Source organism: Zosterops lateralis (genome assembly GCF_965231275.1).
Source record: "Zosterops lateralis genome assembly, chromosome: 10".
Classification (NCBI taxonomy): domain Eukaryota; kingdom Metazoa; phylum Chordata; class Aves; order Passeriformes; family Zosteropidae; genus Zosterops; species Zosterops lateralis.
In genome coordinates, this window is record NC_139770.1 from 108,504 (window position 1) to 233,748 (window position 125,245).

General features: G+C 40.2%; 7 protein-coding genes and 2 long non-coding RNA genes across 21 annotated transcripts; 3 read left to right on the forward strand and 6 right to left on the reverse strand.

Annotated features, from left to right (window-relative positions):
• Positions 1–5,260: 5,260 nt before the first annotated feature.
• LOC310913369 lies at positions 5,261–8,587 on the reverse strand. The gene is made up of 3 exons (XR_014590806.1): positions 8,251–8,587; positions 7,341–7,547; positions 5,261–6,772 (listed from the first exon to the last, which is right to left on the reverse strand). It is a non-coding gene; the product is annotated as an uncharacterized lncRNA (long non-coding RNA).
• Positions 8,588–9,881: 1,294 nt separating this feature from the next.
• Positions 9,882–31,835, reverse strand: LOC310913368. 8 transcript variants are annotated; one of them, XR_014590798.1, is made up of 7 exons: positions 31,680–31,814; positions 17,081–17,422; positions 14,588–14,780; positions 14,033–14,259; positions 13,527–13,666; positions 12,040–12,432; positions 9,882–10,915 (listed from the first exon to the last, which is right to left on the reverse strand). It is a non-coding gene; the product is annotated as an uncharacterized lncRNA (long non-coding RNA). The 8 variants fall into 8 exon arrangements; XR_014590800.1 differs by adding an exon at positions 12,595–12,657 and having other exon boundaries at positions 9,885–12,432; XR_014590801.1 differs by having other exon boundaries at positions 9,886–12,432; positions 31,732–31,835.
• Positions 31,836–31,907: 72 nt separating this feature from the next.
• GYG1 (glycogenin 1) lies at positions 31,908–44,795 on the forward strand. The gene is made up of 7 exons (XM_083868748.1): positions 31,908–31,984; positions 35,251–35,386; positions 37,295–37,469; positions 37,785–37,947; positions 39,726–39,852; positions 42,859–43,078; positions 44,032–44,795. Exons 1-7 carry the CDS (start codon positions 31,978–31,980, stop codon positions 44,191–44,193), a joined length of 990 nt encoding a protein of 329 aa, XP_083724874.1. The 5' UTR covers positions 31,908–31,977; the 3' UTR covers positions 44,194–44,795.
• Positions 44,796–46,568: 1,773 nt separating this feature from the next.
• On the reverse strand, positions 46,569–57,236 carry HLTF (helicase like transcription factor; the record flags this gene model as incomplete). Its single annotated transcript, XM_083868229.1, is given in 8 exon segments — positions 46,569–49,302; positions 50,015–50,083; positions 51,821–52,045; positions 52,227–52,304; positions 52,306–52,344; positions 53,769–53,837; positions 53,839–53,891; positions 56,972–57,236. Coding segments are annotated over 8 exon segments (951 nt in total). The 3' UTR covers positions 46,569–49,149.
• Positions 57,237–57,886: 650 nt separating this feature from the next.
• Positions 57,887–61,954, forward strand: LOC310913053 (tubulin alpha-3 chain-like; the record flags this gene model as incomplete). 3 transcript variants are annotated; one of them, XM_083868162.1, is made up of 5 exons in its annotated part: positions 57,887–57,978; positions 59,433–59,655; positions 60,189–60,337; positions 60,671–61,351; positions 61,582–61,954. In XM_083868162.1, 5 exons carry the CDS (start codon positions 57,976–57,978, stop codon positions 61,876–61,878), a joined length of 1,353 nt encoding a protein of 450 aa, XP_083724288.1. In that variant the 3' UTR covers positions 61,879–61,954. The 3 variants fall into 3 exon arrangements, with proteins under 3 accessions (XP_083724288.1, XP_083724289.1, XP_083724287.1); XM_083868163.1 differs by lacking the exon at positions 57,887–57,978 and adding an exon at positions 58,681–58,829; XM_083868161.1 differs by lacking the exon at positions 57,887–57,978 and having other exon boundaries at positions 59,400–59,655.
• Positions 61,955–62,867: 913 nt separating this feature from the next.
• HPS3 (HPS3 biogenesis of lysosomal organelles complex 2 subunit 1) lies at positions 62,868–90,450 on the forward strand. 4 transcript variants are annotated; one of them, XR_014590826.1, is made up of 18 exons: positions 62,868–63,134; positions 63,911–64,405; positions 65,646–65,832; positions 66,776–66,861; positions 68,584–68,776; positions 69,045–69,126; positions 70,918–71,072; positions 71,654–71,762; positions 71,974–72,155; positions 72,521–72,698; positions 73,301–73,531; positions 74,032–74,217; positions 75,442–75,630; positions 76,174–76,281; positions 76,643–76,849; positions 78,092–78,182; positions 79,331–79,550; positions 90,365–90,450. XR_014590826.1 is itself a non-coding variant. In XM_083868938.1 (17 exons), exons 1-17 carry the CDS (start codon positions 62,912–62,914, stop codon positions 79,456–79,458), a joined length of 3,030 nt encoding a protein of 1,009 aa, XP_083725064.1. In that variant the 5' UTR covers positions 62,868–62,911; the 3' UTR covers positions 79,459–82,068. The 4 variants fall into 4 exon arrangements, 3 of the variants coding, with proteins under 3 accessions (XP_083725064.1, XP_083725065.1, XP_083725066.1); XM_083868938.1 differs by lacking the exon at positions 90,365–90,450 and having other exon boundaries at positions 79,331–82,068; XM_083868940.1 differs by lacking the exons at positions 62,868–63,134; positions 90,365–90,450 and adding an exon at positions 63,613–63,688 and having other exon boundaries at positions 79,331–82,068.
• Positions 81,488–98,469, reverse strand: CP (ceruloplasmin). Its single transcript, XM_083868941.1, has 19 exons — positions 98,233–98,469; positions 96,404–96,648; positions 95,273–95,485; positions 94,597–94,770; positions 93,784–94,038; positions 92,600–92,765; positions 91,506–91,645; positions 90,804–90,944; positions 90,471–90,682; positions 89,815–89,965; positions 87,980–88,192; positions 87,459–87,666; positions 86,147–86,286; positions 85,544–85,672; positions 84,970–85,076; positions 84,045–84,261; positions 83,255–83,394; positions 82,680–82,842; positions 81,488–81,597 (listed from the first exon to the last, which is right to left on the reverse strand). Exons 1-19 carry the CDS (start codon positions 98,385–98,387, stop codon positions 81,527–81,529), a joined length of 3,240 nt encoding a protein of 1,079 aa, XP_083725067.1. The 5' UTR covers positions 98,388–98,469; the 3' UTR covers positions 81,488–81,526.
• A 3,710-nt stretch (positions 98,470–102,179) lies between these two features.
• Positions 102,180–106,351, reverse strand: TM4SF18 (transmembrane 4 L six family member 18). Its single transcript, XM_083868795.1, has 5 exons — positions 105,878–106,351; positions 104,221–104,310; positions 103,424–103,566; positions 103,147–103,327; positions 102,180–102,754 (listed from the first exon to the last, which is right to left on the reverse strand). The coding sequence occupies exons 1-5, from the start codon at positions 106,052–106,054 to the stop codon at positions 102,740–102,742; spliced, it is 606 nt and encodes a 201-aa protein (XP_083724921.1). The 5' UTR covers positions 106,055–106,351; the 3' UTR covers positions 102,180–102,739.
• Positions 106,352–109,047: 2,696 nt separating this feature from the next.
• TM4SF1 (transmembrane 4 L six family member 1) lies at positions 109,048–113,756 on the reverse strand (the record flags this gene model as incomplete). The annotated part of the gene is made up of 6 exons (XM_083868230.1): positions 109,048–109,081; positions 109,305–109,384; positions 110,012–110,192; positions 111,524–111,672; positions 111,760–111,849; positions 113,580–113,756. 6 exons carry the CDS (start codon positions 113,754–113,756, stop codon positions 109,048–109,050), a joined length of 711 nt encoding a protein of 236 aa, XP_083724356.1.
• Positions 113,757–125,245: the final 11,489 nt, after the last annotated feature.

A 125,245-nucleotide genomic window follows, 5' to 3' on the forward strand; every position in this document is an offset into this window, starting at 1 on the left:
CTCTCTCAGGTAACTTTAAATTGCCTCCTGGCACTGAAAAGGTTTTTTCCCTTCTCCCAACCACCAGCCCCAGCAACTTAACTTTTGAATATGAGTGGACAAAATCCATCCTGGGCAGAAATGAACGTGTTGGCTCCGTGGATTTGAAGACGTTCTCTCAGTGCTGCCATATCCAAACTCCAGCTGTGCACCTCCTCACACTACCTGGAACCACAGAACAGAAAATGTGACTATTTCACTCCAGAAGAGTCACCCCCAGGGCTCCTCTGCACCCCTGTCCCAGCCCCCCCTCAGATCTTCCCCCCACTCCAGAGGCTGCCCAGAGTGAACCCAGCAAAAGGAAAAGGGACACACTGAGCACAGCACTCACCTCTGGGCCACCTGCCCAAGGGCCAACTCACCCCCTCCCTCTATTCCCTGGCACACCTGGGGCAGCAGCAGCACCTGCAAAGAAACAAAAAAGGAAAAATTATGCTGAGTTACTATGAAACAGCAACCTCCCTGCTCTGCCTGAAGCACAGCACAAGTGAACCTTGATGTTGCACCCATCTACCCTCCTCTGGCATCCTGGGCCAGCACATCTGCCAAGGAAACCACCCAAAATAAATAAATAAATAAAACCAGTGAATGCTTAGAGTAGAACCAGAAGTGAGACTTCAGCAAAAGCAACTGCTTCTGTCCACCATCACTGCTCACCTCATCCACTTCACCTTGACTGCAGAGATCCAGCCTTACCTCCTAAAAACAAAGACAAAGAGCAGTGCTGTAACATGGCCACCATTTACACCTCCCCTGCAAACGCAAACAGTGACTGACCTTCTCAGGGGAGCCCCCTCACCCGGGATGGGGCACTCTGCCATGGATTGAATCCATCTGCATCTGAAACAAAGTCAGGACAAGAGTCAAAGTGCTGCAGGAGGACTCGACAGCTCCAGACACTTTGTGTCAATCCAGGAATACCCTCTACAGGCCAACTACACCCCACATGACAAATTTCAACTCCCCAGGACTTGTCCCATTCCCCCCACACCCAGACTGAGCAACAAGGCAGAGCAGCTCCAGGACAAACACACCAACCCCCGTGACACAGGACAGGACAAAAGGGAGGACACAACAGGGACAGAAATCTCTCAGCAAGAATGACCCTGAGGACCGAGAGAACTCGCAATGAGATGACCGAGGTAAGACTGATGGGGAGCTGACCAGGCTCAGAGAACCCTGCAGGAAGAAGATGCCAACGGGATCACTGATCCCAAGAAACGCAGAGATGGATGCCTGAGAATCCTAAGGTCAGAATCATCTACCTGTCTCTGCATTCTGACAAGACCTAATCCACCTGAATGGATGGTGGCAGTGCACAGCTGTGGATACAGCTCAGAACAAGACCTGGAAAGGCATCAGACTGGACACTTGTGAAGAGAGATGGATTCTGATGTGTGTCTGAGCACCTGAGTCAAAGTTCAATGATATCAGTGCCTGGCCAAGGAACAAGGAGATGTTAAGAACAATGCTTGGGGTCTCCAAAAGACCCCTTGAAGGGTTAAGGCAAAAGACACACAAAACAAAACACACAAAAGACACAGAGTGCACAACAGACAAGTGACACGACATGCCCTGGGACTGCTCTGCCCTGCACACCTCAGCACTGTGAGACCTTCCCTTCACGTGCCCTAAAGGGGTCACAGCTTGGACATCCCCATCTCCAAACCAGACCCAAAAATCCCTCCCGGTGACTCCCAACCCACACCCCACTTTCATCCCCTCTGTGGCTTTGAGCCCTTCACTTATCTCTGGGATGTCCAGGGATGAGAATCCACATCGAGGCCAAGGAAGGCTGTCTCTGCCTCTGGGAAATTCCTGCTGTCTCAGTCAGGTGCCATAAAGAAAACCAAACATCCACGGATGATCTCAGCAGGGCTGTTGGGTGAGAGGATCTCAGTGTGAGACAAGTGACCACCTGAAACACACAAACAATAAGGGATGCTCAGAGTTGCACCAGAAACACCACTGCCCTGGCCACACAAATATATCAATTTTAGAAAACACAAACAAAAGTCCAGCAAAAAAAAGCCAACTCTTATTATTCCTAGTCCATCTTCCAAATATAAAAAAAATAACCCCTATATCCATTCTCCTCAAAAAACCTCCAAAATACATACTCAGAACCCCCCAACTTAAAGACCTGCCTCTAACCAAAGAAGCATAAAACCCACATCTTTTAAACTATAAAAACTCATTAAGCTAACACATCAAAACCACAGAATTTTAGATCCTTAATCAACACCAGCACACCATATACACCAATCCCATCTCTACATACCAAATCAAAACCCATTTTCTATTACTAACATAACAAAAAATTCACAACCTTTAACTGCAATAAAAACTAAAAACACCTAATTAGAAATAAAATAATTTCATTATAACTAAGCAAAAACTTCAAACAAACTTCCTCCAAAATAAACATTTTATCCACCAAAAAAACCTCAAACATTTAAAATAACTACTTCAAAAATGCCTTCTGTACCTTCCAGACTGATTTTGAGAGCTAAGCAAGGAAAGAAAAAGCACGCAGCCTGTTTTAAGAAAACAGTGTTTACTCCTGTGCATTCCCTGTCCAGTGTATTCAGCCCAAGCACAGACAGACTGCAGCACACAGATCTCCTTTGCTCTTAGTTAGTTTTAGCCAGCTAAAGAAAAGCCTTTTTTTTCCCCTTTTTCTTCTGACTGTTTAAACCTGCTGCAGACTGAAAAACCCAGAGAAGCACAACAATAAACAAATCAATCATCAAAAATAAAAATAGCACAAATACACTTAAACTAACAGCACCAAAAACAATTATTCCTAACTCAATGAACCCATAATTCCTCAAAACCATCAAAACAAACAGACCACCTATAAATACACACAAAACCAAAAGACCCATTAGACTACAAACAGTATCCCCTAAATTATCCAAAACTATAAAACATATACCATAGCCAAGCAGGCTAAATAAACAAACCCCAATAACACAAAAAAATCATTTAATTGTAAATATTAAGAAACCCTAAAAAATTAACTACATCACACTGTCTCAAACCCACTAAAACAAACACTAGATGCTCCCTATGATAAAAGCCACCTGACTTATTTATTTATTTATTATTTATTTTATTTTATTTCTTAAATAAATAAACCTTCCTCTATACCTCACACCACAGCCTATTACACCACTGTGAACCTTAAACAATAAACCCTGGAAAAACACAATATCCCCCCAAAAACAATTCAACAACGAAACTCAGTTCAAAAATATTCTGACCATGTGAACTATGAATTCTAACATGAATTAAATACACCACATATCCCTCACCATACACCACCTACGAACAGAATAAAGCCACACAATAAATCACTAAAAACCACCAAACAGAAAAAAACAGCCCTACCCAACCTGAATCCCTCCATACAACACACAAAACCTCAATAACACATTTCAGAAGTCCCTCAAAAAGAGCTACTTAAATCATTTCTACCTCAAATACAAACAAACCCAACCATAAAGCTACCGTCACTCAAAAACCAAATTATATATAACAAATAATACTCCAAAAAGTCACACAAAATACTACATATTCCCTAAGTACATAACATTAAATAAAAGCCACACAAAAGTTCCACTATTCATTAAAATTCCAGGTAAAGAGAAAACTCCCCCACTTTAAACACAGACAACAACAGAAAAGGAGTTCCTTCGATCAATTTGAACTCCTTTTATCTCCGTAACTCCTTTTTCTTCTGGGAGCACCGGGGAGGGATTGGTGAGACGAAGCTGAAAAGGTAAAAAGTCCCCCCAATAAACCCAAACTGGCTTATCTGTTTAGCATACAAGTTTGTCCCTCGTCGCTTCCTGAAGTAAAACCCCAAATCCAAGTGCTCCTGCAGTCACTTCATGAAGCACAGCCACAACCTAAATACAAATTTCTCACTCCTCACAGCGCGATACCGAATTCAGCTGAGGCTCCCCTTTTAAATTTCCCCCGGCTGGAACCGCCCCCTCATTATCCATCACAGCTCCACCTGTGCTGCTCTGTCCCCCCTCACTGTTCCCAGCTCCACCTGGGGCTGCTCTCTCCCCTCCCCATCCTGTGCCATCTCTCACCTGCAGCTGCTGCCACTCTAAGGCTGAGGGCAGAGGGGACTTGCTGTTCATTCCTGGGACGGTTCATTGTCTGCACCTGACACGATGGGGCACCGGGCTTCCCTTGCTGTGGATAAGGACCCCTCTTCTCCTGCAGGTGCCCGAGGCTGAAACGGGGATTCCACCTCTGAAAGTCCGTATGCATGAGGTTCATAATTCCCAAGGAAATTCCCCAGAAATCGTTACCCTTCATTTACAAATATTCCTTTGGAATCACTCTTAACGTGTCCTTCTGTGGAAGCGTTTCAAACGTTCATTGGAGAGTTCAGGAGCCGAGTTGGCTTGTTTATGACTTGGCTGACAAGCCCAGACAAAACCCAAACACCGAGAACCCCGGCACTGCCCGGCCCTGCCCCGTGAACTGCCCGGCTCCGCCCCCGGCTCCGCCCCCGGCTCCGCCCCCGGCTCCGCCCCCGGCTCCGCCCCCGGCTCCGCCCCCGGCTCCGCCCCCGGCTCCGCCCCCGGCTCCGCCCCCGGCTCCGCCCCCGGCTCCGCCCCCGGCTCCGCCCCCGGCTCCGCCCCCGGCTCCGCCCCCGGCTCCGCCCCCGGCTCCGCCCCCGGCTCCGCCCCCGGCTCCGCCCCCGGCTCCGCCCCCGGCTCCGCCCCCGGCTCCGCCCCCGGCTCCGCCCCCGGCTCCGCCCCCGGCTCCGCCCCCGGCTCCGCCCCCGGCTCCGCCCCCGGCTCCGCCCCCGGCTCCGCCCCCGGCTCCGCCCCCGGCTCCGCCCCCGGCTCCGCCCCCGGCTCCGCCCCCGGCTCCGCCCCCGGCTCCGCCCCCGGCTCCGCCCCCGGCTCCGCCCCCGGCTCCGCCCCCGGCTCCGCCCCCGGCTCCGCCCCCGGCTCCGCCCCCGGCTCCGCCCCCGGCTCCGCCCCCGGCTCCGCCCCCGGCTCCGCCCCCGGCTCCGCCCCCGGCTCCGCCCCCGGCTCCGCCCCCGGCTCCGCCCCCGGCTCCGCCCCCGGCTCCGCCCCCGGCTCCGCCCCCGGCTCCGCCCCCGGCTCCGCCCGGCCCGGGATGGGGGCGGGACCAAACTTCCACATACTCGGGGGAAAAAAAGAGTAAGGAAAAAAAAAAGGAACAATGAAAACAATGAAAAAAATTATTATAAAATAAAAAAAAAAAAAAAACAAAAACACCATAATAAAAATTTTAAAAAAAACCTCAAAAGTTAATAAAAAAGTAAAAAAAGAAAAGAAATAAAATCTAAAATAAATTTAAAATATAATTTAAAACTTTAAAAATACAAAATAAATAACATGAATGTAAAAACTGAAATAATATCCATAAATTAAAAAAAAAATAAAAGTCATTAAGATTTTAAATAGTAATAAAGAAAAATTTGAAAATTTTAAAAATAAATAATACACTAAAATTATAAAAATTAAAGAAATAAACCAAAAGCATTTTAAAAAGACAAAACAAAAAATATATTAAAACATTAACCACAATACAATATTTAACATAAAATACAAAAATCAAAAATTAAAAAATAAAATAAACAATAAGAAAAATAAAATACGAAATTAAATAAACACAGCCCTCCCCTCATGCCACTGCCTAACACAGGCCCCAGGAGTTTTCTTGATTAGGCAGGGATAGGGAAAACAAACCCAGTGCCTCCCAGAAATTAAGGTCTTCTAGAAAATTCCCAGTTTTGCTTGGAAACAAATTCTGTTTTAGCAGGAAGTTCACTTGGGATGAACATCCACGTGTGCCAAGGCAGGAAAGAACCACCCCCTTGTGTCCAAGGAACAGCAACTAGGCCGGGATTTAAGTTCTAATGGAACTTCTGTAATTAAAAACACACTCAATTGAACTTGAAAACTAGATGAATCAAGACAATTAAACACTTTACAAGTTTTCCTGGGAATTCCAAGAATTCTGTGGATATGGTGCTGACACATTCCTGATTTACCAACATTAATTGGGTAAATTTCCTTGGAAATGTCCCCTAAGAATTAGCAAAATTCCAACTCGGATGGAAAATAGGAAAAATAAATATAGCCTTACTAAAATCAGAGAGAGGAAAAATATCAAATAAAAGGAAGGAATAATATCTAACTCCCAGCTTGCCTAGAAAACAAGCCCAGAAATTTCTAACATGGAAAACTTTTGGAACAGTCAGGAAGTTCATGGAATGATTATTTCAAATCTGCTTCCTCTGCTCTGATTTTCAAGGGAAGAGGGAGTTAAACATGCCAATTTACTCCCATTCCAGAATGATCTCCAGTTTGTGGGAGTAACAATCCAAAGAAACTCCAATCTTACTTGTATTTGACATCTGAAACTCCCAGCAGAGTTGGGAAAGTTTCAATGGAACAAAAGAGTCACAATTCCTGGAATAACAAAATTCCACTCAGCAAAAGTCAGGAATTCTATTGACAAATCCATGGAGGAGAAGGAGGATGACACCAGGAACACAAACCAGCTGAAAGCCACAATTTACTGTAAAGGGCAGGAAATCAAATGGACAGTCTCTGGTTCTGATCAGGCGTTTCTCCAGGAGTCAGAGAGAAAAGTGGGAACCTTGGACTGGGATAAGGCCTTCCAGTGGCTCCACTTCCTACTCGCTCTCTCCTTTTTTGCCGACTACCTGCAAGAGGAAAAACAGCAGGAATAAAGTTTCAAACAGGAGGTCCTTGGTTCAGGCAGACTGAAGTGCAGCTCCCAGGGAGCGAGTCCAGGCTGGGCCCAGGGGAGCTCCGGGAATCTGGGATTGCCCATGGGATTCAAGGGCTGGAAAAGCAGGACCCATCTGCCGGGTTTAGTGCTGGGACACAGCAAGGCCTCGGCTCAGGGGCAGCAGTTGGAGCTGGGACTGCAGGAGAACACCCCAAAGCCAGGTTAAACATCCAGCGTGACACACAGCACGCTCCAGGAGAAACTCGGGTGGGAGAAGCCCCCGGATGCTCCATGTTCCCTGTCCTTGGCAGCTTTGCCAGGGCCTCCCTCAGAATACTGACCTCACCCTGCAGCTCCTACAAAATAGGAGAACTTATGGAAATCACCCAGCAATCCATGGATTTCCAGGTATTAAGAAACCAAAGCAGCCGCCTCTCAGTGGTGTCCCAAAGGCCCAGCAGTGCCCAGCACCTCTGACTGGAATTTGAGGGGTCCCAGCACAGCCCCAGAGCAGCAGAAAAACCCACCTCCAGACTTACCAGAGAGATGACAGGAGCACCCTCCCTGCGATGCCTGCTGAGCCAAGTGGAGCTGGCAGGGTGACCCACCAACATTCTGCGTTCACCTTTCAACAGAGTCAATGCGGAAACAGAACAAATCTCTCTCAGAATCGAGATGCCTTCAGGTGCACCTGGAGATGCTGCAGTGTCCTTCAGCAGCCAGAGCAGAACAGGGTTTCTACTGTGCTGTAAGTGAGAAATACAATTTAATCAGAAGAAAATAAAAGGAAGCATCTCTCCCCTTGTTTTTTATATTAAAAAAATTATGCATTAGAATTTTTTAAGCGCTCATTCTTGTTTTACACTGTGTAAATTACAAGTACTTAAATTCCAGTATAGTAAATTTTTATAGTAAATTAAAGAGCATATACAGTATATTAGAATATATTCCAAGTAGTATTTTAAAAGGTATAAGATAGCATTTAGTAACACTGTGCTTATTACTTTTTTTGCATATATTTAAACATTACAAATATGAAACCTTCTGCATAATCAGAAAATGAACTAGAAGAACTAACCTAAACAACAGAATAATAGCATTAAGAGCACAAATAAAGAAAAGAACACAGACTCTAAAATAATATGTTCTCTTAAAATTGTGCCAAAAAAGCCAAAGCACACGTGAGAAAGATAAAGGTGAAAAAATGAATAAAAAAAAACCCCACCACAGCCTGGAGACCACCACCACTAAACACTGAGCGTGCCCAGAAAACTATAGAGTAATTACCATACCAAACGAAAATAAGCAAGATCAAAAAATAAATATGCATGAAGAATGTCTGTAAGATATCATGCATATGTAAAACCTCAGAAAATAAGAAAGGGGGCAAATCCCCTGGGGGGGGTATGCGTGTCTTTGATAAAATTATCCCCCACGTCAAATACAAACCGCTCTAACAACTCGGATTAGTTGTGGAGTTCTTTCCGCGTCGTTTCAGCCTCCCTTCATCCTGATGAAGCCGTTCCCCTTGTCCATCACTGCGTGTCCTTGTGATAAATCCCACTCCATTAGGGCATAAGCGGCTGGCACAGACCCCCCCAGATCAATGTTCTGGGGGCTCTCGGGGCCACACGAGCACTCCGGGCATTTTACCGGCTTCTCCTCGCCGCCTTTCCCGGGAACCTCGGCTCGGCTCCAGCGCCGACAGCGAGTGCTCCAGCTCCGGGCACAGCGCCAGCGTGTCCCGCCCGCCCGCCGGGGGATCGGCAGCGGCCCCGACACCGCCTTGAATGGCCCGCCGAGGAAGCGGCAGTGACGGCGGACACCGGCCGGGGCCGCCCCGGAACTGCGCCCGGCTCGGGCGGGCGCGGCTCGTTCGGTTCGGCTGAGGGGGGCGACGTTCGGGGAAACTCGGCTGGGTTCGGCTGTTCGGGGAAACCCGGCGATTTCCGTCAGTAGTCGGCTATTCTCGGCTGTTCGGAGAAACTCGGTCATTTCCGTAAGCCGTCGGCTATTCTCGGCTGTTCGGCAACAGTCGGTCATTTTCGTCAAACTTCGGCTACTCTCGGCTGTTCGGGGAAACTCGGCAATTTCCGTCAGCCGTCGGCTATTCTCGGCTGTTCGGCTAAACTCGGTCATTTCCGTCAGCTGTCGGCTCTTTTCGGCTATTCGGCAACTCTCGGTCAATTTCGTCACCCCCCGGCTATTTTCGGATGCGAGTAGCATTACGTCACTTTCGCCCCTCCCCGCCGCCATCTTAGTTGTGGCTGAAGCCGATTCCGGTCGAGCCGCCATCTTTTTTGTGGCACCGTTAAGGCCCCCTTTGGTGTCTAACATAGGCGCCTGACTAAAACAACTAACCTGAACCCGGCTGCGGCGCGGCTGAACCCACAGCGTGTGTCCCTACACCAGGACACGCCACAGAAAATTTCCCCCGGGCGGCGCCGTGGTCGAGATTTTGTGCAGGCAGTCAGATAGACACACATGGAGTCCTCTCTATTTCCCGCCCTTTCGGCCGCCATCTTTAGAAGGTCGAGCGCCCCGAGCCGCGCTGCCATCTTGGTTGTGGCACACCCCCAAATGTCCCCCTCGGCTGCTCGCACAGGCGCCTGAGTACATCCACTGCCTAAACACTGCTGTGGCGCCGCTCAGCCCCCATCCCGTGTCCGCGCACCTGCGTACACAGCGGAAAATCGCTCCCGGGCGGCTCCGTGGTCCAGGTCGCGCGCAGGCAGCCGGCTGCCACGCGCCCGGGGTCCTTGCGGTTTTTTCCGCCTTTTTGGCCGTGATCTTTCGGCGCTCGGGCACCAACACTGCCCGTGAGCTCACAGACCGGGGCTGCTGCGGGCCCTCGGGGACGGGCACGGTCGAGAGTTGCAGTACCGCACTTTGTCCACACGATGGCAGCACTGCTGCACAGTGCCCGGGACTGGCACGGGGAAGAGCTGCAGTACCGCTCTGTATCCACAGGGTGGCAGCATTGTCGCACAACTCACAGCCCAGGGCTGTTGCGCGCCTCGGAGAAGAGCTGCAGTACCGCTCTATATCCACAGGATGGCAGCATTGCCTCACAGTTCACAGTCCGGTGCCAGGCAGGGGGAGCTGCAGTACCTAAATTTAGCCACAGGATGGCAGCATTGCCTTACAGATCGGCTCGGGGGGGGGGGCTGCAGTACCGCTCTGTGTCCACACGGTGGCAGCGCTGCCGCAGGGAGCGGAGGCAAAAAAGAACGTGGCCAAAATTCCCCTTCCAAATATCCCCGAAAATAAATACCCCAAAAGACCCCCAACCACAACTACGCGAACCCTGCCATCAACCAAGCCAAAACCAGAAAAGCATTTATTTTAGGCTACATTTCAGTATTTCTTCTATTTCTTATTTTGATATTTCTATTAATCATTACAATTTATCTATTATATCATGTACATTATATTAGGTGTATTTTACATATTATAATACATGGAACATGTAATAAGATAGAGTAGATCTATTGATATTATTTTTAAAATTTTATAGTTCTCTTTTTGTTACTTATATTCTTATTTTTTTGTATTTTTTTCAATTTGTGTTTACTTCTTGATATTTTAAGCTATATGAATTCACTAACCAAATACATCAGAACCACACTTAATTAGAATTGAAGGACCCTGGTTTTCTAAGGGGTAAATATTTAATCTTTATTAAAATAATATGGGCATATTTCCTCTTTCTGTGTGCTTTTGGGGAGGGGGGGTTGTTTGTGGGGGGTTTTGTTTTGGGGTTTTGTTTGCTTAGTTTTGGATTTCTTGGCTAATAAACAAGGAGGTTCAGAGAGTTACAAAATAAAATGTCTACTTAGTTTTATTGCTGCCTCTGAAATACACCTCAACATCAAGTTACTCCTGGTAATACTGTGCATGGGGAGAATGAGACCTGTTAAGGGGTTGAAAGGAAAAAAAGGCACCACAGTGTTCACAGCTTTCTCCATTCAGGTTTTTTAATTCAGCAGAAAATACAGAGGTTTTCGCTAACTGTGCTCTCAATTCTATCCAGATGTCCAGGGTCCCAATTCTATCCAGGTCCAGGGAGGTCATTTTTCAACTTCTTTCTTGCCGACAGCCAACCTTCCACATGCTCAGGAGGAAAAAAGAGTATGATAAAAAAAAAAAAGGAATAAAGAAAACATGAAAAAGAATTTAATATAAAACAAATAAAATCAAAGTCTTAAAAAAACCTCAAAAGTTTAAAAAAAGTAAAAAAAGAAATGAAATAAAATTTAAAATAAATTTAAATAAATTTTTTTAGAAATACAACATAACATGAAAGTAAAACCTAAAATACCCATAAATTTAAAAATGAAAAAATTAAAAGTAATTAAGATTTTAATTAGTAATAAAGAAAAATAAAAATTTTAAAAAAATAAAATAAAAAGATTTTTAAAAAAGAAACCAAAAACACTTAAAAATACAAAAAAACCCCCATGAAAACATTAACCACAATACAATATTTAACATAAAAAATACAAAAATCAAAGTAAAAAATAAAAAGTAAAATAATAAATAAAATATGAAACTAAATAAATGTAGCTCTCTCCTCAGGCCATTGCCTAACAGAGCTCTGGGAGCATCCTGGATTATGCAGGGATAGGGAAAACGAACCCAGTGCCTCCCAGAAAATAAGGTCTTCTAGACAACGCCCAGTTTTGCTTGGAAACAAATGCTAATTTAGCAGGAAGCTCACTTTGGATAAGCATCCACATGTGCCAAGGCAGGAAGGAACCACCCCCTTGTGTCCAAGGAACAGCAACTAGGCCGGGATTTAAGTTTTAATGGAACTTATATAATTAAAAATGCACTAAGTTGAACTTCAGAAAGAGATGAATCATGGCAATTAAACACTTAAGTTTTCCTGGGAATTCCAAGAATTCTGTGGATATGGTGCTGAACAATTCCTGAGTTACCAACATTATTTGGGTAAATCTCCTTGGAAATGTGCCCTAAGAAGTACCAAAATTCCAATTAGGATGGAAAATTGGCATTTGCTATAAATATTGCCTTACTAAAATGAGAGAGAGGAAAAGCATCAAATAAAAGGAAGGAATAATATCTAACTCCCAGCTTGCCTGGAAAACAAGCTCAGAAATTTCTAACACTGAAAACTTTTGGAACAGTCGGGAAGTTGCTGGAAGTTCATGAAATGATGATTTAAAATCTGCTTCCTGTGCTCTGATTTTCAAGGGAAGGGGAAGTTAAACATACCTATTTACTCCTATTCCAGAATGATCTCTATTTTGTGGGAGTAACAATCCAAAGAAACTCCAATCTTACTTGTATTTGACATCTGAAACTCCCAACAGAGTTGGGAAGTTTCAGTGGAACGAAAGAGCCACAATTCCTGGAATAACAAAATTCCACTCAGCAAAAGTCAGGAATTCTATTGACAAATTCATGGAGGAGGAGGAGGATGAGACCAGGAACACAAACCAGCTGAAAGCAACGATTTACTGTAAAGGGCAGGAAATCAAACTGACAGTCTCTGGTTCTGATCAGGCATTTCTCCAGGAGTCAGAGAGAAAAGTGGGAACCCTGCACTGGGATAAGGCCTTCCAGTGGCTTCACTTCCCACTGGCTCTCTCCTTTTTTGCCAACTACCTGGAAGGAGAAAAACAACAGGAATAAAGTTTCAAACAAGAGGTCCTTGGTTCAGGCAGACTGAAGTGCAGCTCCCAGGGAGCGAGTCCAGGCTGGGCCCAGGGGAGCTCCGGGAATCTGGGATTGCCTGTGGGATTCAAGGGCTGGAAAAGCAGGACCCACCTGCCGGGTTTAGTGCTGGGACACAGCAAGGCCTCGGCTCAGGGGCAGCAGTTGGAGCTGGGACTGCAGGAGAACACCCCAAAGCCAGGTTAAACATCCAGCATGACACGCAGCCCGCTCCAGGAGAAACTCAGGAGGGAGAAGCCCCCGGATGCTCCATGTTCCTTGCCCTTGGCAGCTTTGCCAGGGCCTCCCTCAGAATACTGACCTCACCCTGCAGCTCCTACAAAATCCTGCCCTTCCCAGCACCATTCCCTGGGTGCCATGTGCACAGACACCTTCTCCATGCAGCTTAAAACCCACAGGAAAAAAAAAATCAATTTTCATGTTTCTAGTCTATGAGAGAAGGAGGGAGGTCTTGAATCTGTATTTGTTTTAGAACAGTAGAGCAATTTTTTTAATGACTATGAGTATCAGTGAAGGGCAGCAAAGGCTGACGAACACCTTTATTAACTTATTAGCAAAAACCCGAAGTTTTAAGTTCAGTAAAGATCAAGTTTTGCTGCTAAAAATTAAGGAGGTGGCATGTTGGTGCTAGTGCTTTAATCTTTTTACATTAGAGGGTATTTGTACAATAAATTCATTATTGAAGCAGCTAACTTTAAAATAAGATTTTTTTTTTTTCTACAATAAAGTTGGCCAAAAAAAGAGAGTCTCAAAATCAAGATATAAGCCACACAACTATTTAAAAAAAAAGTTGTCTTTGGTGTGTATAACTTGCCAGCCCCTCATGCTTTCAGTTGTTATCATTTATTTTTACCAGGTTGATGATTAAAAACTTCTAGAAAGCTCAAAAAAAAATCCAGAAAAAAGCTAGGCATTCTCCCAAGTCCCCTCAGTGTGGAGCTGTGTCAGCCCCAAGTGTTTGGTCCCTCATTCCAGCCCAGAGCAGGCTCCAGCTGCTCCCCAGGGGGGGTTAGCAAGGGACTCACTTGTTTGAAGCTGTTCACGTAGGTGGCCTGCACTGGAGTGCCAATAAATGTGAAATATGTGACTCTCATCTTGCACAGTGACAGATCTTCTCAGAGGAGCCCCCTCACCCGGTATGGGCCACTCTGCCATCCATCTGCATCTGAAACAAAGTCAGGACAAAAGTCAAAGCACTGCAGGATAACTTGACAACTCCAGATACCTTGTGTCAACCTGGGAATACCCACTGCAGTCCAACTACACTCTACATTACAAATGTCAAGTCCCCGGGACTTGTCCCATTCCCCCTACACCCAGACTAAGCAACAAGGCAGAGCAGCTCCAGGCCAAACACACACCGACACCCGTGACACAGGACAGGACAAACAAGGGGACACAAAACTCTCGGTAAGAATAATGACTGTGAGGACCGAGAGAACTCGCAATGAGATGACCGAGGTAAGACCGATGGGGAGCTGACCAGGCTCAGAGAACCCTGCAGGAAGAAGATGCCAACGGGATCACTTACCCCAAGAAATGCAGAGATGGATGCCCAAGAACTCTCAGGTCGGAATCTTCTACCTATCCTTGCATTCTTAGAAGATCTAATCCACCAGAATGGATCGGGGCAGTGCACAGCTGGCGATACAGCTCAGAACAAGACCTGAAAAGGCATCAGACTGGGCGCTTGTAACGGGAGATGGGATTCTGATGCATGTCAGAACTCCTGAGTCAGAGGCTCAATGGTGTCGGTGCCTGGCCAAGGAATAGGGAGATGTTAAGAATGACGCCTGGCATTTCAAATAGGCCCCTGAAAGGGCTAAGGCAAAAGACACCACACGAGACACCCAAAAGACACAGAGCGCACAACAGACAAGTGACACGACATGCCCTGGGACTGCTCTGCCCTGTGCACCTCAGCACTGTGTAATCTTCTCTTGATGCAGCCTAAGGGGGTTACAGCAGCCTAGGGGGTCACATCTTGAACACGCCCGTCTCCAAACCTGACTCAAAAAACCCTCCCAGTGACTCCCAACCCACATCCCACTTTCATCCCCTCTGTGGCTTTTAGCCCTCCACTTACCTCTGGGATGTTTGGGGATGAGAATCTCCATCAGGCTCCAGAGAAGGCCTCCTGCCCTCCTGCAATTCCCTGCTGTCGCCAGGCTGCTGTCTCTGAGTCTGGTACCATAAGCAAAACCAAGTATTAATGCATGATCTCAGCAGATCTGTTGGCCAGCCAGTGAGGGGATCTCAGTGTAATATAAGTGGACCACCTAAAACACACAAACAATAATGGATGGTTAGAGTTGCACCAGAAACACCATTACCCTAACCACACAAATATATCAACTTTAAAAATGAAAACTCAAAAAAAAAAAAAAATTCCACCAAAAAAAGCCAACACTTATTACCCATACTTGAACTACCAAATATAATAAAAACAACTCCATGTCCAATCCCCTTAAAAAACCTCCAAAATATATACGCAGAACCCACCCAACTTAAAAAGCCCTCCCTCTAACCAAGGAAGGAGCAAAAACCCCATGTCTTCTGAACTTCATAAATTCATTAACCTAACACATCAAAGCCACAAAAGTTTAAATCCTTAGTCAACAGAAGTACACCATATACACTACATATATTTACACTACATACAAAATCAAACCCTATTTCCATTATTAACATAACAAAAAAGTCACAAATTTTAACTGTAATAAAACCTAAAAATGCCTAATCAAAAATAAAATTTTAAAATCCCATTATAACTAGCACAAATCTCCAAACATTCCAAGAAAATTCCCTCCAAAACAAGTATTTTAAGTGCCCAAAACCCTCAAACATTTAAAGTAACTACCACAAAAATGCCCTCTACCCACCATGCCACCAATATCACATAAAACCAATAAATGACTCTCTTCATACAGTGCACCCATATCAAAATCTAAATCTTCCTAAAATCTTTAAAAATATTACAAACTAATAAAAAAAACTTTAGTCTCATACAACAAAAAACCCAAAACCAAACACAAACTAAAAAACTCCACCCTACAACCAACTACCAGCCAAGGAACCACATAATAATCTTTTCTCTACCAATTCTTATCACATCATAAAAATGGAACAAAAATAAAAAACTATATAGAAACCCACACAACAAATCACACAAACTAGTAAAAAAGATTAATCAAACCAACTTACTAAACTCAAAACTGTTCAACTGACCCTAAACATGACTCAAAAAAAAAAAACAAAAAACAAAACTCTATCCCTATACTAACTCAAAAAATATAACCAATACTCTATAAAATTAATTAAAATCCCCAAACTAATTAACAACATAAAAAAATCTAAACTACTAAAAAATAAACATCACTACCCCCCCAAAAAAAACCTAAAAAATGCACCATATCAATGCCCATGTTCCCAAAAATAAAACTAATAAAACCCAGCAAAACAACAAACAAATAAAACTACAAAAATAACAATATGACAAATAAACTTGTTAGCAACAAAAACAAAAGCTCCTAACTCAATAAACCCATAATGCCTCAAACCACCAAAACAAAAATGCCACCGATAAATACACACAAAACTAAAAGCTCAATGTAGCCATAAACAATATCAAAATAAAACATGTACTGCAATCAAACAAACAAGCCAAATAAATAAATCCCTACTGTACAATAAACAATAATCCAATTATAAATATTAAAAAGCCCTAATAAATTAACTACATCACGCTATCTCAAACCCACCAAAACACTACATACTCGCCATAATAAAAAACACTAAAAAATTATAAACCTCCCGTATACCTCATACTACAGCCCATTACACCACTGTAAACTTTAGAAAACATATCCTTTAAAAATATAATACCCCACGAAAAAAAGTTCAACAACACAACTCATTTCAAAACCAATCTGATCAACATGTAAACTAAGAAGTCTAACAACAAATAAATAGACCATATCCCTTATCATACACCATCTATGAACAAAATAAAACTACACAATAAATGTTTTAAAATCACCTTAAAACCCCTAAACACAAAAAACTTCAAAACATTAAAAACTGCGTCTAACAAAACACTAAAACTTTCACCAGACAAGCTGGCCCTAGCCAATCCGAATCCCTACATACAATAAACAAAACCAAAACCCCAATAACACATATCAGAAGCCTATTTAAAAAAGCTACTTAAAATAATTCTACCTCAAATACAAACAAACTCACCCATAAAGTTATCTTCACTCAAAAACCAAATTACACATAATAAATAATATAAAAAAATAAAAACAAAACCACTATATACCATCAAAGAATGTAATATTGAATAAAAACCACATAAAGATACCACTACTTATTAAAATCCCAGGTGAATGGGGATTCCCCCCAATTTAAACACAGACAATAACGGAAGAGGAGTTTTTTCCCTCAATTTAAAATTCCTTTTGTCCTCATAACCCCCTTTTATTATTTTTTTTTCCTGGGGGCACCGGGGAGGGATTGGCAAGATGAAATTGAAATGGGAAAGGAGAAAACTCTTCCCTACAAATCCAGACTGGCTCACCTGCTGCTGCTGCCCGGCACAAAGGTTTGTTACTCCGCACCTCCTTTAAGCAATGCTCTGCATCCAGGTGCTCCCCCAGACCTCTGGCATTCACCTCTTCACCTCTGCCCTTTTCCAGCAGACACGGGTAGGACTGGGCTGCCAGAAATGGCATTCCCTATGCAGTTAAGCCCAGAAGAGAGGACAAGAGGAAAACCCTGGATCCCTCTGACTGACTCCACACAGCAGGCAGGACCAGGGGCCGTCCAGTGCAGACCCCCAGGGCCAGAGTCTCTCAGCTTTGGCTGCTCAAACACCAAAGCTTCTGGCATCACTGGACCCACTTAAATGGTTTTTCCTGTCCTGAAGGAGAGGAGAAAAAAAATATTAAACCCACCGTAGAAGTCAAAGGATACAGGTTTTCACACTTCCCTTTTGACTGCACGCTACAGGGGGGGTTGGTATAGAAACCATTGAACTGGACATCACTGAACCGCAACACAAAACCGCTCACAAGCAGGCAAAGGCAAGACGCGCACTCGGCACCAAGAAGCAGCAGCTGGGCTTCGGGGAACACAACTTTATCAAGACCCAGAGCCAGCGGAGATCGTCTGGGAACAATCCTTGCTGACTGGAGGCAATTCAGGCCCCAGGAGCAACAGCAGGCCACGCACGCCTGAAAGCAGCAGCGCCACAGCGGCGCGATTGTCACTCCGGGCACCGCGGCCCCACAAGGGCAGGACAGGCGCGGGGTCCCGGCCCCGGTACGGGACGTCACCGCACGAGCCGCCGGCACCGAGCGGAAGAAGCTGCGGGGCGTGCACGGCCTGCCGAGGCATTGCGCGTGCGCAGCGGCGGCCGCTCCCCGCGCGGCGCGGCTGCCCCAAATCGACGTCATCGGGGCACTGCGCAGGTGCAGCCTTTGGCCGGGTGGCTGCAGTACCGCCTGCCAGCCAGCAGGAGAAGGCAGCGAGCAGCTCCACGCGCAGCTTTCCCCCTTGCTGTTTTCAATGTAAGATGTGTACAGAAAAGAGGCCACTGTTCTAATACATTAAGAGATCAGGTAGAGCACAGTCCTGTCTCTTCCCCAAAGATCTCGTACCTGCTAGCAGTCACCCATTCCCATACACATTGAATAAGCTTAATAATGTCTCTCTTTTTTACTGTAAGCAAAAAACCTAAAAATAATTGCCTCTTCAGGAGCTCGGTTGACTAAGAGTACTGATTAATTATCTAGTATCAAATAAACATGTAGAATACTGGATTTATGTGTGAATGTATGCTGATCTCTTACTGGTTAAAGGTGTACTTTCTGCAGTTCTAAGCCAGGCTTTTCAAGTTATGAGAATGCAATCAGATGCAACTAATATGAGTTTAGAGTCATGCCAGAGAAATCATACTACAGCTATAGGCTGTTGCAGAATGTTAATATTCAAGTACACAATATACAAGTAGTATTCAAGTTTAGGTGTACTCCGGTAGACAAGCACTGCAAGTTCTATATCTTTGCAATATAGACTTGCATAATGAGAAAAATTAAATCAGGTAGTCCAGCATTCCTAACTGCACGCTTGGCACGGAGGGATGTTAACCTTCCAATTTTGCATAAACATGCACTGACATCCTGCTCCAGAGACCACCTTCAGCCGCACACCTCCTGGCTGTCCGTGTCCACAGGGCCAACTGCACAGTCTGGCTGGGGCTGTTCCTGGGAGGAACCAGAGCCCTAAAATCAGGACAACGGGTGGGAAAGTCAGGTCTCAACAGACCCTGCTCTGCATGCCCCTGCAATGAGCAGGCTGGCTCAAGACCCTGCCCAGAGCCCACACCTACACCTCAGGCAGCCACAGCAAGCGAGAGTGACTTTGCTCACCTGATTGGTGTCCCTGACCCTTACATGTCCTTTCACAGGGAAAGGGGCCCTGCACTCTGCCGTGCCTTTCTCAGGCACTGCGCGTGCACCGGGTACTGTCACAACCCATCAGTAGGGGCCATGATGTTTATTATAAATTCTCATCAGGCTGAGCAAAGACAGAAGACATGTGTCAGGGAATTCTCGGGCTTTTATTGTACAGTCAGCATAACTCTGCCAACCAGCTCACTGCTTAGACTCAAAAGATGTGGCTAACAAACCTTTGAATTTGTACAGCTCACTTCAATAAGTTCTCAACTCCCACAACAAACTCCACAAAGATGCTGGCTCAAAAGCCACACCATTAATACCCAAAGGTGCTGACTAGCAAGCCACAACACACCATTAAGCAAAGGTGCTGTCTCACAAACCACAACACGCTTCCACAAGCTCCCCACTTGAACAACAGTGTTCAGTACAACATAGAATGTGATAGCTCTGATGATTTTGCTACGATTTTGCTATAATTTTGCTCAGGCAAAGCATGGGAACAAAACAAAGAATTTCATCAGCCCTTAGATCCTACAGTGCTCCTGCTCTGTGAATAGTCTGAAGCTGAGTCCTATTGGAAGACTAAGGAAGTGTAAGCAAAAGAGAGAGGGGGGGAAAGAGACAAGAGGAGCAAGCGGGCCTGATCTGCTCCCTTTTATAGTTAGCGTGGTGCATGCCTCTTAGGCAAATTAGATTTTTCGTGTGATTCCCACATGTGCAACCAGCCCTTTGAGCCTTCCAGGGAGTGAGTCGGGTGAGGGGACGGGACTGACCACACGTCTCAAGGTGGAGCAGGAAGTTGGCTCAGAACACGCTGCCCCACCTCTGCAGGACTCTCTCCTCTGATCACCTTTCCTGTAGAAAACTCAGAATGTTTGAGACAAAACATGCTTAGGTCTGGTCCTCTACAGCCACAAATCAGGAGGGACAGCAAGTTCCTGGGCATGGTGAGGTAAATTGAGACCTGAGTCCTCTTTTTTTTCCTGTATCATACAAGATTTCTTGAGGGTTAAGGCAGCATCCTCTGTCTTCTGCTTGTCAGTCTGAATACAGCACATGCAACATAACTGCATAAACCGCAAAGTTTGATAAATGCATTACTGTGAATTGAGTTACATTTTTTTCCTCAAATCTTAATAATGCACACAGAAAGCCAAGAACTGAAAATACACAACAGCATATGGTTTAAACACAGCTACTCTTCTGTGCAATATTTCAACCAAATCTAGCATCCTTAAGTTGTATCAAATATTTTAACCAAATCCTGCACAACAAACAAATGGCAGTGGTCAGTTTTTAAAAGAAAAGCAAGATCAGCTGAATGCTTTTCAAGGCAAAAGGAGAATCTTTTCCTTATGAAAACATCACACAGCAACGCAGCAAGAAGAGTTACAAAGATATTTCATCTCCATTAACAGTGCTTTCTCAATCTGTTCTTAAACATAGTTGCACTCAAATCTTTGGTCATTGAAATGAGATTTGTGAAGATAGATTGACAGCTCAGCATCAAAATCTTGCATGGGATTCAAGACAAATGAAGCTTCGACAACCCAAGTCATCTGAACTCAGCTAATGGAATCTCAACACTACACATCAAATCCAATACACAAGGAATAAAGTCAAAGAAAAGAGTCAAATTCCAAATTTCTCAAAGCACAAGCTTCAATTCTTACAAGGAGCAATGGCTGGGGAAGTTCTGGAGTGAGTCAGATGTGTAGTCGAGATTTGGATTGCCTCCTTTGCCTCCACAGGGATGGACAGAAGTTACTCCTCTATATGGGATACGTTTTATACCCTGTGTGTAACTACAGGGTGACTTGAAAGCACTTTTTTCTTGAATTCTTATAGTTCTGCAGGCAGCGCTGTTATTGATACAGGATGGCCTCCTTACCAAAATGAAAAAGGAAAGATTTAGTCCTCAGTAAAAGTACGATTTTAAAAGTGACTACGTCTCTACATGCACGTCTCTGCGTGTCAACCATAGCTTGGCTGAGCAAATGAACACTTTGGAAAATCTAAGGAGAATTTTCAGATGTTTAAAAATTTATTTAGAGATGGATAAGAGAGATACTTATTTCTTGTTATTTCAGCCATTAGCACAAGAAGGGTAATGTTATCTAAGTACTGAGGGTTTTTAGAATCATCCTAAAAGCAAGTGCAATGTAAGACGTGCTGCATATAGACCCACCAAGAATTGTTTCAGCTAATTCCATTCCTTTATTGGAAAATGAACAGAGCAGTAGCTCTGTTAAGGAAAGATGGAGCAGAAAAATCTAATTGAAGCAAAGTGGGATGTAAAGTATCGTGCAGCATTAGTAGCTGTATGCCAGTCCAAGTGAAACTGCTGACTGTAACTCCCTCTTACATATTGCAGTCCAATGGGTTCCTAGAGAGGTCTTGCTATAAAGAGGCTTGGCTAGTGCCCTTCTTATTTTCCAAAAGTCTTTCAGGGCAGGTTTCAAGAAATATTGCCAAATATCCCTACCTAAGAAAGCACTCTGACACGTCTTCAGACTTATCTCCCGAATAATTCTTTAGCTTTCCTATGTTATTAGTCTCAGCACTGATGCCTTTTAAAAATGTCTCTCACTTACTGTCCCTGATTTTCAGCCAAAGTCCCTGATTTTCTCTCCCTGCTTTACTAGGATCATTGTCATCTCCTTGCCAAGAACCCAGAAGAAACATTATTTTTATTTTTGCAGATTTCTTCTAATTCTGAAAACTTCTCAGAGCTGAAATTCTTTTCAGCCTTTTGTGCCTTTCGATTTCACTTATTCTCATTTATGCTACACCCTCTTCCTTTTTTCTTTCAAGCTTTCCTTTCCTTTATGGCTTTTCCTGCACTCTCCCTCACTATACAGATGCAGAGAGAATGGTTTTTACCCCATCGCAAGCCCAGTGACCAAGTATTGGCCCATATAGTTCAGCTGAGCTCCATCATTATTTGGTCTGGCTGCTCTCTTCCATTCCATAATAAAAGATGTCAGGGAGCTAGGTCACAGCCTACATCAACTATTATCTGCTGGTTTTGTTCTCCAGCTTTTCTGAAAAGAAACTCTGAGAAATCTAAACAGAGAATTTCAGCTGGAACTGTGAGGGCAAAAGGTAGAGTGAGATATATGTCTCTCTGTGATTAAAACTGGGGCCACCTTTAAACCAGTAATAAAAATTTTCCTGGTGCAATGTCCTAACATCCTGAGTCATTCAAAGACTGCAACACAGCAATATAACAGATTCTGAGAGGCCTCAAAATAATGAAACACTTCTGATCTGATAACATAAAGGTCACATTTATCATTGTGTTTGTCACTGAATGTATTCTTAGCAGACTCAGTTGAGTGAATGAATTTTCAAAGAACTACAAGGCCTGCAGTGGAGTCCCAACAGAAAATTGAGAAAAGCAGATAGAAGAAAAACGACATTGGAAATCTATGTGACTTATGCCTTATGCCCACTTTACTGATTTGATCTGATATGAAAGGTCTGGCAACAAAGAAGGGCTGGGAACAACCTCGGTGGGGGCCCTCACGTGAGCACGTGTGTTTACTTGTCCAGATTTATTCATAACGTACTTGAGAACTGAACTAGGATCACCTAACTGCTGCCAGGAATTAGTAACAAATGATCTTTACAAATACTGAAAGCCTGCCTGGTCAAATGGGATAAAGGTTTGTTGTTTTACAGGAGGTTTACTCCTATAAACAGTGTAACTGAAAAAAAAAGTACTTAGCTTTAGAAAGCCTGGGATGGTCAATAACCTTGTTGCTGCAAAGGAGAGAAAAACAAAGCTGTAGAAATTGCACTAATTACTTCTCTTATATCCCAGAACACCTCAGAAGACTGCATGATGGAAGGCAAAAACTACAAGTTTCTGTCCCACTAAACTCACCAGCATACAGCCAAAGGTCTAAGTATCAACGAATATGCGTAAGGAGACAACAAAAGGGTAAGAAATGCACTTGCACCAGAAAGTGATACCAAGATCTGTCACAAAAGCTACGTAGCCCTGGAAAAGTTTCTGCCTTCATCATGTGCAGAGTAAGACATTCCTATATTAGGGGTTTTGAAGATCAGCATTTCTGGCCTGCTTCCTTGTACGGTAAGGAACTGTAAGGTTTTGAAGATAAAATGTAACAGCTCTCAAATCAGTAAAACTCGTGTCATTGCTCTTTCCAGTATGGTGGATCCAGTATGCATTCAAGTTTTTCTTCATTCATGTTCTCATCTCTCAAAAATTAATTTTTAGATTAGCAGATAATTAGATTTGCAGATAATCATAGAATGGCTTTAGTAGAAGGGATCTGAAAGATCATCTGATTCCAACCCCTGCCTCGCTTCCACCATGGCCAGGGATGTCAACCATTAGAACAGGTTGCCCCATCCAGCCTGGCCTGGAACACTAACAGGGCTGGGGTAAGAGGTATTATGCTGCATCAAACCAGTAGTTGCCCAACCCTCCTCCAAAAAAACCACAAAAAACCCAAAAAAACCCCAAACCAAACCAACCAAACAAAAAAAAACCCACCAAAAACCAAACCAAATCAAAACCAACCACAAAAGAAAAAAAACCCCAAGTTTTTAAAAATATTCAGAGGTCTTCACTGGGCCCTAAAATGATGTAGTGACCTAAATAAAATTAGCCAACTAAATCAGCTGATTTAGTAGAAGACCTCTACCTAGTAAAGACCTCTACCTGTGATTTCTGTTTCTTATGTCCTGCTGTATTGTCCACAGTCACTTTTCAATGTCAGAGACATCATATTGAAGTAAGGGGAATTCCACAGCTTGCTCCCCGTATGCTGCAACCAGCACTAAAACTCTCTTTGTACCAGTCATGATTAGCTGTGAAGATACACTTGGACACAGGTCTTTGAAGGATGTGATGAGCAGTTACAAAACAAGAATTACAGAGATTTCCCTATCAGAGCTGTATAATATAAGCAGCTCATAAAAAAACTAGATTAAAAATTGGATGACCCCTACTTCAATATACGGTTTATGGTCCTGTCCATTTCTGTTTATCATCTTTATCGTTTAATGGCCACATTCTCCAGCATGACTCTGCACTGCATAAGAGCACTCTTACTGATTATCTGACATCTCCCAATCCTCTATCCTCTATCACAGATGTCCCAAATTGCTACTCCTGCTGATGCCTCATTTCTTGCTCTTTTGCTCTTCTTTCACTTCTCATCTGGATCAACACATAGCTTTGATCTGTCTTAACTCTCCAAGTGCAGCTAAGAAGCAATACAAAACAGAAAAACAGTATATAAATAGTAATTATTAGGAAAATGCAGTGCTTTTCCCTTCATTTCTATTACTTCAGAACAGAACTCTGTCCTCTCTAATACAAGTAATCCCAAAAGGGTGTCATTACAAGTTTCCATATAATATTTGAAGACTGCCAGTAGCTCTACATGTGTACCCTAAGAAGCTAGAAAGAAGAAACACATTATTTTAAGTGAAGTTATAGACATTAAATGTGCTAGGAATGAAGATGATAATGGAACCAAAACATTTTCTACTATGCTATTCGTAATTGTTATTGGCTACATAAAGAAAGGTTTGCTCTTTGCTGTACCTTTTCCTCAATTAAAACACATTTCCTCAACATGTATTGACATAAATGATTCCGTGCTTTATCCAAATGGGCTTCTTGAACATAACCTTTATCGGTGTTAAGTGCTTAATAACTACAAGCTAAATGCAATTGTCTCTCAGCTGGACCATTATAACCATTAAACTTTTAAATAAAGCAATTTTGAACTTAGGTACAAAGTGGGATGTTTGTAGTCTTTTTTTTTTTTTTTTTTTTTTTAAGCAAGACTCATGCTACAAATAATTCTGTACTATAGCTTTTTTAAAAAGCTAAAACAAACAAACAAACAAACAACAAAAAAACACCCCAAAACATTTGAAAGAAAAATGCTGGCTGGGAATTTCTACCTACAAAATTTTTATTCCTTTTATAATAGAGAATGCAGGGAAAAAAATCCAGAAACGTCATAGCAGTGGCCCCTACGGGATGCAAAATATTCAGAACAGCCCTTGATAATATCTATTAGAAGAATATATGGGATCCCTTAAATAACAACAACAAAAAAAGCCGTAAACTTTTCCCAAAACACTAAAACTTTCACTTTAAGCAGGGCTTCTCCAGAAGATACTGGGGAATACAGAATGAGAAAGCTCTGTAACCTTGATTTAGTGCTGACAAAATGTTACAGTTAACCAGTGAAGTTCACTTCACACCTAAGATGTTACAGTCAGAAGCATCGCAGGGCTTCTAAAATATTAGAATAATCATGGAAAATATAAATTCAGCCACAAAAATAGTACTGAAAAACTCTAAGGTTCAAAATGCACTCAAATCCACCTGCTTCATATCTTAAGTGTCACCCACAGGAGCTATATCAGTGTAAACTGCTATACCAAACTCATCCTCATAGGCAATAGGCTGCATCGAAATATAGTCACTAGCAAAAGTGTCAGAAAAACGCAGAGCCTAGCCCTTCTTATTGTGTCAGCCATGGATTTTAAAACAACTAATCAAGTGTCCTTCCATCCCCAGTTAGTACTAACTACTGCTATTAAATTTATTTTCCTATGAGCAACTAATGTAAAGAATGCAGGGCATGGGTAATGTGATTGCTGTTGCCCAGCCCAGTGAACAGAACTGCTGCATCTGCATTGCGAACAATCTGGAAGCTGTGGGGAAACATTAATGAAAATCCTGATAAAAGACAATGAAAAAATAAACGGACTGTACAGTGAGAAAAGCATGAGTGTTGTTTCAATGTTTGCTCAGGAAAAATAATGCTATGGCCTGTATGAACTATGCAGCTGGAAAATCATCGAGCCATACCTGATACGCATGGACCAATTACAAAGAGAGGGCATTGTCAAGCTACTTATGTCCAGCTTCCTAACATAGTCCCAAAATATTTTTAAGAAACCCCTTTCATACAGCATATACTGCAAGGCAGCTATATTTGACAGGTATTGTAACTATAAGAGAGTGTAAAATTAGGGATTAACCTTTTAACATGTGGACATTTTCTCAGAATGATACACCTGAGATAGCAAACGTACCCAGCACAGCCAACGTGACAGGGCAAGAAGTTCCTTTCTCCAGACTTTCAACAGAAAACCAATTCTTTATCTCTTAAGTGATATTTACAGCCTCAGCAATCAGTGCGATTGAGGCACTCATAAGACTGAGTCAGCACTCCTTTAGCAGTTCCCCAGATACATTTTTAATGCCCAGCTTAAGTATTTTTTAGTACTGTGACAAGACCTCTGTCCTTCAGCACTTTTGACATCAGATTTAGCAGCGATGGGGTTTCATGCCTACAGACCATTTTGTGCTATGATGGCTCTGACAACAAGGACTTCTGATCATCATCTTATAACCTAGTCTAATGGCCTTTTACTGACGAGAACCCACATATCCTAAGATAAAACTCTACTTAAAGAAAACCTTACTAAGCCCTTGAACACAGTGGGTCATACTTGGGCCAAGAACCCAAGAATGTGTACCACTGGGTTCACATAATTCAACGCTGAGGTCAGGTGTGGAACTTGTTACACCACAGATCTATACTGCTGATGTTCTGTGGAGTCCTGAGGAAACAGTGCAAGACAGACCAGTGTTGCCTGAACTGATGGGGTCATGCAGAAACAATTTTTTTGAGGTCAATTAAAATGACCTCCCAAGCAATGCTGCTGTTGCTTCATGGTAACAGCAACTGCAAATTATCTGCCCATTTAATCTAAATGAGTCCTATGATCACTTCAGTAGAAATGAATGTAATAATGGTTAAATGCTCAGAAATGGGGAATTAAAGCTTATGTCGATTTTTGACAACTATAATTGATGAGTATTATTGTTAGTGCATCATCTCTACAGTATTCTATTCTATTCTATTCTATTCTATTCTATTCTATTCTATTCTATTCTATGCTATTCTATTCTATTCTATTCTATTCTATTGTCTAGTCCTATGCAAAGACTCTGTTTTTGTCTAGCTCAAAGAGGAGGCTGAGAGGCAACTTCATTGCTCCCTGCAGGTTCCTGAGGAGGGGGTGTGGAGGAGATGGTGCTGGGCTCTTCTATCTGGGAGCCAGTGACAGAATGCCTGAGAATGGCTCAAAGCTTTTCCAGGGGAGATTCAGACTGGATGTTATTAGGGAGCATTTCTTTACCAAGAGCGTGGTGAAACACTGGAACTGGCTTCCTAAAAGATGGTTGATGCCCCAGGTATGTTGGTGTTTGGAGGCATTTGGATTCTGCTGTTAATAATGTGTTTTAACAATGCTTCAGCCCTGAAGTGGTCAGGCAATTGAGCTAGATGATCAGTATTGATCCTTCCCAAATGAACTATTCTATTCTATTCTATTCTATTCTATTCTATTCTATTCTATTCTATTCTATTCTATTCTATTCTATTCTATTCCATTCCATTCCATTCCATTCCATTCCATTCCATTCCATTCCATTCCATTCCATTCCATTCCATTCCATTCCTGAAGCTATTATACTTCTTCAGCTAGAGAAGACATTAAAGCATCTCAACTTGGTTAATCTAAGGTTTTTCCAAAGGGAGTAACTGTATTCACTTAATATTAAGTATAAATGCCATCCCCAGTATATCATCCTGATTTTTTTTTTTCTTTTTAATGTGACTAAAGTTAATGACTTGGCCGAGCCTGGAGGAAGTACTAGCTTGAAATTTGATAAAAATCTAGCATGGAACAGAAGCATTGCTGTAAGTCGAAGTAACTTGGTGGAAGCATTGCCACTGCTTCTTCTCAAATCTTTGCTAAATTTCTCAAGAACTTTGCATCTCCAGGAATTTTTTCACGTGCTAGTTCTTCAAGCATTAAGAGTTTTAGCACTTCCTGTAGTAAGGAAGAACATGCATGTTCAGGTGATATACTAGAATTTTTCTGTTTTGAGAGAGTTTAAAACTCTGGTCTGTGGAGACAAGAAATTATAAGAGTTATTGTTACCTACTGGGGTAGAAATATAACTAGAATTTGGATATATGACTGGGACTCCCCTGTACAAATATAGAGCAAGAAAGTGCTTTACTGTTTCAAGTCAAGTGATAAAGAGAGGAAAAATTCAGGAGACATAGATAGCTGTCCTGCCTGTACTTATCACCATGGCAAATGATGAGTGGAACTCGTAACAAACCCCTGCTTTCTGCTCTCAGCCACATGTCCTGATCAGTAGGTCTTGTGGCCTCCCATCCGAAAAGAATCACTAGAAAAGGGGAGCAGGCAAAGATGAATCAGAGGGCAAGTTAGGAGAAAAACACACATACATCTGCCTTGTTTAGCATATTTGCCAGAGGAAAGGAGGCTTATAAATCAGTTGTACCTGTGTTCTTCAGTGATAATTAAACCTTTTCATTAAGTGTAAGAAAGCAGTGGGAGGTTTCAGCATTAGAACTTTTTAACAGTCTTGTAAAGACTGGTGAGAGAGGTAACTATTTCTCCAATGAGAAATAAAGGTTCACTACCAAATTTCTTCTTAATAAATTCCAAGTTAATCATGCAACCAGGAGAACAGCTTCTACTGTAGATTGCTTGCATTGCAGACCACTGAAAATCAACCCAAAAGACAACACAAGAGAAACTGAGACCTACTCATTTCCCTGCTTATAGGAATGTTTATCGTGCTAGCTAGAAGAAATTATAAGAATTCCTCAATCCACTAAACATCTGCCCAGTGCAATGTGTTAAGTAACATGAACCAAGCAAATTACAGAGCCTAGCTTTTTAGAAGACTATCACATTTATGTAGCAGATGGATTTTTTTTTTTTTTTTTAAGAAAATAAGGCCAGAACTATAATTGGCTCTGGGATGGGGACAGAGAATATCCATTAGGAAAGGAGAATGTGAAGTGCTGAAATCAGTTGGAGTGACAACATAATATTTTGATTATTCAAATAGAAACATGAAAGCCTTTTCAGTCCTATTGGAGTAAGTTACATTACATTGAAATCCTAGCACTAGGAAAAATTTGTGCCAAATTTTTAAATTTTATGCAGACTACTCTAAGTACTCAATAACTGTTCAGTCTAGCTTCACAGTAAGGCCAAGGTGAGAAGAGCTTCAAAAAGAGGAGGGGATGACCCAGAACAGCTTTTGTCATCAGGGAAATTTGTGACAACTTCAGGGCAAGACAGAGATGGCTGGACAAAAATGAAATCAAATCTCTCAATACAGTCTTGAATTGGACTACATTCTTTTTATCTATCTATGCACTTCACACCATTGAGACCTCTTTCCTAATCAGACAGATTATCATTTTGACGCTGTAAAAACTGAATTCCAATACTTTAGACTTAGACTGGATACATCAAATCAACCCTGCTGGGTTGCTTTTTAAAACTATTTTCCCCTGGATTTTGCAGAGGCAGAAATAATGTTTAATTCTGAAACCTTCTCTACAATGTTTTATTAATTTAATGGTTGGACTCACTGGGCACATTTGCAAAATTTTTAAGTGTATAATTTATGTGGCTAATCTTAGAGATTTAAAACTTCAGAAATTTACTCTAAACAGTCCTGTTACAGGGATGGCAGTTTCTGTTACTGCTATGCAAATCCTACCTATAGTTCAAAGCTACTCCCTAGTACTTGGTGTTTTGAAATACCTTTTTAATTACATTATAAACAAGTTCCTACTAAAATAACAGTATTAGTCATTAAAAATAGGACATTCTATAATGTGTAAGGGTAATTGGACTTCTGTGAAATGTGAGGTAATGGAATTTTTTTCAATTGCACGATGACAGGATCGTTTTCCACAGAACTCGCAACTTGTTCAGTGTACCAGTATTCACCTAATGAGCTGCTGTGCAGCACTTAAGTCCATTCTTTCTGAATGCTGTCTCTTTATCTGGCGAAGTCTATTCCTCCTCCCTCCTCGCTAGGTTTTTACCAGGTCTTATTGTGTGCTGACAAGTAAGTTTCCCTGGTTAGTTCCCATCCTCATATCTTACTTATCTTTTACATAGTCCTAAATTTATTCCCTTCCGTTAAAACTGAGGCCTAGCTGGTCTTTTTGCTCAGCCTATCCTAGGCTTAGATGCTTTCCTATCCTAGTCCTCAGCTCACAAGAGCTTTTCCTGTGCATTCTTCTCTTTTCTGTGGGCTTTTTTTCCTTCTATTTTCATGTCACACGGTCTTTTCTTCCATTTGTACCAGAAGCCAATGGGATACCTGTTTCTCTCTCAGGTTCTTCCTGTGACTTTTCCCTTCAGGTTATAGAGAAAGAAGTGTAAACAGTCAGTACAAAGGCACAGATGCACACGCAATTGAGTCACATAAGGGAACCATAAAATTTACAGCCTGTTCAACCACAAACATTAGAAAAATCTCAAACGTGCATGTGCAAACAAGTGTTAGCATAGGGCTAGATGTGGTAGTTCTCTGTCACACTTTCAAGCTGAATACTGGCAATCCTAGGGGATTTTTTTCTGACTGTTTAATGTGGAAACCAGAAGGAATTATGCTCTTTTGCTCCACTGTAACATAACACAAAGGAACCAAGGGAAGGGGGGAGGGCAGCCACCAACAGCAGCTACTCTATTGTTTTCTCTCAAAAACTTGGCAAAGCAACAAGCTAGACACAGCTGAAATGTGCTGGCTAAAAATTTCTCAAAACTTTCATCTGAGACAGACACAAACCATGCCTAATACCATCACAGAGAAAGTTCGTCAAAGCCACAGATACATGAAAAAAGGGTTGCATACCAAAAAACATTAGTGATTCCTATATATGTACAACATTACCAGCATTGTCTAACATTCTGATTCACACACTTTTATGCATCTGAGGCATGAATTATAAATTAAAGGTATGCTCTAAACGCATAGTTTGGTTTGGGGTTGTTATTCTGTGGTTAGTCAAGGAACACTTCCTTGATTTTGGTATCTTTAGAAGTAATTAATTTCAAAACAGGTCTACAAAAAATGTCTCAGCTCAAACATGATCTCCCATACTGGGGAAATTAGGACTTGGAGTGTTCTTTGTTCATGAGTTTGCATTTGAAATTTTGTTTATTTTTTAAAATCCTTTCATGGCTCATTGGCCATTTTAAGTCTGAAAGAAATCCCCTTCCTAACAGACTTCCCTCAGTTTACTGTGATCAAAAGGCAGTTATATTTCATTGTCTAGAGGAAGATAACAGAGCACAGGAATGGATCCGGGCAACCCGGGGAACACAAAACTGAACACGAGCCAAAAATGTCCCGTTGCTGTAAAGGTGAATGGCATCCTGGGTTGCTCCAGGCGGATCGAGGGAGGGGGATCCCTCCCCTCTGCTCAGCACTGCTGAGGCCACACCTGCGGGGCTGTGCTGAGTTCTGGGCTCCCCAGAGTATGGAGAACATGAACACACTGGAGAGAGGGCAACAAAGGGTCACAAGGATGATGAAAGGACAAGAAAGTATCTCTCCAAGGAGGAAAGGCTGAGGGAGCTGTGGTGACCCTTCAGCCTTGGAGAAGAGGCAGCTCGGCGGATCTCATCCCCCGGTATTAACATCTGCAGGGAGAGTGCCAAGAAGACGGAGCCAGGCTCTTCCCAGTGGTTTTAGTCCTTTTTCCCGCAGGGCTTAGCGGCCACGGGAGCAACGCTCCTCGAGTGTAGCACCGCCGCTCCCAGCCTAAGCGACAGCACACCGTGACACGGTCCTACCCTCTACTGGCGGCAGTGGAGTATTTTGAAGCATTCTCGAGCTCCGCTTTACCCGAGAGGTACAGGAGCGGGTGGGCAGGGGGGTTGAGGCCTCCCGGAGAGGGAGCGGTGCCGCCCCGGAAGGTGGGGGGTGACGTGCCGCCGCCGCGAGAGGCCATGGCGGGGATTCCTCGGGGCGGGGCCTCCTCCCGCCGCCACGGCCGTGCCGCTGCTGGCCCCGCCCCTATATAAGGGCGGCCTGAGGGCGGCCCCGACCGCGGCCGTCGCGTCTCCCGCAGCCGACCCGCGCCCGGGCACCATGGCAGGTCAGTGTGCGCCCGCCCGCTCGCGCTGCCCTTCGCGAGGGCCGGGGCCGCGCTCGCGGAGCTGCCCCGCGCTCCGGGCCGCGGGATGGCGGCGGCCGCGGCTATTTTTATCTTTTTATCCCGCCGTGCCGGCGGCGAGCGGAGTCCGGCTGGGGGGGCAGGGGCTGCCCGCGGGGGGGGGAGTCGTCCCGCCGGGCGCTTTCAGAGGACGCGCGCTCTGCCCGCTCTCTCCGCGCCCACCTCGACGCTCTGCCCCAGGTTCCGACCCCTCACGGGAGGGATGGAGCCGGCGCCGTGGGGAGCAGGATGGGCCGGAGAGGCCACTGTAGGGCTACAGCGTCTCACAGGGGAAAACCCAGCCCTCTCGAGACGCCGCAGAGATTTCTCTGATTTTGATACTTTGCAGTGAGTAGATCCTTACCGGCTCTCCACGTACCTGTTGCTTCTTCCGTGTGTTTTTTTTTGTTTGTTTGGTTTTTTTTTTTGTTTGGTTTGGTTTGGTTTGGTTTTCCCCCCCCCGATTTTCATCTGAAGTTGTCAGCAGAGTCGGTTTCATTTTCAGGTCTGGAAGCCTGCAGGAATTCTGTCCCCCGATAAGATGCTCCCGTCTCTCTAGGAATCCCGTGCTCAAAAAAAAACCAAAACAAAACAAAAACAAATCAAAACAAAAAAAAACACCCACAACAACAACAAAACATCAAAACAAACAAAAAAACCCCACCAACCCAGATATATTAGCACCTAACTCGGAGAACAGGAGGAAAGGCAAGCACCTGTGAACTCTGGCTATGCCTACAAAAAATCTTCCAGGGGAATTTTTAAATGATCTGGGCCAAGCACTCCAGTAACCTCCTGCATACCATCAAATAAAAGATCACGTCTAGCTCAGACTTCCAGGATGCTTGTGGGTGTGTAAGGGCTAGCATAAAAACTCTAGCAAAGAGATATTATAGCCTGTGAACTCGGGCAGCCAAAGAGGTCTCTGAAGTAGCATGGTTTTGTCTGGGTAAGTCAATTAGGAAGCTGTGCCACAGCCTCTCATTCTGCGTGGTTTTGAAGATATACTGTCACACATACTGTGAGTTCATTGTGTTTTGGGCCTAACAGTGGCTGCTGTGTAAACATAAGAGTCTGTGGAGAAAGCGTTTACAGAGAAGGGGAAAAGGATGAGAAGGGAGACCCACACAGCTGAAATACCTGTTGTTTAGATAGAATGAACTGGTCTTTTGCAAATATAACTTCCATAATAAGCACCAACTGATCTTGCCTAAATTGTAGCATGGGCTCATGTACTTAAAAATGTACATAGTAGAATATATAGAACATGGTTTATTCAAAACCTTGGAAAGTTATGCTGACTTAGGTGATCTCCAAGTTGGCAAAATTCACCTCCTGTCAAGCAGTTGTAAAGTTTCCTCCTAGACTTGGGATGCAGTGGGGGGGGGGGCTTCTTAGCCTTCACTCCATCATTAAATTGACTTTATTTCTCTAAAGACCTTTGTGAGTGAATATTCAGTTTCAAGATGAGGTTGGAGTAGAAGTATACCTGCTAACAGATCAATGAAGAAAAGACCTGTCTTTCAGTGACAAGATCACTTTAAGAATTAGTCTCAAACTGCTGGGAAAAAAAAACAAAAACAAAAACAAAAACAACAAACCAACATTCAGATGAATGTTGGGCACAATCCCACTTTGTCTGCACTGGATTTTTGGTGAGCTGCCTGAGAGCATAGTGACAGACTTCCATGTATTGAATAGCAACATGCAAATTACCTAGTGAAAAACCCTGTCCTGTTAAGAGGATGTTCATACAACTTAAAATGTTACACACTTGCCCTTTTAAAGAAACAAAGTTGTTCCGCAGACTTGCTGAATATGGACTAGTACAAATAGGCAGCTAAAAGTGAATTGAAACAAAATATCTTTACTCCTGGCATTATAGAAGCTTTTTGATCTTTGTGATTGACCACTATAATCTAAATCCCTTGGGACTAGTTGGTTTTGCTGCTAAGCAAAATAGAAGGTTTTGTAGCTGGTCTATAGATCTTGCATACCAGGTTTGCAGAGCTTATTATGGTACATGATTGTCTGTTGTCAACTGTTAAGGGGGTATTAAATTAAAAAGATATCAATGATGACTGCCTCGTGAACTTAGGAGTTGTGCCAAACAACAATTTTTCTGAAAGGAGTCTGTCCTTTAATCTTTCTACTAGGCTTGATAGTAAGCCTTTAAGTGTCCAGAACTCTCACTCTGATCTAACCTTGTTAACACCTTCTGTAAAGAAAAGAATTCAAAGTTGCTAAAATATCAATACTCTTGAAATTCTTAGGAAGAAACTGTTTGGCTGATAGAGTGAAAGATGGATTGGTAGAAAAGAGCATGCTTTGTAAAGTGATATAACTTTGAAAAGAGGTCTACATGAAAATAGTTAACAGTGAACTGAAAAACTTTTGTAAATTATTTGTTGCTTTTGTCAGTCCCACTCTGGCAGTTTAAAGCGACATGAAAGAATGCAAAACTTCTATAATATGGCTTCAATAAGTACTGTATGGCAAAACAATCTGTCTTCAGCTATATTTAAGATACAGCTGGAGCAGAAGATTATAGTACTTCTTTTTGCTCAGAGTAAAAATTGTTCCTGCAGTTTTAAATTCCTTTTGTATTACTAGTTACTTCCCATTTAAATCTTGCATTCTTGTGACAGAGCTGTGAGCATGGATTGCAGAACAACTGATCTGAAAAATCCTGAGCTAGCAAAACTTAAAACTGTTGTCTAAGATACAATTCAATGCTTACTTTCATTTGAAAATTAAATGCAAGTTTTACACTGCTTTAGCTTTGGGGTTGAGAGCTGAACACAGAGAAACTCTACAAAACCTTACTAACTTTAGGCTAAAAGCAAGCCCACAGACTCCAAACACTTTTAACATAATAGCATATGAGCGGCCAAAGTAAGGCTCTTTAGAATTTTGAATTGTCTCTACATCTGGCATGACTTATTTAACCTGTGGGCAAATTTGAACTGGTGTTCTCTTGCAGCAGTCTGGATTTTGTGGGTCATTTTACTGCATTTTGCCGTGTGTCAAGTTACCAATAGCAAGTAATCTGCTTCACTGCATCACGTAGAAAGGCCTTATAGGAAAAGTTAAAGGGCACGTCTTAGAGATCTCACAGCACGACTACCTAACAGTACTAGGTTTCTAATGTATCTGCGTCAGAATGAAGTAGTGGATCATGCTAACTTGACTAAGTTCATTTCTTCCAGACCAGTCTTTTGTGACTCTAGCCACAAATGACTCATATGTGAAAGGAGCACTGGTACTTGGTTCATCCTTGCAACGGTACAGAACAACAAGGAAGCTGACTGCACTCATTACTCCTCAGGTCTCAGATCTTATGAGGTAAGTCACTTACATACTTCAGACTGCAACAGTTCCTGCTGATGTGCAGGTTGAAAAGTGGAAGTTAAATTCCTTAACAGTAACCTTTCAAAACTCTGGAAGCTAAGCAACTAATTTCAGCAGAACTCATCAATACTATCTGGAGTTCTGTAAGTTCTTCAGACATGAAACTGTTTGTTTTGGTGTGGTTTTTTTTCCTTCCCAAATATGAGTTAAACAAATAGTCTGCATTTAGAGCTCTAAACCATGATTTGATATTTCCTCTGGATTTTTACTCTTTCATAGTCTTAGAATTGTCCAACAATGTGATATTGCCTATGCATTTGTTAATGCTGTGTGTATGCATGTGGAGGTGGGAGCAGGGAATTGGTATTTATTCATTTTGCAGAAGTATTCCCGATTGAGATAATGTAACACAAGCTCTCTTGAAATCTAGCAGACACTTCAAATTTTATCATGGGAGAAGAAAGTGAGCAGAACTAAAGTAGCACCTGAATCAGCAGCTGAACAGAGGCATCTAACAAGGTCACCACAGTACATCAAATGAAATTAATAGGCAACTGCTTCCTACAGCCTTCTTAGAATAGTGTCACTATGGAGTGGACTGGATTCTCTTTCCACATGTAAGAGGGTAAAAAAAGCAAACAATGAAACACTTAATAACTATGGAAAACTATGGGAACTACAGATGATAGGTCAAGATTCTCTGCATAGGGAAGCAATTCTGAAAAGAGTTATCAATATATAGACACAATAGAGAGGTAAGTCAACAAAAAAAATGCAGCGACTCTCCCTGGGGTCTCCTGGCAGCTAAATAGTCATATCAGTATTAAGATGTTGCATATAGGAACATTCATTACAGCTACTAGGTGAGTGTGCTCTTCTAAGATGAACCCTAAATATACCTATGTGCTAGTGCAAGCCAGCTAATACTGTGTCCTTAGGCCAGTGATACCTATGTACCTAGTGGTGTAATTGGAACTTGCATTTCTCACCCTGTCTGTGCTAACAAAGTATGCCTGAAGTTCAGAAGCATTGTCCATACCAAACTGTCAGTATAAAGATTGCTTTGCAAGGCAGAGTTCCAAAACCCATTTACAAGCTTTGTGGTTCAAATTGTACTGGTAACTGCTGAGCATTCAAGATACGCTGTAGAACAGTAAGACTTTACTGATGTTTACTAATGTTCAGGCTGTTTTAAGCAGCATGAACACCTTAATCTCTCAAAGTAATGGTAATGCTATATTGATGGTAAAGCAACAGTTGGACATCTGCCAAAAAATTTCACTACACTGCCTGAAAGTTTGTCCTCTTTAGCGAATATGATACTCGCTCAAAGCATTTCTGTACCCACAGCCATGACTAAGTCAGTCTTGAAAAGACTTTATGAGATAAAGATATATATATATTTTGAGACATCTGACTCGGCCTAGTCAGATGTCACAAATCCAGAACAGTGCAAGTATTGCATAAAATCTTGTCTCAGCTGTTTGGGATTCAGCTACTGTCCTGCTCAAGCTAGTCTGACAGCTTCCCATTTCCTAATTGCCTGCTCAGAGTAGACTGTTAAGTTGACAGAAGTCAGTGTCTGGATTTAAAAAAAAAGCTTTGTGGAAAGTTTGCACTACATAGCTATGACTTACCAGACTTGATAGCAATGCCAAGTAAAACTCTGTGGAAGAAAAACAGCACCCAAGAGTCTTCTCTGTTTACCAATATGTGCATGTCACAAACTTTGTGGCAGACAGGTGTACCTGTGCATTCCAACATATGCAGTGAACTCTTACTTCTTTGCAACAAGAAATGTTGCCAGGTTCCCGTCATTCCACTTCTCTTTACAGAATTTGTCACGTGGTCTGTTGTTGGAGTAACACTAGAACTAAATCTTGCCAATTGACTCTTCCCCAGGAGAGTGCTGGAAAAAGTCTTTGATGAAGTCATATTGGTAAATGTCTTGGATAGTGGGGATTCAGCACACTTGGCACTAATGAAAAGACCTGAGTTGGGCGTCACGCTAACAAAGCTTCACTGTTGGGAACTGACACAGTTTTCAAAATGTGTTTTCATGGATGCAGACACAATGGTAAGTAGCTGCGTCTCATGGTACCTCTTGAAGACCTAGTAACAGAGTTGTTGGATGTTTTTCTGTGGTTTTTTTTTTAAGAATAGGGGTTAAAGAAGCCTTTTACTAGATGGACAGTAAGAGTGTGTGTACCTTTTAAACTAAACTAACTGTCATGAAGTCTGTAGGGACTATTTCTGTAAAGTATTGTCTTCTGTAAGATGAACACTGATACAAGAACTTTCTTCATGTCTTAATGTTGATATCAAAGTCCATTAAAACATGATACCACAATTCCTAACCTAAAAGCTTTTTTTTAAACTCCTTTTCAATTAGGTTTTGACAAATATAGATGAGCTTTTTGAGAGAGAAGAGTTGTCTGCAGCACCAGATCCAGGCTGGCCCGACTGTTTTAATTCAGGAGTTTTTGTTTACCGACCATCCATTGAAACATACAGTCAGCTGTTACAGTTTGCCACAGAGAAAGGCAGCTTTGATGGTATGTATTAATTTGTAGTTCAGTGTAAGTTAGACCAAAATGGTGACAGCCGTTGGGATGGCTCAGTAACTATATACATCTCACGGGGACTCAGTATGATGGAATTGTCTATGTAACTATGCAAAAATTGTATCCTTCTCAGAAATAGAGGCTATCATTACAATATGTAGTAAAACTACTTTTTTCAGACTTCATGAAATAAAAACTGAGTTTGGTCTCCAGACTAACAAGCGCAGAATCATATAACAAGATGTCTCAGAGCCTGTCTATATAACACTCCTGCTGAAGTCTGAATTAGGGCAGCTAGATGCCGCTTTCATTGTCTGCTTTGCCACAAATGCGTGCAGTCTGAAGAAAAGCCTAGTATGTAAAACAATCTGAGCAAGAGAAACTCCTGTATTTAACTCCAAGTTAAATACACTTGCTGCCCCTTAGGTTCTCTTACGATGGATAAAAGTTCTTCAGAAGTGCTTTCCTTCCTTTATGGATTGAGAGGCAAGTCAGAGGTTTGATATTACTGGACTGAGTCTCCAGGCTGTTTCTCACTCTGCAATCTGAATGTATGCTGACAGCTGTAACAGGATATCTAGAAATTATATTTGTCAGTGTACTGTGTGTACATCTAAGTTTATGCCCAGCATCTAGATACTTCAGCTGCACAAAGCAAATCCTGCTCAAACAGCACTGATGGTATAAACCTTAATACTGTCCTAAATCGAATCATAGGCCAATAAAAACCTTTTCCTGAATCAGCAGAGACCGAGTGCTTGAGGAAACAAAGATTAAAATGAAACATTGTCTACTAACTAAGCTATCCCTTTACCTACTCTTTAGTAATGCTACTTCTCTGAATGCAGTGATAGGTGAAAGAATACAGCAAGCGAAAGTTGGAGGACTTCCTTCAATCTCCTTGAAAGAGGAATTATTACCATTTAAAGACTAATCGTATTCATTGTGATGAAGAATGAATGGATATAGATAAATGGGTTTTTACTTCTCAGACGCTACTTATGAGCTAGTCTGCTCTGGCCTGAATGGTGTTTGTTTTGTTTTGTTTTGCTAATCTACTACTGAGATACCAAACAACTTCAGACTCACTTAACCTTGTAACAAACTCTACTTGCAAACTAAGAGGTCACCCCTCTGAACACAGATTGTTGTCCTCATTTAGTGGTTAGTCAGGAGCCTTTTAGTGCAGAACTAGGAACACCTATTGTCTGTTAAGGAATTTGATGGAGTTTTACTAGAGTTGTCACTAAGATTACGCGTGCTTTTCGTATCAGATCAGTGTGGAGGTAGATGCATCTGGGACTGCAGGTCTAACAAGCCACTAACACCCTAACTCTGTCAGTGAGATGATGTTGGTCATGCATCTGTAAGCATAAGTAATAAAACCAATTGTTGCCATTTGATCTTCTCAGCTACAGTTTTCCTGAAGGTGAACAGTGCTCAGTTGTACTGTTCTATTGTGGGGATTTTTTGCTGCCTTACACAGATTGAACTTAAGGCGTGAAAGAAAAAGAATGGCAGAGTTCGTGAGCAGCTTCCTATCTTTTAACAAAAGTAACCCCATACATACTATTTCGTTCTCTGCATTTTTGGAATATTCAAAGGCTGCAAGGTTTACAGGGTTGTTTACAAATAGAACTCTAGTGCTCTGTGCCAGACTTCTACAGGACATGATAACTGCATTACCAACTCTTACTTAGTAAGGTGGCTGAAAAAGATCCTCGAACAGCTGTCTGATGCTCGTAGCCTATTAATGCTCTCTCTTTTAGGTGCAGATCAGGGGTTATTAAACACCTTCTTCAGCAGCTGGGCAACAACAGACATGAGCAAACATCTACCGTTTATTTATAATTTGAGCAGCACTTCTGTATATTCCTACCTTCCAGCATTTAAAGCGTAAGTTGAAAACTTTAAGAAGACTTTCAGAGCTTACATATTCTTAATTTCTTGTAACAGAATGAAGAGGCATGATGTGAGCTTACACAGGTTTTCTAGGAGATTGTTCCTGTCACTCAAAATATCAAAATTTCTTCTCTTAAAAAAAAAAAAAGGTTGAATTGATGAAAATCAAATGAATCATGTCAAGATAAATGCAGAGAGGCAGCTGTATCTGCAGCTTAAATGACTCATCCCTGGTGATAACACTGAAATTGATTTAGAGTAAGAACATTTGACAGGTCACTTGCAAAAGAAGAAAGCACCCTTCTGGTATAGGATACAGTCTAGTACAGTTCTAACCAATGGCAGTAGGCTCTTGAATCAACTTGAGCTGAACTTCAGCATGTCACTGGTGGTATCCTTCCCACTTAGAGAACTTGCCCTTTTTTCACTCCAATTATTTAGGGTATTTAACAACCAGTAGTTACAGTTTCATCTAATCAACCTATACCATTCAAGTAAGTGTGGTGAACAAAGATTTGTATCAAGCTAGAATTCTCTCCTAACAGTCTTTCTAGACCTCTGTCAGTTCCTTAAGTAACACCAAGATGGAACAAAGACTACAGCCAACCACATACCATTGCATGTTTCCTCTGTGACGAAACCTGTATCCTCCCTAGCTGGCAGCATTACTTGGCATGTGAGTAAACTGTATGTCAGAGGCAGGGTCGTTCAAAGTGTTGTAACAATCCAGGAGAAAGGGGGTGGGGGGAAAGAAGGGAAACTGAAGTGTTACACAGAAACTCTTTATCTATTATGAGCTGCAGAAGTTGGAGGCAAGGGAAAGTGCCAAGTGCATAAAAACAGTCTGATCTCTGAATGACATCAGGTTACTAGTGTCTAAAGCAGCAGCTGGCATAAGCAGGGCTTTGCTGGCTCAAGCTCAAACTATGTCTTGTGATCAGAATACTATTTGGAATCTTGTCCTGCTAAAAGTGGAACATTTATTTAAAGAAATATATGCAAGCCTCAGAATGACTAAGTAGCTGGATAGCATTCGATAAACTAACATCTATTGTAGAGTATGCCCCCTTTCCATGGCTGGCTGTTAGTCACATGGTCTTAATTTTACAAATTACTTTGTTGCCACAAAAGACTAATTGGATCTGGGAGCTCCTGACGAAAATTCTCTTCAACTGAATCAATTGGTTAACTGAATTCATCAGACCTTCAAAAATAGAATGCTGGAAGTGCAGCCCTTGTAAGTAACATTCCCTGCTCAATATGTGGAACAAGTTCCCTCGGTTGGATCAGCAGCTACACTCCTGATAATCAGCAGTTGGAATATAGTGAAATTTAAACCTACTGACAGCAATAGCTAAATTTTTTGCAGCTTTGTACAGTGAGACTAGATTTCACAGCAGTCTCAGTAATCCTTTTTCCAAAGGAAAATGCCAATTCATGACAAATGCTCTCTAACTTCAAAACATTGATGAAGGACTTTTCTGGGAGATGTGGAAAGACAGATTAGTTGCTGAGGCCAGTGTGGACATAAAGCTTCCTAACAGTTGAGCTTAAATGTCAAAATAAAGTATTGCAGGTCCAGAACGTACGTAGAAGACAGATGCTGAAAACACTGTATAAGCTTGGCATCTGTTGCTCTGACCGTAAGTGGACAGGATACCACAAGTACACTTCTCCATTTGCAACAAATGTCACATGATACTTCTTATGCATTCTTTTCTCTAACTTAACTTCTCTTGATTTTTGAACAATAAGTTTCTTCATAACAGGGGCAGCCTAAGATGAAGAAAACTCAGGTTGTTTAGTACTGTGACAGCTAATAAAACTAAGGTAGTCCCCTTATGCTAAATCTTGACTTTTGGGATTTAAAGCCCAGTAACTGACCTCTTGAAGACTCTTTTCTTCATGCAAATGAAAAAAATGCAAATACTTGGCCTTTCAGAAACACACCTGTGTTGTCTCCATACATAAAATCTTTAACATCTGAGTCCTGGTTGAAATGATCAGCATCTGCTTAATAAAATGTTAGACAAGCTACTTGATGTTACTCTCCATTACAGTCATGCTATGTTGACAAGAAAGCCTAATGTGATACCAAGTGAAATAGGTGAAATAGTCACTGTTGGCAGAGAGACTAGTATTGCTTGCTCACAAAACTGAATCAAGCTGCAACCTAGTTCTGGAACTGTAGGAGAATGACATGAATGTTGTCTCTTTCAGCATTAAGTTCTTTACTTGAGAAGAGGTGCATCTCTTCTATACTTTTAATGCAGAAGAACATAGTGATAATAGTTGGAGCAAAGCTAGAAGTCCGTATTGAAAATGGAGTTTAAACGGTTTCAAAAAGAAACAAAAACAACCCACTACCAAACTCATGCCCTAAGATTACTTGGGAAGTAAGGGTTGTCTAACAAGACCCTGCTGCACTGCGATCAGGAGTCTTCTGAAATGCCTTGGTTATACAAAGTTATTATTTTGCAGGGACATGGTCTCTTTGCAGCAGAGCCATCCAGTGATCCATTTCTAAAGGGCTATAAGCTGAAAGGGTAACGCTTAACACTGACCCTTCCCCACTTAATACTTGTAATACTTAACTCTGTGGCTTGCTGACTTTGGAGTAGAATCTTTTTCACTTTTAAAACCAGTTCCGATTGCAACGGCTGCTTGAGACTGCTCTCTCCTGAGCTATGGACATCACCCTAAAGACTTGAGTTGTCTGTAAGTATTTAAATAGCCCAGACCACTAGGTTTTGGCTGTATTCTGACTAGTGTAATGTAGAATTCAGTTTGCTTTTTTTGTTGTTGTTGTATTGCAATGCTTTCAGTCCCGATAGGCATTGGCAGTCTGATCATTTAGTATTTAGCCTCCTAAATATATTCATATTTCTGTTTTCTGGACAAATACAGAAATAGCAGGTTACAAAAAGTTATGTGTACCAGTCAAAACTCATTTTCTAGACACATGTACAAACTGACCTCTAAAAATTTTCTGCCCAACAGGTTTGGTGCAAATACTAAGGTGGTGCATTTCCTGGGAAGCACAAAGCCGTGGAACTATACATATGACTCCAGAACAAAAAGCATAAAGCGCAACATGGACGACCCTAAAATAGTTCACCCAGAATTCCTCAACATGTGGTGGGATACTTACATAGCTGATGTTTTACCATTACTAGAACAGCATGGAATTGTTAAAGAAAATACTACAGGGGTAAATATGGTACGTGCTCTAATAATCTTGTATATCCATACCTAAGTATGGATGACAGGTTATTTACATTGCATCAATTTCCCTTCCCTCTGTCCATCTCAAAGCATGGGTGTGGTTTAGTTTGTGGGATGCAGGGTATTTTAGTTTTGTCCTTTTAAGCTTGGAATAAATACTACAAAAGAGAAGCATGCTAGACAGCTCTTGGACATAACTGTATGCTTGCCTAAAACAAACTATGTATGTAGTTACATAGGTTGCACCAGGTCTTATACTGTAGTAACTTCTTTGAGGTAGTAACTTATTTAATGTATACAGAGAAGGGCTTAACTCTTAATGTGTTGCAGCTAATAAGGTTCTCAAGCAGAAGAACCCCAGTTCAGCATGCAAATATGTACGTACAGATCTTGCATGGTGAATCACATTTAGGTAAGCCTAGGATACCTTGAGAATCAATACTTACATCAACAGGCAGTGATGAATGCCAATACTGATTAAAACCAAAGTAATGCTTCTAACTCTAGTTCTCATCCACAGAGTTTAGTAGGCTGCATCTGACTGCAGACTTCTTAGTCTCAGCTTAGTACATGGACCAGTTTAAGTTCTCAGCCTTTCTAAGACCAAAGTTACTGATCTCTTACGATGTGCTTCTCTTGGTAATCTTGCATCTTTCTAACAAACTATTTGCAGCTATCTGGCTTGGTCTATACTCTGGCTTTCTCTTGTGGCTTCTGTAGAGAGGTATGAAGAACTTAAACTTTACTTTTTTTTTCTTTTTATTTTCCCTTGCTAACTTGTATAACTGTGCTTTGCTATTTTGCTAGGAAAGCTGCACAATCCCTACCCACTGGCAATGCTTGCTACTGTGCATGATAATATCTACTTTGTTGGCCCCATTCTATGTCCTGTTGTTTGCTTTAGCTGTACAAAGTATTTCTACATTTTTACTCTGCCTTTCCTTTTAGGCAGAAGTTACAGAGGCAGTGTCCCACGTATCAGTATCGCCAGTATTACCAACTGAATCTTCGGAAGAACGCAAGGAACGGTGGGAACAGGGCCAAGCTGACTATATGGGAGTGGATTCCTTTGACAACATCAAGAAGAAACTTGATACCTACCTTCAGTAGAAGTGCCTGTCTCAAACAGTGATGATGCAAGGACTTGTTCCAGAACTAACAGCTAGAAAGGTATAGATGGTGGTCAGTTACACTTGCTAGTAGCTTGAGGAAAAACTTCTTGGCTGAAGGCCTCTGCAGTGCTACAGATGAAGACTGAGCAAAAGCTAGGAAGCAGAATCCTTGGGCCACCTATTACTGCCCGATTTCCAAGTCTCCCTACTAGATAAATCCAGGTATTTTCAGCCTAAAATTTCTTTTGTTTAGATCAATTGGCTCGACATATTCTTTAAACTGGGTTTGTTACCTCACGTCATTAAGATGATTAGCATTGATTCCTTTGCTTGCTGTTCTAGATGTAAAATCTAATTCATGGGATTGCTCATACACTGGAGTGGTAGCCATTCTGCTTTACCATAAATGTATTAATGACACTGGGATACATACAGTTGTAACAGTAATAGCACTGCTTTGCTCTTCCAGTCACAATTGCACTGAAATTTTGACCAGGTTCTTACGCACAGTGCCTGCGGCATGGCAGAATGCGTTTTTCAGTTCTGTATACTATGGAACTAGTAAACTGAGTTTTATCTGTTCCTTGCAATGTTGCACTTGATACAAAAATAAAAAGTTGTCAAGCATTTCTGTCTTCCCTAAACTCTTGGGCAATTCAAAAAAAGGAGCTCCAAAGCAGTCCAACTAAAATATTCAACAGGTATAAATACCCCTTAAGCTTTGCTCATGCTACTCAAGCTCTCGTAAGCAAACGTCCAGCTTTTAGTTTGTAATTATTTAGAAGTTTACTGGTTTACTAGACAAATTACTTAGTCGCTTTCCAGGGAGCTGTTTAGGGCAAATCCCCATATTAGCTTGCCATAAATACAGGACAGGGCGCTGAAGGAAGTACCTGCTGAAGCTGCTTACATTGAAGTTTGGGAAGAATGCATTTTTCTTTCAAGTGACTAAAGAAACATCATCCCTAATGTAAGCCCTGTATGCTGAACTTAAACACAACTGCGATACTACTTTGGCAAAGAAAGATTACATAGCTGCTTATGTAACTGTACCTACCCTGGTAAGGAAAACTTTCCATGTGTAAAGACAGTAAAAGAAAGTGCTCTTTTTTTGCCACACTCAAGCTACATGTACTTACATGGAAAAGCAGTAAAAATAAAGCATGCTGATGACAGAGATTGGCTGTCATCTGTACTAAGATTTAGATCTATTCTTTAGTCAAAAGTCTAAAGAGAAGAAAATTAGTATTCTTTGACAGCTGTACCTTGTACTAATTCAGAAACACTAAGAAAATATTGCTTCATTATTTCCTTGTAAAGGAGGATTTTGGCTGGAATCTAGTGATGATGCTAAACCTTTAGCCTAGAGATAAAATAAACAACAAGCTCTCACCATTTGCTGGTAAAGCAGAAGACATAATACAAGTGTAAGGGTTGGTCTGTTTTAACTTGTTTTCACTTCTTAATTGGTCTATGATTTAATTGGTCACCATTTAGGAAAAATGCTAAAAGATGAGGTTCAAACTGAAGGAGCTTGTAGCTACTTAAAAGAACATAGTATCTGAACTCCCAGTTGTAACTAGCCCTTTCCTATATGGGTTTTCCTTTTGCTGTGTGTTTTTTCTTTTTCTTTTTTTTTTTCTTTTTCTTTTTAATTATTATTTTGATTTTTGTTTGTTTTGTTTGGTTGTGGGGTTTTTAAATTTTTTTTAACAGATAAATTTGAAGTTGTATGAAAGCAGGAGGGATTACTAGTTACAGTCTGTAATGACAAAAGTATACTTTATCAAACAAATATTGGAGAGTTCTGCATACTCAAAGACTACTCTATGGAAAGTGGTAAAATACTCTTTTTAAGCTAAACAATCTAAATTTTCCTCCCCTTGCCTGTATTCATGCTTGAGAATAGGCACATTACTTCTTTTTAAGCTTAGTTGGAGAGAACCAAGAAAGTATAAAAGTATGATACTTACTACCTGCCTGAAAATTTGGTTTAGCGTGTAAGTTTTGTTACATTAATACAGTAAAATAGGGAGAGATGCTGAATAAGATGAAAACCAGCATGTTTTGGTTTAACAAATACAGTTAGTGAAGAAAATAACTTGTGAAAATAATTCTGTTGTAGCCTCTGTAACTCTTACTATGATCAAGTGCTTACCACAGCCTCAGGAAAGGTATGACATCTATACTAAATTCTATGCAGCTTATTTTCAATAAAATGACCTGTATGTCATTATTTGCCACTATTTCCTTCACAACCCCTGCAGACAGCTTTTGCAGAAAAGCAGAACTCCCTTTTTATTCTTTGCAATAACATCACTTGATACATCAAGCAGTTTTCAACTCTAATCTGAAGGTACTCAAAACGGCACTACACTCTTAACATCATTTTTCAGAAGAATCACAGCACTGCTTAGATTGCAACTCAAATAGTGGAACTTAATTTGCCATTATGAAGCCTATAATCTAAGGTGTTCCTTAAAAGGTGACAACTCAGAGCGACTCTTAAAAGATTAAGAAGCATTTTTCCATATACATCTTTGTTTTCTGTATAGGGTAAAAAAAACCCAAAAAACCAAAAACCCTCAAACAAGCAGACAAAACCCAACCAAGACCAGAATGATAGACTACTAACTCAATCTTTGGAATCAAAAACAATTCCAAAAGCTTACTTCTAGAACATACTGTTCAAACTCCCCAAAGGGGAATGCCAAAAGCCAAGGACTACTTACATATCATGAAAAGCAGAAAAAAAAAAGCCCTAACAGTGAGAACACCAATGTGTTTAACCACCTGCTTACTAAACAGCTTTATCAAATCAGACAGGATTTTTCTGTGCTCAGCTTTTACCTCTTTTCTCTCAGACACATTAATGGCTTTCTTGGGAGAGATCATAAAGCTTAGTACTACCTTTGGTAACTTATATCTGGCCTTGGAACATGGAGGTCATAATCTAATAGAAAAAAAAACAAAAAAAACAAAAAAACAAACCTAGTAATTGTTTTCAGTTGTTTTCATAATCATACCAAGGCATTTTGTAAAATATCAGCATATTTTCACATAAGTAATGATGTAGCTTGACTAGCCATATAAATGGTTCTCTCATCTGTGAAATTTTTACCTGTAATATGGACATTAAAAAAAAAGCCAAATCCCCCTTTCATAATTCCAAGTTATTTTTCCTGCTTTTCTCTAAATATCAAAATCTGAACCAGAAAAACCCAAAGAAAGTTTAACTTACATAAACTCTATGAAAAAAAGGACAAAAAAAACCCCAAACAAACAAACAAACACCCCCAAAACAAACAAACCAACCAACCAATCAACCCCGAAAAAACTAACCCAAAAAAGCCCCACTCAACCCCCAACTTCGATCAGGTTTAGTTCTGTTCTCTTGTTCTTTTTCAGCTCTTCAGTGACAATCAGATACTGGGGTTCGTGCTGTCTTCGTTTGTGTCCCTGTAATTCTTTCTCTAACAGACTCAAAGTACGCCACTCTTCATAGCTAAGGTGCTGGCTCCAAAAACTGCATCAGTTTGTTAGTTTGCTTGTTTATAATTGCTTTCTCAGTTCTTTCATTAGGTCACTTGCTCCAAATAGTAGACATCTTCCCTTAATTTCTCAGTCCTTTTCCATTTCCTATGTTTGCAATTCATCTTATAATCAGCTGGCTGATATTTTCAGACATAAGAGATGAAAGGCTTTACAAGCTTTACAGACTCCATTTCTCTGCTGCCAAGTACACTTCCCAATCTAAACAGGACCTAGATATAGCAATCTCTCCAATTCGAAGTCTGTGCATCACAGTGAAGGGAGCAGAATGTTAGGTAAACATGTATCAGAAGGCGAGAATCAAATGGAGGGAAAGGAACAGACATAAATATTCAACTAATACTCAACTGAGATTCTTCAGTTCTATTTTTTACTCTGTGGTACATGAACAGGTGTAGTTTACCAAATTCTTCCTCCATAAGTCAAGGGGCATGCAGATGAGCATTCCATTAAGACATACGTACAGAAGTGCAAACATGCCATTTTTCCACTACAAGAGGAAAAGCAGTACAGGAAAACTGTTATAAAGCTGGCAGCTATAAAATAATTTTTTTGTTTTAATTTATTTTGCAAGGACTAACTCATTCACTGACATGAGTGGATTAGATTCTACTTTGCATATAGCATGGTCTTATTGTTCAAAGTGTCTGTTGAAATTACTAGATAGCATGCTGTCAATACATGCCTATGATTCTAGCATTTTATCCAAAGAAACTTTACTTTTACAAAAATCATTGGAGTTCTGTTAAGTAAAATATTAAAAGAAAGTGCTTTACAAATTTAAGTATTTCCTTTTTACTAACTCCTGGGAAGTAATCATCAGAGGAACTCCCTCCTGCACCTGGGTATTATTCAGAACTAGTAAAAATTATTTTAAAATTTTGAATTAAATACCATCTTTGAACACAGCCTGCAAAAGTAAGAATTTCTTATGAAGTGTCACTGACCACCTTTTCTGAAACAATTGGTCCAGATGATCTGTTTGTTTATCAGACAATACTAAGATAGAAACATGAAATTAATTCATTTATAGATGGTTTTGTCTAAAGGAGAAGACACATTATTTACCTTTTATTACTTTTTCACCTCTAAAATGAGATGAAATGCTTGCAGGTTAGAATGCATGAATATGCATTTTGGTTTTGAGGGGTTTTTTTGTGCTCTTAACTATTATACTAACAATCAACTGTTTGAAGAAATGAACACTGGAAAAATTTCAGGTATTTCTGTGCTTCTTAAATTAAGATTTATGCAAAAATTAGTCTTTATAATTTATCTGAAGCATTTATATTTTAAGCACAAAGACAGCAAAACTGAAAATTAGCATGGGACATGTAACTTGAAGAGAAGTATTATCCAAAATATTAAATATGTTATTTATGAAAAATACCACAGAATCAAGCTATAAATCAATCAGAGCCTTAATTTTGTTAAATATTTTTTGTTTTATTTCCCTTGCTGAATGCTTTTTGGTAGCAAAGGCTCCTGCTCCAAGTTCCCTTTTCTTGTTCTCAATTTTCAGGATATTTTCCTCTACTGAATCCTTCACAATAAACCAAAATACAAAAGAAGGGGGGAAAAAAAGGAAAAAAAAAAAAAAAAAAAAAAGAAATCCCAAAAAAAACCCCAAAGCACTGAAATGGAGATGTTATATTTCTCTAAATAAAAGTTTAGGATGAGATGATTAGGTATTCCAGAAAAAAATTCTAGGGAGCTAAGTATCCTAAGTACAGTTACATTATTTAGCTATTACTTTGTAAACACAGAGAAAAAGGTTGTAAAGCAGTTGGAGGAAAAGATAAGGTATTTTAATTTTTTTGGTGCTTTTTTTGTTTTAAACATTTATGGAAGGATATCTATCTCTTCTTTGCTACTTTTATTAGAAGAGTACCTGGCTTCAATTTTCCAAATATTATTTTTGTGGTGGAATATTAACGAGGCAGGCTAGCTGCTCTTCCACAGCTAAACAAGCTGCTGCTATGACAATGACAAAAATGTTCTACGTACCTTCAAGATAATGAACTGTAATAGCCAGGCTACCCAACAGCTATACTATCCCATTTGAGTCACTTCAAATAGCTCAACGGAGATATTTAATTTCTAATATTAAAATCTTACAATCAAAGCACACTTTAACAGTCACTCCACAATTTAGTTTTACTGGTAAGACTGTGATAGCCCAATTATTTTTAAAATACCATAAAGCTTATTGGAAAATAATTATTTAATCATAACCAGAAAACTGTTAGGATCATCTTTCAAATCACCCTAGTAATAGCAGCATTATGCTTCTGACCCAGCATGTAACACCTGTCAGAACACTGGTGTTCTGCAGTGGGATTTCAAGCTATTAGCAGCAGCAATGAACAAGTTAAATAACCTCCCTTCAAAACATAGTAGTATGCACATGGCATCACAAAACAGACACTGTGCCATCACCTCTTGAACAAATATTGCCTGCAGAGGAATTACTCCCTGCCTAATGTCTTACTCTTTAAGTATCCGGCTATAAAGAAAGCTTTGAGAATTTCTGTTTATATGTTCATAACAAGCAGGAACTTCAGGTAAATGCTTTAAAAACAAAAATTGTCAGGAGTCTAGGAGACATCAAAACAATCCTGTTATTTTAATTCTGAAACAAACACTGCATATACTAACTGACTCAGTACCTGATGGCAAAATCTAAATCAACTGGACACAGGCTGTTATGTAAGAGTAAACTAGACTGTTAAGAAAGCCCATGTGTGCTTTCATTAGTATATACAATAATCATCATGTTAGGTAAGTAAGAAATTTTGCTGGACACAAAACAATAACGTAGCTGTTACTACTTATACTACTCTGGATTTAATATTAAATGTAAAGATCTGTGAAATGCCAAGTCTGTGCTCTGCATTTTCCCAGCATGTTTTATCTATGTAGAGGTACAGTACTATTAGTTCTCAGAGAATAGATCTTTAAATCTACATCAACTGTAATAATGTTCTGTCTCTGATAAGCAAGTCTTGTGCAATGGGCTCGCCTTGTCATGTCACCCACATGCTGCAAGTTGTCTAAGAATTTTTCTTAATGACTTGTTTTAGATTCTAAGAACCTCTGATGCCTACGCACACTCAGAGACATCAAGCTGCAAGATAAAAGCCAAACAAGTGTTGTTTCTCCAATCTGTGTAGTAAGCAAAAGAGGAACAAATTATGTATTTGTCACTTCAAGATGAACATTCCTGGGAAGCTATGTATGGCAAACTGTTCCATTATTAAGCTCACTGTATAAGAACAACATGCTGTCTGGAGGAAAGGCCTAGCTCAAACATGCAGAAGTATGTTCCAATGTTCCATTCTATTTTTGGTGTAGTCAAGAATTACTGAAGTGCACTACTTTCACTCTTCTCTCATCAGTCCAGCACAGGAAAAGTGAATTGCAGTACTTCTATACCTTTCTGCAGTATCTCCTACAAAGGATACTGTGTTTTACATTGGAAAATATTTTAAAACCTGAGCCTTAGAGAAATATCTGTATACTTGTGATACTCTCACATTAAAGGTTCATATTTCTTCCTGAAGGCGAGAATTCTGCATCTATGATTGTATTTAAACAAATAAACAATTTTAAAAGGAGGGAGGGAGGGAGGGAGGGAGGGAGGGAGGGAGGGAGGGAGGGAGAGAGTAATCTATGGTTGGATAAATATTCCTCCCTTGCACTGTGGCAGTACACCTCTCAGAGAAGGAACGCAGATTTCCAAGGTACATTTCTATAATAAGTCCATAGAGTTTGAAAAACTGGTTACTACACTGGTATTTCCGCTTCTTAAATCCTATTGTTGCTGCTAGTACACTTCAAGGAATGCTAATGCATGAATGAATCTCATTAGGCACTGATTATTCAAAAGTGAGATCATAAAGGATCATGTGAACCCACTGCTCCTCCATCAAACACGAGCAGCCACCCACTGTCACATCCCTAGAAGATGCTAGGGAAACAAATGAAGAAAAGTCCCATTTGTCTTTTAAACAGATACTCATCAGTGTCATTCTTTCTCAGGCGGGCCTTTTTTCCGCCTCTTAGGAAAGCACCAAAGAAGCTTCACCTAGGTTAGGCCGTATCATTATGAACCACCTTTTACTCACGGGATCTATTAAAAACACTAGGAAAGCTGCTGTCACATTTAATCCAACTCCACCCACTTTCAGAGACAAAAGCATTAAGGACCCTGCTTGGTTGCTTTGGAAACAACAAATTGCTTCCATTCTTTTCTTCTGTGCCATTGACCCATCCAAATGAGTAAGGGCAAACCCTGATTCTTTAAAGAGAAAATAAAAATGTTCAATTTAACAATCTATTTTCAGTGACAACAGGAAATAAATACACCAAAATTCTGACCTCTGCTTTGAAATCCATATTTAAATTTCTGTTTTCTTCGTGAGATCTTTCTAAAACACTATAAAAGCACATGTTTATTAAAAATAACATCAGTTCTACTGACTTCAAACAGTTTTCTTTCAGTGACATGAAGGCTGTGAACTGAGAAACAACCAGACATTTAGCAGCTGGACTTATACCTCCACAGTTCTACTAAAGCATGTATAAGAGTGTTTATCTGAAATCAAATAAAGTATTTATTTGAAATGAAAGGAACTTATTCTGACTTGTCTAGAGTCCATTCCTACGGATGGCTTTGATAAAGTTCATATCAATTGAGAGAAAATCCCTGTTCAGTAATACCTTTTAAATGAACTAATCTTGAATTCTGTGGGTAGGCTTTCTTCTAATTTCCTTAGGAAACTAGGGGTTCAACATTTTTAATAGTCACAAACTACAGGTGTAGAGTGCTGTAGTAAGAGTGCTTTGGGAAGGAGGATTAACAACCCATTCTTCAGACATACTTCATATTGTCAAAAGTTTGCAAGCCCCTTATCTCCAGGGTATATGGAAATAGGAACAAAGTAGTGGAACTTCAAAGAACAAGGCTTAAGCAATGGACAACCCCAAGGCAAGTGATCTACCATAGCAACACTCAAGTGAGAAAGGCTTCCCCCAGAAATACTGAGGCAAATAAGGAATGCAAGACAAGGCTAGTTATGACACGGGATAAGGAGGCACCAGAAGCTCTCTTGGAACCAATATGAGAACAAAAGGAACAAGGACTTGGATCTGAGGCAGAACACTGCTAGTTTTCTCAGTAAGGTTCAGCTATGATGACGTAAAGAACCACTAACTAGAGAATAAAAGTAACTGCACCAGCTTAAAAAAAAAAGAATAAAAATCTTGATTTATTCTAGAGCATAATGTCTGGAATTAGTTCTTAGGTCTCCACAAAAAGATTTTTAGGGAATACATTTGTAACCAGCATTTGAAAGAACAATTTTTTCATTAAAAAGTTAAAAACTTAATGTTTCAGAAAAGCAATTTCAAAATGAAAAGATCCAAGTATGAGCCGGAAGATACAAATTCTGGCAGCAAATGAGAGTGAGGCAAAGAAGAATGATGTGGCAGACCTTGAGAAACAAGTCCACAAAATAAAATAACAATATTGCAATGTTTTTTCCTGATGAGTGTTGTATTGAACATATGCCCATTTAGTTTTCCTCTCTACAGCAGAATACATATTATTTAAATAAGACTTAAGAAAGAAGGACTTATTTAGATTTTGTTTCCAAAAGTAAATTACGAATTGAATAAGTTTCAGGAATTACAGAACTGCTTTATCTTCGGAAACTGAAAAAGGCAAAGCTCTTAACCAAAAGTTTTATTCAATTAACACACATCTATGTACCAAACAATGACCAGCACAAATTACAACTGGCGTTCCTTTTGTCTTGTTTCCCTGCTGCAAAATTTGTTTGTGAAATTTGATTTCAGTATGCATTTTCTTCTGTGCTGGCTAGACACGCTGGACAGACTTCTAAATTATAACTTGAAGTATGTTATCCGTATGTATAATATGTTCAGTATATTTACATAATTATAAAATATGCGCTTCAAAGCCATAATGAAAGCTAAATAAAACACAATATAACGCACCTTTGAGCTAGATATCCACTCCTGATCAGGCTTCTTTCCATTATTGGAGTCTATTTCCTCTTCTAAGGGACCATTCCACCAAGTTGTCTACTTGAAGCTCCTTCCTACAGAGACGGCATTTGGCTGTGCAAAAGCCCAACAACATTAAAAGACATGTATTAAATCTAGTTATTTATAGTGAATGCTAAATACCACCTTTACAAAGCACCTTTTATGCATTTATTATATTCATGTTCATGTTAAAAAATCCTCAAGAATCCATTCTTGTAACACACTTTGTCATTTCTGATGTGAGTTAAAATATTTTATTTACAAGAAGATAAACACACAATAACATAAACACTGCACATTTTATAAACACTCAGCCTTCCTTAAAAGTAAAGTGGTCTTCTTTCCGAGCATATTTATATTGAAATAAGTAGCTCAAGGTTTTAAAGCAAGGATGTATTTGGGCTATGAGAGTAAGCTAATTTAAAATATGAGAAAAATAAACCATCTTTTAAAGACAATATCTTTCTTAGCTGCAAACAAAAGAATGACCTTTTAGCCTTTTTCTTCAAAGCCTGCACAGAAATAATAGCAGTCTGATGAAATATGCTTTGTCAGGACCAGACACAGGGTATCTCCTCTTTTTTCCCAACAGACACATGAAATGAGACATAATTTAACACCAAAAGCCTTTTTCTCTGAAGTACATTCTAGATAAAGCAAAATTTATGCAATAGCACTTTCATAGGACTACTCAGAAAAATTTAATAATAGACCGTGTGCACTGTACAAAGGGACAACTTTGTGAAGCAAAAGCGACAGACATGAAGAACTTCTGCCTAATGGAGCAACCCTTTAAAATTAGCTAACTCTGTTTACACAGAAATCTGGCCACAGAACCAAGGCATCTTTAGAGAGGCTACAAAGCAGGCCTCACAAAGCACATGAATACTGGGGACTGCTAATCTGGAATGAATCGCTAGCCAATTAAAGAGACTGGCAGTCACAGTCTGATACATTACTTTATTGCAGCAATAAAGTCTCCTTTCAAGAGGCAGACTCTTTAACACAAAAAAATTTGAAGTGACAGTTTTCCAAACATAGTGAATGCCATTCCTGATTTGGCAGTAAACCAAAAATCCTCCAGTGACAAGAAAAAAAAAAAAAAAAAAAAATTCTATTAAATCTGAAAAAAGGTTTCTGGAAAAAAGCCTTCCTAACAGTGCTCATAAAGGCTTTTTTTTTTTTTTTTTTTTTTTTTTTTTTTTTTTTTTTTAATAAAAAGCTCACATCTTTCTGCATTCCTTCTCCACTTCAGTACTATAGTTAGTACTGTAATTACAGTACAGTAATTATAAACACAAAAGTCAGCTGAACATTGCCAACACAGACACTGAAGACGTACGGTAAAATCATATGAAAATGACAAAAAACCAAAAGAAGTCTCACAATGAACAGCTAGAAGAAGAAAAAGTGTTTGAATGCATATCTGTCAAGCTTTTATAAGAATGCAGTTGATACACAAAGACATTAGATTACTATAGAGATCTTAAAGCTTTATTGTGGCCTCTGCATAAGATCTTTACTTACTTGAACAACTTTAAATTTAGACTCAGACTGAAATGAAGGTAGTATTAACTCTCAAGCTGTAAACTACCAAGAAGTTTTTTCAATTTCAGTAAACGCTTTTGGGTTAACATTACAAAGACAAAGTGATTTCCAAATTTGTAATACCATGACAGACCAAACTTTTCACTCCGAAGTTTTACTTTGCAGCTTCACACCTCATTTCTCACTGACGATTTAATGCTGTCATTTGCATTAATAATGGAAACCATTACCTTGCCTGGAAGAATCCTGCTTGAATCCAAGCTGCTTTTGGGAGACGGTATTGCAGTTTGTTGGTCTCCTTTGTTTTCAAGGTGATCCCTAAAGTACTTTCCCTGTTATTTACTATGAGAGAATTGCATTGTAACCGTTCAGGCACAGAGCAGCTGTGATGCTCAGATGCAGTACTAGTACAAATACCTATAACGTGGAAACAGTGAATTCTCCAACTTTGGGATTTAGGTGCATGTCAGAATTTTGACTAAAAGCTGCAAAAATTTCCTTGGCAATTGATTGAAATCAGGAATCATTTTGAAGGTAAGAAAGCTTATTCACTCACTGTTTTAGAAACTTATGGCAGTTCAAAAGAGCAGAATCCACACCCACCTCCATGAAAGCAGTGCAGTTTATTTCTCTGCATGTTACAAGCACCAGAAGGTTCAGTGGGGGCACTGACTGCTACAGACACTAAGAACCTCTGCACTGGAAAAAGGCCTCTATAAGTGCTCTTTCCTCCACTAATTTCCCTCAAATTTCTCAGAAACTAGAGAGTGGGATAGCTACATCAGAATTTTGTGTATCTGGCAAATGAACAATGTCAGTCCAGAGGCCAGACAGACCACACTTCCCACTTGCGTCTTCTCATGTCGACTGACTATGCACAAGCAGGGACTAACTTGTTGTTCCTAATAAAGAACACCACACAGGTTGGTGCTAACATTTGCAGCTCTATTCTGGCTGAGAGGGAGTCAGAACAACTCCCAAGAGTAAGTGGAGCAGCACTGGATGGTGAGACTACCATGCCATTATATTGCCTCAGAAAGAAAAGGGCAAACAAAAAGTAGAAGTATATCTTAGAAGCACACAAGAAAAATAAATACTATGGTTTTCAAAAGAGCAATCCAAGTATACTCATCCACAAGCTTTTTCTGGATAGAGCCCAGAGAAGGGACATAAAGATGGCCCTTTAGCAAGACAGCTATTTCACTGTCAAAGTTTATCAGCTTGGAAAAAGGAGTGTAGATATGATTTTAATTCAACAGTCAACCTCCAATACACAGTTTTGCTCTCTCTTAAGCATAATAATATATATGAGCATCACCTACAAGCAGCCAAGAGGCACCCAGCCATATGGAAGCATACAATGCTGCACATTTTTACCCCTGGAAAAAGTAAGGTAAGAACTACAGAACAAGCTTTTAAAAATACTGACGGACCTTACCACTGCTCAGCTTGGCAGCTGCTCTCTCCATAGATTAACTCCAGGCCAAATGTTTTTACAAGACAGATGATAACTAGGTTTACACTCTTCACAATTTAAACGAACAATAGCTAGACGGCCCTCTGGTGATAGCAGTTCATTGCTTTTGAATAGCTATTACAATTACTTTTAAACATAGAAAAATCAACCCGTTTATTTCTGAGGACTTCAAAAATGCACGTTTTACAAAATATGTGTGCACAGTGTGTTATCACAGGAAGAGTCAGTGATTTCAAGCAGACTGTGCATTCCTCATCTGAACGAGAGCTCAGAACCAACTTAATTTTACTCAGTAATGTCTCACGCAATTCTTCAGGAGTTTTATAATTTGCAAATATAGAACCACACTCAAACCCAGAGATTTCCATACAGGAAACATTCTGATGTCTCATGCTTCAAAACAGTTCCATTGATCAAAATGCAATCAGAACACTTGATGCACAATGAAGAATATAGCCTACAGTACATAAAAACACAAGCTGCCCCATAAAATACAGAAAATACTGGCCTACCATTTCAAAATATATTAAGAGTAATCCTACTTGGAAAAACAGTAATTAGAACTTAAAGTACCTCAACCGTATGCTCAGTGATAACAAGTATGCAATACAACACTTAAAGGGAATAAGCAATTTTCATGTTCCAGCAGCAAGAATACTATGGATGTGACACTATTTATAGTTAAGATTGCTTTATATTTTAAGTAAAGAAATTCAAACCATACTTAGTAAATAATTAAGTTCTAAAGAATTACTAAACAATTTTCAAATAATTTTTCCATCCTATATTCTTCAGGAAAATAAACAACCACCTTCTAAAAAAGGTTCTGACGACACGTCTCGTTTCCCGCCTCGAGCGGACAGCACGCGCAGGCCCCGCCGCGCGACCGCTCAGGCCCCGCCCCCGGACACGCCCCTGTCTTGGGGCAGTCCTCCCCGCCACCGGGAGAGGAGCGCCCTCAGCCAATCAGAGGCCTTCCCTCGCGCCCAGTCCACGCGGGTAATGGCCAATGGGGAGCCAGCACCTGAGGCGAGGGGTTCCAGACCGTTAACAGTCGGCAGTTGGTGCTGACCGGTCGCGGCGGCGGACATTTTGTAGCGCAGTCGGAATTCGTCATCTTAACGAGGCACCATGGTGGGAGATGGGCTCCTTGCGGCTGCGGGAGGAGAAAGGGCGTTTGGGAGACGGGATCGCTCTGACTGCGGGGGGAGAAAGGGCGTTTGAGACCGCTTTTGTTGCGGCACTTCAGGGTAGTTCATGACTCACGTCCTGCGGCAGGACTGGCAGCTAGTCTCTGCTTGAAGTCCCTGCGGCAGCTCTAAGGCAGAAAGGTTGGGGAGAAGGAGAGAAATTAGTGTGAAAGCGTATTAGCTTTAGGGGAGGCGAGGCATAGAAACCGGTCGATAGCTAGCAAGACGAGATATGTGCAAGGGAGGTCTGTTCGGAGCAGGCACCTCCCGCGTGAAGAGGCGAGGTGAAACCTCTGACCAGGCGGCGGGGAGATAGCGGGACAGAGCGTGGTGGCCGCCGGTCGGATCTATATGCCGGTTTTGGGCCGCCTTGGCCCGTGAAGCCGTAGAGGGCGCAGCGCGTGCTCGAGGGACGGCGGCGGTGAGGGGCGGGGCGGGCGGCGCGCGCCTTAAGCCGCTCTCTGGGTGTAGCCAATCAATCGGGAGGGGGTGTGGTCGGCGGCCGTGAGGGGCGGGGCGGGCGGCGCGTGCCATGGGCCGCTCCCTGGGGATAGCCAATCAATCGGGAGGGGGTGTGGCCGACGGCCATGAGGGGCCCGGCCTGCGGCGGGAGACTCGTGGCGAGAACTGCGGAGGTGGAGCAGAAACTGCTGAATTTGATGAAGCTGCCAAGGAAATGGGAAAGAGCAGCCCAGACCCTTTATTTTTCTTTTCCACCTCTGCTTTCTTCTAGAAACACTCTAACAGTAAACTAGAAAATCAGCGTATTTCCATCTCAGGTGTAAGGCAGTTGAGGTATTGGGCGATTAGACATACCTGGCACAGTTACTTAGAATCAAAAGATCTAGCTTAAAGGGGGCAGATTACATTTGATTGGAACTCTAAGATAATTTCACTTAGGAATATGTATGAAAAAAATAGGTACTAATTGCTAGGGTCTAAATACTGGTATGCTTATTTTAAAGGAAAGTGTACTGAACGGTCTCGTGCAGGAGATTCTTGCAGCAGTTACTCAGTATGTGGTCTGGTAACAAGTCAAGGAAAGTGGGGGGGGATATTATATAAGGAGGTCTTCCAAAAACTAAAAGAAGGTGAAAAAGAGACTAGGCTGAGGCTGAATATTAAAAATTAAATATACATGCTGCATTGTAAGGGATAACAAATTTGTATTCACCCATGTGTTCATAGAGACTATGTTGTCTTTAGGCTCTTCCAATATTCACAAAGTCAGTGCAGGTCAGCAAAGGTGAGTAGTGTCTTGCCAGCCGCAGCCAGCTTGTTCTTCTGAATTGTCACTAAGAGCAACCAGGGAATATTGCAGCAGAGACAGATCATGGAAAGTACAACCCACGGGCAGATAGCTCCATGTCTCATTATCCTTCTCTTTTTACTTTGCAGCGTGAATGCATATCCATCCACGTTGGCCAGGCTGGTGTTCAGATCGGCAATGCATGTTGGGAATTGTATTGTCTTGAGCATGGGATCCAGCCTGATGGTCAAGTGCCTAGTGATAATACTATGGGACGTGGAGATGATTCATTTAACACGTTCTTCAGTGAGACAGGAGCTGGCAAACATGTTCCAAGAGCAGTGTTTGTAGACCTAGAGCCAACCGTAGTTGGTATGTACCCAACATGAAAGGTCTTAAATGAAAAAGTGAGGATCCATTATGGATTCCTTACTGTCTTTTTTTGTTTGTTTAGAACATTATAGATTTTAAAATGTGTGTCTTGATGCTGTTTTGACATCTGCGGGTATTGTTATTTGAAAGAAATTAACTAATGGTCTACAGGTAACAATCTCTGGAAAACAAGAGAACTTTTTTACAATCTGGATCATCTTTCCAGACTGCTGCACTGCATACAGAGTTTTGTTTGAGTGCTGTCCAGTATCATGTTTGTACCTGTAATGTAGTTTTCTGAGTGATCTCTGTGTTCCTTGAGTACAAATACTGCTTTGTGTGTGCCAGATGTGTACCCTGAAGCAAAGGGACAGAAGTTGTGCCAACTTCTTAGACTAGTCAGACAAGCTGTGTGTAGTCAGAGGTGCTGTCTACACTCTTTTGACACGTGTGCTTCGTGTATAGTCACTAGGCAGCACACACAGAACTGAACAGATCAAATTTATGATGTGGTGTTTTGGGGTTTCTTGTAGATGAAGTACGTACAGGCACATATAGGCAGTTATTCCATCCTGAGCAGCTCATTACTGGGAAAGAAGATGCGGCCAATAATTATGCCAGAGGCCATTATACCATTGGAAAAGAGATTGTTGATCTAGTGCTAGACCGCATTCGCAAACTGGTAAGGATTCATGCTGCAAGGTAGTATTTAAAATAATTGATACAGTTCTGTAGCTGGCTAAATTGATGGTTTGCTGTTTTTTCATTAAGAATTTTGTGCATAGTTAATTTTTCAAAACAAAATTAACCTTTTATTTCCTGGCCTGCTCTGTCCCCCCTTAAATAAAAATTCAATCAGTTAAACCAGGACCTTTCAAGAACACTGGCTTTTTTTACAACAACAATGTAAAACTAGCTAACTTATGATAGAAGTGATTTTAAATTATTATTTTAATACTTATTTCTCCTAAACCATCCATAACTTTTTCTCCCATTTTTTTCCACCTTGTTATAGGCTGATCTGTGCACAGGGCTGCAAGGCTTCCTCATCTTCCATAGTTTTGGAGGAGGCACTGGTTCAGGGTTTGCATCACTGCTCATGGAAAGGCTGTCTGTTGACTATGGCAAGAAATCTAAACTGGAGTTTGCCATTTATCCAGCACCACAAGTTTCCACTGCTGTAGTGGAACCCTACAACTCAATTCTAACTACCCACACAACATTAGAGCATTCAGACTGTGCCTTTATGGTAGATAATGAAGCCATTTACGATATATGTCGTCGTAACCTGGACATTGGCCGTCCTACTTACACCAATTTAAACCGATTAATTGGGCAAATTGTTTCGTCCATCACAGCCTCACTGCGTTTTGATGGAGCCCTCAATGTAGATCTGACAGAATTTCAAACTAACCTGGTTCCATACCCACGAATCCATTTCCCCTTGGTAACATATGCCCCTATCATCTCCGCTGAAAAAGCATATCACGAGCAGTTATCTGTGGCTGAAATTACCCACGCTTGCTTTGAACCAGCCAACCAGATGGTCAAATGCGACCCTCGCCATGGCAAGTACATGGCCTGCTGCATGTTATACAGAGGCGATGTTGTGCCCAAAGATGTCAATGCAGCCATTGCCACTATCAAGACTAAACGTACCATTCAGTTTGTGGATTGGTGTCCAACTGGATTCAAGGTATGTAGCCTTTTAAGTGCTCAATATCTAAATGATTAGGAACTGTGTAGTCTTCAGAGGAGACAGACATACTATAATATTGTAATGTCCCTTTTAAATATTTTAATAAAGGGCAAAATAACTCTAAGCTATTTTATTTATTTGTAATAATGGAGATTATTGATTGTTAACAGAAATGAGTCTTTAAGCCTTAGCATTCCTAAGGAAAGTTCTCATTTGTTTTCTTGAAGGTGGGCATTAACTACCAGCCTCCAACTGTGGTGCCAGGTGCTGATCTTGCCAAGGTGCAGCGGGCTGTGTGTATGCTGAGTAACACCACCGCTATTGCAGAAGCATGGGCTCGGCTTGACCACAAATTTGATCTCATGTATACTAAGCGTGCCTTTGTGCACTGGTATGTTGGGGAGGGGATGGAGGAAGGAGAATTTTCTGAAGCCCGGGAAGACCTGGCTGCCCTTGAGAAAGATTATGAAGAAGTTGGCCTAGACTCAGTAGAAGCAGAGGCTGAAGAAGGAGATGAATACTGAGAAAACTAAAGCCTGGAAAAATCTATTTACCGAAAAAAAAAAAAAAATTGCAAAATCCTCTTTGTTTGTTTTCAAATATGCCTCCAAATAAAGTTCCAAACACTATACTGCTGGTTTTTTTTTCTTCTTCACTGTTAGTGTGTGTATTCATGAAGGACGGACAATTTGAGATTGCAGGTTGTGCTAGCAGATCTGTTACACCTGCTTTAAAAGTGCATAGTAATTCTACCTTCCTACATTAGCATAGTAAAAAAAAAACCCTAATCTCCTTTACTAGTATGGTCACATGACTAGAGCTTTAGAGATGCATGGAAGCAGCTCTATCATAGGACACACGGTTTGTGTAAAAAAGTGCTGACCTACCTGGGTAGAGCCCGGTGCTAACAACACCAAGGTTGCGGTTTCAATCCCCATTCAGGCCATTCAGCTGAGAGTTAGACTCAAAGTGATCTTTGCCGGTCCCTTCCAACTGGGAATATTCTGTGAAATAATTAGGCTTTTGTTTGGCGGGTTTGTTGGCTTGGGTGTGGTTTGTGGGGTTGTTTTTTTGTTTGTTTGGTTTTTTTTTTGGTGGTCAGTAAAGAATTGCTGTAAGTAAGTACAAAAAAAGTCTCTGTTTTTGACGCTGGGAGACTGGAACAACCCAGGTTTCAGCAGCCTAATGCCTTAGGCACGCTCCTGCCGGCGGCAGCAGCTCCAATCCGTGCCCAAGTGGAAGCTGCTCCGCATACGCGCCACCACCGTTCCCAGTCCGTCTCACACTCATCAAGGATGACCTCCAGTTTCTCCTCCCACTCGAGAACTCCACCAGTGTACGGCGCTGCTCTGCCACGACGGCGGATTCCCAGGGGTGCTCACCCAACAACCGCGTCAGGCCGAGCCCACACGGGGCCTCGCACGACGGGAGCAGTCCCGGGGCGGCCGCACACTGCCGGCCGAGCCCGCCCCGCACAGCGCCCCCCGCGGGAGTGCAGGGCGCCGCCCCGGGAGGCCGCGGCTGCTCTCCGCTGCTGCAGCGGATCTTTTCGGGACCATGGTGCAGCTTTACAACCTGCACCCGTTCGGGTCGCAGCGAGTAGTGCCCTGCAAGCAAGAACCGGCGCACTTCTGCTGCGGCCAAGACGTGCTGTTCGTGGCCAGCACGGCGGCCAGCTGCAGGGTGGAGGTGTTCGCCGTGCGCGAACAGGGCCGCTGCGAGGCCCTGGGCTCCTTCGCCACGCTGGGCCCGGTGCTGCGCATGGCGCACAGCTCGGCAGGTCAGTCCCGGCGACCGCAGGCTCCGTGAGCGCTCGGCTGGGGAGGCCGGGACGAGCGTCAGCCCCGAGTCCGTGAGGCGACCCTGGGGCTCTGCCGGGCCGGGGGCGGGGGCGGTGCGGGAGGCGAACGGGTTCCGCCGCGGGGGGAGGGCCTGGGCCTGGCCGTCCCCCCTGCCTCTCCCTCAGCCCATTTGTCAGGCAATTCCGAGCCGGAGGTGGGCCGCGCCTGCCGGAGCGGGCCGGGCCCGGCCGGAGCCGCGTTTTGCTTCATCGTCTGCCTCCGCCTCGGGTGCGGTCTGCGCTGCCGCCCCTCCTTTTTTGTTTGTTTGGTGTTTTTACTTTTGGTTTGGGAGTTTTGTTTGTTTTTAAAGCACGGAGTGGGTGGTCGTTCCAGCCCATTCCACAGCTGTTCATGAGTCTGTTGGTCTATTGCTTTCCATGGTCTGTAGAGAACGAAACATTTCCTCATTAATGCATATGAGAAGGCGGGGGGATTGTATACAATCTCAGCTTATAGAAAGGATTCACGTAGGAGTTACTTTGGACCTACATCTGTAAGTCCCTGACTTTAGTGGTGTGTGAAGTGTGTGCCACCCAGCAAAGAAACCTGTGCTTGGTATTCAGTTAGAGAAAAATTAGTGAAAACTGTTTTTCGAATTTTTTGTAATTGAGTTGAGACTCGAAGATGTTCTTTGTAGCACACTACAGCAGGTAAAGAACTCAGAAACTGTCATCTATTTTTTAATGATTTATCAATATTACTGCTTTCTTTTAAGGAGACTATCTGGTGACAATTGAAGAAAAAAGCAAAGCAACTTTCCTAAGAGCATATATGAACTGGAGATGCATGTCTGCAGGGAGTTCTCGTGTGTGTGTTCGGATGGTTGGTCACAAGATGGAAGAGTCATACAGTGAAACCTTAAAAGAACAGATGTCAGTTGTTGAAATGCCACTTTCAGATCCTCCACTGTGCATTTCATGCTGTCCTGTGAATGGAGATCTTCTTGTGGGCTGCAAAAATAAATTAGTCATGTTCTGTTTGAAATACAGGGTCATAAACCAGAATTTGACTGTCTTAGATTTTGAACGCTCCTTGATTTTGCACATTGATAACCTCATTCCTGCTGAAGTCGCATTTTGTGCCAGACATATAGCCATAACAACAGAGCTGGATGTTCTAATCCTGAAACTGGAACTGGTCCAGCAAAGTGCAGACAGGACAGAGCAATGTAGTCAGGGAGTCAGTGCACCAGAAAAGGCTGTGGATGGAGGTAGGTGCTGAAATAATTTATTTTTTTTTATTCTCCAAGAATCTGATAATTGATTCCCATTGTTCTGAAAGTAGTCTCAAACAAGGTCTTTGCCCTTCAGAAAATATTTCCAGATTGTCCTGTCACTGACTATCAGCTCAGTGTTTTAGAGCATGAAAAGTTGTACCAACCTGCAGTTGGAGGTAACCTTTCAGGCAAATATACCATCATGCTGCACAGCTAGAGGATAGTACAGCCTCTGCAGACAGAATTAAGTCCCTGTTTTAGGGTGCCACGATGGGCCAAGTTGAAGTGGTAGTAGTTCAGTGGGCTGTGTTCAGAAAAATTATTCTATCAGTGTCATTGCCTAAGTAACTGGCTTACACAATTAAGAATGTTTCTGTTGTGATGGCTGTGTACTTTTGTACCTGTTACACTCAGAACCTGCCATAATCAAGCAAATTCTCCTTTTTCAGTCCTTTATCTTATGCAGGGGCTTGCCTTAGAATTCTAGAAATCCCAGAAACAGGTGTACTCAGAAGGTTTAATTCCTGTATCCTGCAAGATATTAATCCATATGTAATCAATTATCAATTCCCATTTTTCCAAGCATATATGTATCAAATCAACACCAACAAACCTTAGGAAGGTCCTTTCGTTATAACTGAGGAAACTTAAAAGGATGGTTGTTTAGAAATGGAAACTGTACCTAGAAAAAAATTAAAGGTTTATAAGTCTTTTCAGATAAGGACAACATAAATGCAATGCTCTTCACTGAGTGAAGATGGTCCTTTTCTCAGATAATGGCATCTTGCCCGTAGGTTTTTTTTATTACTAAAAGCTACATGGAAAAGTTCTGGTTACTTTCTGAGTGTTATTAGGATTTGCTTTCCAGGACTTAAGTGAGTTAAAGATAACACAACTTCCTGTGATAGCTGCCTTTGCCTTCTCAAAACCTCTTCAGCCAAAAGTCAACATTTTTTGATGACCAGCCATTTACAGCATTGGTTGCCTTTGACTCACTTCCTAATGAGCAGTTTACCTGTTTGGGGTGTTCTTTCAGAAATCTTGACTCTTAAGTATTCAGACTGTTGAGGATGAAATAGGAATTGTTCCCATCTTCTAGTACCGCTGTTTTCAATATCTTGTGGTTTGAGGAAGCCAATGCTAGCAGGGTAGCTGTAATTGGAATATTTAATTGATATTGTCCTACCATGTGTGGAATGGTTTGAACAATTACGATAACATTTTCATTGTTCAGGTGTGAAAGATGAAAGTCCTTCAACACATCCTTTACAGCTTGAATTAGATGAGTTCATCATATGTCAAAAACCAGTGGAACTGCTTGGAGAAGAAAGTAAGCTGTGTGAGATACCCGTCACACTGGAATCCACGGAGTTACCTACAGAAGACACAAAGCACTTCCAAGTGCAGTATCTGCTTTTCAGGTATTACAGATGTATTTCCCTTTCATTGGTTAATTTACTGCAAAAAACCAAACTGAGTTGTGCGTTTTGTCTTTTTGAAGGGAAACTCCTGATATTTTGACTTCTGGAGTTTTTATAAGGTTTGGTGTTTCTTTTGAGCTGAGGAAATTATGGGTTACCAAAGAAACCCCATTTTTTAGTATCTTGGAATATTTCACTTGGAAGGGATCTGCAGCAATCATCTAGTGCAACTGCCTGACCCCTTCTGGGGTGAGCCACTGTTAAACCATATTATTAAGGGCACAGTCCAAACACCTCTTAAACAGTGACAGGTCTAGGGTGTCAACCACCTCTCTAGGAAGCCTGTTCACCATTCTTGGTAAGAAAATACTTCCTCACGTCAAGTCTGAACCTCCCCTGGCACAGCTTTGAGCCTTTCTGAGGTGTCTTGTCCCAGGATCCCAGGGAGAAAAGTTCAGCACCTGCCTCTTCTGGTCCCCTCCTCAGGAAGCTGATTTAAATTCATCCAAATTTCTATCAAAAGCTGAGGAAGAATTGATGTCAGGATCCAACAGTGAATTCCAAAGCAAAGCAGGGGAAAGGATGACACATAATAGGAAAAAGAAGTATTGGACATGGCATGATGTCCCATATAGCTCAGTGGGCTAAAAACAAAGAGGAAAAAAATGGTCAAAATCAAGCACGAGATTTCTTCAGTGGTGTCAGACTTTGACATGCATTTTGAAGACAAGCAAAGACAGAGGATTTTGGTTACAGGAACTCATTAGAGATCTATCTAGCCGTGCCCTATGCTTCTTGGCATTGCTGTGCTAATGGCATTGGTAGTAGCAGTGTGCATTGTTCTATGGGCTGTGCCTCTTCTAGCCAGTGCTGTTTACTTGTCCTAAGTATATCATCATAATTTCTCACTGCAATCCCATGTTGTTTTGGACTTTTTTCCTAGACGTTTTGCACCTGACCAGTCACCTTTTGGATTTTGTGAAGAGACAAAGTTGCACTCTCTTCAACTGCTTCCTGTATACCAGACAGGTATATCGATATGCATGAATGCACAATGGACTGTGTCACAGAGGACTTGTGAAAGGAGAGAGTGTCTTTGTGTATCCTGTTTCGTACACTGTGTGATTTCTGTATGATTTGTTTTTAAATTGAGATCATTCCTCCCTTCTCAATGATTTAAATTGAGCTTCTGTTAACAAAAAAGTCTTTTAATTTCTCCAAGTTCTGCATAAACCTTGAACTAAAATACCAATTCAACACACCAGAAGTGTGACTAAATCAGCTTTTAATCAGTTCTTTACCAATAAATTTTGTGTTGTAAAACAGTCACAATGTAAAACATTGCATTAATAAAATTCTCCTTAGTGTTACAAGATACTAGACTGCCACTCAGCCAGCCAAGGAAAGCAGAGTAGTAAACCTTAATAATGACTAAGGTACTGGTTACTTTTCTGAAGGGCCTTAATTAAAGCTGGAAGGAATGAATGCAGATTGTAGGGGTTCACTAGCTCAAGCCCCAAAAGACCCATGGAAAAATTTAATGTATGTTAGCAGTCACATTCCGTAGAATCATAGAATGTCCTGAGTTGGAAGGGACTCACAAAGATCATTGAATCCAACTCCTGGCCCTGCGCAGGAGAACCCCAAGACTTGGTTCTCCCACCAAGCACCTGAGAATGTTTTACAAATGTTCCTTTTGCTCTGGCAGGCTTGGGCTGTGACCACTGCCCTGGGCAGCCTGTTCCAGTGCCCAACCACCCTCTGGGGGAAGAACCTTTTTGTAATACCTGACCTAAACCTCCCCTGACATAGCTTCTTGCCATTCCCTCAGGAACTGCATGTAAAATGCTCTTAGGTCTCTCCTCAGTCTCCTCCAGGCTAAACAAACCCAAGTCACCCTCAGCCACTGCTCCTATGGCCTCCCCTCCCGACTCTTCACCGTCTTCGTAGCACTCCCTTAGTCTCTTCTCTAAAAGGTTTATATCCTTGTATTGTGGCACCCCAACCTGCCCCCAGGACTGAAGATAATGCAGAGCAGAGCAGGACAATCCCATCCCTGCCCTCCCAGCAGTGCTGTGTCTGATGCATCCCAGGGTGTGGTTGGCCTTTGACTTTTACTGACCGCTCACTCAGTTTGAGATGGTTTACTGTCTGCTAAGTAGCAATGCCTCATTTAACTTGCAGCTGACTGAAAAGAAAGAGCCACTTGCATTTAACTCCAGCTGTCTTAGGCTCTTGTGTGATTTACAGGCTTTGACAAGAGGGTCTGTAAAACATGAACACAGCTGTTACCTGCTAAAGTGGCATCCTAATAAATTCTGCCTTTTCCAGCCTTTCCTCCTCTTAAGTAATTAAGTATTTAATAATGATCTTTTTTTTGTGAGCTGCAGCTCTGGATGAGCATGCATTCCAACTTAAAAGTAGTTGTCTAAGATCAGGCTTTCAGTCCATGTATGCGTAGTTGTGGTGAATTTAGGACTCTCTAATGCTAGGGAGTTACATCTATAGAATTTCTTCACTAGGTGCTATGTCTGTATTTTTGTGTAAGTCCTCCAAATGAGATAGTGTGTCATAGAAGTTTTTGACATGTGCACTGAGCTTCATATAAAACTTATTTTTACTAGCTACTAGGAAAACTAGTCTGCAACTTGGGCAGGTTTGATTGTATCTTTTAGGCATCAGGCTTGGAATGGAATTGCCAGGTTTTTATATATGAAGTACATAAAATGCCTTTCTTGTTTTTACATACAGGAATTTCTGCAACAGCCTATGAGGAAACTGAGAACAAGAGAAAACTTCTGAGTCTCTTCTGCTTTTTCTCTTTACCTCATGTTGGATATCTCTACTCTATTGGGAAGTCAGTAGAACTAATTTCTACTTACCAATATTCAGAGAAGTCAGAGCAGGCAGTCCTCACTCCACAGTTCCTGCACGTCATTACAAGGTACTGTGTTTATGCTTTTACTGATAGTATTACTATGTTTCTCTATGCTACTGTCCTTTTAATTTTTTTTTTCCCTCCAATATGTCCTTCATAGTCTCCTGGAAATCTCTGGGCAGGCTCATGTGCTAGTTCAGCATACTCTCCTGCTTGGGCTTTTAACCCCATTTCTTCAAAGGAAAAAGAGCTGATTCACTGTAGTCTTGGCTACTTGATTTTTGCAAATCTTAATTTCTTTCCTTCATTGTTGTATTTTCTGCTTTTCGTCTAGTCAGAACCTGCAGTGCTTCACAGTGCGATGCAGCGCAGCAGCAGCTCGTGGTGAGGATCCATATATTGACACGACCGTGAAGGTACAGCTCTCATTATCTCACTAACAGAATGGGGGCAGTGCTGTGGCACGTAGTTGACTTACGTTTTGAAATCCTGTTAGTTTCTGGTGGCTGAACCAATATAATAACATGCAAAATGAATGGCATGTTGTATTTTGCTGATCTACAGATGTCTCAATGAAACAATCTATTATTGCCATGTAAAAATCTAGACCATTAGTAGAATGTTTTCAAAAACATGAAAAGCTATAAAATCACTTTTTAAACTAAATTCTGTGTTCTTCTGTATAAAACTGCACAAAGGGTGTGGAGTTTTCTTTTATTGTATGATGTTTCTCTATCTTAGGTGTCGTTGAAAAACCAGTTTTTCTAAGAGTCATGTAGGCAGTCAAACAAATTTGCTACCAGATACTTATGGCATGTTTTTTTATAGGAGGCCTTTTGATCCTTGGAGGTCTAAACTTTTCCCTTCCTTAAATTGTTTATTAGAAAAATCTCAGAATTAGAAAAATTGAATGTGAAGATAGTGATACACATTAAAAAAAGTAATAGGAAAGATAGATGGAGGTGTATTTTAAGATAGCATTTAAGGATTTCTTCTGACTGTGTAGACACCATACATAATGAAACCATAGAACAGTAGAAGTTTTATAAAATTTTCAAGAGCCAAACATGTATTCTCTGCTCTGGATAGCTAATACCAGCACGTGACTCAATCTCTGCTGTCCATTCTCTGGTCTCAGCTTTCTGTGTTTTCTCTGTGGGTTACATTGAAATCCATCACAGTCTCTCCAGTCAGTCAACAGGCTGCCTCCTGTGTCTGTAGGAGTTCTGGAGAGATATGAAGGCTGCAGTCCTACACAGATTGCTGTGCTGCAGCTTGCCATCCACAGTGTACCCACCCACTCTGGCATGGATCCCTCCATGGGCTACAGTCCCTCAGGGGCATCCCCGTGTGAGTCCTTCATGGGCCAGTTCCTTCATGGGTGTCCCTGCCTCGATGTGGATTTTGAAGTGTTATGGTGGTTATTTTTATTATTTGCTAGTGCTATTTTTACTGCTGTTTTTTTAAACCAGTTTTAGAACTGCCTCATTCTGGGTCTCACTAGCCCAGTGCAGTCTAGAGCCTCCAGATCACCACTGTAGGCCTCCACCTCTTTTAAGAAACGTTGAGGTGTCTTCAAAAAGCAGGTTACATACATAATGGTGTGTTGTCTTGTTTCACTATGTACGTTAATCTGTAGGTGTAGTATTTTATCTTTTTAAAGCTGTAAATTTAGAGTATTTCTATGCAAATGAGGTTGCATTTTTCAAATTTTAGTCCAATACAGATAATAGCGTATGTTTTATGTGAAAACTGCATATAGAACATATCAGGGAAATAATACTGGCTATAGGCAAGCAAATATAATACTTCCGTGTGTAATTGCTTTTTATAATCAACTGAAATCAAGGCTTTTGTAGCCAGGCAGTCTTTTAAAACTTGGCCAAATTCAAATTATTTGGGATAAAGTTTTCCATGTTAGGCATCTACCTGGGGTTGAATTATTTGGAGAAACCTAGCTGAAACTATGTGGTTGCTTTGAAGAGTGAAATAAATTTTTTTCCCAGTCATTATTAAGTGATTCTTGCTAGGGAATTACAAGTATTTTTATTCTTGTTTAAGTTAAGGACTCAAAGTTAGGAAAACCAGTGAATGTTTTTAACGTCAGATCATTGTACAAAGGTTACTCTTTTTTTTTTCCCTGATTTATTTAAAAACTCAACATATATACCAAGTGAAATTACAAAACAGTCGCTTTTCTTTTATAGGCTTGTCCACCTGTCACACTGGATGTCTGTACATTAAGAATGCAGCTTTTTATAGGACCAAGAGCTATCTGTCATTTCAAAAACCATATAATTCTTTTGACTAAGGCAGACACAGAAGATATTACTGAAAGAAGAAAGCCTACAAGAAGGATGCTGTAAGGATTTGTGTCTTTCGGGGAGATGGTACTTATAGCTCTGTGTATGATGCTGAACTTGTGGATATTGCAATTTAAGAGTGGTTCCTCTGTTGAAAAACTCTTTAGAAATTAATTGCCTTCTTAGTGATTGAGAAGAGCAATCAAGGGGTTTTTTTGCCCCTCAATTCTATTGTACTTACTGACAGAGAAGAAATGAGCATAAAGTCACAAATGCTGGAAAATAAACATTAAAATAAAGTTACAAATGCTGGAAAATAAACATTAAAATAACATTACTAAGAATTTGTCTTGAAAGTTAAAAAAAAAAAATTACCTTGAGAAAAAATGTAGACTACCAAAATATGTAGTGCCAAAGCTACAGGTTACAAAGTATGCTGCAGCACAAAATTAAATGTCATATCTTTGGCTAAGGGATAGGCGTGTTCTGTTATTAGCCAGTATGACTTAAATTCACAGCTTAACTCTCCAGCACTAAGTGGTCTGCAAACATACCTATTTATGCATTTGAATTACGAAATGAGTGCGTGTTTTTTTGGTTGCATAGTGTTTATTTCAACACTGACACCTCTTTTCTCTAGTTCCAGAAGGGCTGATAGCATCAAATCCAGAACAAATTCTGAGTCAGAGCCTGGTTGGAATTTATATATTATAAACACTGTTTCAACAATTCAGCTTTACAGAGAAATGGTATTACCCAACTCCTGCTTTTGTAGTTTGCTAACTAAAAAATAAGTACTGTTAATTAATCTCTGATGCATGTGATTGCTGAATATAGTGTAATGTATTTCTTGTGAATAGCCCGTAATCCTGTTTCAAATGACTGCTGTCCTCATTAGAATTGTTCCTGTATATTCTTAATTTTTGTCAGCAGCCTAAGTATACCCTGTGTCTGTTCTAGGTAGATTATAGTAGAACTTATGAAAATGTTAAAACTGAGAGCTGCATCCATCTTCTGAGTGAGGCTCACTTACTGGTCAGAGCGGCTATAATGGACCCTTATTTCCTTAAATCAGATGAGAAGGAAGATCTTCTAAGAGCATTCAGAGAAAGTTGCGCCTTCTTAGGAGACTGTTACAGCAGGTAAGTTTTACATGTCAAACTGGTATAGGTGAGCTGTGTTTCCAGTAGTGTAACCTTAAAATGAAAATCCATAATAATTTGCTATTTTACAATAGTATTGAATATGTAATACAAACTTTTCTGTTTGACAAAGCCAGCTTAATCTAGTCTTCTCTTCAGTATCTGGTTGTCTTTATTGTCATTGAACAGAACTCAATTATTCAGAATTATGTTGAATTCAACAGAATTATGTTGAATGTGAACAATATATGCAGATAACTGATGTGCCTGCAACTTTGTTTGATGTAATTTTAGTTCTTACAGTGATGGCAAAAGCATTGCCTGTAGTTGTTTTGTTATTTTTTTCTTCCTCTCTATTCCTTCAGGTTTGACACAAAGGATTACCACCTTGCTTTGCCGTATTACAGAATGTCAGGTTTATCCATGACTGAAGTTTTAAAGAGACTAGTTTCAGAAGGTGATGAAATGCAGACATACGAGAGAGGATTTATATTTTACTTAACTCATTCTCTTAATGAAGACTCAAATGAAGAATTAAGTAAGGTAGAAATAAGTTGGTTTATTTGTAATCTGCTCATTTAGTTCTGATTTTAAGAATTGTGTATCAAATATTAATCACTTTCCCTTTGAAAATGCTGAACTGCTTTTTTGATTTTACAGTTATTCTTTTTCACATTATTTTTATTTTCCCATTTTTGTTGAATAGCAAACAGTTTTGGACTGTGATGCTTTCGACTGCGTTCAATCTTACAGATTTGGCTATCATGATGCATGTTGCTGTGATCTGGTTCCCACTTGCACAGAGACACTTCTGTTTTAGGAAAGCCCTGCCTCAAATTTCTCTCATCTCTCATTTCTGCAGCAAAACAAACTTGTTTCTTTGATCATTGCTAAATTGTACAGATTGCTAAAAACAATTAATTTTGGTGGTAGATGTTCTCCTAGCATGCCAGAATATGGGTTGAGAAGAGAGGCAGGAAAGGCACTGCGATTTGGTAGCTAAGGTAAACTTGTCCGTTTTAAAAAAATGCAAATAAACCAGCGACAAAAAAACCAAAACAACAGAATTGCACTACTTTCATATGTCATAGAAGAATATATATCTGAAAAAAGTCTAAACTGTCAAATGGCTTTTATTTCAATAGGAATCAGGAAATAAAGTTCTCCAGATATTCTATCTCACGGACCCTGTGCAGCTGCCTGATATCCTTTGCAGCCCCAGCATGAGAAACGTATGTCCTTTGACAGCTCTGAAGTATCTTCAGAAAGTAGAAAAGATGATGCCATCAGTGGTCCTGACACTTACTAAGGCTTTCTTGGCTTTGAAAATGGGAGACCTGACAATGTATGAACATGAAATGGACTCCTATAAGGAGGTAAAGTATTTGTTGTTATACTCATCTTCAAAAGCACTCACATAACTCAAAATAGCTTCTTGTTGCACAAAGTGCAGCACATTTTGATCATTGTTTTAGGGGTATTTTCAAAATAAAAATCACACTTTAGCAAAGTAATCTACTGAAATTTAGCAAAGTAGCCTCTTGAAAAGTCAGCCAGTGATTTTTCAAACCATACTGTATATCAAATGTCTTGGATTTCATTGTGAAATCCATTTTATGTGTGCATTAACTCCGTCTTTCAACAGCATATTGCTTTCAGTGTTTAGGCACAAGGCCTGTTTTTCAGGAGTCACTGCTCCAGAATGTGGTTTGGATCTCTGTCTCTGGAGAGCTACTCTCTGAATTGCAGAAAGGATTTACTTTCTTCCCTGACTTCATTCATCTAAATTTCAGTGCCTGAGAAAACACTGAGTTTACTGAGTGGAATCATCTATATATTTAATTCTTTACCTGATTACATGTAATTATGTTTGTAGACAACACTGGCTTGTGGCTTCGTTGGGCAACCACGACTCCTGCAGCAGCGTAAAGAAGGAATTGTTATGCCAACTGAGTTTGCTGTTCACCTGAAGGAGATGCAGCCTGGTTTACTGGTGGCTGCCACTGTGGCTTTACATGAGAACAGTAAAATTGAACTAGAAGAAGCAGATACCTTTTTCAAGGTTGGCCTGTGATCATGTTTTTGCTTCTATTTTTTTCATAGTGACATCGTTGTGGGAAAGAAAAACAACCTCAGTTGCTCCTTTACTCACATTTCAGCATTTTTTCAGAAAGAGCGAGATGGGAGTTGGAGATATTCTCGTCACAATAGATGGTTAGAAAGCCAGAAACTGGGCCTTCTGGAATGAAATACTGGTTAAATAAAGCAAAGCAAAAAACCTCAAACAAGCAAAAACAAACAAACAGAAAATAAATAAACACACCCCCCCCCCCCAACAAAAACATCCATTAAATTCTTTGCTTTTACCCTGTCATTTGAATGGAAAATACCCTGATTTCAGAGCCCTTTCAGTGGCTTCCTAGTGATTGAGCTTCCTAAGGCTACTGAAATGTAACAGAATTTAGATTAATTAATTCCATAAGCTCCTTTTAAAGAAATCTTTAGAATTAAAACATACTTCTAAAGAATCATGCTTAAATATGAAGGTATATAATGTTCTGATGATTAGTATAAATTAGTGAAAGAAAAGTGTGTATCTGCAGTTTATAAGAAGAAATGCTAATAGTTTTTCTAGTGTCACTGAAGCTTGTTTTCTTTCAACTGGGAATAGACAAATCTTTTTTTCTTTTGTCTACAATAGATAGCAATGTGGGTTAAAACATGCTCTTCAATGTATGTGAGTTGCAGTCTTCACTATATCTCTTACTGTGAAAGACCTGTATCAAAAAGAGAAGTTATGAAGTTCCAGTTAGAACAAGTGTTGTTGTTTCAAACCATTTGGAAAACAAGTAAAAATCCTTTTTGCTGGCACGGCAGATCTTAAAACATCTTCCTTGTGGGTCCTACCATGATACCCAGCTGAGCTACACAGCTCAGAGACTACAGAGACTTCTTTCGAAGGCACCTACTTGTCTATGGGCATATGTAAAAATCCTCCTTATTAGCAGTCTGTAAATACTCGCTGACAGTTGTGCTGATTATTTCTGGCAGTGAAGTAAATCTTAAAAAATAAATCAAATCTGTTGATCAGAATTGATTACCTTAAAATCATTTAATGAACTTTTTACTTTGCATAGCAGTGTATTTCATAGAATCACAGGACAAAAAGGGAATCTAAATTCTGCTTCTAGTAAAGGTGAAAAATGGTTCCTTCTGTCTTTTCTAACTTTTGCTACTAATAATCACCATAGTCTAACTTGCTGTCTTCTTTAATTTTTGTTCTTAGATGTTGTGTAATAGCAGTGAAAACACTATTCCCCAGCTCTTGGTGGATTTCTGGGAAGCTCTTCTTGTAGTGGCCTCTCAGGAAGAAATACTTCAGGAGCTCCTGCTGAAGGTTACTTCTCAGTATGTTTGGAGAATATCAAGGAAGCAACTTCCTGAGACTAAGCCATTGAAAACAACAGAGGATCTCGTAAGTTGTGAACCACACAGAGGAAGTTTAGGTCTGCAGTGTTCCTCCAAAATCTATCCAAGTACCATCCTTAATACTATGATTCCAGACAGTTTATCTCTTTAAGAGAAGCAAAACCGAAATCAAACAAGATGGTGTGGAGTTACAAATTAGTATTTCTACCTTTGGCCAGTCCTGCTCCTTGGGGACATTTGTAAATACACTTCCAACAGGTATTTCAGCTCTGGAGAGAAACAAGAGTTAAAATGAAACAATGAGAATTTGTCAGGTGGATTATTTACAATTTTACAAAGCTAACTAAATGAGAAAATTGTGTGAATGATGAATTCTAAAAATTATGAACAGGAAAGCTGAGATACAGAACTAAATAGAAGTTTCCAGATTATTTGTTATTAAATTGCATGAACCAGGAAAGAAAGGGTAGGTGGTCTTTTAAATTATGCTATTTGAGATGAAAATTTTCTTTACTCACAGTGACTTTCATATGCAGCTGTGACTAACAGAAATGTTTCTTTTATTGCAACTTGATTCTGTCTTGTATAGATAAACTCCTGTAGTCATTTTGGGTTGATTGTCCCATGGGTAACTTCCATAATGTCAGTGGGATGTTCGTCTGACAAAGATTACCATGAGGACATCACAAGACTACAGGTATGAAACAGGTATTACATCTTAGTGTTTTATATCTTAGATCCATTCTGCAAATGTTCGTGTTTGTATGAACAAATTTCTCCAGCAGATTCTCCTTCTTCTTTCCCCCTAAGTTATCCAAGTCAAAATAAAAGGTTGACTGAAATGATGGAAGAAAAAAAATACTGAAGAGTTCTATTGATAACAATATTTACATTTGCATCTACTCTAAACTGGCTTCCTCAGTTTTCAGCAATATTTATTAAAGGAAGAATTGTTTCAGGATTATTCCAGCAAGTAAGGGCTTCTGTTTAAGGTTATGGTTAGCATTTTTTGCAACGTTGTCTTAAATCCAAACAATACTTTTTCTTCTTGTCTTCAGTCTCTTTTATGTAGTCAGTCAATCAATATAGCTTCAGCTCTGCCTTTTTTGGAGCCCCTGACAGAGGCTGACAATGTCGGCCTCACCATCCGTGTTCTCTGCAATACCCGTCTGGGCAAGTATGAGGAAGCCATCGACCAGCTTCTCAGAAGGTGTCCTGATGCCGCTGTGTTCTATGCTCAGCATGAGCTGAAAGGTGACAATCAGGTGGGCTACTTTCAGTTCAGTCATTCACTATCATTTGGGCGTTTTTCCCCTAACTGAAATGCTGTATGTACAGCTGGACTCTGGATGGATCACATAGCCTAGCTTTCAGTCCCCAGTAATTATAATGGAATATTTTTCCTCCAGTTTCTTTTGTCGCTTACTCTGTTCATTATAGTAAACTTAAAGCATAGTCTTTTCAGATGGCAGAGTGCCTCAGAAAAGAGACTGATATGTTCTTTTTCTACTGTAAATGGAATGCTACCTAATTTCTCACTAACTGACTATGTTCTAAATTGTTAGTCAGTGTTTATAGTGTGAAATCTTAGTAATAAGCAAACTGATAAGAGAACATGGTCCTTCAAATAAAACTGCATTTAAATATGTTCTTCCTGTGTTTTAGTGACATCTTCTGACCTCCTAGCAATCAGAATGGTACCAGTACACTAGTGGAAAGATTATGTTCTTTAGCCCCATTTTCCCATTAGGTCTCTATACAGTTCTAGTGTTGGAACTGATTTTATTCTAGTGTTCCAGGAATACAGGAGTTTATTTCCATTTCCCAACACAGCAACTCAATTAATTGTATGCAGCTTTGCTGACCAGAGTCAGCAAAGATGATCTCTACCAGGTGGATATACTATTCAGAACCAGATTTGAGCTTTTTTATTCAGATCTGAAAATAGTTTCTATGATTGATTCCACTCCATTAGAGTAGAATGTGAGGTTGCAGTACTAAATCTGAACACAAGGGAAGGAAAATAGTTGCCAAGTTTTTTTTCTTTCATTCTCTCCATTCTTACCTACAAAATTGTGCTCAAAACCTAATTATGCACCGTTGACTTCTACAGCTGTTGGAATGAGACAGATCAGGTCAGGAGACAGAGCAGTGCTATTCACCACTTTCCATGGAGCTGTTTTGAGAGAAAAAAAAAATACCTGACTGCATTGGTATTGCTAATTATTTGACTTTTTTTAATCTTCTAAACTTTTTTCTATAGAGGTATGAGGGACACTGTGTAAAGATTTTTGAGCAGAAAAAAGTTGCACTGAAGATTGAAAAACACAACATATGCAAAATCACTACATTTCAAAGCATTATATAAACTAATTATTGAATTCATAATAACTGACCTGTATTTGTACACATCTGAGCTTAGTTCAGGGTATTTTTAGCAGGTCTTTCATACTCTTAATTGCAGTCCTTGCTGATTTACACTTTTGCTATGGGGTTTTGTGCCTTAGGCTCTGTGGTGGAACAAGCTGCTTCCTGAACTTTGCAAGAGAACTAGACTTACTGGAAATGACTGCCCTGTTCTTATTTCATCACTCAAAGGTAAATTGATTGGTTGTAACTCAACTCCAGAAGGCTTTGTACATCAGCTAACATTCTTAATAACTGTTCAGACTAAGGGTAGGGTAGGGTTGGGTAATTTGGAAAAAGAGGGGGTCTTTTTCTTCAATTAAAGCTAATGCAGTTCAGCAGCCTTTCTGGTCATTAGCACAGAATTCTGCGGTGTAGGCGGTGCAGCCTCATAAAAACCATGGCATTCATTTTGTATTGAAAAGAGGTAAATTGTTGCTATCACCCTCTTTCTGTATAGGTCAGGAATAGACGCCACTAAAAAACCTACTAAACAGAACTAATTGTGATTGGTTTCTTCCTAGGCTAAATGACTCTATGGTTCTTAGGTAGTAGGCTGCTGTTGATAACACAGGGGAGGCTTAAGTGTGTGTTGATGATTAGGTCATAGACTGAAAAAAAGCAGTGTGTTAATACTAGAAGTCGAGAAATCCAGCCTAGTGGTTCTGTAGTCCTATCGTTACATGTTTGTAAGAAGCTAATAATATTGTGTATAGCTGAGGGGCCAGTGTGATTGTTTTGACAAATTAGGTATATTAAATAAATCACGTGTTAATAAATCACGCCGTTGGAGTGCCTGAGAAAAACAGTATTGTGAGGTTGCATTGTGCAGCACAGGTTGCCACACTCTTACCATAAAGTTTTCGTTCCTGGTGCCAGCAGTTTTTCTTTGGATTTATTTTCATGCAGTAACTGTGCCGTAATTGCTTCAGAACACAGCGTTACACAGCTTGGTCTGAGAACCTTCTTGCAAAGCATCCAGTTTTACAGATAGTGTTGAGTTAGGGTACTAATAAGATTTCTAGGGCTTGCTTTGCATTTCATACAAAACATGTGAAATACTAGATAACACTTCATTAGTGAGTGTTAGTGCCGTATGTAGACCCAATGAATCAAGATAGAGGTGTGCTTTTGATGGAAGTCATAATTTCAGTTTACTTTTTAGATTTCCTGTAGTTGTGTTTGTGCCCAAATGGCTATGTCTCAGATTTGATTCCAAGTTGCAATATTTAAATTATTTGATGACTTTAATTAATAATTACATTGTTAATGCTTTAGGCTTTTTGCTTTATTCTAAACTCAAAATACCTAAAAAATATTTTCTCCCCTGCTCTGAGCAGAAACTTTATCAATTGTTGCAATGGAACTGGAGCTAAGGGATTTCCTCAGTCTTCTACCAGAGGATGGAACTGCAGCATTTTTTCTGCCACATCTTCTTCACTGCAGCCAGAAGAAGCTTCTGACCTAAAACAATGACCTGTGGACCTGCTATCCACTCAACTACAAAGAATGTGCTGTAATAAAAAAGTAAATGAAAGAAGTAGTAGAACTCCTTATAAGGTACTGTGGGACTCCCTTCACATACATCTTATGTCAACTCCTGAAGGACAGCTGTTTCCTGAGGCAAAGCATATGTTTTGAGACTAATTCTGGTGCCAGAGCAGCTAGGAAATACAGACTCTGCAGTACAGCTGAACATAGAGTGTTCACTGAAAGTAAAGTAGAAAGCCAGTCTTAAATCTTTGTTAGTTGGATCGCTGACCTAGGGAGGAATTCAGGCTCAGGCATGTGTCTAACTGTATGAGTACAAGTAAAAGTGAATACCTTACTTTTCCAAGTGGAATTGGGCCCAACTGACTTGATATTGCAGCACAGATACTTCCTCGAATTCTGTCTGGCAAAATCAGGCCACTGCTCTGTCATCTTAGTTACATACCCAGGCAAGTGTTGTACTGAAAATGTTTTAATTTAGCAATTCACACGGAAAGGCCATTAATCAAAGAGAAACAGAAGTGGAAGATACAGACTATGGTTGGTTTCCTGGTCTTTGTTTTCTTTCCTCTGTTGTGCTCAGTCAGTAGATAGTGTTTGAAGTATCACTAGGCCATAAGCCCAGCCAAAGACTCTTACTTCTTCCAGGGTTTTTGGTAAGCATCTCAGCTGCTTGTGCACGTGTGTACTGATGTTTGTCTGTCTTGTGAGCAGAAACCATCTTTCTGTTCCTTCAGAGCTGGAATTCAGTCATAATAAGCTGTCTTGTATGTTGATAACTTTTTTATGAATGTAGTTTGGGCTTTTTGACAATTACCAAAAATACGACTCCCATTATCCCATAATCATCTAAACCATATAAAGGCCTAATTAGCTGACAGTGACTCTATAAAGATGTTTTCTGTGGAGTTGCAATGTTATTTAAACCTGTAGATGTCAGTCAGAGGAGATCATCTGTATTTCAGCTAAAAGACATTAACAAACAAACAAAAAAGATAAATCAAAAGTAGTTTAACTTACATAGCATTCGGCTACAGGTAAAATGAATGATCTAATTTACTGGTAGGTATTATGCCAGTTTCTTAATCTTTAAAAAAAGACCAAAGTGATTTAGGCTTATAACAGAGAAGCTATTTCATTTATACCGGTACAGAGCCCAGATATCTGGCTTTCCCTGCCTGTCCTGTACATCTTTCCTTGTCATTTGGCACAGATCTAACGTGAGAAGTTGGGTTATTGAAACACAACTGTATCTCTCCTACTGTTTTAATTTTTGACTAGCATCAGCCATGCTCTAATACTGCTGCCTCCATCTCCAAAGGAAACACTTCCTTTTCCCTTTTGTGACAGCAAAATGATTCCACTGCAGGAGTTACTTAAGAGTTGTCAGACCAAAGCTCTTCAGTAGCGTAGTCACCAAATTCTGGCCTTCACTGTCTGCATTTCATCAGGTTTATTGCAGCCTAGTTTTGCCTTGGAATTATTTTCATAAGAGAAAGCCAAATCTTTTCAATGAACATTCCTGAAAGACGCTACTGAATAAAATTGTAAAGTAAGTCAACAGAAATAGTAGAACTATTTTGTTAACTGCTCAATTCTGCATTACTGTATATCTTTTCAGTGTGAACCTACGGATAAAGTAATAACCAAATTCCTGTTTTCTAAGCAGTTACTACAGACGTTCTTATCTAGTAAAATGTGGCGGTATGATGACCAATATCCCAAATTTTGCTGTTACTCAGGGTTCTTTGCAAATTTAAAAAAAAAAAGTACATTTCATTAGCTCTTCCATGTTCCTCAGCTGCTAAATAACATGCACTAACCATCATCTAGAATATGTTTCACTTGCAAGATACTATTTTCATTTATAGAAACATATTTATAAGCCGTTACTTCCATTCAACTGTCTTAGTCTGTGGTTCTTTTCTTAGCCATGGCCACTATGTGAAATCTTCCAAAATGTGTAGAGAAGAGTGGTCCAGAAGAGCATATTTTCCAAGAAATGAAGGTAGACCTTGGAGGATCACTGTGTTAAAATGCTTTCATCATTCTTGGATGCCTGGCTTGGCTTTACACTTGAACTGATTGAATAATCTTGGGAACAGAGACTGTTTGTCTAGAAGGGGAAAAATAGCTTTTTGTTACATTTCATCAAAAGAATAGTCTGTGCATGCGGCCAGCAGAGTTCAAGATCAGCACAGGGGATCCAAGTACCTTCTGGACATTGTGAGCTAGATTTAAAAACAACTTTAAGATGCACTGAAGGATACATTTTAAAACAGTCTAGATGGCTAATAGTAAAAAAATCCCACATACTGCCGATCCAAGTTGAATGGCTATTTTTACATGTTTTTCTGTGTACTCTTAAATTACTCTTGTACCCTTAAATTACCTTGTTCAATTACATAACATACTCTGTAAATTTGCTTTAGTGTTTATAAAATAGAATTAGGTTGTTTCACATTCCAATGGTTTATCAAATAGAATTGGATTTTCTGTTTAGCATTGCATTCTGTATTTTTAGTATAGATATAAATGTAAATCATGTAGATGTGTGTATATATATACATACATCACATATTTTGAATTATTTCTACTGGTCTCTTTCTGTCAATGCTTGTTATGCTCTGTTTTTTGAGTACTGGAGAATGTTGTTTCTAAAATTGTATTAACTTTTTAGAAACAAGAACTTTGAAAATTCTTCAAAATTCAAGATTTTTCACTGGTAATATTGCTAGACCAAGGTAATAGTGTCCGTAAAGCTACAACATGACCCTGAGAAAGTAAACTCTGTTTCAGTTTTTCAGTACTTCAGCTGTATGGGGATGATGAATTCAGCTGTATTTATCAGCTCTGCTTGTTTTGAGCAAAGATTGAGATGAAGTCGGACACTAGTGGCACTTCTTGGGTACAGAAATACTCTGTCTCATAAAGAATTATTTTTAAATAAAAAAATCTGTCGCTTAGATTTCATGGATGATAAGTTGAAGTAATAGTCAATTATCATCCAGTCCTTTAGCTACTTCATTTTCCTGAGCAGCACTGAGGGAAGTATGACCAGGTGGCTGGGACATCTTGGCTTCTAGAGATGGACTATTTGCTGGGTGCTGGAACTGATTCTAAGGATGCTGGCCTGTCTGTGAGCCCCATTTTGCATCTTAAAACATAACGAATGTTACTAAGCTAGATGGCTCTTACCTTCCTTTGGGAGCACAGTGTAGGTGGTTTCCATGCCTGCGTGGATGTGGTCAGTAACATGACAGTGTAACAGCCAGGTTCCAGGGTTCTGTGGGGTCATTTCCACAGTTTGAAATGTCCCAGGGAACAGATCAAAGACATCTGCCCGGTAAACCCCTGTTTGCTTCAAGACAAAAAGAAGCAACAGTTAAACACACTTTCTGCATGTCATTTCTTTCTACGGAAGCATTGTGTTGTATATCCACCTCATGCTCCAAAGCTTAATGAACTAGCAACTAAGTGGAAAAGAAGGAAAACTATAGCTTTTGTCTTAGCACAGCCATGAAAAATTCACAACTATCTTGTTGAAGTAACTTGTGAGGTTACCAGTGAGCAGATGCTACTGGCAGATATTCTCTAGCTCTTGTATGTTGATCAAATATAGGTTTGAGGCATAAAGCCCAAAGCTGCTATGGTCAAAGTACAAGCCCTGCTTAATCTTATAATAAGGCTTTTCACGATAGATAACAGTTCTTGGTATTTGACTTACCTCTCATTCTTAACAAAGCAAGAAATAAGTGAAAAAGACGTGATACCTTGAAGTTAAAGCTGTGGCCATGGAAGTGTACTGTGTGAATGTCTATTTCATTGCCCATTCCCATCAGATACCAGCTGACATTATCCCCAACATGCATAGTCAGGCCATGCAAATTTCCGAACACCTTTCCATTAATGGCTAAAAAGAAGGAAAGTAAGACAGAGAAAACAAATAAGATTTTGTGTTTTGTGAATTGTTGATCTCTAATATAACACAGATTGAAAGATTTGAAATCCAATGCCAGACAAAAGTAATGGCTTTGGACAGAACATCATGAATGGTTGTGTTTATATTCCACATTAAACTAGAAAGAAAATTTCTTTGCTGTTCACCATTGCTAATATTGCAGTTTTTAAAGAGCTGTGGGACTTGTAGATTTTTTAAAAAAGGTCTGCAGTTCCTGTAGATCTTTGTAGAAGAGTAAGCTTTACAAAGATGCTCTTTCAGGATGCACATAGCCTTTCCAACATATCCAGAGCAGTTGTTTACTGACATGAAATCAGAACTTCAAATTTCATTTTTATTCTTCCTCTACTCAAAACTTCAACATGAGAATATACTAGGGGGGTTGTTGTTTTGGTTTGGTTTTTTTTTTTAAACTTGTGGAAAAAAAAAAGTCATTCACTGCATTAGCAGTGTTTTCAAACAGTTTGAGTAAAAAATTTCAGGCCTTGTGTCCTGAAAGTGGAAATTTAGGGGGCTGAGAAAGTTGAATTTATATGCAGTACTTTGAAATACGTAATTTTATAGAATTCGCAGAGATATATGGACTAAACTGGAAAACTTACCATGCATTTTATTACTTTCAAGGAATTCCTCATTCTCTTTGTCAACAAGGTGTGGGTTGGTAGAATACGTTTTAATGTTTTCATCCAAGTACCATGACTCATTTTCATCAAAAACCATAAAGAGAAGAGCAAATTGAACTTTCTTTTCAGTGTGAAATGATGGCAGGTAATGTCTGTGACACACAATGAGTGTGCCTATCAATCCGCTGTAAGTGTCCTGAAATGACAAATGAAAACCACATAATTGCAAGATGGAATTAAGCAGATGTACTTTTAATGACATGTATGAATCCTTTTACTATATTCACAGCTGTCAGTATCTGGGAATAAGGGCAGCCAGTGTCAAACGCAGTTATTTCTCCACTGTTACATACTACCCAGGATTCAAGTTCAATGAATCAATGCCTCATTTTCATCACTTGCTATAAATAAACATTTATTCCATATTAACTTATTGCTCTTTTTCCAAACTATTTGTATAATTTTGAGCTTGATTTCCATTCAAAATATACTTCTCAACACTTTATTTGTATTTGTTGAGACAAAGGCAAGAATACATTAATTTCCTTAGTATTAAAAATACTATGTTAAGCTAATTCATGCTTGGTAAAAAATGGCAGAGTTGTGTTTCACAGTAGCATTTTAGTTTTCCCACAAGTGACTGATTAGATATTGAGCAAGCTATAAAGTGTTAGCTTTATATGATGATCTATAGCAACACCAGAACAACCAGGAAGCAAAACCGTGAATATCTGTAGCATTCTGCCCTGACTTTCTTGCAATTGGCCTTCAGGAAACACTTAAATTCAAAGGAATGGTAATAGAGGAAATAACCTGGCAGAGAAAACAGGAAAAAGTTTCAAACTCACCTCCTTTGGCTATATCTATGTTAGCGACATGAACAAAACTGGTATCAATAATATACCTTAACGATGTCCACTGTTGAATGGTATGCCCATGCAATACAACGTGAATCTCCTCTTTCAGGACTAGATCGCTCTGGGATTTTCCAGACATATATTTTTGTTTCACCTGAATTAAATAAGTATCAATTAAGTTTTGAAGTTTTCAGATCCCTGGTTCTTCCTGACACTGGTTTTGTGTGTGTGTGTGTGTGTGTGTGTGTGTGTGAGTGTGTCTGCACTGTCCAGTTCACCATACTTTATAAAGTCAATTGTATCTTTTATAGAGCTCACAGAGGAACTTGAGAAGTAACAGCATAAGCTACGCTTTCCCTGTGGAGCCAAATCTTTTGCTTTCCTGAAAGGGGCAGCCACATTGTGTTAAAACATTACTGATCAGTCAGGGACTAGGATACATAGCAATAGTTATCAGGGGCATTTGAACTGTAGAAGTATTTGTCATAATCAGCATTAAAAATTTAGGCACTTGAGACAAGACAAACAAAAATTATGTCTTTTCTGCTATCTGGAAGCTTGCTAAATCTTACCAGAAGTCTTGATGTTACCTGCTGGAAATAAAAAACAGTGGCTTGATACCTGGATTAGTTACAGCAACAACAGAACTGTCTGTTTTCACTCCATGGGCATGGATAGAATAAGGTCTTGACGCTAAGTTCTTAAAAACTATTTTAATTTTATCTCCAATATTTGACATAAGCAGTGGCCCTGTTGGATTGAAAAGAAAGATTAACTTGGTTTTACAGAATATCAGAACAAAGAGCCTTGTTGTATTCAAATTCGAAACACTGGCTTATAATTCAGATGAAAACTGTATAATGTTCATTATGACAGGCCAACTTGAGATGTTAAAGATAGGCCTCTGCATCTCAAGTTCTGAGCACCTACTGTGTACCTGAAGTCATTTTGGATGTTGCTGCCCAGTTTTGTGCTGACTTAGGAAAGACTGGCCTCTGATCAGGCAGTGAACCAAAAGTTTTTGGTGTTTTTTTCTTGTAAAGCAAGCAATGTTATCTTGCAGGGAAAGCATCACAATAGAAGTAGCAATTCCAAGTAGGTTTTCCATTTAGATTGAGGCAATTTTTGTGGGTAGAATTGTAGTCAATATTATTCAAATAGTATCTTTGGATTTCTGTCACTGCATTGTTTGCATTTTCAAATGCATGAACATGATGACTTTACCTTGAATTTCCAGGTGCTGCTGCTCCTTTGTTCTGATTTTGAGAGTACTGAATGTCTGATCTGTGTACTCGCGATATACTACCTTTTTGTACTTTGAGCCAATGAATTTGTCATCTTTATTTAAAAATGGATTGCCAGGGCTGCCAAAAGAAGAAAGAAATGCATTCCTTTATGTATTTTAGAACATCGTTTGCAGTTATGTCAATTAACTATCAAGTAAGAATCCGGCTCAGTGAATGAGTAATCTCACAAACTGCTAGTATCTTCAACATGGAAATATTCTTGTTAAGCTAGGAGGTTCATCTTTAGAAAATTAAAAGCCCCACTATGAATAGCTCAAGTCTCTATGGTACTTGAAAAAATGCTGAGTGCTTGGCCTGGCAAATGCTTCAAATTGCAAGAAGACACACAGCAACTCGTGTACTGAAAAATAGAGCCTTTGGTGACTTGTGTACATCTGAAAAGGAGCCTAAAACTTGTAAAGGTTAAGTGCCTTGCTGACATTAAATGGAAAGGATTCTCTGCTGAGATCATGGGGGCTGGACACAATAGTTGGGGGGAAAGTCTGACAACAGCATAGTCCATATTACTTGTGCTTAGATTTATGTCAGAGTCCACTGGTATACAGGGCAAGGAAACGTACAGTCAAACTGAGGAAAAAGAAGAAAATACAATTAAGGTAATAACAAAATAGTTATAATCTGCTACTCAAGTTATTGAGGTGGAACAGAGAAATTAATTATTCTTGTTTAGCCTTTTCTGCTAATTGACATGAATTATTTGATCCAATCAGATCTCTCTCATTAAGATTCAAATACTGGAAATAAAACACCAAGACAACTAACTTCATGGTGAGTGAATTCAGTCATGGATGTATCTTGTGTAAGATCATGAAACTGAGAGAGGTCAAAAATACCCTTACTCAGATTGCAAATAAATGTGAGACCAAGACCTTGTTTATCAGGACATAGTCGTCATAGATAAGATGACAGTGAACATTTTAAGTTTTCCATGGCAAGGACTACCAGCACCAGTAAGTAATAAATGCACTTGCAATATCCAGGATCCATTAAAATCTACACCTGTCCCACAAAAGGTCTCTGCTAGACTGTTTCTCAAACATTGTGCTGTCTGGCTTAATTACATGACAAGACTGCTGGGGAAGGACAAGTTCAAGTGATCAAAAAAAAAAAAAAATTATGTGAAAAGGAAGTATGTCTAGAAATGTCTGGAAGAGGAAAAGGTTCAGAAGAGAAGTGAGTTGCTCCTTTGCTTTTTTGCATATTTTTCCCCTGTGTATATTCCAAAGTACCTTTCCTCATGGTATTGGTGCCGCTCGAATTCCCATGTCCTGTTAGGAGAATAGTCCCATTCAACTTCCACTGCAGCAATGTAGTAAATCTTTTCATGCAAATACGTAGATAAATCTACATTCCACCAGTGGCATTGTTTCACTTTGTAGTTCTGTTTCATGCCCCCAGTGTAGTGGTCTGTTGTCAGGCAGGACACTTCAAAAACTCCTAGGGGTCATATAAGAAACAAAGACTTGAGGAGGCTGAGACACAGGTTACTGCTGATATAAGGTCCAAACTCATTTTGCAGTACTTTTATTACAAAGTATACTTGTAATAAAATTCAGCGTACAGAAGAGCCAGAAAAATCAAGGCTTTAGCATTAAGAACATATGTCCTCACAGTTTGCCCTTCAAACACTGCTGTACAGTTTTAGCACTAGGCTCGATATACCAGCTACTTAAGGCTTGTCTCTATGCACAAAACATTCATAGGTAACAATTTCTACATTAGTAACAGGATTTTTAAATAAGACATTTACCTTCAGAATCAGGCTTCATAATAGCTGTAAGAGCTGTATGTGGAAACAGGTTTGCTGTATCTCTTCTTGTTCCTTTAGTTACAAATGTGTTTTCTGAGAAGTATATCCCATGGACATCAGCTTCTGAACCCAAGCCCATCAAATGCCAGGAAACAACACTTCCTTTACACATCTCAAGACCAGGCTGATTTCCATACATATAACCATTAATGGCTAGAGAAGATTTTGAGAAAGCAAAACCCACCTTGATTAATATATTAGTTAATTCTGCAATAGAGATTAATTAATAAACACTTCAAATGTAATGTCATGTCTTAGACTGACAGAAATATCTATAATAAAATACTTTATCACATCAACAAAACCAAAGAATCAATTCAAGCAAAACAACTTTTAAATCTCAGTTTTAAAAAATAATTTCTATCTGTTTCCCTTTTCAGTGTCTATAGCACATATCGCTGCCTTGGCCAACTGGAAATTTCCCTGCTTTCTACTCATCAGATACATGGGATGCATAAAGGATCCCATTTTACACCCTGCAACACTCTCCAGCCATACAGCAGAGGCAATCGGAAGGAGTTTTTAGTTTGAGTTAGTAACCCTTTCTAGATAGTCCTTTGCTAAACTTAAAAATCCTGGGCTTCTCAGGTACCATTCAATGCTCAGCACCAAGAGTCTGTAAACAGGAATGGCCCTGAGGGGAAAATTTTTCAAAATGCACAAACAAATAGGCTTAAAGATTAGGACTTACTGGCAGGGCTAGGGCCTGAGGGTAAAAACATCTTTTTCATGCGAAACTTGAAAAACATTTCTGCAGTACTAAATCACAATCGATGTGAAGCTCAGTTCTGCCCCATTAAAGAAGCAAAGAGCCATTCTGAGGCAAAGTGCAGCTGGCAAGTTGAGAGGTGGGGATCCCTGCCCTCTGCTCAGGCCACACCTGTGGGGCAGTGCTGAGTTCTGGGCCTCCATACCCTGCTGAGTATGGAAGACATGAACATGCTGGAGAGAGGCCAGCAAAGGGCCACAGTGATGATAAAGGGACAAGAGAGTATCTCTCCAAGGAGGAAAGGCTAGGAGAACTGTGATGACCTTTCAGCCTTGGAGAGGAGGCAGCTCGGCGGATCTCATCCCCTGGTATTAACATCTGCAGGGAGAGTGCCAAGAGGACAGAGCCAGGCTCTTCCCAGTGGTACCCAGTGACAGGAACAGAAGCCCAGCTGACACTTACTGACACCAACTGACACAGAGGAGATTCCCTCCAAACATCAGGAAACACCGTTACAGGGAGGCTGAGCAAGCACTGGCAGAGGTTGCCCAGAGCAATGGTGGAGTCTCCATCCTTGAAGGCATTCAGAAGTCATCAGGACATGGCCTTGGGCAAGTGGCTCTGGGTGGCCCTACTTGAGCAGGGGATTGGACTGGGTGATCTCCAGATATCCCGTCCAACCTCAACTTCTCTGTAACTCTGCGAAAAACCTCCTTTGAGCTACATCATCTGCAAAGCAGAGGTCAGTTTTGTCCCCCTGCCTGGTTGCACTTGTAGTGGTTGCACACAGGCTGAAGACCCTGTTCCTCCTTCTATCTGCGCTCAAAGTGGTATGTAACCATGCTAAATCCTCAACTGCCATGCAGGGCACTGAACAGCTGGCATTATACTTTGAACTACCACATTTAGTTTAAATTGAATTGCACTGAAATGTTTTGGGTTTTTTTCCACTGGAAAGGAATGAAGTGTCTCTGCACTATACAACTTTCCTGCCTCAAACATGAAACCATAAAAGTAAAAACCTTATCGTAGAAATTAATATTTGGCTAACTAATAATTTTCTTACAGTGCATTTTGTTAGACTCTTGGAAGTCTTCATCATCTTTGTCAATTTTATCAGGATTTAGTGTAAACATCAAAATATTATCATCCAAATACCAGCTCAGATTCTCATCAAATACTGTGGCAAGTAGAAAAAACTCGATGTTCACATTTTTCTGTTGAGAAGAAATAGTAGAAGGGAAATTAGAAATAAGTGAACAGAAAATGTGAGGGGAAAAATCCTGTGTTCATAATAATTTATGAGCACAAGTCACAAAATAGAGTAAATGCATACAATGATACTTCACTCTGATAATTTCAAAGCTCTGTAATTGCTGTATCTGGTAACTAAGTATCTACTGTTAATGTTTTTCTACCAGCAGGAACCACCTCTGGAAGTGAGTTTGTATTTGGTCTTTAAAATCTCTACTTTTTCCTAGAGATTCTCATCATAGCTGAGACTTGAATGCCAGCAGCTGCTCATGACAAGGGGCATTTTCACATTGCAGTGACTGTCTATGTGGAGCCAGATTAAAAACTAACCCCACTTTCTTCCTGTTGTTTATTCCCCTTAGGGCATGGGTGGAGCTGTGGTGTGGAGAGGAGCTGGGGCAGCCTGGGAGGAGAAAACAGATTCAGCTGCGACGATGCAAATGTTTCCGTTTTTCTTCTTTGACTGACCTGTTTCCCAGAAGAAAGCAGCGTTCCTTTCCTGCACACCAGGAGAGGACCCACGAGGCCAGAGCTGGTGTCTCTGACTGCATCCACAGCTGAGTAATAAATCCAGGTTAAACAGTCCGGATCTTCCTCTGTGGGACCCACATCCTCCGGCACGTCCCACTCATATGTAAATGTGGTACCCGGGCTCACGTGAGAGGCTGCAGATTCGGTACCTATTCCAGAAATCAGCATCGGAAATTATGCCAAGTGCACATTCTTTCTTTTCTCACCTTCAGCACACGGGCAGGTCAGACAGTGAGCGCTCGGGTGCCGCAGCACCCATGGGTGTCTCACCTGCGGGCGCGGTGCCGAAGCGCGCCCCGGCCCCGCTCCTGCGGCAGCGCACCCCGTGGGGCTGGAGGCTGAACGGGCGGCTGGCGTTGTTCCGGAAGGTCACCCTGATGCGCTCACCCACTTCAGCCCTGATCACAGGTCCTGGAAAAGTGTACACCGTCTAATTATAGGATATTTCTATCAAATGATGCACAGGTCACCGTCAACTTGCGGCATTCAGCGGCTGCTTTTTCCCTTGCACGAGGAATGTCCCTGGGCCCCGGTGGCCACAAACCGGTCCCTGGCACAGGGCCTGGCACAGGGCCTGGCACACGACAGCCCAGCACACACACCCCAGTTCATGCGGGGGCCCAGTGACTTTCAGGACAGCTCCTCCCTTTGGAGTGGGATTTACAGACATCAGCACCAGCCCGTGCCAGGGGCAGCGAGGTTATCAATAGGGCCAGATCTGCCCAGCCTGGCCTTGTAATGAAGAGCCTGACCTTTGGAGACCGTGGCAGACTCCTACAGGGAAGCTGGGTATCCTGACAGTGTTGCATTCAAGAGCTTCTTTATTCCTTGGGGAAACCACAGGATTAGCAACTGCTGGAGGCAGGGAAAACTAAGGGCTTCTCCTTGGAGGTGGGGGCACTGCTTACTAACTAGTGGAAGTGACTGTTTACTCTCATAAATCTTTGCATTAAAATATTTAAATTCTCTCACCTAGGAGCCCAAGATGTGCTTCCTCTGCAAGCCGTTTTTTATGTTCAGTGAAAGAACCATCTGTGTATTCTTTGTAAATTGCTTTTTTGTAGGAGCCGCCAATTCTTGTCTCACTTTGTTCAAAAAAGATGTGAGATTCACTGTGTAAAAGAAATTGCAATAGATGCAAACACTTCAAGACAAAATGCTCATGTGTAAAAAGGCAGTTGGAACTCAGCCCTGTTTTCTGAGGTATGACATGCCGAGTGTGTTTTTTGGGTTTCTTTTCACTGGTGTGGTTACACGTTCATGTGCAGTCCTGCAGAAGATGTGCAGGAATCCTTCACTAACTTCTCATTAAGAAAAAGCCACTGTGCTGTAGAAAGCCAGTGTCTTAGACACCCATTGACAGCGTTTTCTAGTCAATGTTTCATAACCTTGAGGTTACTCTTCTCTTAATTATAAGTTACAAAAATTCAATGGGAACAGATACGAACACCAAGAATATGTAACATCTATATACAAGATGAGAAGATTCAGTCTATATTTCTACTCTTTAAGAAAGGACCTTTCAGTGTTTTCAAACACTATTGAAACAATGAACTGTGCCTCGTTGCTTGTGGAAAAGGTAAGCATGCTTTAAGTCACAGATGAAAAATTTGAGGAATCAATGTATTCTGCGAATTGATCCAGGTCTTAAATATGTAAACACAGTTCAAAGGGCAAAGGTCTCTCATGCAAGCTGTTTCCTAGATGAGACACTGTTAGCATGAGTTTCATCGTCTAAGGCAATGGTCATGAGCTCCTACCTTGTTCCCTAATTCAGAATAATCAACCATCTTGAATAATCAGAAGTAGCAGCCTACATATGACATAATAATTAATCTTAATCCCAGTGAAATGACTAACATAGCAGCAAAATTTAAGGTAAGATTACCAGGAAAACAAAGCACCTAATTTGGCCTGGTATTTATTCTAGCATTAATGTTTAAGCACAGATGAGGACAATAGGCAATTCTGCTTGAAAGTCAGTGCTACCCTATGGCTTACCTTATTTATCATGCTTCAATCAATTCTGCTTGGAAAATAAAAATTCTTTAATTAGAGGCATTTACCTGTCATGGATTAATTCTTGTCCTGTAAAATGGTTCACTGCAGACGGGCCATAATTCCAGATGGTCTCTTCAGCAGCAATGAAGTACTGTCTTGTCTTTATACTCTTATTGTGACCAGGTGTGGATTTCTTACAATCTTCTACTTTAAAGAGGGCCTGCATACCACCTGGGGAAAAAAAAAAAAAAGAGGTAGAGAAACCTAAGGAGAAGGAACTACATTTTGTTTTCTCTTTCCCTGCACCCAACAGCTCTTCTGTTCCCTGGACAATTTCCACACCATTGATGGATATACAAATTGCAAAGTGGAAGATGAATGCTATAAAAGAGGGCATGGCAGCTAAGCTAGGACATAGAAACACGGCTGTGGTATCTACAGCAGGCAGACAGGTGTGGTAAAGGGCATTCTGCTTGTAAAGCTGCCACTGGCATGGCAGAGAAAATTAGGGTAGAATGGACACAGTGCTGTCAAGAGAAAAATTCAGCCAAGGTCAGATGTTACCAGGCTGACCACCTAAATATAATCAACAGCTTGCTTGTGGAACTCCCAAGTCTGCATCCAAGGGGAAGAAGTTAGCAAATCTGTTTGCTGGAGATACAAATAATATAGTGAAGAGAGCCCTTTTACAGCTATAAATCAGGCCAATTTGTAGGATTAAAGTCTGGGCCAGCATGCCTCAGCCATATCAGGATGTTTCTTGATCTGATAAAGCTTGGAGCCTGAACATACAGGATAATACAGGGAAGAAAAAATAACATCTCTGGTTATTCATGAATGCACATTCCAGAACATGTATTTTTCAGCAGGCAAGTTAGCCTGCCCATCCTGTGCCCCATGTCAAATATGGAATGAGCCCCACCTGTTTTGTTGGCAAATAGAAAATTGTGGTTAATTATCTCCAGCTGGAGGCAAACATCATGCTGATTTTTTGCCCAAAGGTGAGGCTTGCAAAAATGCAAGCTGTGCTAATTACTGCCAGCTGATGATGATTAGAGATAAGAATCCCTTGATTCCCATGGCTACAGGCCCAAACTCATCTAATGCACTTGTAGGCATTTCAAATACTCTGAGAGTTTTGTTACCTAGAGGACAATATTGCCTGGCAGGTCAGGAGTCCTGCAAAAATCACTCAGTAAACTCTTATCTCAAGCTAAAAAAAATCAGATCACTGAAACTTGTACTGTACCTTCAATATGGTCATTCACTTGGCAGCTGAGCAGCCATTCCCCAGGGCTCCTGGGTACCATGACAGCATCAATGAACGTGGCTGGGAAGAGGCTGATGGTGTCAACTCGATGGTGCCTTTCTATTAAGGTCTGTCCATGAAAGTAGGCTGAATGGATATCAGCTTCATTACCCATGCCAAAAAGATTCCATTTTATCTTATCTTCCACACACATTGTGAGGTTTGGGAGGTATCCATACATGTACCCATTGATGGCTAAAATAAATATTGTTTATTACAGTTAACTTCACAGACCTTAGGATTTTTTCTTCAAATGCAGGTATCATACAACCATTACTCTATTCTTTAAAATAGAAAGAGCTTCTAAAGAAAGCTCCACACCTTTGAAAAATCACTGCCAGTATCAGACACATGCTTCCTCTGCATAGCTATCATTCTGGGATACATGCTAGAGCCAGAGGTATCTTATTTGCTTACACTAACAGTAAAAACTGTTTTTCTAAACTGTGAAATTATAGTACAGAGCTGAGGACTAAGAAACAGAACAAAGTAACACAACGCTGTTTAGAGTGCCTGGGAAAATTACACTGGCAGAGTTTCTTGGCCTCTAAGAATTTTATATCACAACTCCAAATGTTTGATTGTACAATAGTTGCCATCACTTTTTAATTTTTTTTTTAATATTTTAAAGAATCTGTCTTAATCCTCTAAGAAAAAATCCCAGATTTTAAAAAAAATCTACAATTCATCTTTAAAAGAAAATATTACTTCATGGTATCAGTGACAAGCAACATTAATATAATGTTCTCTCACCGTGCATTTTATTGCTTTCCTGGAAGTCCTCATCATCTTTGTCCACTTTGGAAGGCTCAAAACAGTATGTTCTGATATTGTCCTCTAGATACCAACTGAGATTTTCATCCACCACAGAAAACATAAGGATAAATTCAGCATCAAAGTGTTGATCACTGTCCCTCTTCATTGTATCTGAAAAATAAAGTGGTATATTCAAAATCTTTGGTAATTGACATTAATTTTTTTGTAAGTTTTAACTGTAGTTTCAGTAGGGCTGGACTTTGTTTGCTTCATGTTTTGACACTTTCCTGGAGCATGACTGTATGCATAAATTTACAGACACACTTAGGAAACAAAAATCCCTTTTGACAGATTCTATAGAATTACTGTGAATAAATATTACATGTTAATCTCTTTCTTACATCAGTATTTAGAATTCCTTGCACATTGCTAGCATAGCACATCTCACTCATATGCATTTGTGAACAAAGTATTCTGCAAATTATATTCATTCTCATACACAAACTACTTCCTCCACTATTGAAGGCAGCTGATTGAGAAGACCAAAAGCAGTCATTTCAAAATCAATTGCAATCTTCTCTTCCAGGAAGTTATTTCACTAATATTTATCAATGATAATTATCAACCATTTTGCATATGTATTTATTTACTCACTTATTTATTTATGGTTTACCTTTCCTGCAAATTATTAAAGGCCCAACAAGCCCTGAGGCAACATCTCTTGGAGCATCTATGTGGGAGTGGTAAGCCCTGGTTATGCAGTCTGCATCTGCTTCAGCTGGACCTTGATCTTCTGTCACGTCCCATGTGTAAGTGTACTGGCCTCCAGGCTCCACAGCGTCATCTCGCTTTTGCAAATCTTTGGTGGCGTCGGGATAAAAAGCACCTGAAGAATTCCACAGAGCCACCATTAGCACAACACATTCACAATGGGGTGTCAGGACAGCACCTGCCATGCTGCAGTAAAATGGACTGAACATCTGAATACAGGTTAATACCCCACAGCTTTTGAATCAGATGAGTAGATGTTTTCTTTCTCTTTAGGAATTTTTTCATTTGTCTTTGAAGTCCATAGGACTTTTTCAATTAATGGCCCATTAAAATTAGTCCTTAATTTATTTGGAGGGGACTATGTACTCCTTGTAAAAAGATAACAATTCAAATATTTGTAAAACATTTGTTAAATATTAATCTGGGAAACTGTTCTAAAAAATTGCATATGCCCTGAAGGAATATAGGTGTTGGTGTAATGATAGCGACAGAAAAAATTCCAAAAAGTTTAAATATTGCTACATAATACACTGTTCTGATCCCACAGTGTGTCTCTACCAAGGCACATACTATTCATAACGAAAACGAATTACTAACCGGTATCTGTTTCTCCATTTTAAGCAACTCTTATCTTATATACCATATATAAACACAAATTTAGTGTTAAGAATTTGGAACAGTACATTATTATTGTTAACAATGCCTTCCTCACAGCATCAAATTTTTATTTATTTTATATCCTCCATACCTGAATCTCTTATAAACCTTTATACCCTTATTTTGGTTGAAACACAAATACTCTTGTTTCAGGTAAAATGTTGATCTAAAATTGCCTTCTTCACAAATTCCACTTTTGGCTTTGTATTTCACTCTTGAAAAATTATCAAACTTAGCTCCTATTTTAAATCGACCCTGTCCTAATTTAAATCTCTTTTTACTTGATCAGTCTTCTCTCTGATGGAAGAATACCACTTACACTCAGAGGGACAATTAACTTTTGATAAATTCTGGCACAGAATGGAATCAGGCTTACCTTCATTTTCTTTTGTGTATCTTACACCATGTGGATGCAGTGTGTAATTTCTGGAAGCAAAATTTTTCAAGTGAATAGTAATGGAATCTCCAACTTCTCCCTTAATTATAGGACCTAAAAAACCCAGCCAGGAAGGTTTGTCAACTATCTCATCATATAAATGACTGGTATACTGAACGTAGACAGCCTTCTTGTAAGTGCTTCCTATCCTGTGTGGTCCTCTTTTGAGAAAGATTTCAGCCTGCCTGTAAAGAAAATACACAAAGGCATCTGTAGCGTTGTTTGGAATTAATAGTCTCAAATAAAGACCAGACCTCTGCAGCGCTGTGTGCAACTACATGGAAGCCTTGTGGTGAAATGAGTTAGCACTGCCCAAAAATGCAAAACGTTTTCTACGAGGTGGAGTATCATTTGAGTATATGGGGAAGGAATTGTAGGTACCTTGGAAAGCGCAGGTCTGAAGTGTAATTAAAATGCCAGTCCAGAGCTCCACTTGGGGAGCAAAGGCTCAGTTACTATAATTCTGAGTACATGAGGCTTTTGAGCTGCAACCTAAATGAAATATATATAGCATGGCTCTTCTTGGACCATTTAAATAGCTACCATTTAGGTGCAGAGTATTCCTTCTGCACTGTGCTTTTTTCTGCCCCTATAAACATCAATCTCTGCACAAGCACAGCCTCTTAAAGAGTCCAGGAGGAGTAGGGGAATCAGAGAAGCTGAAACTGAAAAGTACAATACAAAGGATCGGCTCCAATAAAGGCATACAACCAATGAAAACCTGAAATTAATGTAGCATGCTGCAGGTCACCACAGGCCAGAGAAAAGCAGTGAAGTGCAGTGAGCAGTAGTGGTTTGTTGTATAACAACACAGCTCTGCAATTCTCAGACAAGATGCCCTGTTTCCACCCCCAGTCAGAATTACTAGCCTGCTAAATCCCTGGCAGTGTCTTACACCTCACGAAGTTTGTGAGTGGAAAAAATAAAAAGCTGACTGCTTCATCTCACACCTGATTGAGTGGCAGGTTATGGCTGAGGCTCTCACTAAAGAAAACAAACCACAGGAAATCTTGTAATCCCTCATCCGCAGACCAAGAGAACTGCATTTTTGAGATTTTTCTAATTTCTGATTTCTGTCATCATTGTTTTTGCTTTGATATAGTCCTATTTGATTTCAGAGGCACTGAAGAAAGAGAAGAAAGGAACAGCTTTCCTCTCTCAAATATTTTTCTGATGTCTTATATCTGGGTTTCTTTATTGATTATTCAGACTTCCAGGGTGCTTCCCTCCTCCTCACCCTGTGTATCTTCAGCCTACTTACTGCTCTCACTCTGCACAGGACCCTCTGCCTTGTAGTGAGCGACCCAGCTCCTTCACTGTGGGGGGAAATACCTAGCTGTGCTTCTGCACCACTGAAAACCACCCCTAACCAAAAAGGAAACCTCTGCTCAGTAGGGAAGTTTTGAATTTGTCAAGGTTTTTCCTTTAAAAGAAAAAAATATTTCTTCAGCACTAGCACCTTAGACATTCAAAATTAAACACCATTAGACATTCAGGGTCTTATTCTAGTCTCTACTTAGTAAATATTTCATTACTACAAATTCACACTTTACTGCATGTTCCAATGTTTTGAATTAGCAGAACATTGGAACACAATTCCCAAGCAAGCCAGAAAAAAAAATCAGAATTCCCTTGTATGTCTGATAGAAAATCCACTGACACCAATAAGTCTCATTTCACTGCCTTCACCAGGTTTTCAGAACGGCCCTGGTGTCTAAACCAGATGAAGTTGTAAAATAAAACTCAACCAGCAACACTGCTTTACTTACTCTTCCTCTGCAAAAAGCTGCCCAGAGATGGCATTGGCCTTGCCAGGTGCATAGTTCCAGACAGTCTCTGTAATGCCAATAAAGTACTCCCGGTTCACCGCCCCAGCTTGGCAACAGCAAGAAGCCAGCCAGCAGCTTAGGAGAAAGAGCTTCATTTTGCATTCATGGACCTCCTGGAAAACACAAAATAAAAACAGAGGACAGGTGCATGCAATTTCCTTTTATATGTTTCTATTTCTCCTGCTCCCTACATCCTTACCTCCCCCTCCCTGCTCCTGTTTGCTTTCCTGGACACAACAAAAGCAATTGCACAATATCTCTGTGTGTCAAGAGCAAACAGAAGATTCTGGTAAGCTGAGAAAATCAAAGAAATTTTTTCTATTTATGCCAACCTACAATCACACATATTAGCATTCAGATTGTCATAGACTGTAAAACTTGTCACTGAATTGAAAGCAGATTTAAATGGATTTACAGACTTAAACTGCATTACATTCTTCACTATCTTCATCACTCTCTCTACAGCTTTATTACTGAGAAAATAATCCTATGATATGTGGCACAAGAACACAATTTTTCAAGCACACTGAAAACTTTTAGGTGACACTTTCCCCCCGTGTATCTGCTCTGCATTGGCACAAGGAGCCCAAACTGTGCCTGCTCCTGTTGGTTTGTACCACCAAACTGATGTGGCACAAGCAGAAAAGGGAGGATTGAGATCACCAGGACTAGTGTGCCCACCAGTGCTTGGGTTAGCTCTGCTACCCACCACAGTTCCCGTAGAAATGTAATTTTAGCACAAAGTGTGATACATATTGCTAGAGATGGAAAGTACCAGCCATTCATGGATGGAGGTGGGGAGGTTTGATTGCCTTTCCAAGCAGTTTTAATATTGCAGAAACGAGGCTCAGAAATTCCACAAAATGACCCTGCTATGTTATCTTCCTGCTAGTCTGTAGCCAGACAGGATAAGCTACATTCTTCAATGATTAAAAACAAGATCCAGATAATCTTAACTGTTGGCACACTACCCAGTGCCAAAGGCTCCTTTTGCTTTATTCAAGTTCTGTCAACATTTTGTATTGGTTTTGCTGAAAAATTGAAAAAGAACAAAATTGGACCTTAAACATGGAACACTTTAAAACCTCCTAACTAGAGTTTGCAATGGCACTTTTTTTGAGTTTATATCCATTACAATGTGGTTGTGTCTGAAACTTCAGGCATACAAAGCCAACCGGAAAACTTCTATTAAAAATATGTGTTTTCATTCACCTGGGAATTCTTTAAAAATGTCGTCTGTGCTCTGAGCACTGAAACAGTCACACTCATTCTAAATTACTATTACAGTTTGCCATTGAACGGCAACTTAAAATTATCTGTAATAAGCAGGATATCCTTTGCAACTATTTTAATACTGGTTGGAAAAAATATGATTATTTTGGATAGAAGACTAATATTCAAAATATAACCAAAGTACAGCAGTTTCCATTTAGTGACATAAAAAATCTAAGTCTTATTCACCAAGACTATGGTATAAGATAATTCACCAATTTTAATCACTATTCCTAGCAGGCACTGTCAGAATATTTCATTTCTTCACATGTCTACACATCTGGATTAAATGGGGGAGTCTACTTCTCTCTAAGTGACAAAGCCAAAGGTGAGATTTTGAAATCTGCCTGAATCTATGATGAAATTCTGGAGTTTTACAGGTCGATGTCACGTGTTCAAAATTATTTCTGTAGGGATTTTTTTCCTTTTCCACAGATGAAGATAAGTAGTGCAGTGGAAAGATCAGCTTATCCGGGTTGCATATGCCCCATTTGTAAATTGAGGTAAAAACGAGAAAATTTTACCTCCTGTCAAAAAACCCTAAATTCAAAGTAATTCATTCAGTTAATACATTCCCTAATAAATAAGTTGTTCATGTGTATGTAGGTTTTTGATTTATTTTTGGTTGAGGAAGAGAAAATACCACACAGGCAATACCCTTGAAATCTCCACATTTTTTGAGGGTAAAAAATATAAGCTTTACTTTGCCTTACACCCTGAATACTCTAAATTACTCTTCCTTGATGTGCAAAAGAACCAAATGTTTTTCTTATGTAAAAATACAACAAAAACTTCTCACGGGCAATATTTTCCACTCCTGCTTTTAATCACACCTCCCCCAAACTTTCAGTTTATCTGTATACCTAAGCACACTCCTCTTATCTTTTTCTTAAGGAACTCAAAAAACTGACCAAAGTCCCTCAGCTTCTCAAGTCTGTATTATCTTCAGAGTGTGTCTGAAAAGCAGGAACTTGTCTCAGGACCTAAATAAAAAGATCCTATTTAATTGGTTAAATTATGAGTCTGCAGTTTGGTGTCATGAATATTCCTTTATTGTTTTAAAACATAGTACCTCATTTCTCATATTGATGATGCTGTTTTTAAAATCCCCAAAACTGCATTGAAGAGATAAAGTCAATATTTTACTTCAAATTTTTTCCTTGAAAGAAAAGAAGAAACAACCCCCCAGATGGAATATTCTGACAAAAGGTCTCGGTAAGATCACAGAGTGAGGCTGAACTGAACCCCCACCATTTCTCAGTTCCCACATTTGAATGATGTGTGTCCTCTGCCTGCTGCCCATGCTGCTGCTCTGGCTGCCTGCAAACCTCTGCAGTTAAACACCCTTTAAAGAGCTGGTGCAGCTTCATTTGTCCTCTGACACTCTATGTGGAAAACCCCTCTGTTCAAAATGGGAACAATCAGGAAACTGTAGTTTAGCTGGGGTCACTTTTACCTACACAAGTATTAATATACCCCAAAATGCAAAGGTGTGGATGAGGCTCCACAGTATTTTCCTTCAAAACTGAGTGTCTACAGTGATTTCCAGCTGCAGACTTTTAAATGAATGACATTACTGTTCCAGACAGAGAATCCTGAAACTCTGGCGAAATGCACTGGCTGTGGGGGACAAATGATGCTGGAACTCTTAATTCCTCCCTGCCAGGAGTTTCTAAACTCAAATTGGCAGCTTTCTTCTTCCTGTGCCTGGAATGTTTTATGTGGGGATTTCAGCAGGCAGAAAACACATTTCATGTTCAGGAACTCTTGCGCAAAGAAGGGTTTCTAAAATTTTAGATGAGTTCTTGAAATCCTACAGGAAGAAATCAGCTATTTAAAACAATCTGATAGAAGAATATGAAGGCAAAAATCTCAATATTGTCTTGAAACAGAATTAAATGACTGATGTATTCTATATTTTACTAAATAATTTACCCAAAGCTGACACTTATTGTAGGGTTTGCATTTCTAACAGTGTTTACTATTTGATGACAGTGTACCTGAATCCCACTACTTCTGATGTAACAGGGATACATGCATTACTGCAAGTCTGAAGTACATATTTCTCTTTCCTCTGGGTGTTCATTGTCTAAAAACTGGAGTGCTGAATACAGCCAAATGCTGCTCATGCAACTGCAAATGACACAGGTGTCTATTTCATGGTGAATCCCTGAATTTTCACTGGGAATGAAAAAATAATTCTCTGAGAAAGTAAAAATACCCTTTACCTGCTAATTTAAAACATATTATTATTTTTCATCCGATCATTATTGTCAAGAATGTTAGCCTTCTACTGTAGCGAGGTCAGGATACTTGAAAAAATGTTAATGAACTAATATTGGGTGCTCACGAGGTTCCCTCATATGTTCCCTCAAGTCACATAATACTTGACTAAAAGGACAAAGTTTGTCTTTAAGTGTAAAGTGAAAAGAAACCTAGTGCAGCTATTAGCATGTACCAATTAGCACAGGTGAGTTCAGACCTGTGTCTAAAATGTCAGTCAGGCCCAGGTGCCTTTTTTACCACATGAAGACTTGATGGACTTTTTTCGGTAATTCCTTTTTGCAGTTAAGAACTTCTAAGATGGAAGGAGCAGGGTAGGCTCTACCTTCCATCACCATCATGGTCTGTCTGTGACTAAAAGTCGTTAATTTAGAAATCATGGCTTCACTCAGTGCACTAACAACCCCCTACTGGGCCTTGAATTAGGCCCTTTCAGAACAACAAATAGTCATATGGTTGAAGCAATGACAAGGGAGTACAAAAGCAGTTCTACAGCAGTTTATTAAAAAAAAAGAAAAAAAAAAAAGAAAAAAAAAAGAAAAAAAAAAAAAGAAAAAAAAAGAAAAAGAAAGAAAAAAAAAAAAAGAAGAAAAAAAAAAGGTTATTTCAATTCAAAAGCAGTTCCATTGTATTCAAACATCCCTATTGTCACAACAAGTTGGAGGGTAAAAAAATGAAGTGTCCCTGCCAGGAGCAACAGGATAGCTGAAGAAAAATGTAGATGTCAGATAGGTCAAATATACTTAATCCAAAACAGAGAAGTTTGACAGATTCAAGACAAGGCTTTCATTTTCCTTTGTAGCACTCAAATCTACCGCTGAGGATTATGGAGAGGCCATTTCTCTCTTTTTCCAGGGGTGGAAGCGAAGCAGCGACGATTTCCTCGCCATTGTCAGAGAACCCCAGCCTGCAAGGAAAAAACAAAGTGCTAATCTTCCTCATCATTGCTGTGAAAGCCACACATTAGTAACAACGTCTGTAAATTGAATATTAGAACAAAGCTGTTCAGCAACCGCTGCTGACATAATGGACTTTGCATCAGTGTTAATTTCCCAACCACTTTTTTTTCTTCTCAGTCCTAGTCTTAAGGGTCAGAGTGAGCAGTCACCAACCTCTGTATACCACAGGAAATTAGTGGATTAATCAAAACAAACAAATGTATTTTCAGTATTATCTGGAAAAAAATATGCAGTAGCATAGAGAATGCATACCCAAAAGGGTAGGACCCAGCTGAGAGAAATTGCTGAAGCTACAGCGACAAGGAGATGCTTAAGAAATTAACCTCAGGTGTTTTGTTACCTGCCCAAAAACAGAATAGGTTCCACAGAGTGTTCGTTTCAACTCAGCAGCCACTTTGAGAATGCAGATGATCAACTGCAATCCACTGAGAGCTATTAAAATTGAGAGTAAAATGATGTTCCACTCCACTATGTTAGCAGGTTCTGTGCACTTAGACCAGGCAGGGTAATCTGTGAGGTACCTATTAGAGAAACATCAGACTGAAGTAAGAAGAATGTTTCTGAATACTGATTTGATAAACAATTTCTTCCAGAAGAGTTACACCAATGTTTCTTACCCCCCAGCAGTGTCTTTGAAAATATAATTCCATCCACTTGATGAATTGCAGAAAGGGCCTTGAATCAAATGCAGGGTAAAAATGATGCAACTGTATCCTGAGAAGGCAATTCCAAGCAGGGCTAGCACAATAGATATAAAACTCTGAAGTAAAGACAGAGAGATAAGTATTACCCTGTGGGGATAGTGTCAACAACAAATATGATCATTCAGTCTGTCTACCTACTTCATTGGGGCTGAAATTCACGTTTGATTTTCCTAGTCTTCAAAATTCAGAAAGAAAAGCAGCAGGTAAAGAATAGTAAGAATACACACACAAAATAAAGATGAACACCGAGTTTAAAACAGTTCTACAACTGTAAGTTATGTATTATTTCAGTGGGGTTTTTAAACTTGCATTTTTTAAAGTTGTTTCCCAAAATACCAGAGGAACACAACCATGTATTAAATACATCTGCATCCCAGATAGTGTGTACTGGGCCATTTCTGAAAAAATCCCCCAAGTCCAAATCATATGGGCAAAGGGATGAAGATATTTAGCTGGTATGCTTCATTCTATGTTCTTATTTTATTTTACAAAGATTTGGGGAAGTGCGTGTCTAATTTTCTTTCATCCTTCTTATGCTTCAGAAGAAAGAAGCTACACTTTCTGTGACCTTGCAAACCAATTTAGAATCCTCTGTGAAAGGAAGTGAAAACAGCAGTGGAGAGGGCAGCAGGATGTGCTGGAAGCACATGAGTGGGAAGGCATTTGAAACAAAAGCTGAGGAGGTGCACAGAAATAAAACACAGACTCACCCTGTAGGTTTTGTTACAGCTCTCACTCTGGCAGCACCGATAGAACACACTGCACTCCAGTGTTATCAGAACTGCTGCCAAAAGAAGGATCTGTAAGAGGATGTATAGGGTCAGTGGGATGACTGCAGATACTAAGCCAAAGCCTCCTTCACCTTTGGGAGGCAGGGACTGCATCTCTTCTTCTGTCTTGATATTTTAGTGCTGATCCATAGGACAGCACACTTACTCAAGGCACACTGGACCTGGAGTGGTTTTAGTAGGCTGCTGCTGTACTTGTGTCTTGTACTTGAAAGACAAGAGTACAGCATCTCCCACCACAGTAAAGTGCTGTGAGCTTGGGCACAGCTACACCAATGAAACTGAAACAATAAAACCAAGTTCACAAGCAAAAAAATCAACACCAGTGAAAATGAGGGTACTTTATTGATACAAATACACCAGTTCAACACCTTGCTGACACAGGCACACAAATCAGGGAATTGCCTTTATTACCACCACACTTATTCTAGAAACAGTCAGTAATGCAAACTTTTGATTACATTCACCTGGACTTTCATTCATTTGTCAAGTATCCACACTGATCTTTTCAGACTATGGGATTATTTAAACCCGATCCTAGAATAATTTTGACCTATAGGATCTGGGCTCCAGCACCACAAACTGCCATTTAGAGAGGCACAGGTTTGAAAAGGGAAGTATGAGAAAAGAATATTCCTGAATCACAACACTATCCTTTCACATGCTGCTGATGGGGTTGTAACAGAATGATACATGCATTTTTAATAAATTGGTAATAATCTTAAGGCAAAAAATGTTTCAAAATATCAGTATCACTGTCGTAGTTAACATTTTCATACATTTGCAAACTATTTTTCTGTTTGAATCCTCTGTCTCACCGTTTTTTTCTTCTGCTAGAACAGAAGGTTTTCCTTCTGCTTTAAAGAGAATACACAATTTCAAAAGTGTCAAATGTTTTAATAACAGTTCAGCACCTTCATAAAAACCCTCACTTATGCAGATAAACCCTTTTTAAGCACTGTGTGCAGTGCACTTTGATCACATAACCACTTTCTGTTCCTGAGGCTACAGCTCTTTACGAATGTGGTGAATCACAGGAGCAGTGGGCAGCTCCATGATAGTTTATTACTGCAGATGAGCATATTACAAATGTAACAGGGAAAATCCTACTATGCTAATAACGGTGAGACAATTTTCTGTATTTAGGCTGACAACAGTACTACCTGATGCATTGTGAACTCTGTTCAGTCTTCTAAATAGTGGATTGCATACAGCTCTTAAAAATGTCTGAACCATCATGAGCTTTTTTTTTTATTTGCTAAAAAAGCTCTAATTCAACCTCCACAGGTGATTAAATCAACATAGTGCTTTCCTCCATACTACAAGCATAAATTACATATAAACAAAAAGACAGCAGAAAAAAAACCCCAACACACCCTGCAAAGTCATTTGCAGTTAATAACATACATAACTTGCCATTCAGTATGCTAACTTTTTTTTCAGTTTCATTTTTTCTGCCTGCAGTGGTTTTTGTTGAAGCAATCCATATATTCTTTTTAAAAAGCAATTTCTGAAGAGTTATTCAAGATTATTTGCAGTAGAATGCAATTCACTAAAAATCCATAGACTGAGCACTTACCATCACACCTGAGAAACAGATCCCTTCAAAATACCACTCATGGTTGGGGAGCTGGTAACTGGCAGCATGCAGAGCTTTCCCGTTTGGAAAGTATAGGAGGATGTTCACAACAATACTCCAAAGTGCAAGAGGTACCAGCAGGCAGCTCAAACAGCTTCCACATGTCTCCAAAGCCATCTCCCAAGAACTCTGGAAGTTTTGTTCTTCTAAGCTAACAAAAGTTTACAAGACTTCCAATATAAGAAGCGTTTTGATCTCCCCTGCTTGATTCAGTCATTTCATATTCACAGGAACCAGTGGCTGCAGTGTGATTCCAAGGACAGAAGTGCTTAGCAGTTAGTGCAGATGATATTCATCTGTTAGAACAACAGATGAATATCACTGTGTAAACTCACTGTCCTGTGTTAAGCACGTCTTTAAGTAGCCATTTCCCTTCTAAAAGATTCTCCTTTGTGATCTTCCAAATGAACTATGTCTAGGAGTCAGACTCAGGAAGGAACTTCAAAGCTCTCATTTCCTAGTGGCTGCTCAAAAATGTCCTCCTCCCTATGACACGAACTGCAACACTGTTTGTGACAGAAACGAGGTTTTTCAACCTTACAGCAGCATGAGGAAGGGAGTTGCAAGAAGATAAATAAGCCAGTCTCTATACAGAAGGCCACATTCTGTCTCATACTACAGAGATTTATTAGGAGAAACCCAAGGGGGAACTGACCAGCAACAGCAAGCTGAGTCTGGGCCATCTACCAGAGAGAAGCCCAAGAAACACTGGTTAGAAACTGCAAGGCAGTCTTATTGTCACACTTTTAATCAATTACTCTTTCCCACAGCATTATGTGGCTCCAGTGCTTCGCAAATTAAATCCTGCTATTTCTCCAATTGTTTCATTCTCTGCTTACAGCTGAGCTTGCACAGCTACAGACCTGACCTATGCACATGTGATTTCTTGTGCAGGACAAAAGGTCTGGCTGTTATTTTGAAATGCCTGCTGTTTGCACTGTGCAAAGCCAAAGCCAGGCAGCTTTCCCATTGTCAGATGTCATCATTCCCCAACCCTGGAGCATCTAAACACTACCCCAGTAACACAGAGCCAGGGCAGCTTGAACGCTTACAGCACCACCCAAGCCTTGAGTCTATGTCCCTGTGAGTCATCAGAAAAGTAATTCAAGAATGACCTTAAGCTTTACTCAATAGGAAAGTTGTAGTCAGAGAACTAAAAAAAAAAAAAAAAAAAAAAAAAAAAAAGAAAGTGGGGGGGAGGGAAGGTGCTTTATCAAAAGCAGGAAGGCTGATTTTAGAAGCAATGACATCACAACATATTTTCCTTCTGTTTCCTCATAAGCTGTTTCAGGCTCTTCATAGATGAGGCTTCCCTCATCCTCTCATAAAAGCTGTTTGAATTGCATGTTGTAACTAATTCCATACTGTCACTTAACATGAGATCACACAAGGAAATGGGCATGATGGTACTCACACAATTACACCACTTTTCTACCAGCTCTCTGCTGTGAGTCTTCTCTTTGTCTAGGAGGTTTCATTTTGAAGCCCTTATTCTTGACCTTCCCATATTTTCTGTTTTACTCTCTCATCACTATGGACACCTTTTTTCAGGTCTCCCTCTAATCAGAATTTGTTGCAAACCTGCTTTTCCAGACTCATAGGCAGAGACAGAACTCATGTCATCAACACTATGCCACAGAGAGCAGAGAAAACAGCTGCATTTAAACCATGCACAATCCACATGACTGATTTTTTAGTACAAAACTCAAAGATCATATAATTGGCTGAAATATTTTCTTAAAAGCAAAGGCCAAGATTAGTAGCAAGCACCTTACTTTATTATCACATTTCATGCTATTTCCATTATAAACTGTTCTGATTAGAAGAAGCTAACTTGGGAAATGATGACTGAAGCAGCATTTGTTCTGCAGTACAGCAGTCTGCTTAATGACTTTGTTTTAAACTGAGCTCTGCAAATACCAAATCACTGTGTGGTTATTTTTCTGTCATATAATGCCACTAAAACAGGAAACAACTATTTTATACTAAGAATTAAGCAAACCTGTAAGCCAGTTTCTCAAACATCTTGCCAAATGTTGCAAGTACTGCTTTTCCATTGCTGTCATTATTCATGAGTTGTTTCCAAGCCTGTTACCGAAAAGTCATGTTTACTCTGTGTGAGTGACTTCTGTGCCAGCTGAAATGAATACAAACTAAACCAATCACTTCTTCACAATGTAACTGATAAATCTCTCAAAACGCTGTCTTATACACCAGGCAATAAAATAATCCAGCTGGCCATTTTTTACATGATAATATAAATAACGAGGAGTAATGCTGTGCATTAGGGCTACAGGAATCTATTGGTGCTGCATGCATTTGTGCTGAAATTTCAAGTCTAAATTCTAGTGTAATAATTTTGTGTATTGGAATTCATAAAATTGTTTTAGTTGTTTAATTAATTGGGTGTGCCAGAAAAGCAAATAACCATTATGCAAGAATAAAGGCAAAAATCTTTAAATGAGCCAAACCAAGCAAGGAAGCAGTTCCCACTCTTGCAGAGCCTGCTGGAGAGGAAAAATCTGAGTGCTTTAAATCCACATTCTCATGCCACCACTGCCCTTTACTCCAAGACCAGGCAAGCAGTGTTTCAGCATGGGCAGGGAAGGAATCATTGATACCTCCTGGGTATTTTTAATACAAATCTTTATTTGTGAAATACAGGGGAAGTTCAGAAAAATCCTGAAAAGCCCTCAATCATTCACATTTTACTGCTGCTTTGGTTTGTGTCCAGCTGACCAAAACCTTTTATCCAGGCCAGGCTGGATTTGGTTTGTGCTCGTTCCAAGATCAGAATGAAAGAGCAACTTTATTGGGAAAACAGGACAAAGTACAGAGCTGTTGTGCCAGTAGGAAGAGAAAAATAAATAAAGCCACTCTAGTGACACGATACAGTTGCCTGTATCAAGATGAAATGAACCAAAGATATTCAGGGTACATTTTGCCTTTCAGTTCAGGCAGGTTAGTGAAAACCTGCATATGACTCCATCAACAAAGGCCTCAAGTCTGTTAAATTCATGGCAACAGCAGTTTGACAACAATTTCAGTATGCATGGAATGTTTTAAAAAAATCCACAGTATACTCATTACAGCACACACATGCACCGATGTCAATGCACCATCAGGTGTCTAGCAAACATATGCCTGTGGGGGGGAACAAAAAGAAAGAAACATATTAATAGAAAGAATGCTAATATTGTATTCAACTAAAAATGCAAAAATTAACCGGACCACATTTAGAAAACCATAGCATAGCTCTTCTATACTGCAGATAGAGCAAGGAAAACAGAAGGAAGAAAAGAGTAATAGCTTTGAAAGAGCCCCAACACTCAACTACGTCAATAAAAAATGTAAAACGCATGCTTACCTATAGTGTGTGATATAAATTATATCTAGTTCATACTTTAAGCCATTGAGGATTCCAATACTAGCGCTCTGATACTGATTCTGGAATATGTCCAAACTATTTAACAAGGCTTTAAAGAAATTTGGAGAAAATTTCCTTTCCTCAATCAAAAAAAAAAAAATCTACCTTCAAACCCCCTCCCCCAGATCTGTCTGCAGATTTTGTTAGCTATCTGCAGTTTAATTTTTTCTCTTATCTTGCTTCCACTAAGCAAGGCACGATGCTGCAGTTTTCATTATATGCAGCATTTTGTCAGTAACTTATGAGCTGCTGTGGACAAAACACAAGGCTAACACAATATAATTAGAACAAGCACTACACTGTGCAACAATGGTTTAGGCTAAGACCACAACCACCAGGAGATCTGTATCTAGTTGTATCACCTATAGGGTGCTGATGATCACATGTGTCACTGGACAGATAAAAGCCCTCTAGCACCTTGCTCTCAGGCAGTTTAACATCACTGTGACGGCTGAGGAATCAGCTGAAAGCATGTGATCAAACAGTACATGAAAATTCTAATCACAACAGTGGTGTAGAAACAGCTGTACAGGGAATTGTGGCTTAAGAATACCTATAAAGTAACTGCTGAGTAGAACTCCACAGTAGTATGAGTAACAAATTGCATATTCATCTGAGAGGCATGGGTATATCTGCAATTTTCTTACCTCCTCGTGACTGCAGCACAACCCACACAGTCCTCCAAGAATGCCATTGATTATCTGTATGAAGCACAGAATGAATTCTATTCCTCCCAAAACAAGGAGGATAGAAAAGAGGGTGACATTCCACTGCACGATGTTTTGAGGTTCCTGACATGCAGACCACTTGTTATACTCAAACAAGTACCTGTACACAGCAATTAAAAGCATATTAACATTGTGTCAGAGTGGGATACTTAACATATACTAGAACCAAATTATGTCTGGTCTGTAACTGCATTGAGGATATTCACTCCATAGAGTCCTAACAGGATAGGTTCCCTTAGGAATAGATCCCTAAAGGAATAGGAAAATGAGTGGTTTACTCTGTGCAAAGTTGGTTTGGTTTAGGAACATGCTGAAATATCAACCACACATTTTTGCTAAGTCAATTTCTTTTAAAAAAATAATCTAAGCCATAAAGGCAGAATTTCCTGTTGCTGATTAAAGTGAGGCACAAACTCAAGAAAGCTGAAAGAGCAAAGGTTTTTCTCAAAACAGTCACAGAGCTTTGCAGGACTGGGCCTTTTTTCTAAAGACAGCAGTCACTGAGGCAAATGGGTCACTTTCTCTCCTGCCGCCTTTGGGCCCTCCCATGCTTATTTGGATGAGTCAAACAGAACAAATGTGATGAGGTACTGCAGTATTTCAGCTGTTACTGCTCACTCACATCTTGAGAACATCAGCACTTGCCTTCAGCAAGGACTTAACCTAGTTCTTCTACACTCAGTCATGGTCAGGAGGATGGAGAAGAAAGAATGACCCCTCTTATGAGAGATACAAGTGAAACGTAAAATTCAAACTCTACTGCAAAGAGATTTATGTGGCCTCTTAGTACTCCAACTGCGTCTAGTCTGGCATCAGCCATAGGCTGTTGCTAGATACAGCCTTGAGGTTGCTAGCCATACAAGCACTTTAAAAGCATGCCATGATATGAATCACATCAGGATTTATGGGCATTAATGGGGAATAGTATACTGAGACTTTTTTGCAGGAGAACCTTAATTAGGGAGAGGCTTCTTGCCTCTCTGCCCTGCAGTGTATAAAGATTCTTATAAACCTTCTCAAGTTTCATTTATGAGATTCTATGCCATTGTTACTAATGGGGACATTTGTGCCACTTTATGCTGAGGCAAAGCAGCTTCAGAAGCAAGCCTGACAAAACAGACTCTTACACACATTATAAGACAATTATCTTAACAACCACTATTCCTAGTTTGTAAATTGTTCAAAGTCCTAAAACTTTGTACTTTGTTAGAGATGTTCAATTACATGAACAGTATATGATGTATAGATTTAATCACCTGTATGTATTTCTGTGGCTTTGGTTTTACACTGTGGCAGCAATGGTAACTGATGCCACTTGTTTTTACCAAGTGGGGAGGATAAAGTTATGAATAGATCTTGGTATATGGTTACTGGAATAAAGCCCATGTGTACATTGGGAAGAGATAACACCCTCATGAACAGACAACTTACCCTCCAGAGGAGTCAGTGAAAGGATAGATCCAGTTTCTCTCTAGGTGGGTAAAACAATACGGTCCTTGAGACAACCCCAGTGCTGAAATGATGATACAATATCCAGAGCCAAGGATCCCAACAAAGGCTGCCAGAACTGAGGACAGCATCTGCACGGCAGACATAAACATGAACTGTGAGCACAGCCATCGCTGTCTTTGGGATCACCTGGGGCTGGGATGTCCAGGCTCACTTACCGCACAGCTCTTCCCACAGCTCTCGTGCCCAAAGCACCCACAGCAGTCGTCATTGTGGAGCCCAATGAACACTGCAGCTGGAATGAGCACCTGAGTGAGGAGCAAACAAACCACACTGTTCCTTTTGGCTTCACAGACAGGGCAGATAAAACACAGTCTTTGAATTTCATTGATTTATCTTTTTTCTTGGCAGTCAGCTCGTACAGGTGATTCAGCTTTACTCCTATTTAACACAGTAGGCATCTCACTACTGACATCAACCCCGGGACAGATATATTTCTGTTGCCACTTTGTGGCAATATTGCGCTTAAGCACAGAAAGAGACTGTTGGGGTATTGCTACAGCTAAAGTATTTCAGCTTTAAAAGTTTCTGTTCACATTAAAGGCTATACCTGCAAATAAAATGCTTTGGGAAAAAAAAAAAAAAAAAAAAAAAAAAAAGCATTATCTTTGTTCCAATGAGGAGTACCAAATAAAGATTTTTGAAAAACAGTTACTGCCAATATACTTGTTACTTAAGAAAAATCATCATTGCTTGTGTAACAAACCAGTCTGACCAGAGTAGAAAGTCTAGTAAAATTCTGCTAAATTCAGACAAACATCTCATTGCAGACATCTACTTTTTTCCAAGATTTCACAACCAGTTTCCAGTGACAGAAATGTGAACTAACAAAGCAGAAGCAATCGGTGTGAAACACAAACCATCCATACTCCAGAGTTTCTAGCATAAAATCAAGAATGAACAGAGCTGATTAAACAGAGGATCCTATCACCAGCAATAACAGCACTTAACAGTGTCCACTTATAAAGACTCTACACCCAAGAGTACTCTGGAAAATCATAAAGAAAGGGTAGAGAGTTATTTGCAAATGCCACAGCCTTACTTAATATGAAACTAGAATAAGAACTGCCCTGTTGAACAGACACATACTTGTCAGCCTTTACTCAAACCCATTGCTGAGCCCAGTGCTTCCAGTCCAGACGAGGTTGTACAAATGTGCTGCAGGAGAAGTTCCATTGATCTCACTAGTATTATTCTGTTTTGCAAATCCACTCCAGGTCCCAAAGGGACTGTAACACAGCTGTAAGCACTTCTCACATCACAAAGCACCTTTGCATGCAGTTGTTTTTAACCTGTGATTTGCAGACCCCTTGAGATCATAGAAGCATAGAGTGTTAAGAATTGGAAGGGACCTATAACCTATTTCTAAGAGGACTTCTAAAAGCAGATGAAAAAGGAAGCCTGGAGTCAGGGGTGTTAAATATGCTGCAATCTGGTCCACAAAACTGAAAAGGTAGAAAATAAGAGCTTCGGATTAATGACATCCTATAATGAACACACACTTGCATCCTGTTATTCAAATACAAAGCTTTGACAATTACCACTCAATTGCTCTGAATAAGCAGCTAAGGCAGAGCACATGTCAGCATGTCAGATAATAGAAATTAGGGAATTGTATCTAAATGCTCATTAGTTAGAGAGATTTAAAAGGAGAGTGGTTCAATAATATAATAAAACATTAAGATTTAAACCTTAATGCAAACTGTGATCTGCTGAGACGCTTCATTTCACTTTTGCATTTGGATTCTGTGCCCCAGACCCTATGACTTTTTCAGCTTTAAAGTGACATAATGTTGTAGATAAGATAATCAATAGTAACTAATAATAGCTACAAGAAAATATAGCTCTTTTTAAATACAACTCCAGAGACACCTGTTGACAAGATATTTGATGAATAAGTTCAGGTAACCAATAGAGAAAGAGCAGTACCATGTACCTCCAAAATAAACTTGAAAGAACACACTAGGTTATGACTTACCAGAAGGCCTCCACCTAGAATGCCATGAAGGCACTCCACGTATTTGCCGAGGTGATGCTCTGAAGCAAATCTTGTTTCGCCATTGGGAAAATAAAGTAAAGTGTTGGCCACAATGCAGAGGAGGGCAAGGATGAGCAACTTATAACCAACACATCTAGCACACCTTCCAAAACACATATTCTCAGTTTTAAAAATCCTCCTTCAACTTATCCGATTCAACCTATCTCACACCTGTCCACACCTAAAAGAAGATCAGGGTTTATTCTCACCTCCTTAAATACCAGGGGTTACCTAACTACGTGGATGACACTTACAACCCTCCCTAACCACCATTCCCAATTGCAGAGTGAGAGGGCAGGGATGGCAGAACGCCACCGCCCTTTTTAAATGCAATAATTGTAGATGCACCAAATGCAATGAAGGAAATACTGAATACTGGGTGATTTCACACGAACCTATGATGCTTGGAATAATCACTGGTGAACATGATTAGATGTGAACAACAGGCTTAAACCACAACACAAGTTCTGTAAGGAACTGAAGGAAAAATGTTTTGTTTTCTTTGTTAGAAGCAGCTTTGAATTTTAGGTTTATAGACTGATTCAGAACAACCTGAAGCCAGGGAAAGACTTGGCTGACTTCAACAGCACTGAGTCAGAGTTTTGGGTATAAACAGAATAAGGTCTAGAGCAATGGCAAATATGTAGAGCAACCTCTCACTTTGCTATCCTGTTGATGGAACAATAGAAAACCTCACCAGAAGGTTGGAAAACAAATAAAATGGACAGGTAGGCTTCATAGGAGTGTCCTTGTTCTTTCCATTATAAGAGGAGCTGAATTTAGATTAACAATCAATTAGTAAATGGTTTGGTGACATCTAAACCAAGCAAGCACTCATGAAAAATACTGCTTGAAAAAAAGCAGGATTATAAAAGAGAGTCCTTGCACTAAAATATAATGCAGAGAAACACACAAAAAGAAAAATGCCAAGAAAGAAACAGATTGTATCCAAGGTTTCTAAATGGTGTTTCAGATACCAGTAACAATAATTTCCATGGTAAATGGAGACACAAAATGAACTATAAAAATTAAAATCTAGACTTTTCTCTTTTCCCTCATGCAAATTTTTCTAAAATAGCCCAGAGCCTTTTTCTTCACACCCAGCTCAACACAGAGGTGTGAGCTGCCATGCCCACTGCCATCACAAGGCAAGAGGTAACTAAAACACACAGGCCCAGACTAGATCCAGGTGGTGCTGCTGTTGCCATCATTACAGTACAATGTAATTCTCATTGCAAAACCAGAGGCTTGACAAATGGACTTTGGGAATGTACAGGATATTAGAAGACTATAATGAAACTTTAAAAAAAAATGTCAGTTTCATTTTTTGAAGGTGGGGTGAGATGTGTTTAATAGCTAAATAACACAGTAGAGACAAGCCCAAGTCAAAACCATAGTATTCTTGCAAGAGATGTGAGCAACACTTCCTCTAAGAAAGAGTGTGCAAAACTAAAAGGTGGTGGGGGGGGGGGAGAGAGCAGGCTGGTGCAGCTGTGGCTTTGTGATGTAACTTCTCCGGGTATTGTGGCTGCCGACCTTGGAGACTTCCTTCATTATGAGAAATATCCTCCAATTGTACAAACATAGGCTGGCCATTATTGTGTGCTTCACCTCTAATGACTAAAACAACCCTAAATATGATCCTGCAAGTTTCCTCTGCAGAAGATGGACTGAAAACCTCCTTTATTTTTTTGGGCTAAAAATCCCAAACCACTCCTTCCCCAAAACCCAGCACCCAACACCCTTCCCCCCAGCTCAACAACCACACTAACATATCGCCTGTGGGACATGGATTTAAAATCCTAGCCTGAACCCTATATTTGAAAGCTGTTCTATTTACAACTTAAATAATGGTTTTCTAAATACTTCATTGAAAAAAAAAATACATCATCAAGAACTACCTATATTTAAAATCAATCCTATATTTAAAATATCTTCCAATGACCTTGAAAACACTGTGAAGAAAGAAACAAACAAGACAAACATTGTATTTGATGCAAATACTATTTTTTTACATTAAAAGACCTGGTCAGGTGTGAATCAAGGGGGCTTCACTAATGCCACTGCCATTTGGACGCCCCATGGTACAGCTTCTACCAGAAAGTCTCAATGTGACTTTTCTTTGCAGAATTTCTGGTGGTCCCACCCACCATCCTAAAAAGATTAATGGAGGAAAGTGCCTCTCATGGAAGCACTGGCAGGATGTGGCCACTGTATGACACAGGATAGGAAATAATGGCACGGGCTTCCCCAGTTCATTTGGAAAGACTGGGCCACACAACATATGTATTTACAGAGGTTGTTAATTCCCACTTGCATTCTCTTGTAAGCTCTTCTCATTTGGTCTTTTACTTTTTAATAGGTTGCTGCTTATGGAGGCCAATGCTAGCTCAGACAATTGTTGGGAACATAGTGGGAAGGCACGGTCACTGTTGGCTAAACTAAGGGCAGGCTCTTGGCCAGCTGTGCAGACAGAGCTCCTGGTGACCTTAGGACAACTCCAACTCCCTTTGACCCATCCATGCTGTCATCCATTTCTCAATGTCCAAAGGATGCATTACCCGTGTTTTCCAATCATCATCCACAAAAACACTGTGATGCAGCTGTCACTCTTCTCACCATCTCTCAAGAGCAAGTTGACAAACTTGACCCGGACAGTCACAAGAGGAAGCTGCTCATCCTGAAGTCCTTGGAGCCACAGACAGAAGAAATTCTCCAGATTACTTTGATTGATTAGATGACAACTCCTCAGATGAACCAATGAGCTACCTATGAGCACAAGAAACTACCTGTTGTCATGAGAGCAATTGGTCCTAACACAGCTGTAACACACAGGCAAGTGCTTGCTTGCTACCTCTGCCACCACTTTGGGATAGAAAACCGACCTGAACCACAGAAGTCAGCTTGGAATGAGAGCTCACACTTCTACATAACAACACACACTCACACATACAGAGAACATTTCATTTATTAGTAATAATGCTGACCTAAGAAGGAGTCAGTAACAATGCAACAAAAGTAGTTTTGCCATTTGACCAACCAGTTTGGAGACTGAAAAGCTTACACTCAGGGCAGAGCTACCACTAAATGAGTGTATAGAAATGTCTCTCTTTAAAGAAGAACCCATAAACCTTACTTAAGAACAACTATTACTGACCCCGGACTTGCAATACCACAATCAAATAAACCACTTCAAACACTGTTTTCTGGTGACATGCAAAAACCATGCTGTAGCCTGCATTTGTTAATTCTTCCAACAATGTTATTATGATAGAAGTAGGACACAAGACAAACAAATCCCTTTTCTGTTACTGGAACATCCTGTAGGTGAAACCTTGGCCCTGCAAAATGGCCAGCAAATGTTTGTTTCTGTTGGACTGCACTATTTGCACACCGGTTTGCATTTTCGATTTCTAGTCTATCCCTAAAAGTGTGATGTTCTTGCAAAAGTTAAGCAAGTATGAGGTATTACTATCACTGTACTATAAGCATCCTCTCTTTTACACTCTATGTTTGTAACGGCTGTATGGATCAGAAAACTGACATCAGCTTAGTGAACACAGTCTGCACAGCACAACACAAGGAACGGATGATCTTCTGGCTCACAATGTGTCACCGATGTGTCCCCTCCCCTGCAGCAACCACAGACAACAGACATTGAAAATGTGGAACAAAAATTACCAGCGTTGTGGCTTTGGGTCTTGTGCTGCAAAAGTTGGAGATTAATTACCTTTGTATTTCTCATAAAGTGATCCTGTTGCTAGGGAATTTCTAATCCAGAAAAAATCCCAAAAAACAAAAACAACCCCCAAAAAACCCCAAACACCCCCCCAAACCCCACAAACCACCACCACAAAAAAAACCCCAAAAAAACCCAAAAAACAAAACAAAAACAAACAAAAAAACCCCACAAACAAGCAAACCCCCCCCAAAAACCCCAAAAACCACCAAAACAAACAAACAGACAAACAAAACCAAACCAAACCAAAACAAAAACAAACAAATAAACAAAAAACAAAAAAAACCAAAAAACCAAAAAAAAAACCCCAAACAAACAAACACAAAAAAACACAACTGAAAAGCACCAAATTCTTTGCCTGTGTTTTTTTTCCTTAGCATATGCTTCATACATTGATAATGCAGTCTTGCCTCTGGAATTGGCCATTAGTAAGTTCTTGTCAATTGAATTTTTAAATTATATTTGCTGAACAATCCCACAACTGCTGCTTGCCTGGAAAGAGCCTACATATTGATTCCATAGCAGCAGGATGGGAAATGAATGTTTAAATTTAACACTTCTTTCACATTGGCATGACTGATACTGCAGTAAGTTGCCTTTACTTGCATATCTTTCAGCATCAGTAGCAGTTGAATCAGACATCACAATCAGAAAAGCAAATCAGACCTGACCACAAGACTCTTAAAAGACGATTTCCTAAACTGCAACCCCACCCTTCCCTCAATCTTTGCTATCATCATTTAAATTGGAACTCTGAAATCCGTTTAACAATATACATTCAGTGCACATAATCTTTGCTACAAGATGTTCCTCAAAATGGCTGTCAATGATAAAGCCAAATATTTTATGGTCATGTTCCTCCAAGGGGTACATCAAGACCTCAGAAATGTTATACAAGGGTAGCACATATTTTTAGTAGGACAGAATTTTTAGAAACTCCCCCCAAACATTATTTTTAAAAAAACAATTAAAAAGAACCAATTAAAAGCCATGATTAAAGAATAAATTAGTCTACAGAGGATCCTTTTTCATCTAAGCAACATTTAACAAAGAAAAGCAGAAGAAAATAACATTTAATGCTGATTATGATTGAATTAATTCTTAGTCCTTTTTTAAGGTAACATACTGGAACAGCACAACTGAGACCGTATTCTCTGTAAATCTACAAAACGTGTCCACCACGTGGTACTAGATACAGCACTGTACTGCAGCTGGTCTTTTCACAAGGTTTTCAAACTCAGACATATGGTGCCATTCTAATGAACTGCAATTGGCTTGGAAGATGGGGAAATACTAATTCCTGAATCAGAACTTTTCTATTCCTTTGTACTACAATTAAAGCTAAAAGTCATTTGTGTACCAAAACATGGAATTTAGTGCTGCAGAAACACAAATGTGTTCATTCGCAGCAGCATTCTGTCACACGGCTATCTCTGACTCCCAGGAGTCAGATCCTGCCCATGGGACCTCCTGCCATGCTGATCTGATGGAGCACCCCAGGAATTCCACCAGCTCCCCCTAGTGATAGCCACACTGCAGCCAAACAGGTTCTGCTGGGCCCATCCATGGGCCTCTGCCTCCAGCGCCCTCTAGCTCTCAAGTCTTCCACAATAGCCCCTGAAATACCCTCTTCAGGTGAGAGGCATCTGCCTTTGGTGGATCCTTGTGGCACAGGAGCCGGGCACTCTTACAGAACAGGAACTGAACTAAGGCATCACACCCACCAAGTCAAACCTTGGGGCTTTGACAGGACAGGTGGGATCTGGTTCAGGTGGTAGTTCCAAAAATGAGTTCTTCCAAGAACAGTCTTATAAATGGTAAGTTAAAAAAGAAAATAAGTCAACTTTCTTCTTTTACAGAAAAGTAGCCCTGCTCTCTGTTCTCCGTATGCACATAGGAAACAAAACAAACTAGAAGTTTCCTCTAAAGTTAAGGAGAAAAAAAACCTCAAAAAAAATCAAAGTCCTTCCCCAGCGTCTGCACTGAATCAGATGGAATTTCCCTCCAAAAAGGCAGGCACCGTCTTTGAGGAAACTGCAATCATGTCAACGATAGTATTTGCCTGTCAGGCAAAACATCCAGAGCTTTTACGTGTCACACTTCATTGACTCCTAAAATTGCATCCTACTCTAAGATGAAAACATGCTTACTAAAGGAGCACTACTTAGAGACATACGAAGGGCTCAAAGAAAATTAAGAAATTGTGTCCTGTGAAACCATTACAGTTACAAAGCCATTACAGCTTTCTTCATATGCAGACTTTTAAAGTGGGTTGCTGATTAATCCAGCCTATGATTAATGTGCAATGAATAAAAAAGATTATCGCAACAGATACTAGTTTCCGGTCAATTTTCATTACAACTTTTTATTATTATTATTTTAATTATTGAACCCTTCTTATCTCAACCCATCATTTTTCTCACTATTAACCCTCCAAATGACTCCCCATCCCTTTGTGGGGCTGAGCTGCTGGCTGGGTTAAGCCATAAGTGTCTTAAGAGTTTGTTGCTAAGTAACATTAACAACAAGGTTCTATTAAAGTTTACTGCTAGTAACTCAGTCCTGATAATGTTAGGCGAATGAATAAATTAATGAATGAATAAATGAATGAATGAATGAATGAATGAATGTTGCCAAGACAGAATCTGGATTTTGTTTTTAATTATTTAATATTATAAAACAGTAATCTGAAAAACATAAGGCATTTTTACTTTTCCGTCAAAATAAAATAAAGACCTAATATTGACAAGCTCGTCTTGCAAAGAACTCAAAGGTCATCCTTAACATTGTAAATTATACTTACAAAGAGCAAAAAGAAAAGTTATCACCATTGGTTAAAGGCTACACAGCTGTCAGGGCTTTGTAACTTTGCACTGCGAATGGAGTCACTTTATCTTAATGATATAGGAGTCCAAGTACCTCAGAAGTCATGAGAGGCACTTCTATCTTTCCTTGCCTTAAAGAAAAAAGGCTCAGCTGTGGCCACAGCATGGCAAGAGCAACTTCATCAACACCATATTTTCATAGTTCTGCTTGGAACTCTGGCACAAGGCTGAACTTCGACTGAGAGCTACAGACAAAAGGCTGAGCTGCTGAGGTGCTGAAGGTGTGCAACAACCTGAGCTCCTGGACTTGGCCAACACACATTTGACAGTCTGTCCTCTCCTGGAATCTCACATCTGCTCTGCAGAATGAGAAAACAGGAAGAAGAGGTTGGACCTCCACTCCTGTTCTCCTTTTGCATTAAGAAGGCTTTGTGTGCAACAAAAACTAGTTCCTCTAGTCAGGCAGAGCTTAATATAAACAGAAAATACATATTTTTTAAATTTTGAAAATTAATTATCATGTAATGTAAGAGTAGTATAGTTTGGACTCTGATCATCTTCTCAAATAGTCTTCACAGACAGTAGAACATGTTTCATTGGTAAGTACTTTCTCCCTTGTGGTCTAAGTTCTCAGCTATCTGGAACCAGTCCTGTTCCAAAGCTCATGCAATTGCATTTGAGTAGAGAGCAGGCCTCAAGGATCAAGGATCCATCACAGTAAAGTAATTATCTCAGTTCTAATGGCAATGCATTTTCAGAGCTAGATTTCCTACTACTTGAAATGCAGAAAACAAAACTTAACACCCAATAAAGTTCTGTCTCAGTTAAAAATTAATTACCATATGCCTATAAGACAAAACTTACTCCTGTATTGTGAACTGTTCTACTGGAACCAGAAGATACATTCATACAGGCAAATTACAAAAATAGGATCCTAATCCATACTCACTTTCTTAAAGCAAAGGACTGTATTAGGCTAGACGCCTCATACTAGCACTGGAGAAAATTAAGGAGAGCAATTCCAAATTGGTAGTGTAAGCCATGATGAAGCAGCCTCAAGTTGTGCCTAGGTAGGTTTAGAGGAGATATTTGGAAAAAATTATTCACCAAAAGGTTTGTCCAGCCCTGTGGCAGAGCCTCCATCCCCAGAGGGATTTAAAAGCTGTGTGGATGTGGCACTTGGGTACAAGGGTTATGGTGGTCTTGGCAGTGCTGGGGGAATTGTTGGACTCAATGCTCCCAGGGGGCTTTAATAAACTGATTCCATACTTTTACGATAATCTGAAACAATTGAGACACACCAAGGTTTAGATAGACACTTGGAACTGATAGGTGTTATCACAGGAAAGACAAAATACTACATGGAGCCAAGGTCCTCTCAAAGCTATATGGAGCCAAAGTCCTCTAATAGCTATATAATGCCTATATCCATAAGATATTTTAACTTTATAACTAATAATTGGTTAGGTTCAAACAAAATCTTGCCAATAAATTAAAGTAAACACATCTATCTAAAGTACACAAACCCAGACTAACACAGCCTGGTACTTACACACGTGGGAATTTCTACCTCTGCATGAGTCATCACTGTGCTGCTGCTGCCCTGCTCTACCAGGGGCCTCTCAAAACCTTTTTCGACTTGAGATGGCACATAAGAAGGCAGCACAGCCAGCATGACCTGCCGACTGATAAGGCATTTAACAAAAAGATGCGATTTAGTAAGTCCTCAGGCTGAAGAAGGTCTTTGTCTTTCCTCATGTTAAGGAGGCATTTTAATGATCTGTTGTCAAGAACTGGGCATCCCAACTTTTTCTACATCTCTATTCCAAAAGCAGGGATGTCTGCTCCACTTTAAAAATGTGCCTCTGCACACACTGATTTCCCCCAGCCTCCAAAATCTACCTATTTTCTTTTGACAGGGTCAAGGCATGACCCACTCCTCCTGGCCAACAACATACTCAAGCAGCCAGCTAAATCCATCCCAATGGAAGGAATTCCCTCTCTCTGCCACAAGTCTCTGGCACAGGTATCCCCACACCTGCTGGAAATTAGTGTCAGTTCCAAGGTGCCTTTGCAGGTGTCACTATAAACCATGTCAAACAGATCCAGCACTTCCAGTCCTCTTCCAGCATACATCATCCTCACCTCAACTAACCCAAAATATCTTGCTAAGTCTACAAAAATCTTGTGGAGTTCTATGTCTGCTTTCAAAGATTCTATGTACCTGGATGTTTTGGTTTTAGTACAGCTCAGTACATGAATGTTCCCTCTTTGAAAATAGTCAATGCACTTGCCCAACAGGTAGCCCATTATGTTCAAGAGTCTGTCCTCGGTTGCTCAACGTGGACACAGCTCCCATGGACGTAATTAAAAAGCTTCCTCAAGTAAAGGCTACAAGCATGGGTGTGGATGTAGCCAGATATTTCAAAATAGTCTCTCTGTGAGCCATGCTGTGGACTTCTGCTTCTTTCTAAAAATACCACTTATTAGGTAATAGGTGTGTCACTGAACTAATGACTAAGAACTTTTTCCTCCAAGCCCTGGATTAGATGGAATGCTCGCCTTTGGCGTTACAGGGTACTGCATCTAAGAGGTGGGCATGCAGAGTATGCTGACCTGCTGCTGAGAAATTCAGCTCATCACTTCTAATAAAGGCCTTCCCTTTTCCTAGACATTTTGAAACCCAACTATCATTATATAGTCTCACTATAAAAAACTGCACAGGTTTTCAGACGTATGAGGAATATTAGGAAGTATAAGTAGGTAAAACTGAAATATCTAATCAGAAATAAATATCTAATAAAAAAATTAAAAATGCAAATCTACATGTGTTTCCTGGAAAAACATACAACTTGTACATTCATGCTGAATTGTTGTTTATGCTGAAAGCTGGTTGCAGTCTACACACCAAACCCCAAGGGGATTTCAACTAGTTTTCAAGACCTAAATCTTGAAATTTAGGTCACTTATTCTGTTGCCTAAATAGAAATCAAAAATACAAAAACACATGCTCCTTACTGACTTTCATTTTAAGACAGACAAAACTAAGAAAAGCATAGTTATTAGAAACTAGGAGTATTGACAAAAACAAAGTGCATATCTGCTGTGTCTGGGAGAAACTGGCTCTACCTGTGAGCATAAACATGACTCTGAAACAGCTATTCAGCCAGAGCATCTCCTGCTCTTCAGTGCTAGAGAAATGGCATTTTTATCCCATACAAAGGAACATATAAAAGGGCTTAGCACATTTCAAACCTGTTGTCAAATTCACAGGATGGGCTCTACATTGTAATTAAAGTGACTAATAAGTCAGTAAAACCAGAAAAATACAAAGGTGAAGGTGGGAATGGAGACCTCATTGCACTAAGACGACAATTCACGTTGCAAGTCAGGTAGTTTTGAGCTGGTATTGATATGTACATTTCAAGCGTATACAATAACTTTACTCAGAAAAGGCCAGGGTGTGACTGAAGCCCTTGCACAAGATCATCAGTAACACCCATCAGAGCAGCCAAGGAGAATCCTGACAGGCCACTTAAGCACAACCTGGAGCGGGACTATGACACACACTGGTGATGATCTAATAGGACCTCCTTTGCTACAACCAGACTGTAAGGTATAATAAAGTTTTGAAACATATTCACCAATTAAAAAAAAAAAAAAAAAAAAAAAAAAAAAATTAAAAAAAAAAAAAATCAGTCCCCATTCCAGAAAGGTGCACTGGCCGTGCTCCCAGCCACAGGGAGGCCCAGCTCTGTTGCCAGGGCCACTAACAGGAGCCCTGCATTCTGTGACAGCCAAGGCACTCCTCACTGCCAAAAAATGCTCTTTCTGCCCTCTTGGTGAAGCACCAAAAACACAACAAAGGGAGCAGGAGAAGAAATTGGAGAGGCTTAACTAAGTGCCAGAGAGGATGAGTCTGTGTATTGTCGTGGTATCTTTTCAGATCCCTGTTTCTGCAGCACAGAGGCACCTGCTGCAGGGTTCCTGTGGCAGAGTGCCTGGCTTGCAGAGTGATGGTGCTGTGCATGGGGACACAGGGGATCACCAGGACACAGCCGAGGAGGCAGAGCCATGGCCAGGGGGAAGTGGCAGCACATCTCAGGGGTGCAGTTGATGTCTGGCATTGATGACAGGAGATGGTAGAAAAGACAGCTTAAGGGACAGACAGGAAAAACAGGAAACATGAACTCTAAGGTCTGCCACAGTCCCTTGACTTCAGGACAGCTTCAAAAGGCTCAGTATGTTTTTCACAATGAGATACAGATAACTAATCACAGATAACTAGAATGATCTTTATTTTTTTATCTGATTTATTTCTAATTTTTTGCTAATCACTCTAAGACCAGAATTAGGCTCTTGGAATCTGAATGTTTGCACTGTTAGGATCTATGGCAGCCCTTACATAAAGATAAACACAGCAAAAGCACTGCACCTTTGAGGTCATAGAGCACACTTCATCCCAGATCCCTGGTATAAATGCAGGAGATGCATTATCTGTCAAAACAATATGGGAGTGTTCTGAAAGGAACAGGGTACAGCCTGGTACCGTACCATTAAATATTAACACAAGTGATAACTAATCTAACTCAAGGTGAGTCAACTCTGACCACAGTTTTAACCATTTACCAAAAAAAATTTATAAATCAAGATTAAGCACATAAATTGTTGTAAAACATATTACATTACAGGTCTGTGAGAAAACATATATGTGAAAAAGATCCAAATTCTAGTTTGCTGTTTGGAAAAAAATGAAAAGAAAAAAATTTATAACCAACCCTAAGCTTACAGTTCTAACAGTTTCACAAAACCCAGTGTTTTGCATTCAAACTGATTTACTTCCATGCCTCTAGAAGACAAAATAGACCACTAACCCATACATGATATATCTCCAAAAAAAATTGCATTCTGTTATATGTCTCTGGGTTTTCTAACTGCATGGTAGCCAACATCAAATTTGAAATAGAAACAGAAGCAAGAGGGGTTTTTTTCAGAATAGATTAACAATTTCTTGGCTCTATCACACTCCTAAACACAATAAA

Coding starts and splice junctions, on each gene's coding strand:
- GYG1 (XM_083868748.1), top strand. Junction 39,853..42,858: donor TACCTTCCAGCATTTAAAGC/GTAAGTTGAAAA, acceptor TCTGCCCAACAG/GTTTGGTGCAAATACTAAGG. Junction 43,079..44,031: donor ATACTACAGGGGTAAATATG/GTACGTGCTCTA, acceptor CTTTCCTTTTAG/GCAGAAGTTACAGAGGCAGT.
- HPS3 (XM_083868938.1), top strand. CDS start 62,912: ATGGTGCAGCTTTACAACCTGCACCCGTTCGGGTCGCAGCGAGTAGTG. Junction 63,135..63,910: donor CATGGCGCACAGCTCGGCAG/GTCAGTCCCGGC, acceptor CTTTCTTTTAAG/GAGACTATCTGGTGACAATT. Junction 74,218..75,441: donor AAGCAGATACCTTTTTCAAG/GTTGGCCTGTGA, acceptor TTTTGTTCTTAG/ATGTTGTGTAATAGCAGTGA.
- TM4SF18 (XM_083868795.1), bottom strand. CDS start 106,054: ATGGCTTTGGAGACATGTGGAAGCTGTTTGAGCTGCCTGCTGGTACCT. Junction 104,311..105,877: donor TCTGTTTCTCAGGTGTGATG/GTAAGTGCTCAG, acceptor ATCCTCTTACAG/ATCCTTCTTTTGGCAGCAGT. Junction 103,328..103,423: donor TTCAAAGACACTGCTGGGGG/GTAAGAAACATT, acceptor TTTCTCTAATAG/GTACCTCACAGATTACCCTG.
- CP (XM_083868941.1), bottom strand. CDS start 98,387: ATGAAGCTCTTTCTCCTAAGCTGCTGGCTGGCTTCTTGCTGTTGCCAA. Junction 88,193..89,814: donor AGAGTCTAACAAAATGCACT/GTAAGAAAATTA, acceptor AATCTTCTCTAG/CCATTAATGGTTATATGTAT. Junction 86,287..87,458: donor CACCAATACCATGAGGAAAG/GTACTTTGGAAT, acceptor TTCTTTTGGCAG/CCCTGGCAATCCATTTTTAA.